General features: G+C 42.0%; 10 protein-coding genes across 16 annotated transcripts; 5 read left to right on the top strand and 5 right to left on the bottom strand.

Annotated features, from left to right (window-relative positions):
• Window positions 1-4,980: 4,980 nt before the first annotated feature.
• lpl (lipoprotein lipase) lies at window positions 4,981-13,356 on the bottom strand. Its single transcript, XM_053430678.1, has 10 exons — window positions 13,118-13,356; window positions 11,995-12,200; window positions 10,942-11,121; window positions 10,281-10,392; window positions 9,026-9,268; window positions 8,111-8,356; window positions 7,252-7,372; window positions 6,959-7,138; window positions 6,755-6,862; window positions 4,981-6,312 (listed from the first exon to the last, which is right to left on the bottom strand). Exons 1-10 carry the CDS (start codon window positions 13,212-13,214, stop codon window positions 6,261-6,263), a joined length of 1,545 nt encoding a protein of 514 aa, XP_053286653.1. The 5' UTR covers window positions 13,215-13,356; the 3' UTR covers window positions 4,981-6,260.
• A 13,636-nt stretch (window positions 13,357-26,992) lies between these two features.
• Window positions 26,993-35,934, bottom strand: safb (scaffold attachment factor B). Its single transcript, XM_053429797.1, has 21 exons — window positions 35,649-35,934; window positions 35,264-35,360; window positions 34,160-34,224; window positions 33,842-34,054; window positions 33,694-33,756; window positions 33,570-33,603; window positions 32,377-32,806; window positions 31,972-32,015; window positions 31,777-31,886; window positions 31,505-31,654; window positions 31,017-31,096; window positions 30,482-30,531; window positions 30,309-30,388; window positions 30,014-30,156; window positions 29,616-29,721; window positions 29,179-29,375; window positions 28,861-29,038; window positions 28,655-28,740; window positions 28,485-28,543; window positions 28,219-28,273; window positions 26,993-27,799 (listed from the first exon to the last, which is right to left on the bottom strand). Exons 1-21 carry the CDS (start codon window positions 35,799-35,801, stop codon window positions 27,682-27,684), a joined length of 2,511 nt encoding a protein of 836 aa, XP_053285772.1. The 5' UTR covers window positions 35,802-35,934; the 3' UTR covers window positions 26,993-27,681.
• A 123-nt stretch (window positions 35,935-36,057) lies between these two features.
• On the bottom strand, window positions 36,058-43,630 carry malt2 (MALT paracaspase 2). 2 transcript variants are annotated; one of them, XM_053429799.1, is made up of 17 exons: window positions 43,307-43,630; window positions 42,881-43,034; window positions 42,125-42,291; window positions 41,694-41,827; window positions 41,368-41,524; window positions 41,079-41,266; window positions 40,726-40,822; window positions 40,575-40,625; window positions 40,204-40,296; window positions 39,880-40,083; window positions 39,563-39,740; window positions 39,328-39,402; window positions 39,074-39,201; window positions 38,102-38,251; window positions 37,822-37,979; window positions 37,517-37,654; window positions 36,058-37,244 (listed from the first exon to the last, which is right to left on the bottom strand). In XM_053429799.1, the coding sequence occupies exons 2-17, from the start codon at window positions 43,015-43,017 to the stop codon at window positions 36,876-36,878; spliced, it is 2,424 nt and encodes an 807-aa protein (XP_053285774.1). In that variant the 5' UTR covers window positions 43,018-43,034; window positions 43,307-43,630; the 3' UTR covers window positions 36,058-36,875. The 2 variants fall into 2 exon arrangements, with proteins under 2 accessions (XP_053285774.1, XP_053285773.1); XM_053429798.1 differs by having other exon boundaries at window positions 43,363-43,630.
• Window positions 43,631-46,092: 2,462 nt separating this feature from the next.
• mrpl54 (mitochondrial ribosomal protein L54) lies at window positions 46,093-48,311 on the bottom strand. Its single transcript, XM_053429800.1, has 3 exons — window positions 48,087-48,311; window positions 47,118-47,274; window positions 46,093-46,857 (listed from the first exon to the last, which is right to left on the bottom strand). Exons 1-3 carry the CDS (start codon window positions 48,211-48,213, stop codon window positions 46,725-46,727), a joined length of 417 nt encoding a protein of 138 aa, XP_053285775.1. The 5' UTR covers window positions 48,214-48,311; the 3' UTR covers window positions 46,093-46,724.
• Window positions 48,312-48,416: 105 nt separating this feature from the next.
• Window positions 48,417-51,104, top strand: fam32a (family with sequence similarity 32 member A). Its single transcript, XM_053430261.1, has 4 exons — window positions 48,417-48,557; window positions 50,131-50,272; window positions 50,513-50,566; window positions 50,799-51,104. Exons 1-4 carry the CDS (start codon window positions 48,484-48,486, stop codon window positions 50,865-50,867), a joined length of 339 nt encoding a protein of 112 aa, XP_053286236.1. The 5' UTR covers window positions 48,417-48,483; the 3' UTR covers window positions 50,868-51,104.
• Window positions 51,105-51,160: 56 nt separating this feature from the next.
• Window positions 51,161-53,366, bottom strand: fh (fumarate hydratase). The gene has a single exon (XM_053430260.1). It carries the CDS (start codon window positions 53,310-53,312, stop codon window positions 51,813-51,815), a length of 1,500 nt encoding a protein of 499 aa, XP_053286235.1. The 5' UTR covers window positions 53,313-53,366; the 3' UTR covers window positions 51,161-51,812.
• A 1,964-nt stretch (window positions 53,367-55,330) lies between these two features.
• On the top strand, window positions 55,331-63,050 carry hdgfl2 (HDGF like 2). The gene is made up of 15 exons (XM_053430258.1): window positions 55,331-55,538; window positions 56,024-56,100; window positions 57,217-57,358; window positions 58,050-58,328; window positions 58,634-58,756; window positions 58,846-58,914; window positions 59,025-59,305; window positions 59,410-59,710; window positions 59,806-59,924; window positions 60,032-60,099; window positions 60,252-60,322; window positions 60,424-60,525; window positions 60,789-60,945; window positions 61,084-61,195; window positions 61,841-63,050. The coding sequence occupies exons 1-15, from the start codon at window positions 55,467-55,469 to the stop codon at window positions 61,938-61,940; spliced, it is 2,073 nt and encodes a 690-aa protein (XP_053286233.1). The 5' UTR covers window positions 55,331-55,466; the 3' UTR covers window positions 61,941-63,050.
• Window positions 63,051-63,989: 939 nt separating this feature from the next.
• On the top strand, window positions 63,990-87,266 carry ap3d1 (adaptor related protein complex 3 subunit delta 1). 6 transcript variants are annotated; one of them, XM_053431269.1, is made up of 35 exons: window positions 63,990-64,215; window positions 66,950-67,045; window positions 67,658-67,738; window positions 68,034-68,114; window positions 68,225-68,332; window positions 68,457-68,586; window positions 69,259-69,398; window positions 69,722-69,795; window positions 69,936-69,985; window positions 70,393-70,442; window positions 70,734-70,782; window positions 72,443-72,588; window positions 72,917-73,065; window positions 73,165-73,395; window positions 73,883-74,114; window positions 74,225-74,370; window positions 74,517-74,658; window positions 75,020-75,091; window positions 75,266-75,341; window positions 75,489-75,688; window positions 76,009-76,082; window positions 76,399-76,422; window positions 77,865-78,036; window positions 78,216-78,359; window positions 79,093-79,146; window positions 80,051-80,164; window positions 80,445-80,597; window positions 81,084-81,131; window positions 81,673-81,693; window positions 82,024-82,213; window positions 82,332-82,420; window positions 82,611-82,696; window positions 83,284-83,405; window positions 83,700-83,779; window positions 84,408-87,266. In XM_053431269.1, the coding sequence occupies exons 1-35, from the start codon at window positions 64,120-64,122 to the stop codon at window positions 84,501-84,503; spliced, it is 3,816 nt and encodes a 1,271-aa protein (XP_053287244.1). In that variant the 5' UTR covers window positions 63,990-64,119; the 3' UTR covers window positions 84,504-87,266. The 6 variants fall into 6 exon arrangements, with proteins under 6 accessions (XP_053287244.1, XP_053287249.1, XP_053287243.1 ...); XM_053431268.1 differs by having other exon boundaries at window positions 63,992-64,215; window positions 80,442-80,597; XM_053431274.1 differs by lacking the exon at window positions 79,093-79,146 and having other exon boundaries at window positions 63,991-64,215; window positions 80,442-80,597.
• A 703-nt stretch (window positions 87,267-87,969) lies between these two features.
• cdc34a (cell division cycle 34 homolog (S. cerevisiae) a) lies at window positions 87,970-101,317 on the top strand. Its single transcript, XM_053431275.1, has 5 exons — window positions 87,970-88,479; window positions 96,472-96,558; window positions 96,800-96,897; window positions 98,211-98,345; window positions 98,456-101,317. Exons 1-5 carry the CDS (start codon window positions 88,297-88,299, stop codon window positions 98,679-98,681), a joined length of 729 nt encoding a protein of 242 aa, XP_053287250.1. The 5' UTR covers window positions 87,970-88,296; the 3' UTR covers window positions 98,682-101,317.
• Window positions 101,318-109,694: 8,377 nt separating this feature from the next.
• Window positions 109,695-115,779, top strand: LOC128448521 (C2 calcium-dependent domain-containing protein 4C). The gene is made up of 2 exons (XM_053431208.1): window positions 109,695-109,798; window positions 110,726-115,779. The coding sequence occupies exon 2, from the start codon at window positions 110,777-110,779 to the stop codon at window positions 112,034-112,036; it is 1,260 nt and encodes a 419-aa protein (XP_053287183.1). The 5' UTR covers window positions 109,695-109,798; window positions 110,726-110,776; the 3' UTR covers window positions 112,037-115,779.
• Window positions 115,780-128,894: the final 13,115 nt, after the last annotated feature.

Here is a 128,894-nt window from a genome sequence, read left to right as displayed (position 1 = left end):
ATAATCTTACTTTATTTGTAGAGTGAATTTAATGCGAAAAGATACATCACCTCATTCAAAATATAATAAAGAAATACTTTTAGATAGGACAAGATACATTAAAATGTCAGGACAAACTCAATATTGAGAAGATGAGTTTCAGATTTTCTTTCCCTTTATTAAACCAGCCACTCGGATAAAGAACACGGTATTTAGACGATAACCACAGATGAACTTTGAGACGCATACTGTAGGCTGTTGTCAGTGTTTACAGTTTGTTGTATCGACGCTGCAGGTTGTGTGTGTTTTATGAAACAAGAGCTGCTTCAGTCTAACTCACATTGTACAGTATGTGTCAGCGGTCACCTACATGGCTGACTCTCTCCCTGACATTCCAGGACACAGACGGCCTGGCTGGATGGTCTGGGGCCCCTCACTGATCTCCTGTTGTCATGGCATCAGAGGCAGAAACAAATCTGCTTTGTGTCAGCCAGACGTCTTCTTAAGATGCTCTGAGCTCGCAGTGATTGTTATTTTATATTTATCTGTTTCTTCTTTTTTCAGTCATTGCATCAAACCACAAAACAGTCAAGTTGAAAGTTCTCGGCTGACCTGCAATGTCATTGGAAATCACCAACTCAGTTTCCATTGTTTCAAATGTTTTGATCTTTGACCTTTGACCCATTGCAACAAGCATTACACTCACCAACTGGACTAGTATGTAGTTACACTCCAGCTGGAGATAGTGTGCCAATACTTAGGGAAACAGACTAGTTGGCTTCCTCTGGATGATTTGTTTCCCAAAACTGTGGCAGAGGAGCTGATGGTCAAAGGTTACAAGGGCGTTGGTGTGGAGGTCGATCAAACCGTGACACGTTGACCCAGGTTACAACAAACCACTGATATTATGATGAATGATCAGGTAGTTTGAAGATTGTGGTGTATTAAGTATAACTTTTTGATTTAACAAAAACTGGAAACTGCTGTTACTCCCAACCTGATTGATTGATTGATTGATTGATTGATTGATTGATGGAAGATTGATTGATTGATTGATCAGACAAACTAACCCTAGGTATTAGACCTTTATATAAATTTGTGCTACAATAAATACTAACAGAAGTGTCAGAACATTAGATGGGACATTTGTCTTACAAAATCAATCTATATGTACAGGAATAGACTTTAAGAGATTCAAATTAAATAATCCATTTGGTTTTTAGCTTTGTGTTCAAGTTTGATGGAAAGATTCGGACAGTTTTCTTATCCCATAACAAATCTTAATCCCATATTTTATTTCAGAAAATTTTAAATCATGAGATCGATGGATTCAGTCAGGCGGGTTTGCAGGATTTGAAGACTCCTACAATCTAAGTAAGAGCTTTACATTTAAACCAATCACGGCCCAGTGCTTCACATCTATCTAAAACTAAATATTCGTACAAACCTGCAGATAGCACAAACCTCGGGGTCACGAGTCTTTGTTTATCTGAGGGCAGCACAATAAGCTATTAAATATGATGTCGCTCTTATCAGCAAAGATGCGGTGTGTGAGACACTGTCTTTGTCTTTCTTCCTCCTCCTCCTCCACACACACACACATACATACACAACAGATGTTGCTCCCACAGCAGAGCGAATAGAAGTTGGATCCCCAGCTTTTACTCTCTCTGTGAACATGACAACGTTTTCCTTGAAAAGCAGTGACTTTACTTGCTTTCCCACTCTCTGGCGCCTAATGTTCTCAAAAAGACTTCTGGGTTGAGGAGGTGATGAAGGGCAGAGCGAGTCAGTGCCAACAGAGGAAGTGAATAAGAGGAAACTACTCCCTAAAGTTTGGGGACAACAACATGTCTTTCACCTTCTTCACTTCAGTCAGAATTGTTTAATTTGCCAAATGTAAAACAGGAATTGGATGTAGTGATGGTATACAGTACATGTGTACGGAAACATAACAGTGCAGGCTACTGAACAGGTTTTAAAAGTCACCTTTGTGGCCTCAACAACATGTGTCCACCAACACATATGAGGGAATATTTCCACAGTGACCACCTCGACAGAGATGATTGACATAGAAGGTTGGATCTGCTCCTCACTGGTAATATATTTGTAATATTAACAGGATCCAAATCTCTCTGCTCTTATTATTTTCTCCACAATTCTACATGCATAAATTCCTACATATCAGGTGTTGCTGATTTAGAAATGTAAGTACACAACAGAAGGTGTGAGGGATAATGTCAGAGATACCTTGTATGAGGTCAAATACTGTGTATAGAAACAGCTTGTTCTCAATGGAGGATGTTATAAGGAGCTGTAATTGTGTAGATAATGGAAACCAGTAAAGAATATTAAGCAGAAATATAATAGTGGGATGTTTTATTGTTTAGTATGATACATTGCTAATTACATGTTCCTTGATGATGAAGAAAGATAGAAAACATAATAACAGTTACAAGAAAGGGAACATTCTCTTTTCTAAACAAATGGTGTTTCAGAGTTTAACATAGAAAGTAAAAACATTTTAACCAGATATGAAAAAACAAAAAAAACAATGTATCAAAATAAAAAGAATTGCAGTATAAGTTACTCCTCGTACAATCCATCAAATCATTAACTGTCTCAATCCAAAGTGCTGCTCAACATTTTTCTGATTCCTCAGTTAAATGACAATCACTTGGGAATCACTTTCAGAGAAACTGGGAAACATGTTTTCTTCCCTCAGTCATTCTGCGGATTGGCTTGGGGGTTCGTAATGTGTTTTGAATTTGTAGTAAAGCTGGCTTTGTGATAACAACATGTTATGATCCAATACTATCAAAACACAATGGACCTGTGGTCTGTGGCCTGTGAATGGCTTCAGATGTCGACTGATCCACGATGATGTTTGTGTGTGACGAGCACGACAGTCAACGCAGTTGTGAGCCTCGAGGGAAAAGTAGCAAAGCCTAATAATATCAACAAGATGCTACAAACTGTAGCAGGTTCCGTGTTTGGTTTAAATGGATCAGTACAATGTCTCTACACTGAAGTCAAAGCATGACATCAACAGCAGCAGTGTCTAACATTAGAATCCACTGTCCGTGTCTGAACAGGATGTGTTTAGGCACAGATCAATAAATGGAGGTCACGTACTCTACATGACGCCTAAGTGTGTTTAAACCAAGACAGTTTGACTCTATCACAGCTGTCCTTGAGACAGAACTACTGATTGTATACTTGCAAATGATATATGGAAACATGCCTATGCTTGTAACATATTTAACTGTGACAGCCTCTTCACACCATACTTTGTTATACTGTACTTGACTATAGGGGGTGTTTTTGTTAGAGTTACATGTTATCCTTGTGTCTGCCTGGGGTTTTCTCCAAGTCCTCCAGATACTTCCCACAGTCCAAAGACAGGCAGATTGAGGTCAGGTTAATTGGATACTCTAAATTATCAATAGGGGTTAAAGTGATGATGGATAGATGAATACCATTACCAGTATACCAGTGGTATACTGTAGATAATGGATGGATGGATGGATCAAGCCAAACTGGACCACAATGTCCCCAGAAAACCACACCTTTTCGGTCTGTATGTGTTTCCATCATGGCTGAAGTGTTCAACCTCTAGTGGTCATATTAGAGTCAAATGCAAACTTTCAACATCCTGGTTTATCTCTGCTGTCGTTATACAGTAACTCAGCTGCCCTGTAGTAACCCTTGTATTACTGTGATTCCCCAACACGTCTCCACCTACTTGTAAGAACCTGCTCCCATTTCCCCCATCGACGCACATATCTTCATTCAGGGCAGTTTAATTCACTGCTTGCCAGATCCAGTCAAAGCTTTCAGGCCATTTCTCTTGCCTGTCTGAACCTTTCCTGTTACGACCTCGTGCTCGACTGTTGCACTGTTTATCTTCTGTCTGATCCCTCTCGGATGTTTGCCTTTATCTGCCTGTCTGTCCACAGGATCTTGTTTTTGACAGAGAGTAAACATCAGTTTTCTTTTTTGCCCGACTCTACACTGAGTCGAAAAAGCTTTTACTGATCCGTAACACAATAAGAATTAACAGAACCAAATGCTTGTGCAATGAAGGTGTCCATGCAGTCGTCAGATCGGGGTTCATGCCTCAGCTGGTCAGACTCAGCTCAAGGTTTATATTTGGATTTATGCTGTTTTTGGCATGTTAGCACACTATATGCACATAATATCAAAATACAACTTGGGATGACATGAACCATTACCAGAGTCACTGAGGCTCGTTGCTTAAGGAGCAGGGATGTATTCACCAAATCTCATCGTATGGAATGTAAACAATGCATTAAATTGGATTTAGAAATGTAATATAAAGAAGGAAATCCCTTCAGTGTGGTTCTCAGATCCTGAAGATCAATCCTGTACTCTGTGTCCTGGTAGGAAATGGAATGTGTCTGTTAACAAAACAAACACCACTGAGTTCCTTCAACTCTCAATGTTTGCTACTCATTGTGGAGTTTTGTAATGTGATTTTTCCATGTGATGTATATGTTTTACATTGAAATACTGCAGATAATTTTCAACAGCAGTTTTTTACCAAACTCTTTGGAGCTGAATTGATGAAAAGGACTTTCATTTAAAACTAAGTGTGAATAGAATGCTCCAGCATTAACTCTAAGCAGGCTCTGTGTACGTTCTGTATCTAAACTGTTCTTATCAGGGTATAAGGGGCACCTTGCATTGAGTTTGCACAAACTCTAACTGTTGTAGAATGCATCAGTATTTGGGGGTTTGCAGTATATAATAAATTATGTGATTGTCAAAGTTGTCATTATATGAGGTATATATAATATTTAGCAAAGATCCAAATAATTTTTTCAGTATTAAATTTTTTCCATGCATATCCATTTTGTTAGAAAATGTACCACAGGAGATGTTTGACCACCACTTCCTGACTGTAGCTTAGTAGGTCAGATCTGTCAAGTTCTTAAACCCTTAAATAAGTTATGATATAAAAGCAACTTGAGCAGTGGGTAGAATTGAATTATCTCTTTATTAAACCATCCCAGGCTCTTTCTCGATACAGTGCACTTAACAGCTTGCATGGAGACCAGTTTGATCAATCGTTCCAAAGCCTTTTGCAGTAAATCACATTTTATAAAAACACACACGACAATGGAAGCCTGCCAAAATATATTACAGCTTAATATACAAATATATAAATGTACATTCCATAAATACAATATGAAGTATTCTTGAGATGTATTATGGCTATCATGTAGGCCAGTCCATCACAAATTACAAAGGCTTGTATTTTTTAATTTCTTTAAGTGATTTAGTAGTAACGTTTGACCTTTCAAAATAAGGGCATGTCATAGACTGAGTTTAGTCATTGAGGTAAACTGCTTCAGGTGAGACACTGTTGACCCATTCATTCAATTTTCAAGTGCACTTAGCCATTACTGGATCATTAAAAGTTACCTTCATTTTCATGACAAAACCTAAGAACGCGTGACCGTGCTGGACGGCACTTTCAATGACCTTAACATCAAAAGCAGCTGCAGGGGACAAAGAGCCTTTTAAAGTGACCAGTGACACAATAACCAAAACGCAATCAAAGAAAAAGCAAGGCTTCAAGAGATCAGATATTAACATATAACTCATATTCAAAAAAAATATATATAATACTGATTAAGAAAGGTATGTACATTGACCACTGGGATTTTCTGTTCAGTAAATATTTCTTTGGTCCCTGTTGATTGTTGGGAATTACTGGTGAGATGTAGATGAATTTTCGGGACAAAGTGATCAAATTGCACAATAACAAACAAAAACCAAAAAAAAGAAATGTGCCTAAATCATGCCTGTCACTCTGAATCATTTTTCTAACATTAACAATAATCCAAGTTCACATAAGCAAAGAACACCCACCAGTTCAGAGTTTGAAATTACATTATAAATCAGCATAAACAGTAAATGACAGATTCAACATCAAAAACCAATGATTACAAAGATATGCAGCGAAAGCTTCTCAGAGTGTGAATTTATAAAAGTGTGAGCACATCATCACGAACAGGAGAGCTTGTGAACAGACTTCCAGCACAGTGGGACGAGGTTGTGTTGGTTGCACTGGGAGTTTGAGTAAAGATACGCAGGAAGGATCATAAAGATTAAGCAGTGTCTCTCTCTCCCTCTCTCCGTCTCTTTCTCTCTCTCTCTCATTCGCAGCACAAGGCTTTCACGGGGTGCTGTCCATCTTTGGCTGTGTGTGAAGAGATGGATAATGTGCATGATGTGTCTGATCGAGTGCAACTTCAAGCGTCGTTCTTCACAAAATTACTCCCTTGCATTTTCAGCTTGTGAATCCTATAGACAACAAAAAAACAGACAAAAGAAAACAGTGAATAGAAGAACTTCTTCTTCTGATGATACATACGGTAACAAGGCTCGTTGATCAAGCTGGACATGTTTTGATACCATTTTTCTCTTCCTGTTATGGTATACTGATACAAAGAACTGTTCCGATACGATTCATCTAAACAAATAACGTATATAATGTGTTTCATGAGCTGTATTAACTCTATATGGAAGTGGTATGGCATATTCCTGGTGTTGTAACTGGCAACACTAGTTCGACCCCTCAAAGCTAAAGTCTTGCAGGTGGTACACGTTGCCATTTAGCTTGTGTGACGTTCCAGCGTGAAATATTGTTGCCAAATTGTCGACATTTTCGATGATGGTATCGGAACATCTCTAGTCGAGGTGACACATCCAGACTCAATATACAGGAAGCTGTCTCTTAACTTACAATTTCTCTTTACGGCTCATGTTGTCTTCTTTTGACTTGACAAACACTGTATCTTCTCCTCCCCTGACCAGGTACGCAAACTCTCCTTCCTTCGAACTAAAGATCACCCTGAAATAGGAAATAAACACAGATGTCAATGGAAATACATAAATATCACCGGGTTTATTCTGTGTCTTGGTGTTGCTGACGTTGCTGACAGCTTACCTGGACTGGGTCTCCCCGGACTTGATGCGCATTTTCCGGACGTGGAACTGGGGGCTGCCCCAGAAGGACCAGCTGATGATAGAGTCCTTCTCCCAGCGCAGCTTCACGATCATCAAGTCTCCGATATTGACGTCAGTGGTGATCAGGAAAGAGAGGGTGGCGTTACCATTCAGCACTGGCCTGCAGGGTGAGAGGAGCAGAGACGGTCAGAGGTCAGCTGCTCAGATCGAACTGTTTGCTGTCTGTGTGCAGGACACATGTGTGTGACCTGGTTTACTGTTTGAAGTACGTACAGGACAAAGGGGATGTCCTCCTTCTCTCCGTTGGTGCCAAACAGAGAGATCTTCAATGGCTGCTCGGTGAAGCTCAGACTGTCCTTACTGAAGAAATGCACCTTCACTTGGTAATGGAAAACTGTGAGAGCAGAGTAAACAGTTTACTGAGGGTCAGATTTACACTTCAGACACAAACACAGCCTGTCGTGTTCCCAGCAACTGGCCCACGCCTCTCAGAATGACACTTAAAGTAGGCTTATTACTACATTATAATGATATAATAAACATTAATGTGACTGTCACAGTACTGCACTTACAGGTTATGCTTTAAAGTTTCAAAGTTTTAGTTGTTACCATTATTGACATCCAAGTTATTCGTATTGCCAATCAAACTAAAAGTTACAGCTTATCCCTCTTAGAAATAATAAGCTCCTGCATATATACTATACATCTATGACCAAAACAACATTTACTAAACATACAAAGCTTCCAACTCACATAAGCATCTCTAAAACATCCTCAACATTCCACTGCACCACAATAACACTGCTGACTTAAATCTTAAATAAACCTCTCCACTGCTGGTATATGCAATGGTGTCACGTTACCAGCATACCCCCAGCCACTAAAATACCCATGACCTGCTCTCCATGTGACCTTCTGAGTGCTCGCTACTTGTTGGACACAAGTGTTTGCATGGAGTGTTTATATATTTATGTGAAGCAATCTGTGTTGCATTTTCTATGTGAATTGTGCTAAATTATTACATTTGCATCTTTTTATTATCATATTGTAAAGTACCAAGTCCTTTCTACATAAATATCATTGAAAGATACCATTTTCCTTGAAGGTACGTGTCTTTTTTCTCAGTATTTACCTTTGTAGGGCATCATGTCGCGGGTCTTGAGGTACATCTTGGTGCTGCGGGTGGTGCGGACCTTAGGGTTGATGTTGTAGCCCAGCTTGTTGCAGCGGTTCTTCCTGCAGTTGAGGCACATGCCCTTATTGAAGGCCTCTTTGGAGTTGCAGCGGTACGCCATGGTCTGCTGCTCGGTGCTCAGCAGAGAGTCGATGTACAGGTGGACCGAGCGCTCGTGGGAGCATTTGACGAGCTGGTCCATATCTGTAACACACGCAGGGCAAAGATACAATGAAACCACGTCATGTGTCAATAAAAATATCAACGTCAAAAATGTCTGCCTCATGCGTATGTGTTTGTTTTATGACTCTTGACACGTCATCGTCGACCAATTGCAGACCCATATGGCATTTCGCCCTAAGTTCCTTCTTGCTCAGCTGAAGCACTTGGCAACAGCAAAGGAAGTGAACTATAAAAAATACCAAGTTTTCATCTCTTCATGTAAAAGAACCCGTCGGTGACTCACTAGGAATCTGTAGCTGGTAGAAGATCATATGCTTTAATTGTAACCCCTGAGAGCTTTTATAGAGTGTGTCTTTTGACACTGTGTAAACATGCGTGACAATTCTTGACCATGTACAACACCATCGCTCCGATCATTCACTTTAATGTGGGCAGAGACATGTACATATGGTGCCATGTGTCACACAGAGGAGGTGGAGAAGATAGGTACCATCAGGTCTGAGCAGCTGGAGAAACAATTTAAGTTTGACCGCTGTAGTCTTGGTGACGCCTTAATGATAAGGGCCGATGCTTGCCAACATACTGACTGAATAACCTGATGCTGACAAACATGCTTGCATCTATGAATTAAAACTAAAGCAAAGTGATTAAAAGTCTTTACAAACAGCAAGGAGGGTTTGTGGGACCTACTTTGGAGGCCCTTGATCCCCCCCATTGAGATTGTCATCAGCATATTCTGGATGTCGCAGCCCGGCTGGAAGGTGCCTCCGTTGGGGTAGATATCGATGTGTCCCACGGACCTCTGGATGCCGATGCTGCGGTCCGGGGAGCCCCTGGTGTTGGTGTGCAGGACGTCCACGAACTGGGCATCGTCACGGGACAGAATGCTCTGTTCGTCGGCGTGCTCGAAGGTGGGACCGGCCGGATCCAAGCCTGCATAGAAGAAGGAAAGCGTTTTCACTTATTGTGGCCACACTACAGAAAGAGGACACGGATGAGGACACAAAAACCGAAAGATCACATCTATGATTGAACCAATACAACTGTACATTAAATCATCTGCTCCATTTGGCCTCTTTCCACCGTGTGCAGCTCTGAACACTGATCAAGCGAATCAGTGACTGTGGACTGCCGCTCTCACAATAAGCAGGTCTGAGAGGTTTCAAAGATTTCAGGAAGATGGATACATTCACATTTAGAGTACAGGAAGAAAATGGTTTCCATTCATTGGTAAATTTAGATTTAAAATCTATCCAATCAGTTTGATGCTTGTAGCTGGAAAACAAAACAAATGGTCATAATAGACTGATTCATTTGTAAAGAGGAGGTGAAACACTGCGCTTATAAAGGCAAAATTCACCTTCGATTTAAGAAAGTAGTTATGATTGACAAACCATAAACTGCTGCACCTACAGCTAACCGTTGTGTATTTTTTGTTTAGAAATATGAACTTAAATGTGTCTACAGCTGATTTCAGACATGCACTGAACTCCAGATAATCTCCTCACATTAGCCAAAGGGGCTGCATGTGAGAACACAAATGTCTGAGTCAGCTGCTGCGGACGTTCTCTGGAACTTCTCCTGCCGGTGCCCTGATGAAAATAACTAAGGCAAACATGTAGAAGACACAGAATAAAATGTTCTCTTGGAAAGACGGGATTTCACAATAAGGGTCGAAGACAGTTTGGATGTGCTGTACGTGATCTCTGCAGTGGAATCTACACGTCATGTCCTTCATGCTCTACCCAGGCACCAGCCCTCATCCGAACACTCCACAGGTTTGTTGTCACGAACGTGTCTGAGCCGGACAATCTCCTGCCGGGTTCTTTATATGTGCAAGGCAAACTCTGGAGAATGTCCGAACCCAATATTTCCAGACATTTTCCACAGTTCATGTCTGACAACGGCTTATGTTTTCACTGTCTGTATCTGTTGATGTTCTCACCTGTGATCCTGCTGATTTTATGGTTGGTGAGGTCTCCGGCAATTCCAGCCACATGTGCTCCCAGACTGTAACCCACCAGGTGAATCTTCTCCCAGGGCAACTGCATCTCATTCTGAGGGGGCAGAGATGGATGAGATGGGACAAGATGTCACCCTTAAACAGCTTCAGATTAATACCGTAGAGTGAGACGTTCCTGGCAAACTCAAACAACTCTCTGTTGGGGTCTTAATAGACTTTGGGATATTGTCCAAGACTTTGAAAGACTTTTAAGTTTGAAGTCACGTAAACAAATGACAAACAAATGAGAGCGTCACTCGAGCCAATGTGCCTCAGATGTTTCATTCAAAAGCTGTGTTACACTAAACACTGAGCCTCGTAAAGAGAGGCTGCTGCGAGCCACAGTCACGGCTATAAAATGCCTTAATGGGGTGTTCAAGATCATGACCTGTGGGAAAACATATCAGCAGCAGCACTTCTATGTAAAAATATAAATGTATATCACATCATGAGATACAGATTCACCAGCAGCTCTAATTTCGTTGCTGTCATACTAACATAACGATGATTCATTCAAAATCTGTAGGCCAAGTCCAGTAGTCAACAGAGAGGATGTAGGTATTGTGACTCAGCTGGAAGTCAGCTGTTCGGTGAGAACACTCACTTGTATCCAGGTTACGAACTTGGCGACATCACGTCCCACGAGTTTGGTGTAGGCTGCGGAGGTCGAGTAGTGCTGGTTGGCGCGGGTCAGCCAGTCCACCACGATCACGTTAGCATCGGGAACCCGTTCGTACAGTGCAGACACCAGCTTGGGCACCCAGCTCTCAAACATCCCTGTTACCTGTAACACAACACACACACACGCACACACTCGGTCACACAGATTTCTAAGGTCAGCTGCAGTATGGCGTGATATATATTCTGGCCTCGGCCCTCGTTCTGCACCGGGGGTTGGAGAGCAGCCAGGGTGTCATTAGGTTCAGATGTTGTTGCATGACCGGCTCTAAATCACATTATGGGAGGAGATGCATGGACTGTTTGCACTAACTCAACTCTGTCAGTGTATTTTCTCAGAAATGAAGTGGACTTTTGAGGATCAGTTTGCTGAATGAATCTCATTCATCAGATTTAGTCTGATTCTTAAAGAGATTAATGATAAATTCAGGCTTCAACAGTTTGGACTGGGCTCAAGAATGATTATCATTTAGTCGGTTGTTTCATCGTTGTACTGACACAAATCATTATTTCATGTCTGCAGATGTTTTTGTTCCAACCAGACTGATGTATTGGTTTGCCAATAATAATCAGCTGATATGAGCCTTTCACCGATACATCGGTAACCTATGTTTGCAGATATGCTGCCATACAAAGACTTTAATCTTATTGAATAAACAATAAGGACAATTCTGATCTACTTTCTTAATTCAAGTCCTATATATCTGTGTTTTCCTTTCATTTACAGTTATAATAAAGTTATAGTAAAGTTAGTGGTTGTAACCGTTAAATATTAAGCCTGCTACGTAATGACATCTGAGGAATAATTCCCAGTTTCTTTAAATATATATATCATCTGATTTGTCAGTGTCTGAAGTGTTTTACTCCCTCATAACAGCATCAGTCATCAAAAAACACCATCAGTCAGGTTCTAGTTTATTCACCCAAAAGTAGACTGATATAACCCTGTGATTATAGGAGCATATGTTGGGTGACATACCGTCCAGCCATGTATCAGGATGAAGCTCTGCGTCTGAACATTGAATTTACACTCCTCAATGGTCTCTGGCCTCCCGGCCACAATGTAGCACATGTCATCATCAGGGATGTCGGCTGTGCGCAGGGAGAACTTGGACACAATGTCAGTGAAGTCTGTGATCCATTCAGCGGTGGTTGGCAGCGGAGTAGTGAAGGCTGTAGTGTTTACTGTGGCAACACACACACACACACACACACACACAAACACACACACACACACACACACACACACACACACACACACACACACACACACACACACAGAGACACAGACAAGTAGATCATTAGATTGTTGTGGTATGTCAGAAATGTAGTTCTGATGTGAGCCAGGTTTCTGACGTGTTCATCAATACAACAATAAAACTCCTTAACACAACTTGTTAATTTGCAGAAGCCAAACACACTGAAGCTGACACTGTTTTCAATAAACAGCAACTTATTTTCCTGCAGACCACTAATCTCACCAGTGTGACTCAGGCAAGCAGCAACAACTCTGACTCATAGAGCATGACAGTGTCGCCCCCTTTTGTCTCCCCTGCATTTTTACCAGCATTAAGTTCAGGACTGAAAACTGTACTTTTTTTTTTGTTTGCTAAAGTTGAGATATATTTATTAAAAATCGATTTAAAAATTTGAGTTCTAAACTAATCCAATTCATGGAACCCATTTTAATAGCCAGAGTTGTAAATGAAACATGAATAGGCCTAAGTCTAAATTGTTTCAAGTGTAGAAATGTGACTAAAAATTAGAGATTTTTTAAATTAAACCCCAAAACCGGCTTATTTTTTATACTGCAGCATCGACAACAATGTTAATTTACTTCATTTATTACTATCAGTATTTTGAATAATGCGTTTTTTCATTGTAAATCTTTAGTTTTTCCCCCCTCTTGTGTTACCTCAGACAAAAGGCCTGGGACATGGCTTTACCCCCATGCACACATGGTGAGAAATAGGATGCAGACCTGCAGACCTGGGGCTGTTCACGGGGGTTATTCCCGGTCAGCACGGCACGGCACGGCACGCGTTAATGGATCATGAACATAACATCCTGGCATTTCAGGAAAACAAGAAAAGTGATCTTACCAAACCCAGTGGTGGCTTCGGGGGTGGTAGAAAAAGCTGCAATGACGTTGACCAAAATTATCCATACAGTCCAAAAAATCCTATTTTCTTCTCCCATATTATTGAGACTTTATTTTTCCTATAAAACGAAGTGTCTGGAGTTGTCTGGAGGCTGCTTGTAAATCCACTGTGGGAACAGCCAGGTCACCTCTCTGTGCTGGTGAAGTTTCTTATGTTCTGTCACACATGCAGCTCCAAGTCATCTTTATGGTCGGCTCATTTGAATACCCAAACCTGATTGGCTGGGTCTGAGAGGTGGGGCGGGGTTCCAACTTTGTCCGAGCTCTGAATCAGTGAGGAGAAATCATTCACAAGCTTCTTCACGGGGGAGAACACCTCAGACCCCTGCACTTAAACTGCGGTGCTATTATTATCATCTCTTACATATTAACATATTCATTCAAATTAACTAAACAGGAGAGTTACTCCTCACTTTGAACGTCAAGGCCTTTTGTGTGTGAAAGTTAATCTGATTTGTTTTTCCATGGCCTAAAGTACAAAGAACAAGGCAGTTGGACTTCATATTGGGGGAAAACATTTTAGTAATCTGATTTGTTATCTTTAATTCTGAGCCAATAACAAACAGTGATATTGATATATTAGCGTTTTGTGATCACATGCTGGATGGAGGTGTTAGTTTTCCACCTCAGAGCCATAAAATGTATTCAGCCCTCTTTCACATCCCAGAGTAAAAATTATAAAACAATTTAAAAGAATAATTTGCACAAGAAAAACATACATGCTGATCCTGTTGAATTTGGTTTGGGTAGATATTATTGATGATATGTTCTAAAAGGAGTTGATCAGTGACTGGTCCCACGCCTTAAATCATTAAAAAAAAAAAAAAAAAAAACATTCCTGGCTCCCATGTAATGTGTAATGTATGATAAAAGCAATATGTGTAAACACACAGAGCATTCTTCATGGTGCCGGTTAAACCCTGTTGTGGCATTTTGGGTCAGTCAGGAAACTCAAAACTCTAGGGAAATCCAAGACATGTGGACGTCTCTGTTATCTGTCTAGGGACGGACCCAGGCCCAGTTACAAAAGGACATGGGTTGATTTTGGGGCTGACGACCCCCATCTGTAAAAATGAGCCTGTCACAGAGACCAACACCAGAGGTTACAGCTATCGTCACCATGTTGTCCGGCTACGGATTAATCTGAGTATCTCAGCAGAAACCATATTATCATTGTCTCTGATTTCAGCACCCACTCACAGCTTGGATTTGATTTGAAAGGATACGGTTTCCATGTTTTTAAAATGTGTTATACATCCAGCAATAGAGAAAACTGTCATCTAATATGTGTTTTCTGTTGAAATTGCCTTTACTTTCTTGACGTATAGAGGGGGAAAAAACGATAACACAATAATAATGGAAAATGTTCCTATAGTGGGACTAATAAAGGATTATCTTATCTCATCTTATCTTATCTTAATATAAGACCAACCAGCCCCACAGAGAACTTACTCCTTTGTGAACTTAAACTGTCAAAAACCTCAACAACAGAAACTACAATAAACTTATTTAGATTTAGAGATGTGGGGTTAGTGTGTAAAAAGTACCAATAACACCAACTGCAGATATAGAAATCCATTTTATAAAATTTTTATTGGATTTAATTTGAACTTTTCTGAAACACTAAAGACTTTTTGTTAATCATGATTTTTTTTTTTTAATTAGTGTTAAAAAGGGCCGGAGTCTCAAACCAAAAAAGTATAAAAAATTAAAAAACTGTCACTCTCTGCATGATTGAGCTTTATATTTGTTTTTCTAAATACAGACTTGTGTTTCTTTTCATCTCATAAATCTGAGTATATGTGTGTGTTTAGGTGTGTGTGTGTGTGTGTGTGTGTGTGCCAGGGATCGTTGGGAAGGTGATGCTTATGGTCGCAGCAGAAGTCCCAACCCAGCCATTAGACAGGAGGCCGACGCCCCATCCCTCTCCCTGTGATCAGAGTCTCCATCTCTGCAGTAACTGTGCTCGACCCCGTGGGAGACGCGGTGATAAGCGACAGGGCAGAAATGTCTGAGCTTGACTATTACGCATTGTGTTTGTGACACACCCAGGCTGCAGAAAGATGTTTGGCTTCATGGAAGATGAGCTGTGACAAGAAGACAGAGAAAGTGCAGTTTGAAGTCTGACCACAGATCTGATGTATCCTGGTTTGATGTCATTGTGCGCCTCTCTGCTCTAAACTCGTTTGGTTCCGACCACGATCCCTCCTGAGGAAATGAAAAGATCACTGCAGAGAGAAAGGAGATTTCCTGCGGTGGAGGAATTCCTTCCCTTTCCTGTCGCTGCTTTCTTCCTCAGGAGCTCTGCAAATCTAGAAGATTCACATTCCTGTGTTTGCGCCTCGGACAGATTACGTTGGGCTGTAACCTGTGTTGAGCCACACAGGCTGTGCTTCCCCCGGTCCACTGGGGGGTTGAGCTCTGCACGGGGGTGTTCGGGAACTAATTGCAAATATTTGAATTAGCGATAAATACACTGGTATCTACTTCACTTTCCTCCAGGGATTTAGACGTGTTTACGGGATTTAAAAGAGCAAACCACTGTAAACCACCCACACTCTGTAACTCCCACTTGTGGCAACATCACAGTCAGCGGGGCGTAAACAAATCCAAGAAAGTGAAATGTAGACTTTTTACGAACGTGTTTGAACAGCCGCGCAAACACACACTCGCACGCCCCCCCCCCCCCCCCCCCCCCCCCCCCCACATGATGAAATCCTCGATACAAATGTTCATTCTGATGACTCAGCAAGAGGGCTGATTCTATGAAAACCGGAAAAGGAGAATCTGGTTCATCAGCAACATGTAACATAAATAAATCTTGGTGAGTGTATCCGCAGGGCCCCTTGTGCCACAGCATGTGTGCAGCTTCTGCTCAGATGGAGATGTTGGATCCACAGCCAGGAGACAGGAGATGTGACGACTGATCCTCCTGTTTACTGGCTGTTTCCTGTGGACTTTGAAAATCGGATGACAATTTCACCAAACTTGATCTGGAGTTGCTCTTTTTGTGATTCTCTCTTGGTAGTTCTTGCAAACATGCGGCCTATGCAAGGTCGTCCTCTCGTTGTTTTCCATCACTTCATTGACACAAATCCTAGTGTGTTCCTCCGTTATCTGGATGTTTGCCCCGTCGCTCAGTCCAAACACATCCAAACTTTCCAGGAACCTTGAAGCCGGCTGGTATTGTCAAACATGACCTGCGGATAAAGTCTGGACCCGGTTCTCCGCACTTTACCCCCAGTTTGCCTTTCAAACATGCAGAACGCAGTGAGAGATTCTCTGCCTTCACAATAGCAACAAATCCTCCAAGGTGGAGCAGCCGGGTGCAGCAGGCTGAGGCTGGAGGTGACGTCTTTAATGCAGAGATCTCATGATTCTGTTTACAGCACATCGACACCGGCATCAGCTCTTATCACCACAAACTCTCCTGACATCTTTGACTGTGTCGTCCGTGTGTGGCTTCACTTTTTCACCCGGAGACATTTGTTTGGCTTTTAGTTTTTTTTTCTTCATTTTTGCATCTGTTGTTCTGGCATTATCAGCCCCCCCCCTCAATTGCAGTGAATCCACTTACTTTTCACCAACATCAGATTCTGCTGACTTTATTCCAGGGGGCCAGTTGGAGAAAGTCCTCAGATAATCTGGAGGCTCTCACTCGGACATATTCGTTCACCCCTGCACCTCCTCAGGAGAACGTGTGGGGAATCTCCAGAGTTCAGTACATGTCTGAAAGCAGGTGGTTTAACCTCTCATGAGATTTACTTTGCGAAATCTATCTGAAACCACACTTTGCTGTAATTGCCCATTCATAAATCCATTACAGGGCAAAAAGACTTAAATGACCAAGGGAAAGAAAGGCGTCTCTACGGGAGTCCAGACTTTTACGAGTCTCTTACTACACAGTGGCGTCATAAAAGAGCCGCACAAAGACTTGTGAGGAAGGCAGTATGTTATCCCTCCGTTCAGGGCTGACATGAAGGGGTTGTGTTAACCACTTGTGCTGGCAGCTTAAAGAGGAAATTAATTGAGTCCATGAATTGTACAGCATGTGAGTGTGTGTTTGTATGTTGCAGAAGGCCTGTGGGTATTTACATCCCAAGACACTTGTGTCTATCTTGTGCCCTTGTGCTGTGGATCCCTCTCAGTCCTCACATCCATGACAAGTACTCCAAAAAGAAGTTGCGCTCCTAAATGTAAATTTAGGAGCTTAAAGAATTTTCAGCAAGGTCAGCAGAACGCAGCATGCACAGAAACTGGCTTTGTTTGCACGTGCACAAGCCTTAAATGGTTAAACGCAGATAAAATCACCTCCGTTGCACCCCTGTAGGTCATTCCTCTTTTGCAGAGCCGTTTGTGTGTGTGTGTGTGTGTGTGTGTGTGTGTGTGTGCGTGTGTTTGTGTGTGTGTGTGTGTGTGTGTGTCTGTGTGAGACCCCATGCGTTCAGCAGGAGATCAGAAACAGCAACCTTCTCCTATATCACCTTTGACATTTACATAAAAATATACTTGTCCAAGTCCAAGTGCGGATGTCGAACCCGTGTACCTGTTACATGCAGCAGCTCATTAGGACATTTTTGTCTGCCAGTTAAATAAGCCTGTGTGAGTGTGCATATGCTATACTGTGCGTGCAGAGGAATGTTTATGTTCAGCAACTAGTTCATCTAGTTTCTCCATGAGATTGCAAGCCAACAATTATGTTTTCACACTTTTTTGTACATTAGCACACTTACACACTTACACACACACAGAGGAATGTATGGGCTGGAGGCCATATATCTGTTGCTGTATGTGCTCTGTCCAGAGCTAGAGATACATGCACACTTGGCAGCGTGCATATTCAGATGGGTTTGAGATTAAAAGAAAAACCTGAATAAATAAGAGGAGAAACTAGATGAATGCAGATGTTTCCACACAGGCCCGATGTATGGGACAATTCAGCACTGATCCAGTCTGTGGCACAAACACTGAGCAGCTGATTCTGGTTTTGTATCAAGATGGTAGGAGAAAGAAAAAAGTGACTTTGAAAGAGTGTTCATTCCTGGGGCATGGACGCAGCATCAGGCACAAAAACGGGATTGGCTGGTGTTTCAAGAGGAACAGTGGCTGAAGTGACGTCTGCATATAGATGATTGGGGAAAAAACATCAGTAAATCCCCTGAAACTGGGATTTACAGCTTTGATGCACTTCTTTGATATGTGAAGAGAACAGAAGAGGTTCTTCTCCTCAGGTGACTGACAGTGTCAACGCTGCAGGTGATCAGAGTGTGTCAACAATCTGTCAAAAATATACATAGGAAGGTCCTGTTGATAGGACTGTCGGTGGCAGCATGGTGTGACTCAATCTCAGATTCCATTGGCTGTCGTCCGATGATGAATTATTCTCTGGGGGAAATGGTCCATATTTTGGGTCTTAGCCTAGACAGCGGAATGAGCAGATATCTGGGCCGAGACTCCATCTTCTTTTCGCCATACACTGTTAGCGTCAGATTGGCACGGACCAGCCGATTGATTAACATGGGCGTGGAAAAGGAAGCTCACAGCTTATCGAGAACTTTGCGTCGCTTCTGCCTCCGCCCTCACTGCATTTTGCGCCCTAGGCAAACGTCTATGCCAGGAGCTGCCCCTGCTTTGGGTCCAGGGGATATTTTGGCTGATCCCTGCTAACGGCTATCTTCATATGAATGCAGGTCAATTAAAAAAGCTAATTGGGATTTCCTCCTCTTTTCCACTCCAACTTTTTGCCTCCAGGCAACCGAAGCCTCACTCGAACTGGTCAAACCAGACTCTAACCAGACTCAAACCAGGCTCAAACCAGACTCTAAATTATTGTCCCTCACCTTCAGATGCATTCGTCACATTTTGGCTGTAATTAAGTTCCTTTTTATTCTACGTGTGGCCTTGTTGCCTGTTTTATTTTGACACTCACATCTTGTCTTATTTCCTGATCCTCCTGTGTTTCCCACTCCTGCTCTTATGTGTCACACCAGTGTCTCAATGTCTCCCCTCCTCTTTAAGTATTTAGTCTGGGAGTTTATCTTAGTTTTGTAAGTTTGTCTTGACACCTTTAAGTTCAGCAGCCCTTATGTATGACCTTGGATCCTCTGAGTTATTTTTGCCTTTTGCCTGATTTTGATATCTCTGCTAATTCAGATGTTTTAGTCGGAATCTGTGTGTGAATTCTGAGTCTTTTGCCCCTGACCACTGTTATATATTCAGACGGGGTGGCTGTGGATCAGGATAAAGAGCGGGTTGGCCACTAACCAGAAGGTCAGCAGTTTAATCCCAGTCTCCCCATTCCACGTGCCGCAAGTCACAACGCCAACTTGCCCTGTGTGAGTGACTTACGCTCTCTCACACCTTCACACTCAACCAAATCGAACCAAATCTGAAATGAGGGAATATCATCTGGAAGAATTCTGGGCTGTTCATTCCTCCAGCGGCCAAATAACTTACTTAAACACATACTTTGGGTTTTTCCTTTAATTTATCACCTTTGCAATATGTCTTGATGCACACACGCATAAAACAGACAGTCTCCAGTTGCTGCTTCTGCTCAGTCCAGTTATCCACAGGTTTTTTTCTTTTCTTAAATGTCATGCATTGACATTACGTAAGCACTTATATAGTGCACACATGTGGTCATGGTTTATCTGTATGTTATGAGTGGAATGCAGCAGAGCAGAAGCATGAATGAGTCCTATGTTCGGTTCATGAAGACAGATGGTCATGCTGGTTTAAAATGGAGGCTCAGGTCACTGTGTGTGCAGCAGTCAGCAGTAACAGTCTGACCAGACTTTCTCAACTCACTCATGTCCCCACTCGGGAGAAAGAAGGGATTTCGTAACTGTTGCATTATAACTGTTTCACGAGATGTCTGATTGGCAGCGGAGAGAAAAGACTGCACACGTAGAACTAACCAAGTCCTTCGTATAATGTGGATTCAGATCCCTGTCGACTCTCCTGTTAAAATTAGTTCAAGTATTGTTCACCCTGATAAACTACAAAATGCACACGTACATTATCGTGCCTTCACAACCCCCCCCCCCCCCCCCCCCAATTTGGATTATTGCAATTCCCTCCTCAGCTGCCTGAGCCAACTGTTAAAAATGACGCCTCATCCTAAAGACGACATCCAGACCTCTCAACCAATCTGCTAAAAGAGAGCATGTTACTCCAATTTTGTGTTCTCTTAATAGGCTTCCTCTAAAATTTTAGATTTTAGGATTAAATTACCGAAAATTAAGGCCCATTGTGGACTTGCACCTTTGTTCATTTCAGATCTTTTAACAGCCCTGCTGGCCATTCCACAGTCCAGGCTGGGGACCAGAGGAGAGCCGGCCTTTACAGTCAGAACAATCTCCCTGAGGAGAGACTCCTTCTCCTCTTTTGAATTTCTTATTTAACCTTTTAGTTCTAATGCTGTGTGATTTTCTAAATGTTTTTTAACTTTTTCCTGTTGTTTGCCTTAAAGTTTTCACTTCTAACTTGCAAAGCACCATTTAACTGTGTTTTGAAAGCTGCTACATACATTTTATATATTTTTTTATCTATACATCAAACTACGTCATTATTAAAACTAACGTTGGTTGACTCTCCACTTGGTTCTCTCCTTGATGAGGTCTTGGACTGTGCAGACTCGGCCTGGATCCGATCTGATCTTTGCTCTCTTTCCATCTGTCTGGGTGAAATGTTTTGGAGACTTGGTTTGCATCACGATGTTCTGCAGATATGATTGTGACAAACCTGTTCTTACAACAGCGCTCATCAACACAACAGTAGACTGCACCCAGAAGGGAAGGAAATAAGGAATGAAGGATTTGCCTCCTTGTCCGTGTTGGCCTGTTGTTACTTGTCATCATATCTGGTTATGGTTTTTGCCTAAATTCTTTAGAAACCCTGATATTAAATCTGTTTTAAGGGTGACATAACATACTCATAAATTCTTGAAATTTCTCACATTCAAAGCATTCACCTTCTTCATAATTAGATCCATAAAAGAGCCACAGATTGTATCAGTCAATACGTTTTGAAGATGAAAGAGATCTTCCTGTGAGATTGAAAGGAGTGAGCTTGCCATATTTCTGTAATCTGCTTCACATCTCTACTTGAGGTTTAATACAGTAGCCTGTAGCAAAGCACACCTGAATTTCTGACAAAACTACCGCCCGTCAAGATGCATCGGGGTGAAGTGGGTGCTGTGAGAGATTTAACAAAACAGGTAACATCTCTGCGTCTGTTGCTTCAAAATGTGTTGCGTTTCAAGTGTATCTATTGATTCTGATAGAGTTATAGGATTACAATGCAAAACCAGGGGAGAATTCTTCAAAGGTTCAGTGTGTGGGATTTAGTGACATCTAGTGGTGAAGCTGCAAATCAGAAGTAAGTGGAAACATCTCATCTCACTCCCCTCTTCCATTTGTGTGACCTTCAGGTGACGTAGTAATGTTTATCCATTCAGGGCTACTGTAGAAACATGGGGGTGCAACATGGCAGCCTGCATTGAATAGGTCCTACTCAGTGGATAACACAGGCTCAGTCGAAGTACATCATAACACACCAATTCTTAGATTCAGGTGATTCTACAATAATAACCTTTATTTTCCGACTGACAGGTTCTCATCTTACTACACACCGGACCTTTAAAGAAACACAAAATAATACACTTAAAAACAGAGTGGATATTTATTTATTTTCACTTCCAGTTTTTAAACGAGTGCTTTAGTCTTTAACTGGGGAAAATGCATGAAAACAATACATCTATCTGTTCACACTGTCTACGTGGATCTACCTCTGTCTCTGCATATGACCCGGAACACTGGGTCCCGGGTTATGACTCTGCTGCAGGTCAAGCTGCTATTCTGAGCTTCTCCCCTGCTGAAACATAAAAAGGATGTTGTCTCAGCTTTGTTTTCCCTCAGCTCCGGGTGAGGAGGCTCCTGGTGGATTCACCTGTGGTGGTCTCAGGGCGGCAGCACAAGAAGAGCGTAAGCACATGAGCGTACCATCGAATGAAAACATTGCAACACAAATGTACAAGTCCGACTGAACCCCCCCTGCCGCAGCGTCTCACACGCACCGCCAATAAATTCAGAAAACGAGCAAAGCAATGAAATGTGGCAGAAGATCTTCCTGAAGACCAGAATGATGTGAATTCCACTGTTTCTCACATGTAGGATAGAGAGTTGTGTATCTGGCCCTTGCACACATCAACTTATATATGTTTACATACAGTAAGATCATGAAATAAGAGAAAACCTGATTTGTAAAATAAAGAAAATGCAGATTACAGCGAAATTCTTTACAGCTTGTAAAGTCAGTAGCCGGTAAAAATATACACAACCCAAATATCAGACCCAGCTTTTGACTGATAATTAAACTCACTATTCAAAAGTTCATAAACTGAAATTGATAATTGATAATCAACACTATAATGATGCATTCTGCAGATGTAGTCGGATTTAAAAATGCATTCTTTATTCATTGTAGAAACCTTTTGTGAAATACATGGCTTCAGGAAGTATTCAGGCCCCTTCACAATGTAATGTGTTGCAGATTTCCCCCCCCCCCCCCCTTTGTGGTTCTCCGAAAGCAGGAAATTCCTACAAGAAGACCTGGACCAGAGGCCACGTGACCGGGGCCTGTGGGGGACGGTTCACCTTTCAGCACGACGGTGACCCCAAGCGCCCAGCCAAGAGTGAAGTAGTTTGGGGTCAAGTCTCTGGAGTGGCCCAGTCGAAGCCCCAGACAAGATAAGTGGATAGATTAGAAGAAGCCTGATCAGTTACCCCCCGTCCATTCAAACCAAGCCTGAGAGGATCTGTCAGAAAGAATCTGATAAACTGCCCTCCCCCAGGTTTGCAAAGCTTGTAAAGAGAAAATATCCTCGACTAATCCAGCGAGCCAAACAGACAAAGATCTCACACAATTAAAAACAGATCACAGGCAGCACACAACTACAATGAACTCAGGGCAAGTTAAACTTGAGATCAGGTCTCCTGTGGTAAAACATCTGAGCTACTTTCAGCTGCGGACAAATGGTTTGTTTCTAATAGGTGTAGATATGCAGGAAGTAAGAAAGAGGACAGAGACACGTCTCATACACAGACCTGAGAATAGAGAATACAAATGCAGGTTTAGTGGAGGAATCTGTCCCAGAATGTGGATAATGATGTCGCACAGTGGGGGGGTGACATGGAGGTTCAGTGGTGTGTGTTTCTCCACCTCACACCCTTTGTGCTCGTCTACCCCGTGGCTCACGCCGTGTTGATTTAAGCTGTTCCTTCTACATCTGGCTATTTAAGAAGCGTTCAAAGTAATTTGGGGTGAGAGGATGAAAAATGAAAACCAGCCGCGGGGCTCCTGGTTCGTGTCTGATTGTATTCCCCAACAGCCTCTCACCCACAAGTCATGTCTAATATGTCTGTTTTCCTTTTGGGGGGTTTGTATTATTCGTGTCCACGGGGAAGCAAGAATGTTTATCTGCAGATTTACTGGCTTTCTTTCACCCAGTCATGTTGTGTTGTGTCAATTTAATAGGATCAACTGAATGAAAAGATCAGTTTCAACTTGTATTTGTGATTATATGACACCCTCTAGTGGAAATAGGAAAATAACAGGGAAATGTGGACTGGTTTCGTGAACTACTTGTCTTGCCTTCTTCACATATTTTCATGTTAAGCACAGGCAAGTGCACAGATAGACCCCTAGTGGTGCTCAAGCACTGGCCCTTTTGCCCTGGATGAGAAAAGTGCCCTTCTGCTGGAGCCCAACTTTTTCTTCATTCATCAATATTTAAGAATAAAAATTACTCTCTCTGTCATCAATTGATGATTGCTGGTTGTACATCAAATTGCCCTTGAAGGATATTAAAGATTTTCGTTTATGGACAACTTTGGTTAATCACAAGCTGCACAAACCAAGCTAGAGCAGCAGAGGAACCCAGCAGCCAGCAGGGGGCAGCCTCAGGACATCACAGCAGACTGTGATTCTTGTAGGGCGTCTGAAGACAAGGTTGGAAAAGTACTGGGATATTCTCTAACAATAGGTTTTTAAAGTATGTTAAATCATCCAGTATCTCATCTCATCTCATTTTCGTCCGCTTATCCGGGGTCGGGTCGCGGGGGGAGCAGCTCAAGCAGGGGGCCCCAGACTTCCCTTTCCCGGGCCACATTGACCAACTCTGACGGGGGGATCCCGAGGCGTTCCCAGGCCAGTGTTGAGATATAATCTCTCCACCTAGTCCTGGGTCTTCCCCGAGGTCTCCTCCCCACTGGACGTGCCTGAAACACCTCCCAAGGAAGGCGCCCAGTGGGCATCCTTACCAGATGCCCGAACCACCTCAGCTGACTCCTTTCTAAGTAAAGGAGCAGCGGCTCTAATCCGAGTTCCTCACGGATGGCTGAGCTTCTCACCCTATCCCTAAGGGAGACGCCAGCCACCCTTCTGAGAAAACTCATCTCGGCCGCTTGTACCCGCGATCTCGTCCTTTCGGTCATCACCCAGCCCTCATGGACCATAGGTGAGGATAGGAACGAAGATCGACCGGTAGATCGAGATCTTTGCCTTGCGGCTCAGCTCTCTTTTCGTTACAACGGTGCGGTAAAGCGAACGCAATACCGCCCCCGCTGCTCCGATTCTCCGGCCAATCTCACGCTCCATAGTACCCTCACTCACGAACAAGACCCTGAGGTACTTGAACTCCTTCACTTGGGCTAAGGACTCATTTCCTACCCGGAGTAAGCAATCCATCGGTTTCCTGCTAAGAGTCATGGCCTCAGATTTAGCGGTGCTGATCCTCATCCCAGCCGCTTCACACTCGGCCGCCAGCCGATCCAGTGAGTGCTGAAGGTCACAGGCCAGTATCTAAAAGCCAAAAATATAAAAGTAACTTTTAAGTAAGGCTGTCAAATGTAGTAAAGTAGAAAATATTTTCTCTGAAGTTTTAGTGATAATTTGTCAATCGTATTGTTGTGCTTAATTCCTCTCTCGTCAGGCTGTGTGCCCTAGTCGGCAAGGCGTTCGCTCTCCAACAAGAGAGACCCGGGTACGAATCTCACTGTTTCCCATCTTCTAGCTGGCAATATGCTAAACTCCTAAAATTGGAAGGATTTCACCTATTAATTGCTAAATATATTACACTATTTAAATTAATTAAATATTTTTTTAAAAATAACTGCACGCGCAATTCCTGCGCAGTAGGCTTCTGCGCATGATGTGCGCAGGTTATGCGCAATGGGCTTCTGCGCAGGTGCGCTTCTGCGCAGTATGTGCGCAATGGACTTCTGCGCAGGTGCGCTTCTGCGCAGTATGTGCGCAGTGCGGTTCTGCGCAGGATGTGCGCGGGTATTTTTTTTTTATTAATTTTATTTTATTTTAAAAAACATTATTTTATTTTATATATATTTTTTTTTTTAATTACATTTTTCATCATCATCATCATTTCTCAGCGCTGGTTCAGGGGTAAATGATGCGGTCTTCACAGGTGACTGACCTACGCAAGCCTGTAGCCTGTGCTTGTGTGTGCCGCGGCGCTTCCTGGTTTTTCCCGGCACTACGCTGCCGGTGGAACAGCCAAAGTATTTAACATGGGCGAGCAAAGGAGGCGGACCGCTTTTCGCAGCGCTTCTACCTCAGGTGCGTCCCCGGGGTTAGAGGATGATGGTGTGACGTTAATGTATTGTTTTACATTCCATGTGTCACGTCATGATAAATCAGTCTCCTATGTCGCCTGTACCAGGTTTCACGCCCTCTGCAGCAAGCTCTCTTTTATCTTGGATCAGGCCAGCAACTAGTAAAACAGATGAGGGAGAATCAGTAACCCTACTTGGTCCAGAGGAGCCCATCACCTCACTAACCCTAACATTAACATATTATTTGGTTGTTCAATATTGCCTTGTTTTGTCTGTTTTTGCCTGTTATTCATTTATTTATTCAAATTGATAATTTGAGTTAGAGCAATTCCCCAGAAATATGATCCAAAGTGTGTCATCCACAAAATGTAATGAAGCCTGATCTGCAGTCTTGGAAAATGAAAGACTTACAAAAAAGAAAAACTCCCCTTGGAAGGATCATGGTGCAGGTTACAAATAGGACAATTAAGTAAAAAGTATTATATTTTTGTAATACTTCGTTAAGGAACCATATAGGCAGCTCATTACTTATCCAAAAGCGACAAGTAGAGAACTCATAACCTGAATTACAGAAGTCCACAATCATCTAATCATTTCCAGTTGAAAATTAATATACACTCTGAAATGAAAAAAGCAAAGAAAATATTAGGGAAAACACTGAGGTGCATAGAGAGGGAATGACTGGATACTAACCAGATCATCCACTGGTTTTATTAATGCAACAGCAGCTTCTCATCTCATTTCTTCAGTCTTGAGCTGGAGGTAAAGAAGAACCATGTGCAATTAATCCATTTCCACTGGGTGACACTACCTGTCATTTAGAGAAGTTTATACAGCAGTATGACGCCAATGAGATACACTATGTGACACTAGAACCAGGTTTATAAAGGTTTAGTTGTGACGTAACATTGAGTTCAGAGCCGAAATGGATGCATGACCTAGGAAATTCTTGTAACTACCTTATGCAGTGTACTCTTAAAGGGTTGAAAATTTCAAACAGATGCTTCAGTGCATCACACAACCTCTGATTTCAGATTTGTTTTGATAAATATGAGCAAATATGCTCTGAAGGGCATTTGTTTTATTAGCAAAACAAATATATGAACAATCTTTAACTGTTTAAAGATTGTCGGCTATTATAATCTGTGAATTTAACCCTGTCATTATAATAAACCAAACAGAAGGACAAGAAAACTAAACTTTATAAACAAAATCTAAAAACAGATTTTCGTTACAGAAAACTTGTGCTGCAACACCACAATTCAGTTAATTTGAGATTTTAATCACAGTTCAAGGGGATGTACTACCATGATCTGATAATCACACTAATCAAACGCTATGTACAAAAATGCAGTGATGGAAATATAAAAAAGTAAGCTTGGATAATCAGAGTGAGTCATTTAATTTAAAAACATTTTCTTCAGCAGGGAGATCTTACCATCCATTTGTTTTAAAAAGACAAAAATGTCTAAATGAGACCTAAGCTCTGAACTGCAACAAAAATTAATTTAATGAGAACGAAAAGCTTTCAAAATGTTCCAAATGTAAACTGGGATAAACATGGGAAAATGCTGATGTCCATCGATTTACGTGTGTCTATTAAACATCTGCACTGAAAATGTAGCTTTGATGTGAACAAACAAGGTAGGATGGACTAAACCATAAATACAAGGCAGAAAATCACTAAGTCACAAAAAAACAGAGAACCAACACGAAAGATAAAGGTTTCCATCAAATGTGGATTGGAATTGTGACAAAAAAAAGAGCAAAGAAATCACGTTTAAGACAAAACATTTACAAAAACAAGATGGCCACGTCCTCCATGACGTGATTTCATGAAAGAGTCCAACTAGCGTCTTCAGATAGACACACATCAGTAGCGTCGGCCAAAAGCTCCCCCCTGCAGCCCGCTGCCCTGCATCAGCTGGTTCTGTCGGTTCAGAGCTCCAGAGAGAGACTGAGATGTTCCTGTGTTGATGTAACCTCCACGGCTGGTGAGACAAAACAGAGGCAAAGATCAATAACGGTCTAGCAACAGTGCTGGCCAACTCGGTGATGCCTTCAAAGACAAACAAGCTCATATCACAAGAGATGTTCCAATAACAGCATCCGCGATAGTGTCTAAAATGTCAGGGCGGGAATTGCAGAGTACGTGAATCTATGCATGGATCTGTTACCACGTCTTTAAAGTATATTAGTTTCAGCCAGATAAAACTGCAGTTTTCTTTTCCCGGAAATCACTTCTTCTTCATTGCTTCAAAACAACAGTAGCGCTCTACGGCCACTGGCAAATGTTGCCAGTATCGGCAAATAAGCAAAGACCTGGGATCAGACTTGGTACCAGGAAGGGAAAAATGTTATTGGAACATCTCGTATATCAACAATGAGTGGGCGGATAATCACTACGCACCCTGCAATCCCTCCACGTGCAATGTGGCTCTGGCCTGGAATAGCACCGTCTCTACCTGGAAACGAAAGCAAAACATCAGGACCACAGCAGTTTAACATGTAGACGGTCACTAAGCACAATACAATCTATACATCATTTTTCTGCATTCATCTGCACTTCAATCCAAGTGGACTTTAAATGTAAATCACAATATTACAAAGCACAGAGCAGTCAGTGTATAGAGCTGTATCTTCATTAGAGACACAATATAGCACAAGTATTCATACCTTGCCATGTTCTGTCTCCTTCCATCTTCCGTCCAGATTCCCAGTCTCGACCTCCTTCCCTATAAAAAAAAAAGAAGAATAAACATCCTTTAAAAAATGTTGAACTCTATCAGTAAACATGTCTACATCTGCCTCTTAAATATGGCTTAAACTGAAGAAGGGAGGCTCACCTGGGGTTCATGCGCTTGTCGTATCCTCCTCCAGTCCAGGGCTCTCGGCCCTCTCTGCCATGTCTCTCTGACCTATCTGAGAAGTTCTGGAAGAGATGAAGCAGAATTCAAGGTGTCAAAGATTCATGTTTTACTGTTGTTCGAGTAGCTGCACATCACTGATGTTCGTGTCAGTTAAATGCCAAGCTGCTGACAGCTTCTCTTACCGGACCATCTCGGTCGGCACCTACGCCACGAGTGTTATCTCGCCTATCAAGCATCACGTCATCCTGGTATCGGCCGCGGTCTCGGTGGTCAAAGTCCTGGTAACGTTCCGGTCGTCCAAAGTCTGAGCGGCCGCCTCGGTCATCCAAGGCGATGCGCTTCTCAGGCCAATCGTCTTTCCTGAAATATAGAAGAAAAACAGATCAGTGACATCTTAGAGATTAAGGAGTTGAGTGATATAAAACTCAGTTAAAGCAATACGTTCATTTGTCAATAACACGTGGCAGCATCACAGAACCACCCTGTCAGTTATTATTTACCTGTTGTCCATGTCATACGGCCTCTTAACAGGGCGTCGGTCCTGCTCATAACGCAACTGGTCCTGCTGCCGTTTCAGCTCCTCCCGCTCCCTGAGGATCCTTTCCTGCTCACGCCGCCGCTCGTATTCTATACGAAGCCTTTCGCGCTCCAGGAACTGACGCTCCATCCGGTCTGCATCAAGGCGCTGCCTCTCAGTCTGGGAATAAGATATTCAACATTACTATCAGCAGCTCTTACATCATATATGCATTAAAGAACTACATCTCGGAGAATACAAATTTTGACAAATTGGAATTATTAAATCTTTTAACTTTATAATTGTAAAAAAGTGTATATTTAAAAAAACTGAGATTCAAATCTAAAGGGTATAATGCAAGAAATGTGGGTAAGAACACAGACAGCTACGCAGTGTGAGAATTTTTTTTTTTTTTATTACCTCCAGCCAGTGTCTCTTCCGCAGCAGGTGTTTTCTCTCCTCTCTCTCCCTGAACAGACGGATTCGCTCACGCTCACGATCCGGGCGATTGTCACGATCACGGTCACTGAAAGTCAACAGGAAGAATAGTTCCTGTTCAGTGAGTAACTAAGATACTAACTATAAATAAATTCCAGTATAGAATCATACTGATCAAAGCTAACTCTTCTCTCTTTTTTTGTAAATAGCATCCATTTTATTCTAAAGAAAAAAAAGCCACTTATGTAAAGAAAATATTTCACAGGGGCAACCACAAAAGATTTTTTTCAAGAAGTAAAACAAAAATCCTTCCTAAATTTTGATTTACAGATTAAAGTAGAATGATATTATCGTTTCTAGATGAATGGTCGGCTCCTTACGTGACTCTGCGTCTCTCCACCTCCCGGACCTCCCTCTCCCGCTGTCTCTGCCGCTCCCTCTCCCGCTGCTCCTTGATCTGGTCAAATGACAGGATGTCTTTCTTTTCTTTACTGGGGGACTTACGGTCACGACTCTTTGAGCTCTGGAGAAAGACGAGAGGGAAACAGAGGATGGAAAACAGTTGTAATTTGAAGGCTCATTACAAAAGACCACTGTTACATATTGTATATTACACTAAGCGTCCAATCTGTGGTGAATCAGGTGTAGCAGTTATGGGTTTATATTTTCACTTACTCGCTCTTTGCTTTTGGTTTTGACACTGATGACGGGTTCTCCCTTGGACTTGTCCATAACTACAGTCCTTTCATTTCGCCCTGTGAAAAACAAATAGTTAATATCATTGGGAATAAATTAAGACAAAAATTCATTTTTTTGAGGCAACTTTTTCCAGCCTCAACTTGTCTCACCTTTGCCATCTTTTCCTTCTCCCTCAGATTTCTCATCCTTTCCATCAGACCTACAAAAGATATTTACAGTATAAGCTTCTATCACTGTTACAATGACAAACATTATAAAAACAACAATCTGGAGCTCAGTGACTGGTTTACTTTTCTCAATACGGTTGACAGCACTTCCACTCATGATTTATAAATGCTCAGGAACTCTTAACTGCTAACGTTACAGCAAGGTAGGGTTGGGCGATATATCTTCAAATCAATATCGTGATTATTTCAAACTTTTACCTCAATTACGATTAATAAACGATTATTTTATTTGCACGCAAAACTTGGACTTTTTGTCTCCAATGTGTTTAAATACGTGCCTGAAACTCAAAAGCGAATCAAACAAACACAAAGTAAACGTCAGTACTGTTCAGATTAGGGTTGGGCTGCTGGACGATGTCACCTGAAGCTAAAGAAGTAGGCACCGAAGATATTTTAGGGATTGCATAATAATACTGCAGAGTCATTTTTGGTGTCAGACTGTTGTGAAGGGTCTTACTTGGAGTCGGTGGAGTGTCTCCTCTCTTTCTTGACGTCATTCTTGTCTGCTGGCTTTTTCCCCGCTGGCTCATTTTTAGCCTTCAGTGTTTAAACAGAAACATGTTTGATCATAAGAGTCAAATCGACAGTTCAATTTCACACACTGATCCAACCAAACAAACAATGATGACCAATTTACCAAGTATCAGATTAATAGGAAACATTTTAATATGTTCAAATTATATAAATAAATAAATAAATGGAAACTTGTGTTCTGATATTAGCTGTCCCAAATATAATTATGTATCTTATTCTTTAACCAAAAGCTTATTGTTGTTAATATATATTTTATAACAGTAGCTTTGTATTGTCCTCATTTCTATAATTGATCGCTTTGTGAGGCATTAGCCTGTAGAATGGGATAAATGATCTATGCAGCTCATCTGGACGGGACTTGAGTTATTAGAAAGACAGCTGCAAAAGCAAACGTTCTGCCTCAACACTCACCCGCTCCACAGAGATCATCTTTCCATGCAACTCATTTCTGTGAAGGTGGCTGATACACGTGGTGGCCTCCTCTGTGGTGGACATGGTGACGAAGCCATAGCAGCGAGCCCCGGGGCTCTTGGCGTTGGTCACCACCTTAGCTCCAACAACCTTCAAGGTGGAGAGATATGAGATGGAATGCAATGACAGAGGAGGAAGAGGTGAACACATTTTAATTTTTATACAGGATATTTACAAATTCAAACCCTGGTGACAATGGTTAGATAACTAACCTTGCCATATTTGCTGAATAGAGTCTTCAGATCAGTTGCTCTGGTAGTGGAAGAGAGACCGCTAACCCACAGATTTCTACCGCTGCTTGCTGCAGCACCACTTCCAGCAGCTGCACATATACACAATAAGTCAATATGCACATGTTCAATAATATGAATGACCAGAATAAGAAAGAAACTCCTTGACTCACTCACCATTTTCATCTTTTGACTCGGTCTTACCATCTTTTTCCTCAGAGCTAAAGACAAAGAAAAAAAACATGAAAATGCAGAACATGAGGACACCTGGGATCTCCTCACACAAATGTAATGTGATTAATGATTTATAAAAATTGACAGTGATCAGCCCATTATGTACCTTAGTGCTTGCTTTAGTAGTGAATAAATATACCTTATGACAATCCCAATTCATTGCGCCTAGAGGGTAATAAAGTGGTAACAGGGTGCACAGAGCTCGAGGCACGACAAATGAAAACAAGACAAAAGACAAAATGCAAAGAACATTTTACCTCCAAAAGATCATCCAATTGTTTCTAGCACAAAGGAGCCAATGCAACAGAGATAGCCATTTTGGTTTCTAGTAGACAGAAAGCAACAAACCTCTTTTTCTGATCATCGCCCTCTACAGAAGAGGACTCTTTCACTGTCGAGGCTGAGTCCGCAGCTGCTTTCTCTTCTTCTGTCTTCTCATCCTCCTCACCCTTCTTAGACCCAATTTCTGAATCAACAGTTTCACCCAGAGCGCCCTGTTCGCTTACACTAACAGCCTGCGTGCTTTTGTTTTCAGCGTCCATGGTCTCTTCTGGGACATTAAGGGCGTCCCCAACCTCTTTGGTGTCAGCCTCCACAACATCCCGGTCGCTCTCCACATCTCCAGAGGCGGCTTTGTCGGACTTGGAACCAGTATCGGACACACTGTCTTCCCCTCCGGCGGTGGCGGCTTGCTCATCTTCAGGGCTCGTCTCGTCGCTCTGGTGGCGATCTTCGATAAGCGGCTCAGATAAACAAGACCCGGCTACTTTGTCATTTTCTACGGATTTAACAGGAATAGAATGGCACAGAGTTTAATCACTTCTGAAACACAGCAATGGTTAACGAGGAACTGGCAAGGCCTGGATTAGGAACGTCATGACCATTCTCCTGTGCTCTTAGAACTATGTATTAAAACCATGGTGTAGACCCTGACGAGAGACTGGAGGAGAACCCAAAGGCAGGGGGACAACCAAGCAACTAGTGCGGCTAACACTCAAGTTGAACCACTTCACTTTGTTCGCCTGATCCAAAGCAGACAAAGAGTTCAGTGCTGAGGGGGAGTCACAAGATCAGCAGTGCAGAGACAGAGGCTCAATGTAGTCCATCTTCTTTCAGCCTTTGACTTTCCAAGTGTCCATTCATATTAACCAGAACATCCGCTCAAGTCCAGCATATTCACATCCAGCTGATTTCTGAGTCAGTGTCTTTAAAAAGATGCAAAAGCCGATGAGTCTTGATGAATCTTCTTAGTCTTGGTCTTCTTGTGGCAACCTAGAAACACTGCATTCACCTGCAAGAGCTCAAACCTCCCCGACCATGAAATGTAATTGCTGTCGATGTGCATCAACTTGTTAACCAACATCACTGGTAACTTGACCAATATCGTGGTGAAATGATAAATTATGGATAATCAATTTCAGCACAAAGCCAGCAACTTCCTTTGGGCTTCCAGTCTCTCTTCCTAATCTAAGTGTTTGCATTCCAAGCTCAACACTTTGCAAAGATGTCTCCATCTTTTCCTCAACCACTCTCTAAAGTACCTGTGTCTTCTTTCGCGTCGCCTGCATCTGGATCCTGAGACAAAAAAAGAAGTCTATATTAAACTGACTGTTTGTGACACTTAGTTCTACTATATCACAAGTTTCAAATTATGAAAGAACATACCTTATTGATTGATGAACTTGTCATATGTTCATCCTTGTCCAACACCTCAGACTCGTCCATCTGCTAAATTTCACACAAGCACAGCAACATTAAAACTTTCTCATGAATAAAATTTAAACGAGTGGATGAGTTGTTCATCTCGTTTTACCTCTGGAGCTTTCGCTTCATCTTCTGACTCCAAAGCTTTTTCGTCATTTTTTTCATTCATCACTTCATCATCATCATCATCTCCCTGCAAATATTCCGCTTCATTCTCATCATCCTCAGCCGGTATTCCATTGTCGTTCTCCGTCTCATCCAGCACGCTCATGTCGAGGATGTCCATCTCCTGCATGTTCTCTTGATCATCTTGTGAATCCTCCTGACAAAGAAAATGGGACTTTGTTAGAAACAATGTGAAATCAATACTGAGAGCCTCACAACTCCACAGTTTCTAAAGAGTGGTACTCATAGTGCAAACACTTACATGTCCGTCATGAGCGTCCTCCTCAACAGGGCTGTCCTCTGGTTCATCATTCTCTGGTCTTGTGTCTACAAACAAAATATTTTAGTCTAAGCACATTCTTCATCTGGTGTCTTACAGGTCAGTGTTTCCTATAGGGCAGGACAATGTGCCTAAAAATGTTATAATTGTATGTATTTATTTAATGTTGTTAGCAATAATTATTACTTTGACTGTCATATTTGTATTTCTCTTAAAGTCTCAGTTATGCTCCGGTGTTAAGGTTGTGGTTTTAACTCTTCCTTCTGGACAGAGAATGACAAGCATTTGATAAACAGCTAAGTGATTTACAAATCTGAGGTGGATCAATTAAGTGTTACTCCTCCGCCCTGTGATTATGCTTCGCAGGTTAACACATTGAACCTTTCCCATATTGCAAAAATAATAAAATGATACAGCATTGATTATTGCTAATGTTTTATAGCCATGCTCTAAACGAAAAAAGTATCACTTGAGGTAAAAGTTTATTGCATTTGCTGAATTGTTGAAAGATAAGATTACTCCAATTGTCTGAGTGGAATTAAAGGAAATTGTCTTAAATCAAATAACTAGAGTTCATTTGATTTTTGTTAAATACTGGCTGTGGCTCCTCTGCTTTTAAGTCTGACAATTTTTAGATAATCAGATTGATATTAATCAACTGCCCAGCCCTAGTTTGGATAAACATTTTGCAGCTGCAGCACATCCATAACTGTTTCTGCAGACATTTATTTCTTATCAAACACTGATCGCAGGCATTATTACATATTATTCAACAATTTCAGATATTAGATGTTCAAATTTTGTGAAAAGGAAACTGGGAATGTTTCCATAAAATATGCATGATCTGCTCAAACCAGCAAGTGGCAGCTATAATAGCTGTTATGTAAAGTAGATTGATATGATCATATACTGGCTAGTCAGTGTCACTGGAGCAACGTGCACATGCAGGAAACACCAGGAGATCTGGCATCATGTTGCAGACAGAGGACTGTCCATGCACAGAGGCTTCTATGAGACGAGGGTCCCATTATGTTCATATGACTAACACAGCGTGAGACATGTTTGTGCAGCATTTGCAGACTTCACCTCTGGCAGCTCGTTTGGGTGCAGCGTTGTTCTTCTTCGGTGCAGAATCTGGAACCACAATGATCTCATCGGGATTTCCGCCCTCCTCCTCGACGGCCTGTTAATGGAGAGCAGCACTATAAATTGCGAAATGTAGTGTACTGATAAAGGAGAGTTTAAAACGGAAGCAGGGTCGATTGTCCATCACGCCTTAAGAGCTGGAGCTTCTAGCAGCTTGGCGCAGACGTTAGCTAACAGCTAGCGTTAGCATACAGTTTGGGGTGAATGGCGCTCGTATGCTAGCTTAGGGTTATACTGTTTAAACAGGGTACGGTAACAAAGCGGCCACGTGCAGGTTAGTGAGGTAACTGGGAGCACTGGTTGAACCGGGGAGCTGTCAACGCACCTTCTTAAGACGCTCCGACAACACGCTCTTGACGCCCGTGGTGTCCTGGTTTCGCTTCTTCAGCTCGGCCTTCAGGTCGATCACTCGCAGCTCGGACAGTCTTCGAACCTCTGCGCCCTCCGGAACCTCCACGTCCGCCGCCGGGTCAGCCATGATGTCGTCCGTCAAGGGTTCGTGCTCAGCCTCAGGAACAAGGGTGAACTTTATGTGCTAGAACAGCCGCGGCTCCAGTGGAAACAGCAGAGGTTGAGAAACGACTGCAAAATGGAGGCCTAGGCCGAGCAGGTGACGTCAGCGCGCAGGCGCTGTGCGTATGCGGCGCAGAGGAGCGGAGCATGCAGACATGTGTGAAAAGTTGTTTACTCATGAAATACACGATCAAGTTATAACAGCAAGAACAACAGACAAATTTATCTGAGTAGTTTATTTTTATCATTAACTGGATCTGAACATGCACATACATAAAATATAGCCAACTCTATCCATCTATCTATCTTTATATCTTTATATATTTAGATCTATCTATTTATCTTTCTAAACAAGACAAGGAAAGGGCTCAATGTATCTTGGAATACCTTGGAAGATCTTGGAAATTAAAATCTAAGTATTTTGAGTTTTAAATAACAGAGAACTTCCTCAATCCAGCGGTCGTTTGTGGGGGGACGGGTGAGCTTCCAATTGAGTACGACCAGTAGCATCACACTTTTAACTGTGCTTTGAAAAGGAAATACATTATAAACACACTTTAAACAGCAAGAAAAATAAACATTTTATCTTAGTTGTTGGTTTTTCATCATTTACATGCACATATATAAGTACCTCGTTGTCGTGCTTATTGTGAAACACTTTTCATCTGTGTTTTGAAAAGTGCTACATAAATACAGTTGATATTATTATAGACATGGGTAGTTAGTGGGTAACAAACCAACAGTCTTCTACGTTTTTACTTTGTACAAGAGGTTTAATAAATGTATCAAAATAGAAAAAAAAACAGCTTTATTTCCTCCACCTTATCCACATACCAAACTGGATCTGGTAAAAAAATTTTTTTTTTAAATGTAAAGATATAACCTGAGTCCAGGGTCAGGTTTGACTGAGATATTCCAAAACTTTTGACTTTTCTCTTTGTGTACGTGTGTACTCTTTATTCTCAGGATGTAATGGTCAAATCAGGCTCAAGATTTTTATTGCGAGTGAAAATTGTCACTTAATCTGTAGTTTGTGTCATTAACTTAGGCTGTGGGACAAGCTGTTACCGGCAACAAGAGGTTTGGGGTTGTTGCATAATTCAGGGCTGTCAGTCTCCTCTGGGATATTTGCACTCCTGGATGAAGTCAGAGAGTCAGTGGTGGAAGATTCTCTGCCATAATAAGGCCATGTATTAGAGGATGTTCCCACAGAGGTAATGCCCTCAGCGATGTTGAAGGAGTCGAGGCTGAAGGACGAGGACGTAGAGCAGGCACGAGGCGGTCGCGGTTCATGGAGGTTGAGTTTGGAGACCAGTGGTTTGCCAACTGTTACTGACTGCCTTTCCTGTACTTCGTCATCCATGTTGGAATAGGTGTAATGAAGACAGATGGTGAACGTGAGCTCCCTCTGTTTGGACATAAAAGAGAAGGATGTGTTTTTAGCTTTAGACAAGGAAATATAAAAAGGGTTGAGAGGACCTGACGTCCACAAAAACACAAAGAAGTGTTGCTAGAAGTAGGTACAAAATATCATACTTAAATTCGACTCTATCAATTCTTTTTCAAGGTAAGCAGGGATTATATTGTTTTAAAATGATTCCCAGGGGGCCTAGGAAGATTCCATTTCTCCTAGGTCAGAAAGAAGAGAAGTATTAATGAAAAGAACAACCAGTGTCTGACCTTCAGTCTCTGAAGGCTGCTGATGCGGGTGTAAAGACAGGGGACCTCTGGTGAAAGAAGGTCATCCTTGATCAATAATAAACTACCAGCTTCAAGGAGAGTTTCCTGGTTAGTCGTCTTCAGATCGACATCCACATCCTGCCAAGCAAACACATTGTAAAGATCAGTAAGATCAGCAATAACTACTGATTTCCTGCTTAGACTATATTGAGAAACACTGAATGATTCCAAGTCCCATGCATGATGTGTGATGATGATCCAGAACCTTTGTGTTATATCTACATAAGTAATATCAACCAACAAACCAAGGGGAAGTCAGTGAGCTGAGCAGAGCAGGAAACAATGTCTTTGGGCTGGTCAAGTATCCGAGAGTAGATGACCATGATGTTGGAAAACTCTGCAGCAAACCCAAGCTGAACAGTCACCCCACAGTCAAACTGCAGGTACTTGCTCGGTGGCAGGACTACGAAGATATGCATTTGAATTAGGTATATTGTGTATTTCATGCCAACAAGAAATAAAATAAACAACAGATAAGGCTATATCTCTTGCAAGCATTTTAGTAAACTTTTGTGTAAATTGTACCATGAGCGATGGCCCACTGCAGGTTGCGAGCTGAAAAGGATTCAGAGCATTCAGACGTTTGTATCTGGTCGGTGAGGGAGCGTCGTTCAGACAGATTGCTGCGCATCTCCAGAGCCTGCCTCCCTCGTGTAATCACACAGCGACCCATGTCTGAAAAGAGTAAAAAGGTTTTAATGAACAGTATATGGATTCATCAAAACAGCTAAAGACAAATTCAACACTAACTTTTTTAGGGGAACAAGGTGCTGGGTTGAAATCTTCCGAATAAAAAAAAGAAATTTTTCAATCAGCTAAGAGGAATGCGGTCACTTTATTTTACCCACTGTAATCTTTAGTTTGGTTTGCTGCAGAATGTTGCATTGCTCTTTGCAAACTGTCCCATTGGAGGTGGATTCAATGTCAAAACATTTGACAGCAGATTCAAGCATCTCTCTGGTTTTCACTGCATTCATGCACCAGAAGAAACACAGAGCTATTAAACCTCTGCTTATTTTATGCTACGGTTTGTAAAAACCTGCACAAACGGTTTTGCATTCTAAAAAGCTTTCGTTTACAGCAGACATTTAGACAGTCATAGCAGGAAACGCTCAGGTTGTTCTAATGATGGTAATGAAGGCTCTGCTCAGGAAATCAGGTCACTGAGCCGAACATGCACAACAACTCTGAAAGTGAAAAGGTAAATCAGGCCACGGTGAAAGATTCAGGGTGAATTACATTTATGTGAAGGGTTTGAATGCACAGACGGCTCACTGTTAAATATAGCACAAAATATTATAAGATTACCTTTATTAGATGCATTTCCATACTGGAGTTGAGTTGCACGTGACCCCTTTCAGACCAGATTTTAAATAATCCGTTCAAAACCAACATCACATATGTCAAAGACAATGAAACATCAGGTGTAGTCGTACCTTAAAATAGAAAACAGCTAACTGATTGTGATGGGTGATGGGTCTGTGTAGCTCCACATACCTTCAGCGACTCTGTCCAGCATGACTGTGACCTTCTCATCTTCACAAACTCGCTTCTTGAGGAAGTTGATGAAGATGCCGTTGGACACGTCTTCCCTCTTCACTTCAAAGGCCTCTGCATCTACACATCTAAACAAAGTCAAGTGCACATGAGTAGCACGCCACTGGTTAAAGCAGGAGTAGAGTGTTACATGTTTCAAATCTAGTATTAAATAAACACTGGTCTCAATCAGGGGGAGGGGATCAGCAACTTACGTGGCGTAACCAAACACTATATTTGCTGTGACCTTCAGAGGTCCAGGTTGTACAATGACATCATCATGTGGGTTTCTAAAAAGGGAATAACATTTTAAGCATAAAGAATCACAGGAAGATAATCTGAAAATGAAATCTGAAAGATAATCTGAAAATTAAATCTGAAATCTGAAACCTGAAATTAAATTAAAAAAACAAAACAATACAATACAATCCTTGAAATGAATGTTGTTACCTTCTGCGACACATGTCCAGCAGGAACACGTTGAGCCCGGTCTCTTTCTCCTGCATCCTGGTGAGGATGTTCTGCACACACAAGCAGTGCTCTGACGTGTTGGAGGCCGGAGCATCGATGGGAATCATGAAGCTGTTGCCGTAATTCTCATAACCATGACCAGCAAAGTAGAGTAAGCCTGGGTTAAGGAGGACAAAGAAGTGTTGTAAGCATGGATGAGTGTCAATGTCAAAGAGAGTCAAGTTGTCACATAATATTTGTAAGATAGTGACACAAGCACGTTTCAAACATATAATCCTGGTGGACGAGAGACAGACCATAGACTCCCTTGTCAAGCAGCAAGAGGAACTCCGTCACAGCGCTGTGCATCTCCTGCCAGTTGAGGTCAAGCAGTGAAACCACCTTGAAGTCCATCAGTCTGAGGAGGTTGGTCAACTCGTGCACGTCAGCGATGGGAGCACACAGCTGAGTGTGGTGGCGGTAGTTCATGTTGCCGATCAGCAGAGCGACTTTGTCTGTTGCTGTGGAGGGGTAAGACAGGACATCAATGAAGAGCCACTAACATACTAAATAATTAACATACTGTAACTATTATTAGTGATTTACAAAAAGATGACAGCATTTGTTTGGACCAAATTCACCATGGAAATGTTTGGATGGCGGCGGGTGACTGGCCATTGGTTGGAGGTGATTTATTCCCGGTCCAGAGGTTGACCTGTTGATTTCCTGTGAGTCTGGCAACAGTGATATGGAAAATATATTTAGATTAAAAGTCCCATATTGTTTGATATTATATAAGACTGTTTGGACTTGAATTTGGACTCTGAACCCACTACCAACTGCTTTGACTCACACGATGTTAAGCCACATGATAGTGTTTTACATTTCACTGATGTGCTTACAAAGAAACAGGAATTAAAGTGATTGAACGGTCCAGAGAATGAGAGGAACTAAACTTTGACCCAAGTTCCTTTATTAACTGTGAAATATTCAGGTGGGGAAAAAAACACACCTAGACCACGATTGCCTTCTACCCAGGATGCATCGGTAATGGAACTGGGGCCTGCGAAAGAAATGCAAAAGATATTATGGTCATGTGTGAATACCTTTTTTCTCTTCTATAAATTTACACTCTGAATATGAAAAATGTCTCTTTGTCTCACCAATTGTGACTCCTGCTGTGTCGCTCCACATCTCATGATAAAAGTTGAACACTTTACATCTGTACTCTCCTCTGTGTGCTGTGGTCACACACGGGATCTACAGGAAATGATACACGACATCAAATGTAACACAGTGTACTTCTACAGAAATGTCATCTTCATTTAAAAATATATAAAAATAGTTGTCATCTTTACACTCATTCAACTTTCACAAGTAGTCTCTAGAATACAGATTAAAATCCAAAGGTTTTAAAGCTTTACTCCTTTTATCCAATGTTTTAATCCAAACAGGTTTCAATCTGACATAATGACTGTTATATGCAGCGCACAGCAGACTCTGTGGACATACTTACTTTAAATGAACTTGTCTTGTGTTCCTGCATGCGAGCCCTGTTGTGGTACCACTCGTACTGGGCGGGCGGGCAGGCCTCTGCTTTGCACACCAGGAGCAGAGAGTCACCTTCAGACACCGTTTGGGCCTCAGGCTGGTGGATGATGCGCAGTCCACTCGCTGAGCCCTGAAACAGACTGCTGCCACAGTCTGCAGACGAGGAGATTCACCAGAACGATACAACACACATCATGAGATGGAATGAAACAAGGGAAAAAAGGAGAAGAGAAGGATCAGAGGAGGAGGGGTACCTGGACTGGAACCTGCAGAGGAAACCAAGCGAACTCGAGCCCACTGGGAGAAGATGCACTTTTCTCCGTGGTTGACTCTGCAGATATAGTGACCCTGGTGGACCGGGGCTAAAGGACACAGAATCAACTCTGGTGTGCACCCGGATTTATCCAAAACCTACATCAACACAATGGTCAGTGAGCTATTTCCTGACAATTGATCAAATCCATCTGCAGAGCAATTTATTTGTCTCACTAAAATGACACCAACGGGATGTAAAGGTGACAGATTTTTGCCAAAAAGTTATATAAATACAGAACACATCACGATCATATGTTGGACCGACCTCTTCTTTGCCTCTGAACCACTGGTAGCTGAGCCCAGGAGGACCAGCAGCTCTGCAGGTCAACACAACCCTGCCCCCCACTGTGGCCTGCTGACACTGTGGCTGCACTGTGATCTGAAACATCTCTGCCACTGCTACACACACACACACACACACACACACACACACATACACACGCACACACACACGTAAATGTAACAGACACCACAGTTACACCCATGACAAGTCAGACTCTCCCAGATGAGAAGTTGTCAGGGGCTAAAAAATGTACCTTGTGCTCAATTACTTCCTGATTTCCACCTCTGCAAATCACTGTGTATGGTGGTTATGAGTCAATGACATTAATTATATCTGCTCCCTGGATGTTTTTTAGTTGGAGTAGATTTTTATACATTTGCATATGTGTTGAACCACGTCTCCTTCTTTACTACCTGTGCTGCAGAGGTACTGCACAGCTTCCTGGTGGTCCACCTTCCTCAGGCAGTGGAGCAAGAAGTCCAGGGAGCAGGAGCGATCGGCCAGCTGAGCCAAGAGGGTGCGAGCCGGGCTGCCTGCAGGGCTCAGCGCCTGGAGCGAGCAGCAGGTCAGCTGACTCTCACTGCAGAGGGGTCAGAGGTCACAGTTTTAAAAAGGTGGTGGCACTCTTGTGGACCCCAAAGAAACTCAAAGGAAAGGACAGTAGTATTAAAGGAGAGCTCAATGACAAATACACTATGTTGAAATGAGTTGTGGTGATCAAGAGAGATAAAGAGGACCAGAGGTGAACAGGCGTTTTCTGTCTTCAGAAGAATCTCCCTGAGGAGAATCCACGTGACAAACTCCTTAATCCTCTTTTAAATCTCTCTTACAAACACATTGGAATAGGTACTTCTGATCTTACCATCCATTTGGATCATTTACAATGTTGACTTATTTTTACTCTTTTCTCATCTGTAACAGTTTGTATTTCTGTATCCGAGCTCTAATATATTAGAGCTCGTATACAGAAATACAGTAGCCTATACTGTTTGAACTTCACATTGCTTTTTGAATGGTTTCTAATTGTTTGCCATCAATTTGTAACTTTTAACTTGTAAAGCCCCTTATATATAAATAAAGTGTATCATTGTTATTACTCATATAAAGGTGTATTAACTGTGGGACCATGTGTGGAGCTCTGCTTCCTCCGATGCCCTCGAGGGTCTCACCTGCAGCAGAACCGCGGCTCCTCGGACACAGCTCTGGCCAGCTGCCTCCATCCGCAGGTGGAGTTGTCCAACATCTTTGACAGTCTGTTCAGGACTTCTTCACTCATGTTCCCGACCACCATGTTCGTCTCCTCCATCTTCTTCTGTATCAGCACTAACAAACGCAGCAGAAAAGCACAGAGGACATTAAACGCTGAAACTCTCCGCGCTGAACCTGTCCCCGGTCCAGGGGGGATTCTCCTCCGGGTGCAGTGGGCTTATTGCCGGGTGAGTCCCCCTCTCGGTCGTCCACACGGCTGGTTCAGTAACAGGGGGTTCATCATCTCGGGTTTCCCCCTCGGTCCGCTCTATGTTCGTGTGAGGCGCACACACACGAAAGTGAAACTACAAGTTGTCTTCGGTACAAGTAAGAACAGCGCAGCTCACCTCCACTTCCGCCATTCAAATGTTCATCCAGGTGAAAGAGAAAAGTTTGGACTCACCAGTCCAGTTGATCAGAGGATCCGGTGACTGCTGAGAACAAGAGATGTCTGCTGTATATTACACACGGTGACACCGTATTGTTCCCCACATTATCCACTTCTCTTCTCTCGGTTCCTCTTATTTGTCATCAATAACTCTGTCATTTGCATGAAGGGGTTGTCATAGCAACACCGTTTATTACTTGAATTCATCCTTTCACTAAACGATTTAAACAATAATTCAGAACAAAGCTAAATCACTTATAAACTAGCTGACTTTTGTTTTATCAAGTCACGTGTGTTGAGACTTTTAAACAGAAACTGATTACATCAATATCAGATGAGGAGGAAGGAAGTATAGTTTTCAAAAAGCACGTGTATTTCTATGTGTTGAGTGAAACTGGGGAATTCCCTGGACAGGGATTTAAAATATTGCACAAATATTAGTCAATTTAAGAATAATAGTAGAGCAGCATGACTGTATTGATGTTATGATGCTGAATGTTGTTCATTTACGTGTAATTGTTTCTTTTTATGAGATTTGTGAAAAGAAAGGACAACCGAAAAGGGGCTCTCCATCTGCACGTTGTGTTTTTTATACGAAATGGGCAGATGATATAAGATTGTTCTTCTTGCTCCTTTTTTCGTTCATTGTGTGTGAATAAGTGTGTTAGTGCAGTGTTGTACTAAACTAAGCAATAGATCTGGTAAAGAACACAAAACAATAAGCATCAAGAGACAATAGAGGAAATCCAGTGACTGACTCAGCTCTGCTTCAGAACTTGTCAGTAAAATCGAAAAGATTTATTTTTATGTACAGTGCCTTGCATAAGTATTCACCCCCCTTGGACTTTTTCCCATTATGTACTGTTACTAACTGGAATTCAAATAGACTTAAATAAACTTTTTCCCGTTTGATCAACAAAACATGCATAGTACTTTGGAGGTGCAAAATAAATTTTATTGTGACACAAACAATAATGAGAACAAAAAAGTTGACATCTGTTGGGTGCATAAGTATTCACCCCCCTGTGTCAATACTTGGTAGAACCCCCTTTCGCTGCAATTACAGCTGCAAGTCTTTTGGGGTATGTCTCTACCAGCTTTGCACATCTAGAGATGGAAAGGTTTGTCCATTCTTCTTGGCAAAAAAGATGAAGCTCAGTCAGATTGGATGGAGACCGTCTGTGAACCACAATCTTCAAGTCTTGCCATAGATTCTCTATTGGATTGAGGTCTGGGCTTTGACTGGGCCATTTTAAGACATTAACATTCTTTAATCCAAACCATTCCTTTGTAGCTCTGGCTGTATGTTTAGGGTCATTGTCCTGCTGGAAGATGAACCTCCGCCCCAGTCTCAAGTCTTTTGCAGACTGCATCAGATTTTCTTCAAGGATTTCCCTGTATTTGGCTCCATCCATCTTTCCCTCTATTCTGACCAGTTTCCCTGTACCTGCTGAAGAGAAGCATCCCCACAGCATGATGCTACCACCACCATGTTTCACTGTTGGGATGGTGTGCTCAGGGTGATGGGCAGTGTTGGGTTTTCGCCACGCATAGCGTTTTGCATTGAGGCCAAAAAGTTCAATTTTGGTCTCATCTGACCAGAGCACCTTCTTCCACATGTTTGCTGTGTCTCCCACATGGCTTCTGGCAAACTCCAAACGGGATTTTTTATGGATCCCTTTCAACAATGGCTTTCTTCTTGCCACTCTTCCATAAAGGCCAGATTTGTGGAGTAGACGACTAATAGTTGTCCTGTGGACAGATTCTCCCACCTCAGCTGTGGATCTCTGCAACTCCTCCAGAGTAACCATGGGCCTCCTGGTTGCTTCTCTGATTCATTTTCTCCTTGTCCGACTCTTCAGTTTGGGTGGACGGCCTCCTCTTGGTAGGTTTGCGGTTGTGCCATATTCTTTCCATTTTCTTATGATGGATTTTATGGTGCTCAGAGAGATTTTCAAAGCTCTGGATATTTTTTTATAACCTAACCCTGCTTCATATTTCTCCACAACTTTATCCCTGACCTGTTTGGTGAGCTCCTTGGTCTTCATGATGCTGTTTGTTCAGTAATGATCTCCAACAAACTCTGAGTCCGTCACAGAACAGGTGTATTTATACTGAGATTAAATTGCAGACAGGTGGACCCTATTTACTAATTATGTGACTTGCAAATGTGACTTGTGAATGCAATTGGTCGCACCAGATCTTTGTTAGGGGTTTCACAGTAAAGGGGGTGAATACATATGCACTCAACACTTTTCAGATTTTTATTTGTAAATAATTGTGAAATCCATGTAATATTTCCCCCCACTTCCAAATGATGCACTATTTTGTGTTGGTCCATTACATAAACTCACGATGAAATAAATTTTAATCTGTGGTTATACCATGACAAAATGTAGAAAAGTCCAAAGGGGGTGAATACTTATGCAAGGCACTGTATATACATAGTTGATGCAGAGACCAATGAGCTATTAATAGTGTATATATAATGCATTTTGTTTCAAGATATTTTTGGTTTTGAGTAATATTTCAAATGTTTTAGATTTAGGTAGTTTCTAAGTAAAACACAAGAAATTATTACATCCTATTTTCTAATGACAACCCAAGGCAAAATAAATCTATTTAGTCATTTATTTACCCATAGGCTGCTCTTTATAAATGGTTTATTAACCATTAATTCGTTTTTAAACCTTTCATAAAGAGGTAGCAGTTTTATTTGAGAGGATTTTGTAAGAAATTAAGACATTGTTTGTTGGATTGTATTTATTTATGATAAGTCTGCAGAAAAAAAATCATTGGACCATTACCATTACAGACAATCAAATCCCATTTGAACAGCCTGCATCAAATACAGTAAACCTTAAAAAAAATGATCGCACCACAAAGTCCATTAATGAGCTGTTCTGGAGATTTACATTGTGTCACAGACGCTACTAAGTTGGGGTTTTGGTGAGATTGTGTCCAAGGTCAAAATGCATCATCCATAATTTTTTCAGCTTCTGATATTCAGTTTTGCATGAGATTGGGGTGTCATGTTGGATTAAACTGCATTATACGCACTGCATATCAGTGAGATTCCTCACTGTTTTCCACATGACCCGTCTTACACTTCCTGACGTCAGCCACAAACACTTTCAAACATTCATCTTTCAAACAATGTTCCCAGAGGAGCCAATGCAGTTAAAAGACTGAGTATGATGGGTGATTTCAGATAACCTACAAGATGAATGGCAAGTGGTGAAGAGTTGGTGTCATGTTAATTCTCTCAGAAACTTAAGATGTGATCTGAACATGTAAAAAGTTGTTGTAATTCAGTTATAGTCTGAAGCACATCACTGTACAGGAGATCTGTCCACTGTCCACAATCAAGTGAAGGCTCAAAACTTCTTCCCCTTATGGAGTCTGTTGAATCGCCAAATGTTTTCCTTCCTCAGACGCTTCCAGTATTCCCAGTTGTCCGACTCCAGCTCGTGCAGCTTTTTGGGCTCTCCCAGGTTCAACTGGTACAACCTGGAGAAATGATAAAAGAGGGGGGAATCAGATATGAAAATATATGAAAGGCATCCCTTAACCAGAATAGCCAGAGAACTTTTGTATAAAGCATTAGAGATTATATGGGCCAACCAGGGTGGTTGTAATACTGTTATAGCTTGAATAACAGATGTGCCTTCGAAAAAAGAAAAAAAAAATGAAATGAGAGAAATTGTATAATTCTAATCAATTACAAGTAGTGAAAGGTGTTGCTGAAATGTATGTATATGTGCTCTCACCACTCTGGATATTCCTCATGGGTCTTCAGTATGGGGTCATCTCCCTGTTTAAAGATATTGGCCCCGACTGCATGAGAAGTCAGTCTGGCGGTGTCCTTACACACCTCTGGACCTTTCAGCTCTTCCTTCGCCATGCCTTTACCTTTTCCTTTGGCCGCTGGAAGACAGAGGAAAAGAGTCAAGTGTCATCATGTTGTTCATATTCACACTTGGATAAGTTTATGGATAATCTACACAAGATGACTCCAAACATGCTACCAGTGCTTTGGTATCTAACACATTATGAGTTAAAGACATATGTAGGCACAGCCAGGAGATTCAGACAGGTGGAGTACCCTGATTATTATTATTATTATTATTATTTGAGTATTATTGCTAAATCACAACACCATATCCAATTGCTAAAAACAGGTGAACTGGACTTGGTTGAGTTACTTGAAAAACATGTGGTAATCCAAACTGGGCCTTTGCCAAAACCACATAAAGGAGAAACAGAACAGAAAGGTAGGAGAAGAAGGATCAACGTTGGGATCGCAGATGTAACTGGAGTATCTGAAAAACACCCCATCCCAGTACATCCCAAGCCTGCCAAGACACTGAGGCAGAAACTGGTCCATCCCAAAGACACAACACCAATAATGCATAAGCAGAGCAATGTAGTATATGCAGCAGGGACTTCAAGAAACTCAACCAAGTCCAGCTGACCTGTTTTTAGCACTTGTAATATACCATGACTTCGTTACTGAGAAGCGCCACAGAAATAAATCAAAACAACTATTAGTCGCCATTTATTATCATTATCATTGTGATTATATCTCAAATGGAACACTGTGGTGTGAAAATCAGTCAGCTAAGTTTTCACACATACTTTTCTTCAGCAGATGCTTTTTAAACCTGGTACAGAGGAGCATGGAGATGTTCAGTAGGTGAACAGTGAACAGACTGAACAGAGGTGTCCTCTTTACTCACCAACTTTCTTCGCATATCCTCGTGTCTCTGCTCTGCTCCACGTGTTGGACCTGCACACGGCCGCCGACGCGTTGGATGTGGCGCATTTCGTTAAGGCTACTATTCTAAATAAAATGTAACCTGACATTTTTAATTCACCCCACTAAACAACCCAGCACACCGTGCTACAGTTTGACTTTCATCCTCATAGCTGCTCTCGACTTCCGTTTTCTAGATCGTCTGTGTGAGACAAAACAACTACCGCCCCTCTCTGGACGGGATGATGCACTACAGCATGGCTGCATCAGACAGGTGCTGCAGCATATATATATCTATGGCTGGAGCCGCCAGGGGGCGATGCAGAGAGCTTAATACCTTTGAACCCAGAAGCAGGAAGCGGAACCACAGCTTCTGGAAGATGGCGGAGTACGCAGCGACCCAGAAGAGTGCCCTGAAGTTTAAAGGCAAAGTAAACATTTCAGCCGGGAAAAAGTGAGTTTTGAGTCATCTGGTGACTTGTGTTAGAGAAAGAGGGAACGATTAAACTGGCAACAATACTTCAACACCCACTCGTGACTGATTAAACCCCCCTGGCGTAGACTAAGCTAACGTTAGCTTGTTTACTAACCGATGGTATTGTGAACAGTGTATTTAATGGCATTTTGTGAATATTTTTGGGGGTAATTCACTATCCCACTAAATCCATATATGCAATGACGATATTCTAACGAAGTATTTTTTTCCGAGGTCCGACTGTCAGTCGTTCCAAGGCAAGGCGATAGCACGACGTCAAACGTAAACAAACATGGCTGATCGCGAGAAGCTGATGTTTATTTGGCTTGTGGTGAGGCAATTCAACTTTGACCGGTGCAGCCTCCTTCCATACATAAACATAGCAGGGGCATGAGGCAATAGTGGTGATAAGCTATACATATTTAACTCAGTACTAAAAAGTACAACAGGGGATGTGAAAATACGTGTTTAATAAAATCTGTTATTAACATAAACAGTTAACCTTAGGACATTCGTAGACATTCTGTCCGCTTTCGGTACAGTAGTAACAAGGAACAGAGTACCTTTAATATTTTTTTATAATTCAACCCTGTTAAACCATGGCTCTGTTTTTCTGTCCTACGTGATTGTCAGAAAGTAAAATAACTGCATAAACACTCATGAATAAAAATAGCAAAATAAATATCCATCAAGGTACCGCATGTAGACAGGTGTGCTTCAGCTGGAGCCGCTAGGGATCGCTGCAGCAAGACAAACCAATATAAACGTCAAGCAGAAGCGGTACAATGGCTACTCGAAGATGGTGAGACAGCAAGCTCAAATCGTGGCTGCAGCAGCTCTTAGAGGCACTTCAGGGAGCAGCTGAAACTCCCACTGATTTGTAAAAGCAGTTGCTGTGATTTTGAGGCAGCTGTTACAGTTGCCACAGCTGCCACCCTGTTTGAAAGTAACTACACTAACACAAGAGCATCAAAATAATAAAAAGTCAAGAATAAATACACAAGATCTGCAGTGAATTTATTGTTTAGCCATCTGAACTAAAACTCACTGGAAATAAATGTGTGCTGATTAAGATATTTAGGTATAAGATTAAAAAAAAATCTGAGGTGAGAGGCGTAGGATAAGGTAACAAAAGTGAAAGAGCCTGCATACTGAAACCAAATATAAATACAGATTTAAAGATAAATATTTGAAACGTTAACAAAGTTGTACATTAGATTAACATAGCCTGTAAATTATGGAACAGCAGAGGTGAAGTGTATTAAAAAAGGGTGCCACAATAAAACTTATAATATATAACAATAGATATATAATGATCAAATCAAGATCAAATATATGAATATATGTACAGACACAAAGGATGAAAGTTGCTGTCGGCTGTTGACCTGTCCCACCGTTTGACGGCTTTTATAAATAATATTAACATATGAACTGAACCTCAATAACCCTCTATAGTTAGTCTCCACACAGGCAGTGTGTGGCCGTGTTTCATTGTCTATCTCAAGCCATGTATCAACTGTCATTTCATGTCTTCTTTCATATCTTCATTTAGGAAGAAGAAGAAGGATAAAGAGGCTAAACTTCGCCTCGAGCAGGCTGTGAACAGTTACGAGGAGGAGGGGAAAACCGACAAAGCTCCTGTTGACAAACGGACACCGGCACAAATGGCCTTTGACAAGATGCAGGAGAAGAGGGTGAGTTATTGTTCTCTCGCATTAGAGGCATAGTTGTATTAGGCAAATAGCAATATAAGTAATTCAATAACACTATGACACTTGTCATGTGTGATTTATTGTGACAAGATGATCCTGTCTGTTGCTATGGACAGTCACAAATGATGACAAATCCAGTACAGCTACAGATAAACTGAAAGTTCTGTGCATTTTTCAAATCATTCATTCGGTCTCTATCTCTCTCTCTCTCTTTCCTTACAGAAAATGGAAAGGATTTTGAACAAGGCGTCCAAGACTCATAAACACAGAGTGGAGGTAAGTCAAACATCAGATATTGCAGAGCTTTATTCCGTCCGTCTTGCAAAGCAGCTCAATACTACAAGTGAATTAATTTGGGCAATCAACATAAAGCTGTTTTTATAGATATTACATATTTAGGTTTGTATCTTTATGTTTCAAGAGGCGCACAAAACGCTCTTATATATATGACCACAATAGTAAATGTAGCAAAACTGAATTAATCTTCTGTTGTTTCATTTGTCTGCAGGATTTCAATCGCAATCTGGACGCCTTGACAGAGCATTACGATATTCCCAAAGTCAGCTGGACCAAGTAGAAGAGGAGGAAATGTCCTCTCCATTTTGTTTTTGTTTTTCAACTTGTAGAAAAATGTCACACAACCCTCTTTTGGAAATGTTTGTTATTTACTTATTTTATCTAAATACAATAAAATGTGATTTTTATTGTGTTTTGTTGCTGTCCCTGGTGTATACAATATAGGATTTGAGTAAATAACATTTTGTCAAGTTTTTCCTTATCTTACATACTGAAAAATATACTCAATGACCAAGCATATTGGCTAATGTTTCATTGTGTGTGTGTGTGGGCAATGCAAGAAAAATCTCAAAGTCAGAAAATATTTTTTTTATATAGATTTTCATTTGAACTGACACATTGCACAATCGATACAGGAACTGTAAACCAGAACACACGAGGTACACAAGTCCATGTTTAATTATTTGGGATGGCACAGAGTCAATATGGGAACTGAAGTGCGTGTACAAACTAAAACGAGAGGCACAGAGTGAGACTTTGAATACCAGAACCAAATAGTATATTTGCATTTTACTACAGAAACAGTTGTATCTATGTGACGAGACGGGTGTATAGAAAAGTTATGCATTGCTGACTGACAATTCAATTTAAGACATGCAGCTTAATGTGTGACAAATCGATCATAAATAACTACAGTACTAATTGATGAACATTTTGTCTGTCTATGCATCATATGTTGCAAATTTTTGGCCAATTGAATAAAACTCAGTGGCTCAGATCTATTAAGGATGTAAGAAAATGTTTGAGTTCAACCACATTCAATGACAGTGAGCTGAATTAACAGCAGTAAGAAGCTGCATCACACAACAGCAGAGGATTCTCAGTTTATATTAAGTACGAGATGTTCAGGTTTGTGCAGACAGCTCTTTTGATTGGACAGAAACACTTCTCCCAGTTGATAGGGTATTTAGTGTGTCGAGTAGTGTCCTGTGAGTTTCTCTAAAGTTTACTTTGGCCCCAGCATGTCACTTGGCTTCACCCACTGGTCAAACTGCTCCTCGGTCAGGTATCCCAGCTCAACGGCCATAGCCTTAAGCGTGGTGCCCTTCTTGTGAGCCGTCTTGGCGATGGCGGCCGCTTTGTCGTAGCCGATGTGTGGGTTGAGTGCTGTGACCAACATGAGGGACTCATTCATGAGCTTGTTGATCCTCTCGGTGTTGGCCTGGATCCCCACCACGCAGTTGTTTGTGAAGGAGACAGACGCGTCGCCCAGTAGCTGTGCAGAGTTCAGCACGTTCTTGATGATCATGGGTTTGAAGACATTGAGCTCAAAGTGTCCATTGCTGCCTCCAATGGTGACCGCCACGTGGTTCCCCATAATCTGGGCCGCGACCATGGTCATGGCCTCGCACTGGGTGGGGTTCACCTTGCCTGGCATGATGCTGCTTCCCGGCTCGTTCTCTGGTAAGATGAGCTCCCCGAGGCCGGAGCGGGGCCCTGACCCCAAGAAGCGGATGTCGTTGGCAATCTTCATCATGCTGACAGCCACAGTGTTCAGGGCTCCGCTCAGCTCCACCAGGGCATCGTGGGCCGCCAGGGCTTCGAACTTGTTGGGAGCCGTCACAAAAGGCAGGCCTGTGAGAGAAGCAACGGTGGAGGCCACTTTCTCAGCAAAGCCAATTCGGGTGTTGAGTCCTGTTCCTACTGCTGTGCCACCTGCTGCCAGCTCATACACCCGGGGCATGGCGGACTTCACTCTCGCTATGCTGTATTTGACCTGTTGGACATAACCACTGAACTCTTGTCCCAGTGAGAGTGGCACAGCATCCTGAGTGTGTGTGCGCCCTATCTTGATGATATCTTTGAACTCTTCCGATTTGGCAGCCAGAGCATCATGGAGAGCCTGAAGGCCGGGCAGCAGGACATGGTGGACCTCTGTGGCCGCAGCGATGTGCATGGCGGTGGGGAAGGTGTCGTTGGAGCTCTGGCTCTTGTTGACGTGGTCGTTGGGGTGGACGGGATCCTTGGAGCCCAGCTTGCCTCCCATGATCTCAATGGCCCTGTTGCTGATCACCTCGTTGACGTTCATGTTGGTCTGGGTTCCAGATCCAGTCTGCCACACCACCAGAGGGAAATGATCATCCAGCTTACCCGCTGCCACCTCGTCTGCAGCCTGGCAGATCGCATCTGCCACCTGTGGGTTGAGGCCGTAGTCCTTGTTCACCTCAGCAGCAGCTTTCTTCAGGACCCCAAAGGCCTTGATCACTTGGAGGGGCATTCTCTCACTCGGCCCCCCGATCTTAAAGTTCATGGTGGATCTGACAGTCTGGGCTCCGTAGTACTTGTCAGCTGGGACCTTCAGCTCACCGAACGTGTCCTGCTCCACCCTGAACTGTGTGCAGCTCATCCTGGAGGTGCAGAGGAACCGTCTGGAGTGGACGTTGAGTCTTTGTAAAGCCTGGAGCTTGCAGTTAAACTGCTGGACGCTTCTCAAAGACCGAAACATGGCTTCTCATTAGAGGTGAATGCAGGGGGAGGTCAACGCAGCCGAACACATTGTCCCCTGTCATTGGACGAGGAGGAAACTGATCGTGCATCAGCCAATTGGGGAGTTGCAAAGGCGGGACTTCCGCTCGGTTGGCGTATCGCGTGGAGAAGACCCAGCTGCTTCATCCGGATCCGTGAAGCTTCACATAATATGGCATGACTTCATATCCGCAATGAAAACAGGGTTCAATCGTCTTACTGAAGTAAAAGTCGATTACCTTACCTAACTTGTGATTTACCCTACAAATAAACGTTACAAAAAATACAGATGTGACATTTCTGACATACTGATTTTCTGATATTTACTCAGAAACCTGATAATATCGCTGATGTGTGTAATTATCAATGTGTGAATGTGTATGGGACTTCGATCGATGTTTAACACATGGGGGATTTACTAATTTACAGAAAAGACCTGTCATGTTTTCATTTTTAAAGCCAAGTTTTACATTCATAAACTTTGAATTAAATGATTATGAATGTAAAAGTTAACTTCACTTCAAGCCTAACAAGGGCCCTCAAAATCAGAAAGCATCAACGAGGGCACCTACAATGACGGTGGACTGAATAATAAACAACCATCTGTATAATAAACACTACCTTCATGATGACCTTTGAGTTCTATCAACATCTCCCATAAACAAAAAGCTTTAATACAGAGACGATGTAATAGTCTATATTTGCTATTAGTTTGGTTTACCTAATACACTTCTGACTGAATGCGGCAGTATAATACTATCCAACAGATCATTAAATCAGACTTAATTTGTGTGGCACTTTTCAAACATACACAAAGAACTTTACATAATAAAAGCATTAAAACAATATCCGTCAATACACAGAGCAAAGACAGGAAATGAGGAAACAATATCGTACATGTCATAAATTAAGTAAACGAAGAAAAATATTATATATTATAACAAGATACGATCATAAAGATATTTAAAGAGATGGAATTAAAATATATATTTAAATAAAAATAGATGACGAAAAAATTTAAATAAATTAATACAGAACCGAAGGAGATGATAAAATAAAGAAATACTTATTAAAAAGCTGGAGGAGGAGTAGGTGAAAGTGGTCGAAGAGGGATACAAAAGTAGTATGTGCATCCTAACCATTCAGCTATCAGGTCACCACCTAACCAAATTCATTTATGATCATATAAAGCTTCAAAGTAACAAGACCTGAGCACAGAACATCACCACAACTTCATTTAGTAAAAGTATATGTTATTCAATTGATAATACAAGTTAAGGAAGCAAAACAAAGTTCAGTAGCACAACAAAAGAGTCCTTAAACTAAGGCCAAGGGTGCTACAAAACAAATGTGCAAAATACTGAGAAAACACTAGAAATTAAATTAAATTAAATTAAATTAAATTAAGTTAAGTTAAGTTAAATTAAATTAAATTAAATTAAATTAAATTAATCCTGCTCAGTCCATTTCTGCGCAGGAGGTGCGCAGTCCACTTCTGCGCAGGAGGTAAATAAAATTAAAAACAAACTATATTAAATTAAAAACAAACAAAAAATGTATAAGTAAATATAAACCGTTGAGCCATTTTGTAAATTCCTCCAGAATACGTAAATTTTCACCACTTTCTTATTTCTGCAAATTTTGGTAAGCATTTGAGCATGTTAAAGCCCTCATAAAGCCAATTAATTTGCTTGAATAATAATAATAATTCTTACAATTTCAATAGGGCCTCACTATCTGTCAGTGCCTCTCAGTGCTCGGGCCCTAATTAAAATCACTTTACACTCTGATAACAAAGGTCTGCTTCCTCTGATATATGATTTGAATAGATGTTAAATAATTTCAGCAGTTTTGTTGACTTTGAATTGCCAGACAGATTACAATTTCACCATATTTTCGTGTCTAGTAGAGACCTTTATTTTGAAGCGCGTGCTGAGCCTGTGCGTTACCCTACCGCCGTGCTTACGTCGCCGCCTCTACTCGCGCTAACGTTAGCGCACTGTTAGCCTGCGAGCTAACCCCATCGTCTCCAGGTCCCGTGTCGACCTGAGAATAGCAGACGGCGGAGAGACACGGACAGGCCCGCGCAGGTGAACACTGTCCAGAGCCGCAGGCTGCACCGAGGAGCGGGACGATGCCGCACGACTTCCAGCCCGGAGACCTGGTCTTCGCTAAAATGAAGGGATACCCCCACTGGCCAGCCAGGGTGAGCAAGTAGCGTTAGCAGCAGCAGCAGCAGCCGGAGGGGCGGAGGGAGGTGGGCTGCTGCTGCTGGAGAAGGTTCTCTGTGTATCTGTGTGTCCAATATGGACACCCATCAGAAAACAATCTGAAGTTCATACCCCAGCGGGCTGACAGGCTGCGACGCAGGCCCGCAGCCAGAGCACCAGCAGCGGCTCCTGCATCAGATGCTGTCGGCCTCTTCAGTATGAAAGACGTACAGCAGCAAAGCCAACTGGGATATTCTGGAAATGACGCTAATGATCACATCCCCCTGATAAGAGTGATCGTCTCCATGTCCCCACTTGTTAATCGTGCCCCATACATCTATATTATTCTTCCATGAGTTGTTATGAGTATGTGGTGTTTTGTTTACTCCATGTCGCCAGTACACGACACCACCTCAGGAGAGTTGTGCATCATTTCCTCTCTGTCGGTTGTTGTTTACCTGAAGGTCTTGATTGTTTACAGATTGAAGATGTGGCTGATGGAGCAGTGAAACCTCCTCCGAATAAAATTCCTATTTTCTTCTTTGGGACACATGAGACGTGAGTACAACACAACAACAATAACACAACTATGGCTGGACGATTTGGCTAAACCTAAAAATGTTCCTATCTGGCGATGTAGTTAATTGTCGTGATAAATATCACATTATTATTATTTAGCTTCGTTTTAAAGACAGATTTTTGCTCCTGAGTGAAGTTCATGGGTTTTAAATTGTCTACAAGTCATCAAAGCTTGATCAACTTCTCATAAACAGCTCAAATTGTTACTAATCTCAGGTTGATCAAATTCCTCCTTACTCAATCATGCACAAGCATTATATTGATATTCAATTCAATTCTACATTTCCACAATGTACATTATCTCAAAGCATTTTACGTAGCCATGAAAAGGATGAAAAATATATGAGAGAGGAGAGGTGGGTGGAAAGGGGGAGAGAAGAGAGAGACCCAGAGCCGTTGTGTTATCATTACATAGGAGCACTGTCAGATTGGGTGTTACAATAATATGTATTTGGATTTTGTAATATTGCTCAAATGGCTATTATATTGTGATGATTACTGATATTGTTTTATTGCCGAGGCCGAGAACAGAACACAGTATCATCAAAAAAGGAAAAGTTAATTAGATTTTTGGAGCTAATACAAGTTAGATGACTACAGTTGTCTGAATGGAAATAAATGACATTTGAAAATTCATTATGAATAGTACATTTGATTTGTTCATTAATTTCATAATTCATGGTTGAGCTGTATGTTCTAGTTTTAAATTCACGCACTGACTCATCCTGATATCGTCTTTTTGAGATGAAAACTCAAGTCTCTACTTTTGTCTCGCATCGCTGCTTGTTATTCACCTCTCATTAGCTTTACTCTTCTCTGAAGGTTTCTCTGTTTACCGTTGACTTGTGTCGGTGTGAGTCAGCGTGCTGTATGTGTCTGAGAGATGATTTCTCGTGTTTGATCCACCATCAGACAACATCCCTTTGACACAAGATGGCACCTGCAGTATATTAATCCTTCACTAGGTGGCACAGTCCACTTTTATAGAGTCTCAACTCAAAGTCAAACTCCATGTCAACAACCTCTTTTATTTCAAGATCACATTGGTTTTAGTTGATGATTCTTTTTCTCTTTCTTTGTCTCTTTTTCTCACAGAGCATTCCTTGCAGCGAAGGACCTATTTTCATATGAAAAGTACAGAGAACGCTACGGAAAGCCCAACAAAAGAAAGGGATTCAATGAAGGTTTATGGGAGATCCAGAACAATCCACATGCCTCCTACAGTGCCCCGCCTGTAGTAAGTCACCTCAATACCAAACATCTTCCATAATGATTTGGCAGAAACCTGTGCTTAAAAAGATACATTTATCTATTTTAGTTTTTGTTTGAAATAATTTTTCTTATTACTTTAGAATTTTTGTTTTGTTTAGCATGTTTTTTCTTCACTGAAACTTACAAGTTTCCTCCAATTTCAAGTTCGGTCCATCAGTGTATGCTGCTGCCCCATAGAGTGCAGCTCGGGTCAGAATGTTTTTGCGTCAGATCCTAACAGGTCTTGGCGTGTTTGGACAGATGTAACACTCTAGGGCCCGGCTGAGTTTGCATGTGCTGGTCCAAATACATGCAAATTGGGCTTAGATTAATTGGAAACTCTAAATTGACCATAGCTGTGAATGGTTTTTTGTCTCTGTATATTAGCACTGTGATATGCTGGCGACCAGTCCAGGGTGAAATCCCTCTCGCTCAATGTCAGCTGGGATTGGCCCCTGCTCATCCGCGACCCTCAGGGGATAATTGGCATAGATAGTGGATGGAATTCTTTCTCTCCTCCGTTTTCCCTGTCTCAATCCTTTGTTTTACGTTTGCCTTTCCTTGACATTTGCACTGCAAATTATCTGGGAAAAGCGAGATGTCATCTTGACAGGCTCGTCTGCTTTTCATTTCAGTGAAGCATCTGTATTAATCTTCTTATCGTGGTTGTTGTGCAGCAAGCCAGCTCATCCGACAGTGAGGGCAACAACGCCGGTGGAGGAAGTGATGAGGATGAGGAGGATGAAGAGACCCCGGTTCCTCAGAAAGCGGAGTCAGTAAGTGAGGTAGACTCAGACTCTGGAAGTGAAGACCGCGGAAAGGGAAGAGGCGGAGGAAGAGGAAGAGGAGCAGCAGCAGCAGCAGCAGCAGGAGGAGGGGGAGCAGCAGAAGCAGGAGGAGCAGGGGCAGGAGGAGGAGGAGGAGGAGGAGTGAAGAGAAAGCCACCGGCTCCAAAGGTAGTTCTTCAGACATTTTGGTTTCATTATCAAGTAACACAGGTCAAAAGAGATGCAGTCAGTATGTAGAAACCTGACTGGGAATCAGGCTGATTTTATATAAATTTAAATGAGAGATACCAATCGTATTTTGTATCAGGCGTTGTGATAACAATGAAAAAAGAACAATAACTTAAGTAATGGATCTCGTTTTGACATATAAGTGGGTTTGGCTTATATTATTTATTGCAAGGACCAAAAAATTGTCATAATAAAAAAGATTCAATTCATTTATATCTTTCTATTGCTTGTGTTTTCTGTTTCAGCGGCCTCCTCCTCAGAAGAAGAAGGCTAGAGGTTCGTCCAGTGACCGAGATGTAGCGAGTGGATCCCCCTCCGAATCAGAACCAACGCCCTCAGAGTCTGAATCTGGAAAGAACAGTGACCAGGTAGGTAGTTACACAGTACACACACTATATAGGATCATTTTTGTGTTCTCGAAAACAGCCCATGAATGTAACACCTATTTTTCCGATAGGATTTTACTCCAGAGAAGAAAGCAGGGGGACGAGGCGGGAAAAAAGCAGGAGGGAGAGTGAAGAAAAAGGTGAACCGTTTTTTTATATAGTAAAATCATCTGGCATCTTTTGTGATGAAAGTTCTCGATTTCTTGCCCTTTCTCCTTCTGATTCCACCTTTTCTTTTGTGACGTTGCAGAAGGGATCATCTGACTCAGAATCAGGATCAGGATCAGGCTCTGCCTCAGAGAAAAAAGTAGTGGAGAGTGACTCGGAGGACGAGAAACCTCGACCAGCCCTGTCTGGCTCAGAATCCCGGTCCGGCTCAAAGTCTGAATCAGACTCTGATCCACCTCCTCGGAAAGGCCCACAAGCACGGAAGAAAGGTTCCACAGAGAAGCCTGCACCAAAGCCTCGTGCACGGAAACCAAAACCCCCGCCGGCAAAACGAGCACCTGCATCGTCCTCCGACAGTGACAGGTTAGGAAGCCTCCTTTTACCCACTCACGCACCACAGAGTCATTCACATGTATGAATTGTAGTGTGTTTTAACCGTGTGTAAATGACTTCCTCTTTTGCCACAGCGACAGTGAACCCGACCGCATCAGTGAATGGAAGAAAAGAGATGAGGAACGGAGGCGAGAGCTGGAGGAGCGCCGGAAAAAAGATGAGGCCGAGGAGCTCCGCCGTCTACGTGAGAGGGAGAAAGAGGAGGATGATAAAAAGAAAAAAGACAAGGGGGATAAGAGTAAAAAGGGAGACAACAGTGACCGCAGCAGTAGCTCAGATGAGGGTGTAGATGAGCACCCGTTGAAGAAGTCCAAGAAACCCCCTCCAGCTCCGATTCCTGCACCTTCCGACTCTGATTCTCCAGCACCAGCTGAGGTGCAGTTGCTTAGTGAAAACACGCAGTAATACAATTAGAGGTGAGTCTTGGTGCTATTGACGTGTGCAACTTCTTGTGCTTTTCTCATCAAAAGGCGAAGAGAGCACCTAAAAAGCCAGACAACCAGAAGAAAGCAAGAATAAAGAAAGAGAAGGAGAGAAAAGAAAGGAAAGATAAGAAAGAGAGACGGTTAGAGGAAAAGTCCAGAACCAGGTGAGTGTTCAATGAAAAACAGGCAAGAGTGTGTGGTCTGACTTTTGATGAACTTCATTAAAACGCAACCCATACACAGACCTCAGAGTTTCTTCTCTTTCTATCAGAGCTAAGCCTGAAAAACCCAGACGCAAACCAGAGAGGCCACCGGAGAAAAAAGTGGAAAAGAAAAAAGGTCTGTGTCTCATACATTCTCACTCAGTTTCACCCGTGCTGTTGTTTTGTGCAGTTGACTAGCACGTGTATTTCCTGGAAAACCTGGGTACCCTGCAATACACCACCAAAAGCCCAGGTACTTATTCACTGCCTTTCTGTGTTCATATGCAGAGCCATCACCAGAAGAAAAACTACAGAAACTCCACACAGACATCAAGTTTGCACTCAAAGTTGACAACCCAGTAAGTGACATCTATAGGTTTGTTTTAAGTTTTTCTATTTTCTGTGCGGTATGTCAGTTTGGAATTTAACTTTGATGCGTGTTTATCCGTGTGTTTTCCAGGACATAGATCGGTGTCTACAAGCCCTGGATGAGCTTGAGGCTGTGCCCGTCACCAGCCAGATCCTCCACAAGAATGCTGAAGTTATTGCCACGTTAAAGAAGGTGCAGTCTACTTGTTTTGGCTGAAGTCATGTGTTGCATTAAAGCAGGTTTAAAATGGTTTAAGGTGCATTAAAGATGGATTTTTTTATGTGAATCCATCTTAAATGCACCTTCTCTCTGCTTTGTCTGTGTTTATTCAAAAACAGATGTTGTAATATTGGTGTTGTAATAATAAGGGCCACCCTTTATTCAGGCCAGTGAAGTATGTTTCTCATTTCAATTATCCTCCCCATTTTAATGCCTATGGTTTTCATTAATAACAGATCCGGCGGTATAAAGCCAGCGCTGCAGTCATGGAAAAAGCCAGTGACGTGTACAATAAGTTAAAACTTCGCTTTATGGGCAAGTCAGATGTACCAGGTAAACCTCAAACAGCCGACAAGGATGCAGAAGATGATGAAAAGGACCCAGAAGAAGCAGGTAAAAAAACAGTACAAGCCCATTTTGGATCTACTGGGTTCTACATTATGTGGATTTTTTTCTATCAGCCTTAATAGTCTTGTTTTGGTTTATTATGCATATTTATACCAATCTGTATCAATTTTTGTATTTTTCTAGACTCCATTCCAGTGAACGGGGACTCTGAGCAAAAAAAGGACAATATGGAGGACGAGGGAAAACCAAAATTACCCGCCCAGGAGGAGGATAATGACGCTTCAAGTCCTAATAGGTGAGTGTCACAGTTGAAGTAATATACCGTATTTTTGCTCTACTTTCAGTCATTCAGTCATTATGACATATACTGCTGAAAGGATAATAAAAACGGTTTCATTGGACAATAAAACGATGGTAATCTACTTTGAAAAATACCACATTTAGATATTAACAGAGCCATTGCGCATCTTTACTTCGCACTTGGACTAACAGAGTTTAAGCCTGTTAATGCGATTAATCTGTGCAGCTTCCATATTTTAATTGAACTAGTGCCGTTGCTGCTCTAAACCTGCCTGTTGTTTTCTTGGCCTGTGGTAATGCTGGTTGTTGTTTTCTTTATGAAACTGTGAGAGTGACATGCAGTAATTTAGCTGCGGCAAATTAACACGTGCTGCTGGACTCTGCAGAACTCTGAAGCCCCCGCTGCCCCACAAAGAGCTGTTTACCTGTTTATATAAAGTTCAGTGAAGCTCGACTCAGTACTGTCCGCCTCTTTAATCAAAGTTTATTAATATTGAATGGATGAAGCGTCAATATCACACCAAAATTTGACACTTGTCGTGATATGCGAGCTATAGTCAGACAGAATTCTAAGATGAAATAGATGGTTAATGTGATCTAAGCACAGTTGCAGTGGTGACTGACTGTGCTTCATCTGTAGACGGAGCCCAAGCAGCCCTGCTGACCACCAGACACACACCTATGAAGAAGCAGACAACTCCATCTCTGCAGAGGCAGAACCACCTGCTGTCGAAAGCTGAAAGACCCTGAACCACCACTGCAGGGGACCAAGCAACTAAAAGAAGGCAGTGGTCCCTTTGTTTGGCATCGTACAGTGCTCCCAGCTCAACAACATCGAAAACACACACCCAGCATCTCCGACAGCATCTGTTACATCAAAGTTGATATGTTGGATATTTTGTACTATAATGAAATCAAGCTAGATCGCCCTGTTGCTCACTCCCTTTGGTCCATTATTTATCCCAGCACAACAGGAAAGCTTATTTGTGTGATAGTTTGTGGCGCGGTGTGAAACCCCTTTTTGTTTCTGAAATGTACGTTTCTTTTTATACGACACTTGGCCCGTCCTGGATCCTCAACCTGAACCCCTGCTCTCCTGGCTACTTTGTTCTTTGTACCACATGAACTCTTACTTTGGTCTTTCATACCGTATGTATATTGAATGATTACATTTTTAGCACTTGTAACCAGAATTTAGGCTGGGGTAGTGTGAGATCAGACTTTAAATGATTCTTTGCGGGGACATTGGGTGGAGACGGAGCCATGCTTTGAGGATTTTGTGCAGCCCTTAAATTTGTTGGCTTCATCATTTTTTTTTTATAAAGCCTACGAAACATCATCAACGCCTCCTGTCCGTGTGTCTGACATTGTGAGAGTGGTGAAAAACTAATTGTGAGTCTTTTTATTATGTTTTTTCAGTATTTTTTAAATTATCTGGTTTTGATCCAGTTAATCCAGTCTTGACGAGTTGTGTCACAGTGAAACTGAACCTGAAGCCATGAGCTGAGTCTCTTAAATCTGTTTTCCGACTGAGGTCCACCTACTTTTTTTAAATGCCTCGTTCTCAAATACTTACATCTTCACTTTTGTCTAAAACAATAACTGCTGAGGAGTTACACACCTTGCACTCTCATCTCCCTGTAGTTTCTGCGTTCAGTAACTTGCATAATAATAAACGGAATAAATGTACAGGTCGAAAAACTGCCTTTTAAGCAGTCGTGATCTCATGTAGCTGCAGTTTGTTTTGACATTTCCCCATCATATGCATACAACAGGTGTTTTTAGTGCTATATAAATTGGTTAAGCATTTCTATCACTTAGTTGAGACTTGAATAAAAATCTCAGCATGGCTTTTGTTTCTATCTCATTTCTTGGTGTTTAAGAAAAACTGTTTCTAGTTACTTTTCTTTTCCAGCTGCAGCATCACGTACAGTGATTATTGGTTGGTTGGTGGTTTTGTGCAATATAGAATAATGATTCACATACTCCAAATGTCATCGCACTCATTCAAAGTAGTTATAAGTGCTGGGCAATAAAACAAAATCAATAACGGTCTTGACATAACTTTCATCATTTAACAAAGTTACAATATACACACAAATGTAATGCATATGTATTGTATAAGTGCAGTGATGGGGTGTTAAATGGGTTAGGCTTTAAAAACCATACCTTCTCTCAGGAGCTCAAATCAGTCTTTAAATTAAAAATAAATACTAATGTGACATTCATTACGATAATTCTCGATTAATCGACTGATAAGAACATTCTTATCTTGATAAAAGTTTTGCTAGTTATCTGCCATTTATTACTATGTATTTTATATTTTATTACTATAGATTGTATTACTACATTTGAAATGAGCAGTGAGGTAACAGTTTTCTGATTCAAGGGCTCCAGACCTGTAACTCAGCTCAGCACAAATTACTCTTAGAGCTAAAAATCTATAATAGTTTGGCATTTATAATATGGCTAGAATTACCTATATCAAACGTTCTTACGTAGTTACGATGCTTTATTTATATCTATGAACTACTTGTAAGATGTTAAACATTTGAAATGAACAGTGAGGGAACGGCCGTGTCTGTGTTTAGGGGCTGGACCTTTAATTCCTCTGATTCCCAGATGAGAATCTCGCATAATACTCCAGTCAGCTGACTTTCGACGCCATTTTGTCTGCCATTTCCTACACTGATCCATTGCCAGCGTCTCCTGCGCGGTACGGGACGCCCCATCTGGCCTCAGTCAGCTTCTCCTGCCCCGGGCTTGGTCAGCAGCAGCGGACCCCCTCCCCTGCACGCACGGGTGGATGAGAGACGGTGTAGCGGGTCGCTCGGCTCCAACCAGACCTCCGCAAGGCGCTCGGCCCCCCGCAGGACACACTCACTCGGCACCGGAGCGGCACAAGTCCCAGACTCAGACATGGCTCTGAAGATTGTCAAGGGGAGCATCGATCGGATGTTCGATAAGAATCTCCAGGATTTAGTACGTGGCATCAGGAACCACAAGGAGGATGAGGTAAAGAACCACTTGCTAGCTGCCGCTGCCACTGTTGACATGTTGAACTCCTCCTTAAAACGGGATTGAAGTCCCGCTGAACGCCGCTGGTACCGTTAACCAGTCGGCTAGCGTCCGCTCAGTCATTTCACCCGCTAGCTTACAGCTACACTAAACACCCATTCTATTAGCCCGAAAGCTAATTCTACGCTAGCTAAATAACACCTTGACACACTCACACACACACACGCCTACTCACTTAGCACGAATGCTACCTGTCAGGTTGGAAGCTGGTCGACATGTTGTCGGCTTGCTACTGACCGCAAGCTAACCTGCTAACAGGGAGCCAGTTTAAGGAAGCAGCTTGATAGTTGATCACAGTTCAGCAGATTGCTCCTCTGCATCACACGCAAGTGCATCGCTGCTGTCAACATCTATTTAGCATCTGTCGCTAGCCTTGTCGCTATGTGGCCTCCAGCTTCATGTGGGAGAAACACCCGAGCTTTTAGCTTCCCTAATTATAGTCATCACTATGTTTAATTGAGGATACCAGGTCATTAGCATGGATTAAGTGATGCTCAGGTGCCTTCTAGCTGTAGATGTTCTATGTGTGAAATACATAGAACATCACTCAGAATGTTAATGATTGAATGCTTCTTATTCTTCATGTCAACTAGTAAATACAAGGAGCACACATCGGTGACTGAGGGTGATGTCATCCCTGTCAGAGCTCTTGTCTGTGGGTGAGGACTCAGCTTCTGGCTCCATCACAGCTCCAGAACCTGAGGAGGAGGAGGAGGAGGAGGAGGGGGGTGGGATGGGCCTTCAGAGGGCACTGCTTTGGGGCAGCCACGTTTCCATCTACAGCCCCAGCCTCCTCCCCTGAAGAGATCCGATTTGGATGTGTCTGTAAACATGTTGTTAAAATGTTATGTCCGGTAGTACCACAAGGTGGGTGTGCAGCAGGATCCCTGGGCTGCAGAGCTGTGTGCACCTGTGGGGACAGAATCAGCTATATACACATTGGCATGTCATAATAATAACAGGGCCGTCTGTGTTGCGTCTGTGATGATATTGCTTATAGAGAATAAGCAGCTAGATGAGTGGTTCTGTCCAAGGCCTTCGGATCCTTGATCTCTTGATGAGTATGCGGTCTTAGCTGTTCGGCGATGGTAATCCAACCTGGGAAGCTTGGATAAGGTGGCAGTCCCCCCCCCTGTCAACACCGGACAGTTTGCTGAAATATTCATACAGTGTGTGTTGTGTGCGTCGGCACCTGAATGTGTGTTGACTTTTTCCAGGCCAGCCCACAGTTTTCTCATGCGCACTATTTGTCTTTCACATGTGTGCTCTGAGTCTCTGCGTGGCTCATTCATTCACTCCCACAACTTTGGAACAGCGGGCATGTTGGAGAAAGGTGTGAGGATGTCCTCGTTCGATTCAGGGAGATCACTCGCAAGAGTTTGAGGCCTATTGTAATTTTTGTTCTTGTAAAAAAAGAAAAAGAGTAGCACCATCAGCTAACACTGAAACCTTCTTTACTTGGGAAGTCTAGGCCCTCTAGTGTGTCTCCAGCTCAGCTTGCACTACAGGCAGAAAGGTTTGTCTGTGTTGGCCCTGGGACAAATATTTCAGCTATTTCAATGGGTTCTGAGTTGGTCATTGAAGAAGAGTGAGACGGATCACGTGATGCTGTGTTGAATCAATCCCTGCCGGCCCTGCTAACCACAGTTTTTTCTAACAGCAGTGGCAGAAGGACCCCCCCCCCCCCCCCCCATTTCGGTCTCATGACCAGCACACATGACCAGCACACACACACACACACACAGCTATATGTATATGTGTTTGTATATAAAGGTTGCTCCTCTCAACAATGGTTGACTGATTGGCTTAACTAGAGTTTCCACTGAGCCTGTCGTCCACCATTCAAATTTAATTTACCTGCCTATTTATAGTTGGGGCTAGATAAACGTGGCTTTTTCCTACAAATTTTTGACTCATTTGTGAAAATGCATTATGGGACTTAAGAGCTGCTCAGTCACCCATCACCTGTTAGATCCACATAAATAACCTGTGGTAAGCTACTATGTAATTAGAGTGAAACAGATTCAACCTGTGCTGCTGATAGTGTGTTTTAAGAGCTTACATCAACAAAATTCCTACATTTGATGTCATTATGCTTGGTGTCACTTTGAATAGCATAATTTTCTTAACTTTCCTTAACCTTAGAGTGGAGTTAAGGTTAATGCTAAAGGTATATTAAGAATAGACACCTATATTCTGTAGCCGTTTTCAGACATGAACTTCCAAACAGACATCTTTAGGAGTTTGCCATACATGTAAGGAGAAAGCAGCAGGAGATTATCCGTGTCGGACGCGTTCAAATGATGGGAACCTTGCTGGAACAACAACAGCATAAACATTGTCGTCTGCCAGTCACCTAAGGCTCTCAAAATCTTTCTAAATGGACATCGTCGTCTGTGTCCTCTTTGTGTATATTTCAGGAAAATATCCAGACATCAGTGCATTATGAAAGCAGGTTATTACCTCATAAAGTCTAGGACCTTCCTGACTCGATTTGGGAATTGCCAAATCATAATTCAGCTCCACCGCTACGTGCTAGTGTCCTGAATAGCAACAATAAGCAGAGCAGGATTCTCCGGCTCTGTCCGGGTGCTTGCTACCAGACGAGCGCTTGATTTAACCTAAACTGATTTGTTGTCCGTTGTTTGTCCTCTCGTTTTTCTGCCCTCAGGCCAAGTACATCTCCACGTGCATCGATGAGATCAAACAGGAGCTCAAGCAGGACAACATCGCCGTCAAAGCCAATGCTGTGTGCAAGCTCACCTATGTAAGATCTGTCGACATCCTCAACTGACTGAGTCTTCCTGTATTCTCTGTATATGGCTCTCAGTGTGGCCCCACCTGTGTTCCTTCGGATAAATACACACAGATAATCTGGCTTGTTTCCATAGGGATGCTGCAGTCTCGCTGTTACTACTCCAGTTCATTATTCACTATTTGTATTTTGTAGGTGTGGCATATTGACTTCATACACAGACTCACACAAACACACACAATGTGGAAGGGAACCACACACAATCTTTGTATGTTATCTCCTCTATTCAAACAGCGGCATAGCGATAGCAGAAATTACAAAGCTACTTATGAAAATGTTGTTTTTATAGTTTAAGATTAGTCATTAGAGATCCACATACCCTGCAGCCTGCACTTATTGAGAACAGTGCAAAATTGCAGTTTAAATCGAAGTACCCTTTCCTTTAATGGCCTCGGCCTGTATTTAAGTTTTGATGGCTTGTTGTGATTAGCATCAGCGCTCTGTTTGAGAGCTTTTTGCTCAAATCATTTAGCCTCTGTGCACCAAAAGGACATTTTACATCCAATCTCTCCTCCTCCTATTCACTCATCCCTCAATATGCTTCTGCTGTTTTCTGTGTTACAGCTTCAGATGCTGGGCTATGACGTCAGCTGGGCCGCATTCAACATTGTTGAAGTCATGAGCTCCTCGAAGTTCACATACAAGGTATGACGAGTAAAAAAACACCATGTATATGCAGATACCTGTCATAAGGACACTTGGGCTCTTTAGAGAGGAAGTCCAAGTCTAATGTAGTCAAAAATACAGTTTGTGTGACTTCATTAAGATCTCTTCATAGATAAACTTCAGAAAATAGGACAATGAATAGTGACAGAAAATGAAATACACTGTGCAGATACATTTCTATGGAACTGCTGCAAGGCCACATATGCTAAATTAAGTATACATTATGTAAGTACACTATTAAATTGCTGCACAATGCTTATTGTTTTTCCTACAGAGGATTGGCTACCTGGCGGCTTCTCAGTGCTTTCACGAGAGCACCGATGTCATCATGCTGACAACCAATCAGATCCGAAAGGTCAGTTATATTCTCTGTCTGTGCACTCTTTGAACCTGGATTCTGCTTTTATCCCTCAGCCAAGCTTTCTGTCTCATGGCCTTTCTATTTTTTTATCCCTCCTCTTCCAGGATCTCAGCAGTCCCAACCAGTACGACACAGGCGTTGCCCTCACTGGCCTCTCCTGTTTTGTGACCCCTGACCTCGCTCGGGACCTGGCCAATGACATCATGACACTGGTGGGTCATGGAGAGAATGTGAAGCGGGTTACCCACAGGGCTTAACATCTTTATTTTAAATTGTTTTCTTGGGTCACAAGCTGAAATCATGCCTACATGGTATTTGTTGTGTTTCTCTCCCTAGATGTCGCACACTAAACCCTACATCAGGAAGAAAGCTGTGTTGATCATGTACAAAGTGTTCCTCAAGTATCCGGAGTCCCTGCGCCCTGCTTTCCCCAGGCTTAAGGAGAAACTGGAAGATCCAGACCCAGGTATTAGGAAAACAAACCATATTCTCTGTAACTCCAAAGGTTTAACTGCACAATTAAATGCTGTGAAGAAAAAAAAGTTTTTGTCATGGTCGTGGCTCCTGGGTTAAGGCATAATATACTTTTTTCTACTTTCACGTAGCTAAATCCTAGACAGGGCAGGTACGGCTGGTGAGCGGCATTTGCTGTCACCTGAACCCTGTGAATTATTCAGCAGCTAAGAATATGAGATCAGGAACGGCTCATTTGTGATTCTGTCGGGGTTGTGTAGGAACACTCAACAGCTCACAGAACCATTTTTGTTTCACAGATAAAAAAAACGTCTCTCAGGACATTTATCTGACACAAGGATTGTGCATGTGGTCTCAATTATTTACCTTTTGTACGTTAGTAAGTTTTCACTGGTCTTAAATTCTGCTTTATCTTAAGAATAAAAGCTGCTTCTAAGTGCTTTCCAAAAAGATAATTCAACTGTTTTAAAGGTGAAAAGAAATGTTAAAACAATATGTTAACCAGTTTTGATGGCACAAAAGCTGGTTACACACATTAATGAAAACGAACCGATCTAAATAAATGCTTTTGTCAAACTGCATGCAATAAGCACAGTTTTAAAAATGTTGTTGTGTCCTATATTTTTGGATCGATTTCCTCTCTAATCTGTTGCCTCCTCTTAAGGCGTCCAGTCAGCAGCAGTAAATGTCATCTGTGAGCTGGCCCGCAGAAATCCCAAGAACTACCTGTCTCTGGCCCCGCTCTTCTTCAAACTCATGACCTCCTCTACTAACAACTGGGTCCTCATCAAGATCATCAAGCTGGTCAGTCGACAGCACACAGGGTTTCATTGTTGCTAAATTCTGTTTGTAATTCCCAATACTGCACCAAAATCCAAAATCGATCCGAATAGAGGAATTGAGCAAAGATCCTCCTGCAGCCTTGGGCTCAGAACACACAGCAGTTAAATTTTGACAGTCTATATACAAATTTTGTACAAATAATTTTAACACATTTTTCACAAAATTACTAATTTAATGCACTGAGGATTGTCTGTATCGTTGAAGGTAGAATATTATACACTTTATAGTAAATTATTATTCATCCCATTCATTTAGCTTATATGTGCCTTTGTGTTTGTTTACAGTTTGGTGCGCTCACACCACTCGAGCCACGGTTGGGGAAGAAGCTGATCGAACCTCTGACTAACTTAATCCACAGGTGAGATGAAAGCTGTGAATCACTCTTAACCCGATTGTAATATCAGTCTGATGTGATGAAAACAACAAAATAATCTGTCCTCCCGCTCTCTCTCTCTCTCTCTCTCTCTTTTACCTCCTCCTCCTCCTCCTGTCTCACAGTACCTCCGCCATGTCTCTGCTGTATGAATGTGTCAACACCGTGATTGCAGGTCAGTACTGCTGTTCCGCTGGCTTAGCTTAATGTGTTTGGTAAAGCGAAGAACACAACTCTTTTCAATTTAAGTGAATTTTTTTTAAAGCGGACTTTTAAATAATTTGCTCGTGTCCATGTTCAGGAATAAACTCACATATAGAATGTAGTATTCTGTAGCAGTAGTGTCTCATTTACGGGTTTTCAATCCTGCTCAATGATGAAACCATAATTTAGTCATCTCTGCTTTCATCAGTTCATTTGAAATTACGTTTTGAAAATGAACTTTTTAACTCTCCCCTACTTTAGTATTCTTTTCACGTCAACGTTTTCCCTCATACAAATATCCCACCTTGAGATTGTTTCTCTTCTCACAAAATGTTAAGTTCAAATTCAAATCTAATTTATTCTTTTCCTTCACTACAGTGTTGATTTCTCTGTCCTCGGGGATGCCTAACCACAGTGCTAGTATCCAGGTAAGGTATTGGTTATTTGTTGATTTTAATCCTTTCCACTCCAGTTGAATCACACTGCATGCTTTCACCATTTTCTCTCCATTCACTCGTCTGACTGTCCAAACGTAGTTCATGCGCAAAGCAAATGTCAAACAGGCTAGTTGAGAGTTTGATTTCTTTTAAAAAGGCTGTTTTGCATTACCAGATATATTTCACCATTTCTCCCAATTGAGTTTGTTTTTTGAATCATGCCTGTATGTGATGTTAATGGCTCTCCACTTCTCCCTTTCTGTTTCCCTCCCTCTTCCTCAGCTCTGTGTGCAGAAACTGCGAATCCTGATCGAAGACTCGGACCAGAACTGTGAGCCCTCTGTCAATGCCTGCAGTGTGTCATTTTCTCATTGTCTGTGTGTTACTGACTGTGGAACAGTCCATCCATTTAGACCACGGAAACGTAGACGCCCCGGCTCTGGATAACTCGAACATTTCTACCTTGGGATTCCATTTAGCTTAAGCCACATCCACTCATAACCAACATATGGCAGAGAAAATGAACCACATCCAGCTTGGTTTTCTCAGTGTCTCGCATCAATCTGAGTTGATTGATGTCATATAAGTCACCAATTTCACTCCCTCACCCACTCCCAGTCAGAGCTGCGATTACTGCATCCAGCCATTCGAGTTATCTGCATCCCCCATACGTAGATAGTTACATGTGGAGTAGATTATAGACCTCTGGTGTTAATAGAGCAGACTGTGAACCTGTGGTTTATAGTTTTCTTTATCCACTTCAACGCTTAACATTGATGAGTAAAGGGACGAGGGAGCAGACCTGCCCTAGATTCTGAACTGATGATCAATAAAGTTGAATTATTTTTTAATCAATGCAAAAAAATATATTTAATCACTAAAAGATAGTCAGCTGACATATATGCAGTATTACACTTAATGCATTAGATGTGTTAGTGTCGACTGAGGTAGGAAAATCAATTACTATTGAGTCAGTGTTTTATGTTGCTAAAACACCCGATATGTTAGATTTGTTCTATTTAGGTTTCATAGGTTTTGTGCAGTTGTGCATTTTAAAGGACAGCACAAACCCTGGGAATGAATCGATTGAAGGCGTTAACGTATTAAACCATTTTTTTATATTTGCTCACTTGTCACATTTCAGTCCACAGTTGGGACTGACACATAAATGCAAAATTTGCAAATAGTCCAGAAACATTTTGCTTAACTGCCCCTGTCAGTTTTTTTCCATAGCCGAGGCCGATGCAGAGGTGATTCCTGTGACTTGTTCTAGGTCCTTTCTGCATTGTATTCACTGCAGTGACCAGCCTCACCTCACTGCAAGGTCACTACTCGACATGCCCTCATCGATCGAGGAAACTGAGAGGCCTTTGTCTCTGCCAGATTAGATGATCAACATCGTGATTCAGCACATTTCTGAATTCTTAAAATACTTAATGGTGAGAAGGAAAATCAGTCAGGGATTCAACAGCGGATAAAGCAAAACAAAACTACTGTTTCCAGTGGATGTTTGTGTTGTCCCGTGTATGTGTTTGTATGTCCTTTCCATTGTTCTGTCTGTTGTTCCTTTCCTTTTGGTATTTAGTTTGTGTCATTCACATATTCTTCTTCTTTATTATATTTGAAGGTAACATAGAAGTAACTTATCCACACCAGACTTTTTTGATAGAATATTTTTGGTTAAATGTAATATGAAGTAACAGTATTAATTACTAGTCCAGTCCAAACCAGTTCATTGATCTTTTGTAAACCATGGACCTCTCCTGTAAACACATATTGTATTTCTGGTTTGTAACTGCAGGGTAGTCGGTAAGGTTAGTACAAATGTCACATATAATGAATAAATATGATCAACTTTGTTATAAATTCAGAGAATGATAATGTCAGGTAATAGAAGTAAGAGATAAACAGAAGTTTCCATCAGCCGATGCGGTGAACTAAGAGTGTATGACTGTTTTGCTAACACCATGTGTGTGTCTGCACTTATGTAGTGAAGTACCTGGGCCTGCTGGCCATGTCAAAGATCCTGAAGACCCACCCCAAGTCAGTGCAGTCTCACAAGGACCTCATCCTCCAGTGTCTGGACGACAAGGATGAGTCCATCCGCCTCCGAGCTCTGGACCTGCTCTATGGCATGGTATGGAACCAGAACTTTCACTAATGCAGCACTTTTACTTGTCGATCTTATTGTTAAATATAATAGAAGCTTTATTGTCAGTTTTAGCAAATTATCTCTGACAGTAAAGAACTTGTTGCCGCTTGCTCTATTTAATAACTGACTTGATTTGTACCACAAGGCAAAACGGATCAAGTCAAAGTCGAAGTGATTGTGTGATAATTGATTATCAATGTCGTCATCATTTCTCAATAACTGAGTTGATCCTACAGCAAGTGATATAAATTAGCTTGAATATATTACAATTATGCAATGAAATCATTGTTGAATTTGTGTCTCTTCTCTTTAGGTTTCTAAGAAGAACTTGATGGAGATCGTAAAGAAGCTGATGCTGCATGTGGACAAAGCAGAAGGAACCACCTACAGAGACGAGCTTCTCACCAAGATCATTGACATCTGCAGCCAGAGCAACTACCAGTACATCACCAACTTTGAATGGTCTGTTTCTGAGCCAATAACTCCACACCTGCCTTGTTTTAATGTTCAACCCCAAACTATACATGTTACTGAACTTTATTATCCACATCTGCATGACAGGTACATCAGTATCCTGGTGGAGCTGACCCGGTTAGAGGGCACGCGGCACGGCCACCTCATTGCCTCTCAGATGTTGGACGTTGCTATTCGGGTCAAAGCCATCAGGATCTTCGCTGTGGCCCAGATGGCTACTCTGCTGGACAACGCCCACCTGCTGACCGGCAACATGCAGCGGAACGGCATCTGTGAAGTGTTGTACGCTGCAGCCTGGATCTGCGGCGAGTTCTCAGAGTGCGTTTATTTCTCCCTTCAGGATGCATTCATATTATCACTGGTATAAGAAGGCATAGGTAAAATAAGAAAGGCTGTGAATACATACTCAAAGTAACATTAGTTTAAGCACAACAAAGACCATAAACCTGTATTGAAGCAGCAGACCTGCATTAAGATTTAATGAGTGTAAAATGAGAGTAATGGGATATCCCATTATCTCAGTCATCTCTGACAGCTGAGTTCAGATCTTGTGCTGCCTCCCTGTGTGTTCTTGCTCTCTTATGATTCAAGCACAAGCTAACCCCGACAGCCGAACTTTAGCCAAACTATACCATCTCTCTAAATTGAACTCTGACACATTTGGTAGTTTTTTAACCTTTAGAAAAAAGCTAACAACTTTCATATCCAATTATACATGAATAGTAGTGTTTGTATTGCAAGCACAAATATGTAGCCCATTTCTGAGATTAGAGAAGCAGGACTAAGGAATATATTCTCATCATAGACACCTGGAGAACCCAATGCAGACGCTGGAGGCCATGCTACGGCCAAAGGTTGCCACCCTCCCCGGCCACATACAGGCAGTGTACGTGCAGAATGCAGCCAAGCTGTTTGCCACCGTGCTGAAGAGCCAGGAGGGGAACACTGAAGGCACACCCGCACAGGAAACCAGCCAGCTGATGGTTGAGAGGCTACCGCTGTTTGTCCAGAGCGCCAACCTGGAGGTGCAAGAGAGGGTAAGAGAGGAAGTTTGAGAAGAATGAGTCATGACTGGGGGGTTTTCCCCAAACCATAGTAGATATGTTTACTTGTTACCTTTTTAACAAGATGACTGCCATGTTCCCAGGCGTCTTGCATCCTGCAACTTGTCAAGTACATCCAGAAACTGCAGCAGAAGGATGTAGAGGTAGCAGAGGAAGTGAGTGCTCTGTTTGCTGGAGAACTCAACCCTGTGGCACCCAAGGCACAGAAGAAAGTGCCTGTTCCTGAAGGGTATGTGTGCTATGATGTTACATGTGAGATCTACTTCAGTAAAATCCAAGGCATTTTAATTTACTACTGTGGTGTTCCAACAAGAATTGCTGAATGTTGAAGTTAAAGTCTTGATCTGTGACGTGTAACTGAGTGTGTCTCGGCAGTTTGGACTTGGACGCCTGGATCAACGAGCCTCCGTCTGAGAGCGAGTCTGAGGATGAACAGCCCAAGGCTATTTTCACCAGGGAGGAGCCCAAACACTCCCGCCCCCGTCACACAGAGGTGGACGAGAAGGAACTGGCAAAGGTGAGCTGATTGACGATAGAAGCTTAGCTCAAAACAACAAGGATGATTTTTTTATATACAGTTCTGAGCTACACCCTTGTGAGCTTTTTGTAAGTTATTGTCTATCCCTTATCTTTATTCTCACCCATTTGCAAATATTATTTCACCCAAATCCCACTTACAAGTACAAATAATCACAACATTTACACTAACATGCAAACATTTGCAGAAGTGGCCGTAATCATACGTATTCTATCTCTAAAACTAACAATACCAGCAATATTGACCGGTCCCATCTGTTTTCCAATGTGGTTTCCTCTTATGCGTGGAGACGCGCTTTTCTTCATTGAATTTAATCATGTTGTTTTTCCTCAACTCCCAGAGGAGAGAAGTCAGAAAGCAGGAGCAAGCCAACAACCCGTTCTACATCAAGGCCTCCCCATCCTCTCAGAAGGTTTGTTTACCAGTCCTCACCAGGATGTTTTACAGAGCACTTTGATTTAATTAATTTATCCAGTCCGTTTCAAAACCCTGATGTATTAGTCAGAAATACAGTAGTCGATCTTGCATTAAATGTAGTTACACTTGTGTATGAAATGTATTTGCAAACCAGTGTGTGTCTGTGCAGGTTTATCAGGAAACCCATGGAGTGGAGCACATCCCAGTTGTGCAGATTGACCTCAGTGTGCCTCTCAAAGTCCCAGGTGGGACACCACCACAAGACACCAGTGTCACACTCATTAATTATATTCTTATTAAATTTGGATAATTATTAGAAAGTAATAAATTACATGTTTGTTTTTAGTATCTGTCTTCTTGTAATACACCTGTGGCTTTCTCTTGTCCCCCAGGTCTGCCTATGTCTGACCAGTACGTCAAGCTGGAGGAGGAGCGCCGCCAGAAGGATAGAGCAGATAAGAAGAAGAAAAAGAAGGAGAAGAGGAAAGACAAGCGCACTGGACGAGGGAAGAGACATGACTCCGGCCCAGAGAGCGAGGAGGACATCACCCCTGCGCATATGGTCGATATAGTTACTGAGGAGATGCCAGAGGTACACCGGGCTGGACCTGCGCAAACAGCACAACATATATATATATATATATATATATATATACAGAACCATTAGATCGTAAAAAAGGAAAATGTGTCAAATGTGCAAACAGTTTTCTTTCTCCTACCAGTTTTTGGTATTCGTGTTGTGAAAGTGAATCCAAATCTTGAAGAACACATTCGTTGTCCTTAATTGATTGATAATCTTTATCTTAGATTGAAGTGCTTTTTACACAGCACTGAGCTTTGTTAGAAGCGCAGTACTTTTACTTATGAGAAGCTGTGGAAAATAGTAATAGATTACCCCTCTTGTTGCTCCAGAATGCCTTACCCAGTGATGATGATGACAAAGACCCCAATGATCCTCACAAAGCGCTGGACATCGACCTGGACAAGTGAGTCTGCACAATACTCACTACACATGGATCCTATATCTACACATTCACAGATATTTGTAAATCTATTGTTCATTTTTGTTAGTGCACATTAATGTCTAAGCCAATCAATCATTGCAACTTTGATTTTTCAGCCCAAAAGTGAGGAAACAAATCTTGTTTACTTCCTGATTATATCTTGAGTTTCATGGCGACATCCTCACAACCAGGGTGACTTGGCCCTTTCCCTCCTCTCACTCCCTCTCATGGCGTTCTGCTTTCTGCTTCCTCTTTTCTATGCCTACACACACCCACTACTGCCTCTCTGTGTGGGCAGCTTGTTGGAGACGGCTGGGCGCAGGTGAGTAGCACGGCATCAACGGAGCCTGGCCTCCAACGCGCACAGGGACCGCCTCCCTGTCTTTTTCTTTCCCTCTCTACAAATAGCTGTCTTGCTCCTCTTACTAACATAGCTCTCATTTCTTTACTCATTTGGAGTTTGCAGTACCCGCTTCTGCTTTTTTTTACTCGTCTTTCCTCGTTCTTTCAGTATCTATTGTTAAACTGTAGCTTTTGACTTAGAAAACTATCCAATATCCCTTTTCATTACCTTGCCTCCCATTTTTTAAACTTGTATAATCCTGACAATATCAGCAGTTGTTCCTAAACAGTCTGGTTCATATTTTCATCTTAATAAAAGACAAGTTCTCCGTCTCTTTGATAAAGAGACAGAGTTTTATAGAAAAAAGGTTTTTAAGAGGCTGCTGCTGATCTTCTCAGGACTTAATCTTGCACCACCTGTCCTCTTGGAATAGGCTCCTGAAAGCCTTTTGGCACTTGTTTTTCTTGGAAAAGATAATTGGCATCCACATGCTTTTAGGAAAGCTGTCCTGAGGGTCAGGTCCCATAATATTTTCGCTCTGAGTTCCCAGATCCTCCTCGGTTGAGTTTAGTCTTTTTTTTTTAAGTGGATACTCCCCGCCTGGCCTCGGGGGAAATCACAAGCACATTTGCCCTTAGACCAATGCTGTAGTTTACATCATTTGAAATGATTTTTATAGAATTGGGTTAAATCCAAGTTTTAGATTAGGCAATGAAGAAGAGTAGTGATTGTGCTGGAGTAATTGGAAACATCTGAAAGAGACTGACTGCAGAACATACTGTACATTTATAAAGTGACCTCATTTTACACAAAATTGGCCTCAATATTAATGACTCAAACTTGTTTTTTCCAGGCTGTTTCAGTTATATGTCCTGCAAGCTTCTTTTTTTTTATTATAACTTTAGACTCTCGGAATGCATTAATTACATAAATAAACTGTCAAAAATCTTTGTTAGAAAACGCACTGAATCTTCTCATCTTCAAACTGTTAAAAGTGTTATAATGTCCAGGCTGAATAGTTTCTTTATAGAGAAGAGCCAGCAGGGGGCTGTAGTGAATGTGCTCTCTTCTTACAAGGTCCAGGCTCGGGTCAAATCAACTTGACAGCTCGTTTCAGTTGGATATAGAGGGATTTATTACTGTAGTTTCTCGCTGTTTTTGAACGTCTGCTGCTTCCAGCTCTGCCAGAGGAATGGCTTAACTCAACACCTTGAATGAGACCGAATATTTGCCTGAATTCAGTGGGTTGCTGCACCCTGCAAGCCTTTTTCCCCTTTTCTAACAACGGAATGCTCACTAAAACGAATGAAGAGAGATTGAAGATGTTTTCCAGAGGATGGCATCAACTGGACCCCAATCACTTCACAAATCCTCATCTAAGCAAAGTCAAGATGTATAACTGTGCTGTTTTCTTTGTCCAGGCCTCTTGCAGACAGTGAGAAGCTACCAGTCAGGTCGCACCGTGCAGCAGAGGCTCTAAAAAGCCCCGGAGAAGATGGAGACGCAGTGAGTGCCGCCACTCTTGAGCCCAGGAAGAAGAGAAGCAAAGAAAAGAGGGAGGAGAAGAAGAAGGATAAAGACGGAGATAGGAAGGTGAGGTTAAAGTGTTTCTTCCTCTTCTGTTACTAGACAGCCTCATTCTCTCAAACTGATGAGACTTCCTCTTCGAAACCAGTAACCAGATTTATGGGGTGGTTGGGAACCGTGAGCCACGATAACTTTCTGAACCGCATTGTGACACCGAGCTGAATTTATCCTCCTGTTATTTGCAGAAGAGCAAAGAAGAGAAGAAGAAGAAAAAACACAAACACGAAGAAAAGGAGGAGAATCTTCTCAGCGGTCAGGCAGACGAACCTGTGGTCCAATCAGAAGAAAGCAGTCAGGTGGCAGCACCGCCCACATCGACCAGCGCTGAGGTATGCTGTTGTAGAAGGGTGGCGTAGGGCTGTTTCCTACCTAGCAATAGAGGTTGTGTCTAATATTTGAATTAATATCAAAACCTGATTACATTAAATATTTAGACAAATATAAAAAAATACCATTGTATATTTAAAATACAAACATATTATATTGAGTTTACATTCTCTGCTGAAAGGTGACATTCAAACAAAAATATATAATCATTTTTATTGATTCAACACTTCTTCCCAGCCTCTCTTTCAATCAGCTTAAAGGGATAATTCACCCAAAAGTGATAATTCACTCATTTTATACTCAGCCCTATGCCGATGGAGGGGTGGGTGAAGTTTTTGAGTCCCTAAAACATTTCTGAAGTGTCAGGAGTAAACAGTGTAGGAGCCGAATCGAATACAATCGAAGAAATTAGTGACCCATCTTCAGACGTAAGAAACAACATGCCTCCATACAGCTCATGTGGTGTCATCCAACACTGTTTACCCCTAAAACTCCAAAAGTGTTCTGTGGACACCCCTCCATAGCGTAGGGGTGAGTAGGTAAAGTGTGAATTAGCATTTTGGGGTGACCTATCCCTTTTTAAGTGATCAAGTATCTGTTTCCTCATCTTTTACCAAATACTTGAAGTATTCATGAAATAAACCTGAGTATTCTCCATTTTCACGAGAAGTAAAATACAGAACCTGTTTGGCCCTCTCACCTCCTCGCATTCCTCTCCTTCCCTTCCTCTTCTAGGTTTCGGATCTGGATTTCTGGCTCTCAAACGCTCCAGTGCCCTCTAACACCCAGGTGGAGTCGCCCCCCTCCCCCCTCCTCCCTTCATCTCATCAGTCATCACATTCCATCCTTCACTACTCCATGTTTTATTGATCTAGCTCATAAGTTGGTCTTTGCCACGCGATCTCCCTCTATTTCTTGTTTTCTTTGTTTGTTTAGTTTTTGCTCATCTTCCACTTTTTCACACAGCTTTCTCTCTTTGGATGGTCACATAACACTTTCCTCTTACATCTTCCAGCCTCCCTCTGTTTTCTAGCATGTGCTTGTTGGTCTCACAATGTCAGTGGTTCTCTCCCTCAGCTGTTGTTTTGCTCTCTGGATGTCGTGTCGGTCTCGAAGTTAAAGTGTTTGCTGTTGTGTCGATGTTGATCAGTGAGCGCAGGTTGCCTGAGCTTCCATGGAATCAGACTCTGTGTGTGTGTGCGTGTTCTCTGGCTGCTTCCACTCTGGTTTAATGTAGTCATACCCAAATGCTAAAGCCTATATGAACCAGTATTTTTAAGCACAGATGACACAATATCCAGTCCTGTGATATTACAGAATAACATCAGAGTTAGGCCTAGAGAGCTTAAGGTAGCATCTTCATTGGCTCTCACCAGGATTCTATAGATCCCATATCTCTTATAGTATGGGATCAAGGGTTATTTGTATTATTTTGGCTACATACGTGTTGGTTTCTCCATTTTTGTATTAGTCCCTTTGGCCGTATGATGTTGCTGCATGCAACACTTTGGTTCAGAAAAATCCAGTTTGTGTTTGTGGTATCACAGAGCTCAGTAGGTTGCAGGTGGTTTTGAATGAGAACTCACTAACTTCACTTACCCCTATCAATACAGAGATGGCACAATTCTGTAGGTGTTTATACTGTGGTTGCTCTTGCTAATGCTATTGTGTGTGTGTGTTGGTGTTTGAACAGGAAGCAGCAACAGTAGCAGCAGCAGCAGAAGCAGCCTCTGTGCCCGAGGCGGTCTCAGGCACAGCGCCAGACTCGGAGCCTGAGGAGCCTAAAGATGCCGAGATGGAGGAGACTGTGAGTCACCGCCGATGATGACGATAATTACAAAGTAGAAAGTTTGGCCGTGGTGCTATAGATCCCAGTTCGCTGTGACCTGACAGCACAGAGCACATTGGCAGCTCCTCTTCTTCTCACAAGTCTGTGTAAATGATGCACCAGAGACCTGACACTTCTAATGGTCTCTAGAATATTTCATCCAGCAGCCCGGTATCATTACCAAGTCGGATTTCAATGTTTGGGGTTTCTAATAAAGTGTCTGCGTCTTTTTCCTGTCTGGGTTTTCGATGATAAGAAGTCCTCCAAACACAAGAAGAAGAAGCAAAAGAAGGAGAAGGAAGAGAAGGAGAAGAAAAAGAAGAAGAAGCATCATCACCATCATCGCCACAGTGACGCAGGTGGCGAAGAGTCTGTGCAGAATGGCACAGTGGAGGAGGAAGAACCTCTGCCGGTCTGTGTTTAATATCCTAAACTCCACCACAAGTGTTCAGCAAACATATTCACATTTTTATTTTTTCTGCGCTAATAAAGTAAAAAATAAGCCCTTTTGATATTGGCTTAATGTCATGTTGTTCCACTTTGGTCAGTGTGATTTACTGTCGACCCCATCATGATGTCTATAATCCAGCTAATTGTTTTGATAAAAAAATGATCTTGATCTAATATTTCTTTTGTGGTGGAAAAACAAGTCACTGACTGCAAAGCCACTAATAACTTGATGCTGCATGTAGGCAGGAGGATTTATCATCGCCCTTATCTGATCTGTGTAGATCCCACTGTTCAAGCCTGCTGACTGACACACACACACACGCACACACACTGTCTAACCTTCACTGCTTGTTATACATGGGCAAGGTAGAAGCAGCTCCTGTTGCCTAACTAGCATATTGTGTGACAGAGCCTGCCGGATCTGACCTGAGCTCTTATCTCATTTCAGTCCATGTCCAATTACTGCCTGCTGGCGGAGAACTCCTACATCAAGATGGTGAGTGATAGCAACTCAGATATTTCTGAAAAAATATATGTCCCCCCATCATTTTCGCTTATTTTGTATAATAATATTTAATTATTTTTGTTAATTATATCATCAGCATCACTGATGTTGATATCAGATTGTAATACAGTCCTTATCTGCCAGATTTTATTATATATTTTATCCTGTCATCCACTTTAAAATATAAAGGGAAGAAGAGTCTTGCACAAGAAATGGGTTTACTCTTGAGATGACAACAACACACACTTCTGTGTAGTTACTAAATAGGAGGAACATCTGATCGGCCTCATGTGACGTCTGCCCTCAGTTGACCCAGTTTTTATGTTGCATCACTGTCTTTCTTCATTTCCACATTTGTGCAATACAATTAATAAGTGAAATATTTTAACCAATTTTAAGATCCAGATTATGGAAATACCCTCAACACGGAGCATAGGCAAAATGCAAATGTTCCTTATCTACCCTAACCCTTTTCTAGGCAACATAAGTAGTTAAATGTGTAGATTTCTAATTTATATCCCTCTCTTTAAAGATGACGGAAGATGCTGATCAGGTACTGGATAAAGTTGACAATTTTTTTTTCTTTTAGACGTCCCTCTGTTTTCTTGTTGCTCTTTATAACCTATTCTCTGAGACTAAAACAAAGCAGCGTTGCTCAACTTTCTGAAAATGTTTCTGTGGTGTGATCTTCCTCGTGCTCAGACTCGTTTCTTGCAAACAGTGACGTGTGCTTTGGTGTTGGACTTGCTGTGTTTACTACGTTACTTCTCTAAATAATCTTTCAGTGTTAAAAATACAAGGACGGAGGATTAGAAACAGTTTTTCCAGCTTCAAACAATTGATCTAATAAGAATAATTTTCTTTTTCACCTCACCCCTCTAAGGTTTATGACATCCAGGGGAACCTTCAGGATGGCAGTCAAGTTGTGGTGTCTGTTATATTTGAAAACAAGTGTGACAGCTTCCTCAAATCCATGGAGTTCAACGTCCTGGACTCGCTCAACTCCAAGCTCCAGAGGCCAGAGGGCTCGGGTCCACATGATGGCCTCACTGTCCCCTTCCAGCTTCCACCAGGTCAGCGATTATCAGCCGAAGACACATCTTTAATTTAAGCAATGAGGTTTAAATCCTCATTGTGGGCAGTTTGGTTGAGTCTGATGACCTAACTCTTAGCTTCTCTCTTGTGTTGCAGGGGTGTCCAATGAGGCACGATTTGTCTTCACCATGCAGAGCATTGTGATGCCCCAGAAACTGAAGGGAACACTCACCTTCATTGTCAAGGTAAGGAGAAAAACCTGTAGTGTACATCCACACAGGAAACACATCCACACTTGCTACACAATTTTATGTTACCAATCCCAGTATGTTAAATATAAATCAGAGAGCTTGGATATCGTGGAATTGTGTAAATATGATTTTTTTTTTTTTTTTTCCCCCAACAATTGTTTGTTATTGTGGTGTGTTCCCACAGAATGACGACTCCTCCACTCATGAGAAACTGGACTTCAAACTGCACTTTACCTGCACCTCGTACCTAATTTCCACTCCTTGCTACAGGTTGGTGATAGGCCTGTCAGAAGATGAGATTTTCTCTAATGGTTACTGGGGCCAAAATAATTTATGATAATGATATAATCACAATATCTCTGAAAGTTTGAAAAACATGGAAAGAATACTATCATTCACTTTCATGGTGAACATTGTTTGTGTGATTTATCTCATTTTTGACAAATAAATTATGCTGAAAATACCACAAACTACTAAAACCAGGTTTGTTCAGATGAACAAATATTTGTTGATTAAAAGGTTTAACATCACAGACCGTGTAATATATATATTATTATCTATGATTTACCCATGCAAATTAACAGTAAATATAAAGGTTCAGTGTGTAGAATTTAGTGACATCTAGTGGTGAAGTTGCAAGTTGCACCATAGTTTGGCCATTCTGGGCTAGTGTAATTTAAACTCCCGATATAAATATAAAGTATTTAAATATAAAAGGCCCATTCAAGGGTAGAGAAAACAGCAATTCCTGCAATATAGGATAAACAAACTAGTGAAAAAAATCATAAGGATTATTTTATATAGAAAAGAAGAAATTCAAAATGTTTTTTTCCCCTCTTTATTGTTGTTTTTTCCAGTGATGCGTTTGCAAAGTTGCTGGAGTCAGGGGACCTGAAGAGCAGCTCTATTAAACTGGAGGCGGTCCTTATGCCCTTTCACCACCTACTAGCCAGGATCTGCTTCCACCACCACTTCTCAGGTACATAGCTCACCAGGAAGTACTATGCATTTGTGTCAAGTGACAAACAATGATTTTTGCCCACAGATATAAAGGTATCAGTTTATCAGGTGTTCCATATACAGAATATAACAATACGCTGCTTTTCAGTAAGTTAAAAACAACTGAGAAATGTTTCACAGGTGATTTCTTACTTTTCTATCAGGGTAAACTTGGATGGCGTGTTGGTGTTGTTGTTAATGTGTTGTAAATTACCATAACTTCATGCAGTTCAGCATTGCTGACAGTTGTGTTGTTTGTGTCTTCTATGATCAGTTGTGGAGAGGATCGACTCCTGTGCCTCAATGTACAGCAGGACTATCCAGGGTCACCACGTCTGTCTGCTAGTCAAAACTGTAAGTGGACCGGTCATATTCCTCCATTAATCTCTGTTAACCAATGAATTCAGTTTACAGTTTGTTTTATTAATTTTTTTCTCTTTTTTACCAAAACGTTCCCGCACTCCTGACTTGAATGTCTCCGGGCCGTCAGAAGTCTCCGTGTTATTATTCATCGTTATCTAATTAAATTAGACTTACTTTTATCACACCCGTGATCACTAAACCATGTTTGGACCAAAAAAAATGTCGCAAGAATTACTGCACTGGAGTAAATAAAAAGAGGTTGGAAAAATTTGAGCCTCCCAAAGAAAACAGGGAACTAGAGATATGCATGAGATGGAAAAAGTGAATAATGAATAAATGATTAAGAGTGAAAGGTTTTAGGAAATAAACATGAGTAATGATTTTATGACTCACATGTGTTATAGTGTTTATTATGAAATGAAAAAGCAATCAGTGTAATGGTGCAAGATGTGGACAATGTATGTTTCAGAATTCTTACACCGCTAATTTTGAGATACTCATTAATAAGTAGTTTTCGTTGCAGCAGCTACAAATAATAATAAAAAAATATTAATCTTCTAATAGTGACCATGATTATCTCTCTCTCTCTCTCTCTCCCTCCCTCTCTTCCTCCTCACAGGCTGATCAGACAGTTTCCATCGACGCTAAATGTGACGAGCCGACGCTGCTTGGGAATGTGCTGGATGAGATCAAGCAGACCTTCTCTCAGTGCTGATTGTGTCTGACAGCCCCGGGTTGCCCCCAACCCGGCCACATCAACCCGAGCCCCCCCCCCCCGCCTCTCCCTTACTGAAACACAGTATAATCATATTATGAAACACTGAGGCTGGCACTTCCATCACCGTTCCTCTGGTCCTGAAATTTCCAACATTTCTTTCCCCCTTACCTTCCACTTCAGCATTCTGCAGTCTGTTTTTTCCTCTGAGCTCTGTGGTCGCTCTCCCGACTCTCGATGTTGTTTTACAGACTCGCTGTGTCCACGTTCTGTCTTCTCTGCAATGCACTTTCATCTTCCCTTCAGCTCCTAACAGCCGCCCCCCGTTTCCACCCCCCGACTCTGTACTTTTACTCCTGTTGCTGGACGCCCTGCGTTCTCTGCTCTTTCCTCTTTACCTATACACCCTCTACTCTGTCTGCAATTCATTCTATGACAGTCATGTAATGTTATGTTGAAAACTGGACTTTTGTTGTTGATGGTTGAATTGTGTTTTTACCGTTTTGAAGTTTTTGTTTGATTCTTTGTTTGTTTATTTCTGTTCATTTTATTTGTCTAAAGCCTTCCTGCGCCTTTGTCTCACCCCTGTCCGTCTGCTCACTAAACATCTATTTAGGCCTGGAACAACCATGTGACCGAATCCTTCTCTGATTGGCCCTAGCTGGAAGAAAAAATTGGGAGTGTAACCTGCTCACCCATCTCTGATAAGGGGCCTAGAGGAGACCAGACACTGGGTGACTGCAGTGAGAATAGTGTAGAGATGAAACTAAAGTTACATACAAGGCCAGGGTCTTGAACTAGTATCAAAGCTGTTCCCCTGTTGCCTTTCTGGCGAGGCTCGGCACAGATCGGCCAGTGCAAGTGTGACGGAACGCTTGGTACTAGGGATGACTTGTGCAGCAGACCAGTGGTTTCGCTCTGTGTCTTTAGTCGTGCTGTCGGACCTACTCCAGCGCTTCAGGAGCCTCATTGAGTCCAACCTCCCTCTCCTGCGCATTCGCTCCCTCGTCCAACTGTGCCACGCTTCAGTTTGCCCCAATCCTCCTCCTGCCCCGCCACCACAAGAACGTCCAGCATATCATTCCTGTCACAAATCAATGAAGAATTTGGAAGAATGTAAATTGAATGGAAAGAATCATTGTAATTATACAGAAGCATTGTCTTATTGTTTAAGAAGCTGCCGTGGTGCTGACCACCCTTCATGTGTGTCACCACATGAACACGTTTGTGACAGAATAATCTGAACAGGACGAGAGCTGCTGATGTTACATCACTGTCTTGCAGCCAATGACTTGCTGAAGGATGACATAGTTACACTGTCAACCTCCCTGCATTTTTTAAACCAGCTGCTCTGCATATCAGGTTGATGTAGTTGCTCTCTCTGTAAGCAGAGACCGTGAAATGGTCGGTGGTTTTAGGTTCTCTTAAATTAGCAAGGCAACGTGGCTTCCACGCTCTGTCAACAGCAGAACAGAGTTTGCCTGTCTCCATGTGTTATCATGTGAAACATATGTGTCTGTGCCACTTTGGCATCACGGTAGCTGCACTCAGGCTAGCTGACACTCAGCCAGCGTTTATCCAGATAAATCCCTGATGTTTCTTCTCCCTTGTTAGAAACTGCCTTGCCACTGTTTTGTGCATCGTGAACGTGAAAGGCCGATCTTTAAAAGAAACAGCCTCCACTCAGAAGTCTCTCGGAGGTACTTGGATGTTTTTGTTTGCGTCATGCATCTCACTACATAGTGCAGCCTGACTTAATCCTAGTAGTAGCAAGATAAAAAACCTACTTGGTAGCGTCTCTGTTCATATAGCCTGATAAGGCCCCTTCACATCTGTCTGCTTTTGTAGATAACGACTATATGATAATGATGTCTGTGACCTGAGGGTCACATCAGCCATTCCACGAGATCTTCTGTCCAGTAATAGTGTCTGAATACAGAGGTGATCAGCTGTATATCAGGAATGTCAATAGGAAACAAGTATTTATGTTATCCTTGTATTTTCCTGAAAATGACCGATATCAGTGAAAGTTGGGAAAAAAATACTACTTCCCTAATCATACATTGTCCTTTTAGTATTTTCTTGTGCATAATGTTTGATTAAAATTTGTATAATGCATGATTAGGAATGTACACTTTTTATTTCCTGTTCATCGGACATGCTAACACAAACAAAAACAATGTCATTCCATCTTGTCCTTTTTCCATAGTCTTTTTTTATTATTATTATTATTATTATACAGTTTAGTTGACCATTTTCTGTTTTGATGGTATTTTGTTTTTATCTATTCTAAAATCATTCATTTGAAGAGATGAAAAAAAAGATACTGTTGAATGTTTTAAATTATTAAACACGGGGAGGGAAGGGGGTTCTGTTTGTTGTCATGACACACAGGGCTTGGGGCTCCGGATAGTAAGTTGAGGAACACGGGTCACGATGTGAAGCAGTGTACTGAGAGACAACCCACTCTTGTCTTAAATCTCTATTGGTTCAGTTGTAGTGAGTTATTTTACCGACGTTGGCTTGTGAGATTGATTTATACTCCAATATGACTCTGATTTCTGAAGATCCTGTCTTTTCATTTCTCCATAACTCAGTTCTCCAGCTGTGTAACGTAAAATGTTTTAAAGGGGGCAACATCAATGATCCACATTCCCTTTAAAGAAAGTCCAACCCAAATTAAAAATTAAAGGCTTTAAGAAGCTGCTGTAGTCTTTTTGTTTTACAATGAATCAATAAACAAACACGTATACCAAAAACATATTTTCTGTGTGTGTGACTAAAAGACAGCAAGTGTGTAAGAGAATGGTGTGTGTGTGTGTTTATGTTGTTCCATGTATTAATTTGTATTATTAACATTTGATTCATCAGATGTACTTTGTATGTATCCCCATGAACTTCTATTCCCAGAAAGCATTGCGTGACAGCAGAACCTATCAGCTGATAGTGGATTTTTTTATTTCATTTAACACTAGTTTGTTTGAAAGCTAATATCTTTTATTATGAGAGCAAGAGAGCAGGCAGGTTAGCTTTCGTTAGCATCAACACAAAGCTAGCGCGTAAAACTTACTGTGTGTATTTTCAATATAAAAGCACTCCAGCTAAACTTCTAGTGTGTACTTGAAAACGTACGTGAAAAAGACACGACTTACACCAGCTGCACTACTAAATCAAGAAGAAAACTTGAAAGGACATCGTATATTTTGAAAACATGTATATGGCTGAGTAGACTAAGTTCAGGTAGCATTCATAGCGAGCTAGCAGCTGAAAACTTAGGGGAGGTGACGTGCCATATAAGCTAATGTCACCAAAATAAAAATATGTTTTGTTTCGAGTCTCACAATGTGGCAATAAAGACAGCTGCCTCTAAACAGTGTGGCATCCATAGACTATGGAGGCATAAGGGGCAGCTGCCTCTAAACAGTGTGGTAACCATACTCCTAACAGGCCACTGGCAGTTTCTGCTAACACCGGAAGTGCCTCTACGAGCTACCGCTGCCACGATTCGAGCTTGCCCTCACTGATCTGGAGCTCCGCTGGACTGTTCACAACAACAGAAGAAGGAGAAGACGCTCCACTTCGGACCGACAGAAGCACAGTCGCGATTTTCATAAACAAGAAGCGGCTTCGGAACCAAACCCCACATAAACCAGCGTCAGTCGTGCGACGGGGCTTCGCTTGTTTTTGACTTAGCGGCTATTGTTCGCAGCGAGCTCGCCTTGTCCTCCTTCTTCGCAGGGACAGCGGTGGTGGTGGTGTCGGCTGATACATCCGATACCAGTCGTTGTGGAACATGGCTCAGCATGGGCACCATGTAGCCAGTTCCCAGAAAGCACTGATGCTGGAGATGAAGAGTCTCCAAGACGAGCCGGTGGAAGGGTTCAAGATAACTTTGGTGGACGAGTCGGACATGTACAACTGGGAAGTAGCGATATTTGGACCCCCGAACACGCACTACGAGGGTGGTTATTTTAAGGTAAGTGGCTAATGTTAGCTAGCAGGCGATCTATTGTTCGGTGGCTGCTGGATTTAGCTTGTGTTAAAGTAGTTCCCTCGCACAGGACAGCGTTGGCCTTTCAGTCACCGTCTTTATTAACAGCTGCTAACAGTCGACAATATTAACTCGGCTAATTGGCAGTTGTTTCCTGTTTACAGCGATAAAACCGTCTCCCCCTCTTTGTTCAACTTTCAATCCACTCCACTCAGTCGGGTTTATTAGATTGTGTTCGTACAAGCTAGCAGACGCTGAAACTTTCTGCCTGAAGCGCATTTTTAAACCAACTAGCTAGGATACCCCCTTTAGTGACCGTGAGCATTTGACCGTCACTTCTGCGTAGAAACAAACGGTTAATCTGACCGAACAAGCTCACCATCCAACTTTGTGTTCCATCATTACAAACCCACAGCCCCGGGTGAAAGGCCCCTTTTTCTGTTTGTATACTTAAACGTGTTGCTGGTGGAGCTGTGGACACTCAGCGCGTCGAACGCAGGGGAACGCATGAGCCATTTAATCTGTTTGCTGGCCAACTTCCTCCGTTGTGATTGAAGATGTGTTGCTTTCACAGATACAGTTGTGTTACTGGCAGTCGAGAAAGTAGCAGATCTAGGTTGTTGCTATATTTGGGGCCACAATTTACGAATGGGACCTAATACGTATAAATATTCAACATCCATGCATAACATATAATCCAGTAAGGTGCACGTTCAAGGTGAGAATTCCCTGTTCACTGGTGGCTCTATAGAGTTGAGCTACACATCATTGAATATATTTAGAAAATTGTATCTTGTTCAAGCACAGTGTACCATAAAAAACTTAAAAAATAGCAATTCCTAACAGATTGTCATATTTATTTGTAGTATAAAAAAAAAAAAAAAATCTTAGACATTTAAATTTGTTCTTACTTACTATTAACCATCATATTTAAAGGTTCAGGGTCATCAGCTCTCCTCCTAATTACAGCCATGACTCTGACCTACAGTTAACTACTGGTTGTATATCATTTAGGCAAAACCGATGAATACACACAAACTGCCTCACTTTGAGTCCCAGCGTAACATATACACTTACATTGTAAATGTAGAATAGCTTTGCATTCGACTTGTCTCAAACCTAAATGAGTGTGTGAGAAAAACAACTTCAGATGTTGAAAAACAATGAACGGATTGTTGTTCACCCACATGTTCTGTCCTATACTGATGTGGTTATTCACCCTGTAATCCACTTTGATTTATGACTTTCTCAGTCAAAAACAACAACAAACAAAACATCATGAGCTTTTATTATTGTGCCACTGCCACAACATTCCTGTCTCATTGAGAAAAACACAAGGTTAATACATTTAAGGAACCTGAAAGGTTAAAATGTTTCTAGTGAATGTTTTTTTATATATACATGGTCTCTTTTAAAAGGGCTTTTTTTTTATTATCATAGGCTCATAATGCTACGCCCCATGGTATTCAGTGGTTTCCACATAACAACTACAGTTGAAGTATAAGTAATAGCTCCAACTGTGTTCAGTCTACCCAGCACATTGCATCAGTTAAGCCATACAGTGCTTTGTGATTCTGTTTCTTGAGAAGCCTGTTCTTTTAGCCTCTGGTCTTTTTTCAAGCCTGTAAGTGCAGGCAGTTGGCCGCCCTGACCAGGCTACCATAGACAGCGTTCTCTATTCCCTTTGGGTGCTGTGTACAGGATTCCTTTGTCGGGCCAGGAATGCACAGGCTAGCTGTGAAATCCACCGCATGGTCGTGACTCATTGTTCTGTGCTGGGTTTCCATCCAACCTGTTTGCCATGCGTATTCCAACAAGAAAGAAAAACAAAAAAAACACAATGTTAGGACCATGTTACCCAAACAAACCAGCAGTTATGACACTCCGCAGCTGCGTGTTCATCAGAAACGGGGACGGGCGTGACGTCACACGAAACCGGGCTGAGTCAGGGATTTATTTCACAAGGGTGTAGCTCTCGAAGAGTCACACCATGATAAATATAATATGACCGCAGAAACACTGTTGGCCGATACATACTGAAATGTCATTTAGACAGTGTTAGATAACTGTCCTGGATCCACAATACATTAATAAACACTACCTTATCGTAAAAAAACTGACCATTGACCTCAGGGTCTCACAACAGGCCCTTAGCTGACATTAATTTACTGGTTCTGAGGTAGTTTCAGGCTTTAAATCCTCTGTGTGTGTGTTAGGGCCCGGGCCTGTGATACAAAACAAGTTCAACATACTCAGGATATCTTATCGTTAACTGGCTTCACTCAACCTAGTGTTGGCCCTGCTAAAGAAGAAGTGCACCAGCTGCATGGGATGGAGAAAACAGAGTTAACCTTGACGTTGCCTCAATAACAGTGTTTCCTGCTACGTAGTAAAGTAGGTAGAGCCCTCGTCAGGCCCTCCCTCAGCCAGGGTCCTAGGTCAGTGACTCAGCAGCCGCCTTTTATATAGAGATCACACAAAATATCTATTAAGAAGACTCTTAACCATGCCACCTTTCCATGTTTACACTGCACTTCACCAGCTGGTATGTTTTTTTCTTTTCTTGTTTAATAGATTACATGCCCGCGTTATGTGTAACACAATAATGTCAACAGAGGATGAGACAGTGACACCTTCTGCCACTGTGTTATTGTTTATGTATGGATTTAGTTCAGTTGGCTGTTATGATGATACAATGACTATGAGGTTTAAGCTTTAATTTATTTAACACAATCTAAGCCTTTAAAATAAAGACCTTGAAATAGGGATTTGATTTTAGAGTTTTTATACATTAAATTAATGTGGAGGCTTTGTAGTTTTATGGTAGTTTTGCTTCAACTGTGTGCCGAACATATTGCATAATCATGATCAGTTATGTGACATATGACATGCATCAGTGTTTTTTCTCGTTGACCTCTCCATCTTCACTAGTTAGCACATTTTCATAACCCCAGAGACATAATAAGATTCAATAATTCATTAAATAACACAATCACACTCCTGTAAACATCACTTCTACCACACCGGCTTACTTACCAACTGGTATTTGAGATTTCACATGAAAAACATTATGCTCAACATAGTCCTTTTCTACTATAAATTCTTTATTTTGTTTAGCTAAAGTCTTAATTTGTTGATGAGATACGTAGTGAATCACAGCAGATTTTCTGCTTATAATAATACAATCTAGATCTTTTGGTGTGACCCCAGTTTAAATCAAGTCACTTCTCAACCAGCCAAAAGTAATGACTGTATTTCCAAAGGATTCCGGGCAGTGCACTGCAACAACAGGCTCGACCAATAGGTTTTAACTTGCATGGCATAAAGTACATGGTTTGAAGCTATGATTTAGTTGTTCTCTTTTAGTTTTAGGTTCACAGTGTTCCTTAAGTGTAGTTTAGTTACACCCAGACAAAAACAAGATTTTGTTGCTGGAACTGAGTGCTAAATTCACTGTATGATTATTTTAGAACTCAGTTTCTCGGTATTGGCATTTTTTTAATGTTTTTGCTATTACCAACTGCCTGGTTTATTGACATAACCGCCAAACCCACCAACTTGACTGTGCTACTACTATGACATTGTTTTTTCTGTGTCTCCAGAGACTGCGGTTCACAGCTTTAACATTTTCCTGCTCTGTTTTGTCTCATGCAACACAACAGCAGAGATTATTGCCTGTCATCCTAAAAACGAGGCCATCTGTGGCCTCATATCTGTGTTATACAGAGAGGTTTCTCGTGGGGAGGTACAGGATAAACAATGCTCTGTTTGTAGTGACCCGGGGCTGTAAAGCTGTGAAGGTGCCTAGCAGCATTGATTCGAATCTTGGTTTTGTGTAATTATGATCTAAATAGGGTCTCTTGCATATATCAATGAGGTGCTTTACCTGACCGACTACCTCTTCACAGAGAAGGGGAAGTGTGGCCCTTCACTTATGGCCTGGGCCTCTCTGTATCTTTTTTAGCCTCTGACAGACCGGGAGTTGTGTCGAGCAGCTGACGCTGTGTTTGTGCCTGCTTTCTTTCCTCCTCACATGTGTGCTTCATAATTTGTGTGAGCTCTGTGTTAGCCTTGCTAGTGTGTGTGTGTGTGTGGGGGGGGGGGATGCACAGGACTTGTCTGGGCCGGGCCTGGCTGAGCAGTTGGAGTCATGTTTCCCCCCCTCTGGCTGTGTCACATAGAAACAAGAGCCGGGCAGAGGGGAAAAAAGAAGGAATACAGAAACAGTCAGATCAAGAGCAGACGGAGCTCTTCCTTGCTGTGGTGCCTCCTTGAAAGGAGAGCCTGCTGCGAGCGGAGGTTAGGGTGAGGCCCCAGAAGTCGACTATGGCCGTCTCCTTAAGACCTGGCCATGTGCTCCTTGTCTCATACTGTATGGGATATGAGCATGGTAATCCCACCTTTGAAACATGACGCAAATGTTGGCTGGTGGTTTTTAATTTTCCACGTGATACAGTCCCCAAGGAACCGGTTTGTAACATAACACCCCTGTTTGATCCTTTTCCTCTCCTCTACTTCCTCCTTATAAGTGGAGTTAATGATAATCTCTGGGACCTGTATGTATATATATGTGTGTGAACCAGTGAGAGAGAGGTGCAGGTAGAACATCATTTTTCCCCCCTATTCAGAGTTTTGCATTGACCTGGTTTACTTCACCCCCCCTGTCATTTTCCAGAGGGTGGGCATGTTCGGTCCCATTCCAATTATCATCTCAGAGCAGCTTTTTTAAATCTCATCAAAGAAAGAGTTTTCGTAGACCAAGTAGAGTGATCTTTAATTCTTATATACAGGGTCTCTGGTCAGCAACTCGTGTGCACTTCCTGCACACCGCTTAAATGAGCTGTTCAGAGTGAATCCCCTTCAGACCAAGGACTGTATTAATTTAGTGGGCAATCGGATTATGAAGCATGACAGGAAATCCAGTTGTGGCATGTTGCAACAAATGTACTGAGGTTAACGCTTTTGTGATGGACAGAGATCTTGGTAGAACTTGTGAAGCAATACAGTATTTCCATCACCCACTACTCCCTGATCCAACAGGGTTGTGGATGCAGAGTGAGGAGAACGTGAGTGTTCTCATGATCACACTAGAATATGAATCTTAGAAAGAGGGTGATATCTTGAAAATCACAAATCTTTACATCTGATTCTGGCCTCCAAAGACCCTGCTGTGTTAGCCCCTTCCTCCTCCTCCTTCTTGCGTTTTCTTTGCTTCAGTCTTCTCGGTGCTGATGAGAGAGGAGACGAGCTGCTACAGAGCAAATGAGCAAACCAAGCAGCCTGTCTTTGTTTAGTCCAGCTCTGCTCTGCCACTCTGAAACCAATACATCCATCTTCTCCTCCCTCCATACCTTCCTCCCTCTATCTACCCCGCGTTTGGTGTCAACTCGTTGCTGGGTGGGCAGGTCAAGAGCTACAGCACTCTCATCTTCGATCTAGTGAAGTTTTACACAACATTGTCCTTTTTTAGTGTCTCATGTAAGTTTTATAGCACAAGCATTTGGGACAAATAGCTCTGCAACTTTTCCCAATTGTTTTTAAATCAATCAAACCACAAGCACCCTCTTCACTTTGTCAGTGATATTTTGTATCGCAGCGCTTTTTAACGGTAACTGAATGCATTACTAGTGTTTGCTTTTAGTTTGTGATATTGTGTTACTAGGAAACTTACTCCTGGTTAGCTACATTGTGAAATCTTACTGGGAATGATGCGCATGCTTTCCATAATGCATATCCCCACCTTGCTGCTTTACTTGGTGATTGTATTCACAGTATTTAAAGCTATTTTATGGCAAATGTTGATACGTAATTCTCCCAATAACAGGCTTATTTTTATTCAAACAGACTTGTATTAAAATTCTTCATATGATGAAAGGTTTCATTTTTCTGTGTTTGACCAAAGAGGAAGGTGTCTCTGGTTTTACTTTCCACTGTTGGATGGAGTATTGGTTGTCTTCCATGCCGCACCCTCCTTTTGTTTCCAAGATGGCTCAGACACCCAATCAGACAATCCATGCCAAAAGATGAGTGAATTTAATTTTGGTGGTCTTTTGGGATTCTTTTAATCCATCTGAATAGATCTGTGATTCTCAGATTTGGAGCTGCTGAAGAGCTTTTCATTCACAATCTGTGTTGTTAGAAAAATCCTATCTGGAAGACCAACAAAGTGCTTTGCTGTTGAAGTGTTGGCATCAATTTGCTGTGTTCTTTTTCTCACCATTTCCATCTCTTTGAATTGGATTAAATGGTTTTCAAGTTAATGCTGATGAGAGCAACTGTAGCTTATTTAAAACATCCTCGCTGGCAGATGTTGCAGTTCTCAGCTCTTCTTATTGAGGTCAACACTCATTTGAACAGTCAGTCGCACATGAACTGACGGAGAGTGAGTTTTCCCAAAAGCACAAGCAAAGATTTTCTTCTCCCAGTTCTCAGGCTGTGGCCAGAGATGAGTTGGATGCTGATATTGTTTGAGAAGACAAACCAAGCCTTTTTGTGTTGCAGCCTTGGCCTCTTCTCCACGTCACCGTCCCTCTTGGCTGGCTGCTATGTCTTGTACTGTTGCCAGCCTGTAATCTGTACAATGTTGGCTAACCCTGCACCCTGAAAGTCCGCCGGTTTTGGCCAAGTCAGTCCGACCCTGGTATTTGGTTCTCTCTCTCTCACACAGGCAGCATTCTCTCAGGGCTGAGTCAGTGTTTCCTCTGTGGTCTGAGAACAGGTTTATTCTGTCAAATCAGGAACTGGTATCAGGGACTACATCCAGTACCAACAAATGTTGATCCAGCACTGGAGGTCAGGACATACTGACACTACCAGCAGCAGCAGCACAGTCGGGGAACATTAACGCATCACATTTGTAGACTTTTGCTCTGAAAATTGTGTTTGAGCTTCACACAGCCTGGGTAGAACGCTAACATGCAAAGAGCACTAAAGGCTTACAGTATTATATAGAGCACAACCTCCATTATTCCAACTGGAATCCCCCTTCCTCCTCCCACTACCACTCCACCACCACCTCCCTGCTCCCATGCAGCCGCCAAGCCACCCCTCACCCCCCTCCGCTTGACGGCTCTCTGTGGCGAGGACCAGCTGACCATGCCGAATCAGGAAGTGTGTGTGTGTGTGTGTGTGTGTGTGTGTGTGTGTGTGTGTGTGTGTGTGTGTGTGTGTGTGTGTGTGTGTGTGTGTGTGTGTGTGTGTGTGTGTGTGTGTGTGTGTGTGTGTGTGTGTGTGTGTGTGTGTGTGTGTGTGTGTGTGTGTGTGTGTGTGTGTGAGACAGGATATTTGGGGTTCATGCTGGAGAGAGAGAGAGAGAGGATATTTGGGGTTCATGCTGTGAGTGAAGAGAGAGTGTGTGTGTGTGTAAGTAAGTAATCAGTGTTGTTGGTGTCCTGTGCAGATAGTGGGGTGTGTGGGGGGGAAGGGGCTTCAGTGTCAGGGGTGTATATAATAGCAAAACCTGGGGTACGAGTAGTGGATTGTTTTTGGTTTGCGGTGACAGCTGGAGAGGAATAACCCCCACCATGATGTCCCTATCCCCCACCCGACTGCACCCACCCTCCTGGTGGTTCTCTAAGCTCCACACACACTCGGCAACTGAATGCACCTCGCTCCCTCCCTCCCTCTACACCATATTACATTACACTGTCATTAGCTCCTCCACATCAGCTCCCCCTCACTAGAGTTTGCCACAACACTAATGCTACTATTTATAGGTTTCCATGAGTCACTATTAAAGCTGATCAATCCGATTGTGGAGACTTTTTAGCTGCTGTTTGTTGACATCTGAGCCATAAATGTATGTATATGAAGGTGTGAGTGTTTTTTGCCTCTGCAGTATTGTACAGACTTAAATTCAGTGAACCCAGAGGGAAGTAACCATGACGTGACATGGACAGGACTTCTGTTGCAGAGGGAGAAGTGTAGATAAACCACCTGCCGCTCACTTTGCTGTTATTTCTCTTCTTTCACCATCAGGCTCGGATCAAGTTCCCCGTCGACTACCCGTACTCTCCACCTGCTTTCCGTTTCCTCACCAAAATGTGGCACCCCAACATTTATGAGGTAACTGATCCGTGGAAATCCAGGTTAAAACTGTACACTGAATGCTGGTTAAAATTAGTAGTAGCTTTTCAGAGTTTGTTAATAAACCTGAGATCTACTGCTTGTATGCGAAGGACATAAAACAATATATGTTTGCACAATAGATTCTTGTCATGTGATTCCAAATGAGAAATGTTAAGGTATTTAAGACAAACTGTGTAGAAGAGGTTCCAATGCCTAATATTTTCTCCTGCGTTCCTAGAATGGGGATGTGTGTATCTCCATCCTGCACCCACCAGTGGACGACCCACAGAGCGGAGAGCTGCCATCAGAGAGATGGAACCCCACACAGAACGTCAGGTACACAACCCAACCCTCTAGGTTTCTCTATATCTAGATTCTCTTGTTAAAGAGCAACACACAAAACCACATCCACAGAGTTACTCTTCGTCCAGTGCGAAATAAAATTATTGGAATTATCTGTCGGGTCTTAAACATAGCAGTGAATAATAATTAGTACTTAGACAGTTACACATCTGTGCCTTAGGTTTACATTAATATAGAAAGAGTGTGGGAGAAGTTGCCCTTTTAATGTAGTCTGGACTGGGCTTCAAGCTTTCTGTACCATTTCAGGGTTTTTTGAATGGTTTTCCTACATTCCTAGCAAGATTTAGTTGATGCATTTTTCTTGCCTTCATGCAGTTGCATCTCATTTTGTTGTGACTTGACAGTCAAAGTCGGTAAATGCTCCATAGTCTCCCTTCTTTAGGTGTGCCAAATATCTTTTTTAGGCTAATTCAGCTGTTGCTAAGATGCTTCTATTTTGGGTCGGCACAGTGGCTGGTATATTTCAGAGTTAACTAGTGGAATTAAAGTTTCTCAGTTACAATCTCTCATCAAACAGGATCTAGGAGCAACCATGCTAACAAGCCGAGCTTCTAACACAACACTATACAGTTACTTAATATTGTCCCTCGACTGCCAGCCAACCTGCTGCAGTGTAAATGCAGCAAACATCCAAACATGATGTATAATTATCTTTATTTCAGATATTTACTCGACACACATTTATTCAACCTGTGCAGCTTCCCCATTCTCTCTTCCTCTCCCTAGCTTTCCCTTTTAAGAATTATGTTAATGCACAAACTTGACACAGTTGAATAGAGCCATGTACCACAATAAGGGCTCCTGTGTAGGCCCCAAGTTGAACAACAACAACAAAAATGGAGAAAATGAGTTGAGAAAAGCGATGGGAGATCACAGGTGTGAAAACAGTTCAAGGGACGAGGTGGTATAACAGTCAATCTTTTCACTCCCCCTGTATGGTGATCCATCACTTGTTCAGTCCAACTATTGATTCAGGTATAAATATTTAATAATATTGTCTATTAGTATCTCTATAAGAGCGGAGAACTAAAAGAGACAAATGGATGTGTTGCAAGCTGCTTGTCTTATTCCAACCTTCATGTCTCCCCCTCCCCCTCTCTTTGTCCACACCTCCGTCTTTCCATCCCTGCGCACATCTTTGTCTTGTGCTCTCAATGTCCCTTGTCTCGTCTTACCTCAATCTCTACCTCCCCTTTTATTTTCCCCTTTTCCTCCCTCTTTATTTCTTTCCTCTATTTTTATCTCGCTCTTCATTTGCCTTTTGTCTGTTGACGTCTCCTCTGCAGGACCATCCTGCTCAGCGTCATCTCCCTTCTGAACGAGCCCAACACCTTCTCCCCGGCCAACGTGGACGCGTCCGTCATGTACCGCAAGTGGAAGGATAGCAAGGGCAAGGACAAAGAATACATCGAGATCATCAGGTGCGGCACTCCTCCTACACCAGGGAGCTTTTTTGTAGCAGGTAGTGACAGTACCAGGGGAAAAATAGATTCTATGTGGTTACATTTTCCCTTTTCTTTCCCTTTCACAGGAAGCAGGTGCTGGGTACTACAGCTGATGCAGAGCGGGACGGCGTCAAGGTTCCCATCACATTAGACGAGTACTGCGTCCGCACCCAAGTCCCGCCCACAGACGACGGCTCAAACCTTCTATACGACGACTACTACGACGACGAGGAGCTGGAGGACGATGACGATGAGGACGACAATGAGGACTTATGCTACGATGAGGACGACTCAGGCACCGAGGAGTCCTGACCTCGCCTCCCTGTGACGCCAGCCCCTTGCCCCTGACCAGTCCCTGCCCCCTACCCCTACCCCCACCCACACCTCCCTCCTCTGTCATGGACTGAACTTTAACTCCCCGTCTCCCCAGCCCTTCTTCTTCTTCTTGCCCTCAACCCCTCATCATCATTCTCACTTAGCACAGGCCCCACTGTCCCCTCCTGTCACATGTGCAGTCACCGTTGCACACTAAAACCTGATGCATCGAAGAAAAGAAGGCAACAGAGTTGTTTTTGTTGGTTTCCTTCATGTGTTCTTATATTGTTTCATATTTTTGGTCCGAGTAGAGGTTACACACACACAGCAGGAAAAGTTATGGCAACAGTACTTCCTCGTCTGCTTCGGCTCGTCTGCTCCGGTAACTTTGTTCAAATTGTTTTGAGCTGCACAACATATTTCTTCCTCTGGCTTTGAGAAGAACAACAATAAGTTGTGTGGTCTGTCTTTTTTATTTGGTCACCAACTGTCATCATCATGATGATCAGCAGCAGCAGAGAGGAATGTGATATCACAGGTCAGATCAGAGCGTAGAGCATTTGCAAAGTAACCTAATTTAGAAAAATTATACTGTGTGTTTGTGTGCGTGCGTGTCTGCGTGCTTGTGTCTTGAAAAGCCGAGTCACGTCCGCCTCTGAGCCATGTGTGTGACTTCCAGTTACCAGGCCGTTTGAAGGCCTGACATGCCTCACCTCTGACATTTCTAGAGCCCCAGGGCTCGTGCTGCTCCAAAAAAGGGAAGCCGCTCACTCTGCCTTGTGCCTTCCCTCGCTCCCTGATACCGCAGATCTGAACTGCTCATGGGGCAGACGGGTCACAGTGAAAAAACGTTAGCGGCCAGACAAACAAAGGTTGCAGGGGGAGATATTCAGGCTCACAAGGTCTCTGGTGTTGAAAACTGAAGGAACAAGTTATTAATAACTGCTTCCGTCAGATTTTGTCCAGGGCTGTGGGTAAGAAAGGTGAGATCCAACAGCTGAACTGAAGTATGGAATGTCGATCAGGATCGTCCTCGACCGACTGCCACGCAGCCTTCATCACTCAAGCACGTGCTACTCGTGGCCTGGATGCATTAACAAACAGCTATCTGAGCCTGCTGCTGCTCATGAAATCCAATGTACTGTATTTAAAAGAAACCTATGCAGTCAGTGCTTGAACTCACTTCTTATGCAGTGCTTTAAAGCGTGGCGGACTCCAGCTTGAGTTTTACAAGCCAACGACATACCTGTTTTATGTTTGTCAGTGGTTAAGTATTCCAGACCGGAGGAGTACACGTCTCCAGAGGAAGAAGAAAGGTTCTACACGTCACAGAGCACACCCCCCTAGTGGCGGCTCTGTACACAGGCAGCGTGTTGTTTTTTTCTACTCAGAGCTGCTCGACTGGGCCACAGCCATCGTGACTCATCTGAATCAATGCCCCCTGCTGCCTGAGAGATCAGGTCACAGTGCGAGTGATTTAAGAATTGGCCTGATGGAAGGTTCTGGTTTTCTGCCTGTACTCCTGTCAGGAGTCCTCTGTTGCACACTCAAAGACATAGTACCACCATCCAGCAGTATTTCTGATCAACATTGCTGTAACAATGTATCCGTTATGTGTGAGCGAGCGAGTGAATGAGTGAGTGAATATTACGCAGATCGTTTATGAGACGCTGAGAAGTTGTGGAGAAGAAGCACAGAAATGGGAAGACATGGGGGGAATAGGGTTGAACTTTGAGCATGAACAGGAGAATATGGTTCTTCACTAGCATGCTGTTAATGATTTGTTTGTGGTTTTAGATCTGCTATAAGGGTCGGGATTGTGTCCAGGGACTAAGGTTCTCAATTATTAATCTAAAATTGTTGCATTGTGAATGGCCTGAGGGCTGTCCGATTTATTTTTTTGGGGGGCTTCTTTTGCCTTTTTTTTTATGTATTATTTTCAAATTGTGGTGTGAGCTGCAATGTTTTCTGTCATATGTATTAAGTGCTAAGAATATTGATCTGATTGGGAAAAAAAACTAAAAAACACGATTGTTCGGAAGAGCGAAATAAAATGTACGGCCAATTTGATTTCACGAAAATCCGGAAAGTAACACAGAACCAAATTGACCCGGCACATTTAACAGTTACTCTCTCCAGCCCGGCTCAGCTCTGAACGCTCAGCGATTAGTGATCATTATTCCATAACTGACTGATGTCCGTTCCATAGCCTCTGAATGATTCTCCCTCTCAGTTATGAGTGTTTTTAGGGTGAATGGAATTTATTTTTTCTTTATTTCTTTCCTTTTGTCAAACCACTGTTGTTTTCATCGCCTCCTCCCCAGTTCTCTGAGCTCTGATTGGTGGCAGCATCACTGAGGGGAAAAAAACCCTAGCAGTTAAGTACAGAAAACAACAAGAACCTCAGGAAAAAAACAAAAAACAACCAACAAAACAAACAAATCCTTTTCCCCTCTGAGTGAATCTGACCCTGGGGAGTCTCACTTTTTGGCTTCACAGGACTGTTTACAATCCCTTGATATGCACATGTGGATATTTTGACTATCACTTGATGTTTTTGTTTTCTTGTTTATTTCTTTTTTTCTTATGGTTTGTAAATCTATTTAAACTCTGAAATAAAGATCTTTATTAGATATTGACTTCTCAATTTCATTTTTTTATGGAAGGTGGTTTTCAATTGCTCAGTTTGAGAGATGTAAAGATTTCTCTGTGTTCTGTTCTAGATGGAGGAATGCAAGTGAATGCAATTTGAGTGAAACTCTGGTTCTAGCTCTGAGAGGTAAGACTCGTATTCTTCCTTTGCACTTAATGGTTTTATAAACCTTTCAGTGGACAGAGGAGTCCCCCTGCTAAGCTCAGAGGGGGGTGGAGACTTTAAAGGATTCCCTGATGCTTCCCATGTTTTATATGTTAGAAGTCAGAACTGAAGACAACCTCCTCCCTAAATGACCTTCTCTTTTGTTTACTGCTCTCGTCTTCACTCTTTGCAAACTGAAGTCTGGGAGGGAACAGCGGTAAGATTCATCGATGCGTTTGAGTCCACTAAACACTTCTGGAGTTTCAGGGGTAAACGGTCTTGCAGCCAAATCCAATACATTTAAAGTAAATGGTGACTGATTCGTTAAAGTAAAAAAAAACACGGGAAGAAAAAAATAAAATGCCTCCCTACTGCTCGTGTGGTGTCACCAAAATGTCAGCAATCCAAATTCAAATTCCACCCAAAAGAAGGTCGTTTACCCCAAGTTTTAGCGCCGAGACTCCAAAAGTGTTGTGTGGACTCAACAGTGTTGTGCATGAACGAACGCAAAAGAACGCGTTCAATGAACACGTTCACTTTTATGAGAACGATGAACTGAACGCAACTCAATGAGAAATTTGAATTTGAACGGTGAACACGTTCAAATTGTAGCGTCCTCGCGTATAGACGACAGGAAACTTTTCTCTTTATGTGTAATTTTATTAAAGTCCAGCAAACACGACACGCTTCTTGTTCGTAACTCTGACACTCCTCTCATCCACCACTGTAATCTTCACTCCCCTTCCTCATTCACCATTGATACGCCAACTCATCAGCCAATGAGAGCCTGGCATCCCACAAAACCCTACAGCCATTGGCCTAGAACTTTCACGTGCCCCACCCCTACCTGTTCACTGACCCTTGGGACATTTCAATACTTTCTCCTCAGGAGAGACGCTGTCTAAATCGAATGCTTTCACCATGTCGTTGCTCAGTGCCCGGAAAATGTCCGCGATTTAGCCTAACCGAAACCAACTAACTAGACTTATCACTACGTTACCCATCACTCATGGCACACATATGCAGACCAAACAAGCAACGTATTCCAAGTGTTTTCTTCTCTGGCCAGTGTCTCGGCTCCGTACCACACAACTTGGTAGAAGGAAGCTTCATGGATTCATTCTGAATCTGGAATCTTCTCTCAAAAAATATTCCGTGAAGAAGGAGGAGGAGATGTTTCTTTACTTGGAATGCGGCCACTTTATTTCTCGGATATACAGCAGGAGCGAGGGATTTTTACACACTGTCTGATAAACATCCCGACAGTAAAGGCAAGGGGTAGTGATGGATAAGGTTTTCTTTAACAAGTTAAGTCTTTCATTCTCACTTTCCACCTTAAAACTATGAAATGAACTGAAATATGAACTATTTCAGAATTTAAATGGTGAACTATGAACGTGAACTATTCATGTTTACTTGTATGAACTGAACTTTGAACTAGTTCATGAGAGTAGTGAACTTGCACAACACTGGGACTCAAGCATTTCAACCTCCAGCGGTGTGTCGATGGTGGGTGAATTCTGCTTGGGTGAAATATCCCTTTAATATACAGTACATTCAGCCGGACTAATCAACAACTGGAATGTGACAAAATAAAGCATCCAACTGGTGCTGAAATAAGAAATCGTTCAGTGGACTTCACACTGAGATGAGCCTTTTTAAACTAAATGAATATTCTAATAAACTAAACGATTGATGGATGAGTTTCAAATAATAATGGATGTGATCTCACATACAGATCAGTGCTTTGTGAATGCGAAGTGCTCTGCAGTGACATACTGAACAAGACCCAGTGCTGCATAACTTTGATGCTTATTAATGCCGGGGTGAGGTGGACAAGTCCACTAACAATGTTAATGATTGACACATTGGTTGTAAATAACATTAGAGTCGGTAAAAGCCCTGTAGCTGCACTATATGCAAAAAACTTTTGACAATAAACGTATGACGATTATAAAAAGACAAATTAGAAAACAGGATCTGAGAGCACACCTGGTTTTCTACTGTTTCTTTTCTCTAGAGAATCTAATCAGAAACAAGGCACATATGAGGATGTACCCATAATACAAAAAAAGCTTCTTATTGACACTTTAGTTTTCTAGATGAAACATCCATGTCGGTATATTAGTGCTTTGTTGCACTTGCTGTCAGAAAAAACGACCTTGATTTTTTTTTGGTAGCTTCTACTAATTTCACATCACAGCCATTATTTTAAAACTAACTATCAAGGTTCCCGTCACTGTGTCTTTTTGTACAGATGCTTTAAAGAATGACTGTGATCTTGTGAGTCAGTGAGACAGTGTTTGTTCTTGAGTGAGACACATGAGCTCAAACAGTAACGGCTCTCAGTGGAGTTTGTTGTGTGTTTTTTCCTTTCAGCTCAAACAGATAAGGTCCTTCCTTTGATCAGAGAACAGGTGAAATGCAGCACTCTCTCCTTTTTAAAATGCATCAAACTAAATGCTTTTTGTAGAATTTGTTCAATGACTGCTTTTTGCCTCTAGAGGGCAGCAACAGCTTTATTCTAGTTACCTGTCAGGTTTGTACCAGCCGGAGTGACCACAAACACAACAAATGAAATAATAATAATAAGAACAGTCCTTTTCTGCCATTACTATGATCTGTTCATTTGGTAATTTATAGTTTTAGCTTATTAAAGTTTGTGATTCTTTCTTTTCTCAGTTCAAACTTCTGTGACACAAACTGCTGCCTTTATCCTCCAGCCGGGGGCGCTGCCATCTACTCACATAGAGTTTTAAGGGTTTTATGTTTTCATCCTCCACTCCAAGCGTCTAAGGGTCATTTCAACCTTTTCTCATCGTCCCCTGTGACTTTGTGAGTAAACTCAGTATCGCTCACATGCTCTATGCCTCCATGATTTATACTTGAATGGTTTATTATTTCCATTGTCTCATTTCTTCCCAGTAACGTTGAGGAATCCCTGACTGTAATGGGGATCTGTAGTGGGACTTGAAAATGAAAATCATCAATCTGCATGACATCGTAAAAGGAATTAACACTACAAGAGGCTTCATGTGTTTGAGGCCGGGTCGGAGAATCAACTCTCCGAAAAATTATACTCTTTTTCTTTTATCATTTCACCCACACTCCCTTTAACTCCACACTCATCCTATTTATTTCCCCCCAACAATTTTACCCTCCCTGCAGCCGGGTCCACCCGAATTTGGTTTGACCTTTTACCCTGCGTGTGTCCAACCCAAATGCCAGTTCAGTGGAGCAGAAAAAGTGACACACTCACAAGGTCCCTGGCATTTGCAGGATTGCTTCTCTCCCTCCGCGGCTTCTTCTTCCATTCTTCACACCATGTGATGTCGTCTGGGAAAGGGAGCGACTGCCAGATCAGAGGGGCCAGATGTCACAAACCTGTGGCCCCAACCCGTGGCCCTCTGACGCCGTGAGTGAGCTGGATAGCTGCATGAACTGGGAGAACCGTACCAGGCCCCAGTGGTGGAAACATGTGAAATTAGAGGAGGCGAGGGATTGATCCCTATGTCAGAATACATGTCTCCAAGGCAACAGGGTTATGTGGAAAGTGGGAGAACAACTGCTCAGGAAGAAGGAAAGATGGATTGGCCACAATAGGAGGCAGTGGGGTAAAAATGGAACCTCATAACGTGTCGGGCCTATTGAGTGGCCGTACAGTGCGTGCTGCAAGTCAATGCAGGAACAAGAGAACGAACCTGAAGGTGCAGTCGACCTCCTGCAGAGCTTTTGTGCGGCTCCGGTTCGTTCTGACGTCCTTGTTTCTCCGTACCAGCCGCGACCCCGCCCCCTCTCGTCCTTCCAGGAAGCCGGTCGGATGTCATCAGGAGAAGATGTCACCCCACAGTGATGAGACGCACTCTGGATTGACTCCTTCAGCTCCTTTATTGACATGTAATCACCCCATCGCTCGGTGCATCTGTCCCGGTTGACAGCAGAGAACAGGCCAAGCACAATCACACCGAGTCAGATCTGTGTTATTCAATTACAAACTGGATTTTTTTTTCTTTTTTGTGTGTTTTTTTTGTAAGAGCTGGTGTTCCTCTCACATTTTGGGGACAGACTGAGATCCAGGGTCCGTCCTCTTAATGAGAGCAGAACAGACACATTAACCTTTTCACAGGCTGCAGTTTGCCCTCGTCTCTTCTCAGGCGCCTGTGAATCGATGTCATTATTTTGCAGAGGAAGTTGGTAACAGTGTGATCCTGCAGTTGTTCACAGATCGCTGTGACATTCAAGTATTTCAACAGGAGATATTATTTCCCTATTTAATAAACAGATTTTATTTAATAGCCTTTCTTGTTTTTTTCTACTGTAATAAAAAAGAAAAATGCTTAATGTGTAGCGTTGAATCGATAAGCTGATTTAATGAGGCACAGAATTAATGGAGCAAAGATGCTGAAACATTCACTGGTTCAAATTTCTCTTCATCTTACTTATTTTTTTACTTAATATCTATATGTAGTTTAATGGGTAAACAATAAATAACATCAAATAAAATAATCAGAATTGTAACAAAAAAGTTCGAATTACCATATTGTAATACAATTATAATGTATTATATTAACCATAGAAATTCTATACATTTAAATAAAATATTGTTAAGACTGCTGGTCTCACGAGGTAAACAACCCTTAAAAAACATAAGTTCTGTATCACTATATACAAAGTTGATCCTCTTACCGATACAAAATATAGGTAAGAGGAAGAATAAAAAAGTGAAAATATATGCATTATATCTCAATGTATTTATAGAAGCCAAATAAGAACATGTAAAAATAAAGTCTATACAATAATCCAATATATAAGAGATGACATATCTCTTATATTTTTATACTGATATAAACAATATCAAGCATTACTTTGCACCGTTAGTAAACTACAACGGATTCTACGTTTTTCTGACCTGAAACCTTTAACAAGTGCAACAGGTCGAGTGTCTGCAGGATGAGTGAGTAAAGGTGAGAGTTAACATGTTCGTCTGCAGTTAATAAGGTGAGTGGCTCTCTTCAAGCAACGATTCCATCCCACGTTGACCTCTCTGAGGACCTCTGTGAGGACCTCTGTGAGGACCTCTGTGGGGATCTCTAGGTTTGTCATTATCTCTACTCTGAGTATCAAATGGTGTCTTTGTCGCTACAGGATGAACCATGTAATGTCTGGGTTCTGGCCAAGACCGTGATGTACGTATACAAACAGTCATTGTGTGTGGATGGGTACATGTTACTAACTCGTGCACCTTTGTTGACCGTCAGGATTGATGTCACAAAAATAACAATCAACAATACAAACAACCAACATGTGTTTCATGTGTGAAAGAAAACTTCGGCTCAGGTGGTTGCCGCTGTTCTCAGGTCTGTGGGTGAGGCCAGGCAGCATCATGATCAAATGCATGTGATGATGTCATATGATGTATGTGTCTGAAAGAACAAATCCAATCTGTGGTCGGTTGATCTCTCTGTGACTCACCTTTTCTTTAGAAAATCTTCTCAATAATATTGAATTTTCAAATTTCCATATTTTGATAAGAATATTATAACTGAATATGGAAGTTATTTTTGTTTATCTAACATTATTTTGTTTATATATTTTATGGGACAGTGCTCACTCTTTTAAACAAAATACTGTAAATGAGCCAGATTTAGCTATATAGACACTTTTTACTAGGCAAACTGAAAGAAATAGAATGACAGATCTTATAACTACTATTTTAATCTGAAAGCTATCGTTTTGTGGCTGTTTGATTCTTCTTCCAGGTCAGAGTCAGTCATATATCATCAAATGAAACCCTCATTCCCCATAAAGCAGGTCAGGTAAACTCCTGCAAGGATTTTAAGCCCCAATGGCTCCAGAGATAGCAACGTTGTCTGTTCAACTAGTGTCAACAACTATCAAATGGATCCATATGAAAAATTGTTGCAGACGTTCGTGGTTTCCAGAGGACGACTCACACAGACTTTCGAGCTTGACTGCACACTCTGTTGTTTACAATCTTATCTTTGATTGTTGCTCATATAAACATTTAATGCTTCAAAAGGCTTTTATTGGAGGCTGAAATTCAGATGGAGGTCGAATCGGCTCATTTACTGTAAAGCGTCGCTTGTTTTGCTCCCAATTAGCTGTTGGCACGAAGGGCGGCTGCATCCAGAGCAATAAAGCTCATCTCATTTTCCGTCCGGAGGCAGAGGCAGTCGGAGCTGACACCTCCTGCAGGGCTCCTCACGTTAGAGGTTTGTTAATCTGCTGTTTGTGAAGCCTCAGTCTCTCACTGTAACCTCGTATCGACGCTCTACACTCGCTGACATCTAGGTTTCTAAGTTTCTCCCTCTCAAGTCAATGCAGCGCTGCCATTCAACTCCATATGCGGCTGCTCTGTGATAAAGCAGTGACACTCCAAACCAACCGGTCTCCGTAATACAGGTTTAGTTTATCAATCTCTCAGGAGCAAGCTGCTTGAGGATATGTAAACAGAGGAGAGATGGAGAGAGCGGTTATAGATTGGAAATGAACCGGGCAGGTTGATGCTGTGTGACGGAGAAACAAAGTGCTTTTTCATGCGGCAGATCAATGAAGTCAGTGGGACCCTTTCTATTTCAGACACACAAACGTATTTGTTGCCATAGCAAAGTTTCCAGGGTCGCTTTAATCCCGAAGAAGGAAAGACAAAAAAAATGAAAAGAGGAAGAGGGGGAATAAAAGGCTGTAAATTGAATTAGAGCACACAGGTGCATCTGCTCCACATTGCATTGTCCGCTCAGCTGCATGTGCTTTTCCTGCTCAAATAGGCACAGCCATATTAGATATAATGGGTTACTGACACACTCGAGCACTGTGCAGTGTGTGTGTCTGTGTGTGTGTGTGTTTGCGTGTGTAAAATGGACAAATCTGACAATCTGGATGGAGCATGGTGATGAACGAAGAGTGACGTTTTCTTTGTTTTTCATGATGTTCGTGTTCAAATGTGATCTGAGCTCTGAAGGTTTGAGATACAACAGACTATAAAACACCTTATTATATTAAGAGTGTGACATTTTTACACCAACACATATATGAAAAAAGAACACCTATGCTCACCTCTCTCTCCACAGCCTCACTAACAGCATATAGTTCAAACTATTTGTTATTATATGAGAACAACATCTCAGATAATGAGCTTTTATCCATGGAAAACGACGATAAACCTTTTCTTTTATTATTATTATTGTCAAGTTGTGTTCAGCTTTAACTGTTTTGTCTGACCTGATTCTAGAGCATCAGACATTAACTCTCACAGCATCCGAAGCTGATCTTATCACTGGTACAGACAATTTAACGGAAAAGCAATAACCAGTCTAAAAAGTGTGCATTTAATTGGAATATATTCCATTTTCTTCCCTCCGCCAAACATCTCGCGACCCCCAGAAATGATTTTGTGACCCCAGGCTGAGAATAGAAGTGGACCACTCCAATATGCTGTTCACAGGAACAATTGAACCGCCTGCAGCCACACTCCAAAGTGCAGCTGCCATCTGTTTTAAATAATAAAAGGAAATTCGAACATTTTGGTTCCAGTTAATTTGGAATTGATTTTGAAATTGTAATTCTTGTCTTTGAAGGCACAACCTCAGTATATCACCTCAGTATCCCTCGGACCGGCTCTCTCTTTCTGCTGCGAGCCACAGTCAGGCTATCATCTTTTAAAAATAAAAATGAGTATGGTCGGCTGGTTTCAAGTATCCAACTTTAGTTTATTTCTATTCCTATGATGTTTTTTTATTGGTTTCATGTATCCTATGGGTGTAAATATTATTTTGTTTATTCATATTGTATTCCTACTTTGATATGTGTGTTTGTTTTGATCTGTGTCTAACATCTATCTTTCCACTTTCCACAGAGTTTGTTGGTTACTAAACACTGCATGGTAGCTCTGTGCAGCACATAGAGCCTCCTCCTGTAGTGTGCTGTCTAAATGAAGCCTCGTTTGCCTGCAGCTGAAAGATGAAAACAACTAAAGGTGTCTTCAGTTTTGCGCAGTGCTTAGTGTTGAATAATGGCTGTGGCTGTGCAGGATAGACGCGTTAACTCCACCTGTAAGATTCCTTACCCCTCTCGTTGTGTTCGTTTATGCATCTGTGGTGAAACACGAAATGCAACAGTTGGATCTCATTGGTCGGCCGCCGTCGCCGCGCGTCGCGTATAAAGAGCAGCGCGGAGCCTCCGGGGCAGAGACGGTCTGAGGGCGCAGAGCCGCGCCGCACAGCGCACAGTTCACCCGGGGAGAGGAGCCACCTGTTAGAGACGGAGCAGCAGGAGCAGCAGAGTTTTCTTTGCTTATGTAAGTATATTGATCTCCAGGTATGTGTTGCTCAGATCTGTGTGTTGACTTGTCCCAGAATTCAAGGCGATGTTACATTTTGGAGATGTTGAGTCGCGCGTAAAGAAAGGAGACTTCTCGTATCTGCAGGATTTTAGTTTCCAATTTATACACAGAAGGTTTTTCTTCTACCTGGCAAGTTAAAACTCAAAAGCGCAAATGTTCTAAAGAAGTAGAGATGTTAGATTATTAGCATTAGAAATATAACTTGGCTGTTACAACTGGACAAAAATGGTGAGGGGGATTAAAAAGAAAATAAATTGTAAAACTGTTTTTTTCTGCCCAAATATTGAACATCATGTGTTTGGTGAAACTGAAAACTATAGGTTTAAATTCGAATTTTCTTAGTTTAAAGAAAAAAAATGCACATAAACTGTTCTTTTATGTGTAATACATCTGGAATAGTGAAATAAAGACTCGCAATCAATATCAAGAATAAACAGTGAAGGAGCCTCTCTGTATTTGTTCATCGATTCCTACTGAGTCTTTATTTACTCTGCCAATCAAACTGCAGACTCACTTTCATTTGGTGTTGAGTTCTGGTTAATATTTTAAATCATTTGTCGGTTTAAACGACTCTTGCTCCCAAAATGTTATGAGCCTATTGAATTAACTTCAGTCCCTGAAGAATCCGCTGCAGTTTATAACCTGAATGTGAGAGATTTTACTCTCCAGCATCTGTAGTTATTATCTCCATTATTTAAGCTCAAATTCAATATCCTGGGTTTGAATTATTTCCTTGTTTGTTCAGTTTTAAACTTTAATACTTTAGGCTTTAATCTCAGATTGTGTTCACACATCAGAGCTACGACACCTGGCTGTTATTTTATCCCTCTGCTCCCTCCTCTGATCATTTACATCTCCCCCCCTGTGTGTTATTAATTGCAGACGCACTTGACTGGCCTCACACGGCGCCACATCCCACTGTCTGGTGGGACCATGTGGGTTCTGGATAAGATCCGCGGGTCGGTGGAGACCGGCATGCTGCGACAGGGAGAGAACGGGGACAAGAAAGGCATGGCCCCGGCTTACAGCAACGTCCTCACTCCAGACAAGATCCCAGACTTCTTTATTCCCCCGAAGCTGATCAGCTGCCCCCCCGAGCCCGAGCTCCCTCACTTGAAACCCAAGGACGGGTTGCAGCCGTCCAGTTCAGAGCACACTATCGGCAGCGGCAGGAAGATCAGCAGCCCGAGGAGTCCTCGTCTGGTGGCCAAGATCGCAGGAGACACCAAGAACTTGCTGAGATCAGCAAACCGCCACATCATACAGATAGAGAGCGCTGATGACGTTGTGGCTGGAGACACCAATGCAGACCCCCAGTCACAGACAGCTATGTCCCTGCCTTACGTCCCCAAGACCCATACATCGTACGGCTTTGCCACCTTGAAGGAAAGCCCCCACACCCGCCGAAAAGAGTCTCTGTTTCACTGTGAGCTCACCAGTCCCATCACCTCCCCGAACATACAGAGGAAGACCCCGGGGAAAAGCAGTGACTCAGGAAACCACCTGAATCCAGCCGACTTCAACACCTCTCACATGAATCCGTACCGTTACTTCAGCGGTGGGGAAAGTGATACCTGCTCCTCGGCCGAGTCCTCACCCTTCAGCTCTCCTCTGCTCTCCCGCTCCGCGTCTCTGCTCAAGATCTTCACCCACGAGACGCAGGCCAAGGTTGTGAAGGCCAAGCGGACGTTCGCTCGCCACAGCTCCCTCTCCACCGACGAGTGCAGCTCGGCCGAGCCCAGCCCCAACATCCAGCGGCGGCTCCACGTCCCTTCCTTGCATGGTGGCGCCGGAGCATCCGACCACGGCCTCCAACAAGAGCACACCATCAACCTGCACAAAGGCGGCACGGTGAGGATCATGGCCAACTATGACTCCGGCACGTCGCGCCTGCTGATCCGCGTCCTGGCGACGGGGAGTCTTTACGACAAGCACTTTGACATCAAGAGCATCAACTGCTGCGTGTCTGTCTACCTGAACCCGGGCAAGCTGCAGAAGCAGAGGAGCAACATCATCAAGAACAGCCGCAACCCGGTCTTCAACGAGGACTTCTTCTTCGACTCCATCAGCTCGGTCCAGGTGAAGAACCTGTCGGTGAAATTCAAGGTGGTGAACAAAGGCACCAGCCTCAAGAGGGACACGCTGCTGGGGGAGCGAGAGGTGGCGCTGACGAAGCTGCTGTCAGGACTTTAAAGCTGCAGGAGCTGGAGGTCGGAGGAGGCACACACCAAGGATGCTGGCTGAAACTTAAATTCGATTTTTGCACTGGTTTCTTTACAATCTGCTCTTTTTATTCGGATCGATTTAATCACTGGACAGAAAGGGAGAGGAAACAGGAAGAGGACAGAGATTGTTAAAAGAGAGGCTCTGAGATCTGAAGAAATTGGAGTCTCTTGATAACCGCGGTCCACATGCAGGATTTATCGAGGTTGATTTTTGCCTGGCTCCTTCTTTCAAACATGAAAGCTCATTAAATCATCTGGGCTCGACAGGTGAATTCGACAGATGAAAGTAGTTTTTTCCAGACATGTCTCCCAGCCAACTTCTGTTAAAAGGTGGGACAACACCTGTGCATCAGCCTGTGACAGTGTCCTCTCGTGCACTGGGTTCTCGATGCGTGGCATGGTTTTATAACTGTAACTTGGCATAAATCCACAGCGGCACAGGACCAATGGAGTCTACATGTGTTCAGCACAAAGATGCCATTGTGAATCAGCATGAGCTTTGAAGTGGTACTACATCCTGATGTGCAAATGATCCTTTGATCCCAGTAACCATGGTCCACCTCCTGCGGGGGAGGGGGGGAGCAGAGCAGTCACGATAATCTAATTCACACGCCCCCAAAATGTAATTAGAGTCCAATTGAAAATGCAAGCTGAAGATTGCATAATGTGATTATTTCCCTACATGCCAGCATTGCGAGTATTGTTTTCATCCCTCTGTGTGTGTGTGGACGCAATAACTTAACAATGCATGGATGGATTTTAGTTATATTTTGGAGAGAATATAACTTTGGAAGTTTTCTCAAGATGACCCACTTTTGGAGCTAATTGGTCGGCAAAAATATAGTTTGAAATAGTAAACTACTTATCTCCTCATATAACAGGGCTATAGAGAGAACATAAAGCTTATAGCGGTCAGAAAACGATTGTCCCTCAATCTTGGAAATGGGTAGAAATATTGACTTATGATGTAGGATGGGATGCAAGGACTGTCTCATCTTAATCAGCCACCAGTTATGTCTTATCTTCATGTAGTGACTACATGGATCCACCGAGTCAATGAATGTGGAGAAAGGAGCGAAGGCGTTCGCACGGTTAATCAAGTTCTTTCATGTAATCGACAATGTATATTTCTCATTGGTGAACTTTCTTGGACTTTATGAAGGACCGCTACACAACAGACTTTCACCAAATGTGTGCAACAACATCTCCACTCTGGATTCAGACTGGTCGACATCACCTTAGTGCTGTGGCAGATTCTAAACACCAGGATTAGAGCAGACGGTCACACATGTTTAAATTTCCCTTTCCCTTCAAATTATCATGTAAAATTCTTCTCTCCATCATTTTATTACACTATTATCTCAACTCTGTGGGCCACGACTTTGTGCTTTACTGCTTTTTGGTTCATTCTGATTGCAATTGGACACACACACAATTGGTCAAATTTTTTACTGTGTAATTAAATTAAATACATCATTCATGTCACATTTTATGCAAACAGGCTCTTGCCTTAGTCACAGTGTTGGCAGTGGACAGATACAGTGCTTGTGTGCATGCACATGTAATAAATGTCACATAAAAGAAGAATAGCGCACTGTACTGCAAAGAACCAGTTGCATGGCACATGCACATGTCAATAAAACACTGGTGTTTGCATGACGTTCTCGAAGTTTAATGAAACCCTAAAGCCTTACCGTATCTGTATGTGTGTATGAGTGAGTGATGAAGAGGTATAGTGTGTGTTTAGCATGACATTTTGTCCAAAGTTGTTTGGTTAATTTTCTATGTCGTATTTTGTAAAAATGTAAAGATGTGTGTTGGATTTGTACTGAATATAACTACATACGTGCTGGTTTCTTCTATTGTCGGTGAAGTGCCAATAATGCACTAAAGTGAGTGAGAAGTGCTGAGGAGAGGCTTTTGAATCATGTGTGTTTCAACTCTGATGAAGCCGACCGGACCGAGTAGAAACGTCAAGAAAGACGCACAGAAAAAACAAGCCTGTTGGTACACTTCACAGCTGACACTCCACTTCCCAGGGTTCTCAGACAGACGCCTGCAGAGTTTCAAGTTGACGGCAGGAGCGTCTGTCGAGAAACCAGAAGCACAGGCTGACTGATATAAAGAGCTTTCAGGATTTGTTTGCAGAATTGCAGGTGATTACAGCCTCAAGTGCTCGGCAGAGGGAGAGAAGGAATCCGTGACATCAGACTGAGGATTCCCACACACTGGCCCAAAGCTTCAGTTCAAATCCTGGGAGGCTTGACTCTCACATAGTGTTTGTAGCACACTTGTAGCACTGCTGTTGATACGCTCTATTGTACCATTTCTATACAGTGACACTGTTGCTCTGCTTCGTGTGAAACTCGTTGGAATCCCTGTTGCAAACATACAGTGCCTGCACGTTTACAGTTGTTGTATTTTGTACTTAAACATCCTGAACTGTATTCACCCCTCTTGTTATCAAACCTTTGCTTTATTCTCGCATGACCTCAGTAGTGTCAGTACTAAATTCCAGTGGGTTCTTATTGTGCTGTGGTGGGTCGCCTTGTTCTCTGACTCTAGGTGGGGATAAAACAATGATACACTGAGAATATGGATAACATGTGCTTGAGTTTTGTTTTTACAACTAAATGCTTTGACTGTTTTTTTGTGGCTTTTTTTTTAATATACATTGAAATACAGAGCAGAATAAAACAAAGTAAAAACAGATTTGAGCAAAACAACCTTATCAATATACATATCTGAAGAATATCTTTCATAGCTTAAAGAAAAATGTCAAAATATAATACTTAAACTTGACAGGAGAGGAAACAATTGAAATAATTTTGTCATAATGTTCCATGACTGCTCTGACATAAAACCGAAGACACTAAAAATGAAAATGTGGAATTCACATTTGACTTGTGATAAATATATCAGCACAAAGACGCGTCTTCTTTTTGCTGATATAAACCGAGGATTTATTAAATGGATTTGTGCACCTTCTGTTGCTCTTGTGATCGATGCTGAGCTGAGCTGCAGGCTTATTCCTAACAGAAACATACTGGATCATGTTTGATAAGCTCTGATGAGCCCACATGTTTTTAAATTTTTTTTTTTACGATTATATGTATACATGACATAACAAACAATATATAAGGTTTGTTTATAAGGAACTGTCATGATTCATCCTCTGAGGACCATGAATATGCACCAGATGTGACAACAGCATATTTTCCTCTGGAAAAAAGTTAAGTAATGCCTTTTTAGTGAGGTCATTTTAGATTCTAACCTTTATTTAATCGACAGAGCTATTACCAAAATAGCTGCTTGATTAGCGTCAGCGAGGAGAAGCTTGATTGAAGGCATTTAAATTGAGTATTAAGTAAAGCGTTAATGTCCGTGTTTGAAAGAGAGAGTACTGATCAGTTTGATGTCGTGTTTTTATATATAAATATACTGTTTATAAACTGAAGTGTCTCTGAAGTCTTCCTGTCTTGACAGGTTCTCTCTGAAAAATGAAGCTGCAAAGTGCCGGTCCATTACTTGACATTGAAATCTCTAATCTCTGTTGAGGCTGATTTACATGTGCTGTTGCTGTTCTTGTTTTTCTGGCTCTTTTTATTCTGTGATGCTTTACAGCCACTGACAGCTGCTCTGTGGTTACTGTGTTAATGGGTGTGAAATACTTACGTTAATTCAATAATTAAAAGAAAAAGTTCCCCAGCATCTCTGCTCATGTCGTTATTGATTCACAAGTGACAAGTGCACTTATTTTTGTTCGCATCAATTTGGATTATCTCCCATAATGTTACACTCCCTCTGGAAATGATTGGGATACTATGAGAGATTTAGCTGTGGAACTAATAATATCGACAACTGTCTTGCTATAAATACAAACACCATTTTTCTGTTATTTGACTTTATTTATTCATGTACCTCTAGTTTTCATTTGTTTTTATTCCTTCTTATCATAGGCTGGTCAATCTGGCTTTCATCACAACAAAAGCAGGCAAAACACTCATAAACAGAAGAAAAACACAGAGAGTGGAGGATCTGCTTTCTGTTTCAAAAAGATTAAAAATAATTTCACCCAGTGATTTGTTATCTGTACCCCGGGACTTAGTTCTAACTCATTATTCAGTTATACTGACATCTTGGGATAATTTAGCTTTCACAATTTTGCTCAACTAAAATGTCTGGAAGTGTAGATTTCTAATCTTATCGACTACAAGAGCTCAAAGAGTAAAACTGACTCAGTAAACAAACTGTCTTCTCAGGAAAAACTGCTCCTGATCAGTAATCTGTTTCACTGATGCATCTGTTCCTTGTATTTAAATTCAGGTCCCGATCAATAATTGTTCTGGTGCCTATAACCAGCACAAAACGGCCTTAGTAAGCCTAGATTTTTTGAATTCCAGGACATCAGTTTACAGCTTCATCGTGGTTTCACTGTGGCGTTTGATTGAGATACTGACACAGAAGGAAGTATGAGTTTGACTGACAGGATGAAGACATCAATGTGGCCGTTCAGGCTTGTCTGACATTGTTTGGTCAGGAGAGCATCACCGCTGCCATTTCTCCCTCCTCGTCTGATCCCCTGCAGCTCTGCCTCAGTCCTGTCCGTCTTCATAATGACCTGATTCACCACAGTTATGTGACACCCTCACTTCTTTTTGAACTGACCCCTCGTCTTGTTAACGTCGCGCTCCCACTTAAAATCCCATTTCCACCAGAGTTTTTTAAGGCCTGTGGTCCTCCTCGACTCGTCTCCCACGAAATTAACACTCACAGCACACACAACATTAAACATCTAGGCTCTGCCATGCGTGCTCGCTCTAATTTGAGGGGTAAAAATACCACGCCATCATCATTAGCCTTAGGGAGGAGTTAGTCAGTTTGGAAGGGATGTGCGTGGGAGGAGACAGGAACTGATACACGCCAGGGAAACACTGGTATTAGCTGCTGCCATTGTCACATTTCTGTTCCACCACACAAAATGTGACAGTTTTACCCAAATCTGCAGTTCAGCTCTACAGAAAGTTTTAGTGTCTTTCAGCTCATTTAGTTTCAACAGGGCCTCATATATGAAAGATTTTAGTTCACCAAGTTCATCATCACAGCAACTGCTTTTAACTTAAAAAAGGAACACAAAGACCTACACAGTCAGTTTGTAAACGCAGCGGGGAGTTAAGCCAGATATTTTCTTCAGAAGGTGGTCGAGAGAGAGAAAGCGAGAGAGAGAGAGAGAAAGAGAAAGAGAGAGAGAGAGAGAGAGAGAGAGAGAGAGAGAGAGAGAGAGAGAGAGAGAGAGAGAGAGAGAGAGAGAAAGATAGAAAGATAGAAAGCCCAACAATCAGTTGGAGACAAAACCATGGCTACATAAAAGTCTAAATTATACTCTAATTATGTAACACTGATATGGCCATAATGGCTGCTCACTGACTTTCTTTTGAAGGAAGTTTAAGAGGAAACAAAACGTAGCCCAAATAATCACAACCTTCCCAGAACAATTTACTGTTTGAACAATTATATAAAAGAGTTGGTCAATTGGATTGAAAATCACCTGATCTGGCAGCAGTGAGATCATGTCTACGGTCTGGTTAATAACTTTAACAAGTGCATGTCAGGGCACGTCTGACAGCATCTTTATGCAGCATAGAGGGAAGAACCACATTTCCCACAATCTACCATGAAAAAGTATCTCATAAAGTATGTTATTGCCGCATTCCTGCCCTATCGCTTAAACCTCAATTAGAGCTTACATCAGACTGACACATCTTTAATTTCCCACTTGTAGAAACATAACAATTTACATATTAACAAACTTGGCACCACAACCAAAACCTTGTTTCATAATCTTGACGATGAATACTGGAGACTGAGAAGCTGGCTCCTGGGTTGTCTGTGTGATAGTGAGACACTGCAACACTATCCCCTCAAGGCGGCCTTAAGATCACATTCACATCACAAAAACATATGAGTTCGTCCTTGAGTCCAAGTGAATGTTTGCAACAAATTTGAAGAAATTCCCTCTGGGCGTTCTTCAGATATCGTGTTCACAATGGGATGGAAGAACAACCCAAACACAGAATGCATATTATGCTCTTTACAGAGACGAAGCAGCTGGAACTCTCACACTGCAGGTTGGAGAGTCAGCAGCTTGTGTGAGACACACAGACGCGACTGAAACTCGACACTCTGACCTCACAGATGAATTTATTCAGATTTTGAATTCGTAGTGGGTGAAAGAGGAGATAATCTCAAAATCAATCAGCTCAACAGGTTCACAGACGTCACACCCCAACACGCTCACGCACGCACTCACGACAGCTGAGAGATGTTTGACCGATGGTTAATCAGAAACACTGTTTCTGTCCCTCTCCGACCGCGTCATTCAACAACCGAGTTACCTCGAGCAACTTTGCCGTCACTATGACTGAACATTTCCGCCATTTATTATTCAGGATCCCTCACAATCCCACACTGATTCTGTTTCTCTCTGCTCATCCCTGCCGCCTCTAATTCATCACCTGCACACGCATGCAAAAAGACGATTAGGTTTCCTGCAGCAGCTGCACATGAGACGCTGCCACTGCCCCGACACTCCACTCGCCACAGCGGCAAGAAAACGTTTTCCAATATCCTTCATCTGCCATTGTTCATTTCCATCCCTTGGCGGATTTTTCTCACAGCTTGTAAATTGATTTATAATGCTGTCCTCTCCTGAGTGCGGTGGAGGTTGGAGGGAAAACACCATGGAGGTTGGGGGGGATCTGGGAAAGGGTGCAGGGTCTGGATGCGACGTGGAGGTGTAGCAATGAAAACCTGTATTCTGGAGAGCAAATCTGATTGGGGCAATTTTCAGCCCTGGCTTCCGTGGCTTCAGGGAGGAAAAGGTTTAGGGCTGTTATAGGCATTAGGATTACTATGGCAACCGCAGAGCAGATGCTCTCGAAGTGAAGGAATGAGATGAACGTGTATGTGTGTGCATGTGTGTGTTTGTGTGTAGTGGGGGGTTGAGTATTTGCTGTGTAAATTACCATCCAGTGTAATTGTAGCACGCTGCGTTTTTTCCTGAAGCATTTACCCTCAAACAAAAGGCAACAGTTTGTAAGATCACTGACCCTCACGTTGTTTGCACCGGGTTGCTGATTTGATTCATTCAATCTGACACCGATTACAGATGCAGTTGCATTAAGGTCAAAAAGTCCATTGGAATGGCTTCTGCTGGTTTGCTCATTGACATTTCTCTTGAATCTGTTATTTGTTGAGTAGCGCTTAATATCAGCAGGCTGTGAATTGCAGTGTAATTTTGTTGTGTGAAAAATCATTTTTAAAAGTTAAACAAAATTACCTTTTGAAGGTCCAGTGTTTAAGATTGATATAAAATGAATCTATCGGCAGAAATTAACTATAAAATAATCCTTGTGATGTTTTCATTAATGTGTTTTATTCAAATTGTAAGAATTGTAGTTTTCTTTACCCTAGAATGTGAATTATATTTAAATACTTTCATTTACATCAGTAGCGGGTCCTCTCTTGAAAGACTCTATCGGTTATTCTCTTGTGTTTGGGTGATTTGTGTTTTGTGTACACTATTGCACTTCCCATTCTACACATGCCTGTGTCGTTACAATTGTATAATGTTTATATGAAATGAAAATATGTTAGCTTTATTTCTGTTATGTGCATGTGGTTTATGTGCTAGATATCTGTCAGTTAATTTACATAATTTTCACACACAAGTTCACAACTTTCAAAATATAAGCTCTGCCAGCAGATCTCAGAAGGAACTTGCTTTCCGCCACTGGCGATATCTCAATAGAAGGTCTTTAGGCTCCGTCAAGGGCCTGAAACATGATACATAGAATTTATGATTTAAACTCCAGTCCCACCTTAACACAACATGTGGCAAGTGTTTAACTGAAAGAGTCAATCCTGACTGTGAAGTCAATCAATCAATCAAATTGTATTCGTATAGCCCATATTCACAAATCACAATTTGTTTCATAGGGCTTCATAAAGGTGTGACATCCTCTGCCCTTAACCCGACAACAAGAGTAAGGAAAAATTACTAAAAAAAAACAGGGTAAAAAGAACTTAGAAACCTCAGAGAGAGCCACATGTGAATGATCCTTCTCCCAGGACAGACAGCAGTGCAGTAGATGTCAAGGTAAAGGAGAACATCAGCAAGATAAGGGAGTTTGCAGCATTGATAAGAATAAACACTTTGTCGAACAACTGAAGGTCAATGAATTGATAGATTATTGTCAGTAATGGTCGAGTATCTGAGGAGAAATATTATATATCAGGCAGTGTCATCAGGCTTGTTGTAATCATAGTCCATTAACAGATGCCAGCATCTTATAGCCGCTTATTAGCCGCCAACCTCACAAGCTATTTCGATCAATGTCGTTTTTTGTTTACCTTTTAGCTTCGGCAAAAACATTACAATTCTAAAATATCTGCTTTGTTTTAAACATTTGTGCCTATAAAAAATTCAAAACAATAACAAAAACAAAAAGAAAAAAAAAGAAAGAAATTAGTTGTTGAGATAGTAGAGAGTAGTAAATAGTACAGAGTTCAGGGAGGGGGGGGGGGCATCTAGTCACTTTCAGGATGAGTAGTAGTTCTGTTTAAGTACTCTAAGAAAGGCTGCCAGGTTTTGTTAAAAGCGTTATCAGAACCCGACAGAGAGAATCTAACCTTCTCAAGTTTGATATGAATAAGGACCTCCCCAAGCCAGCTATTATGTGAAGGTGGTCCAATTGCATATTCACCACTTTCTAACTTTCTGTAGCCTGGATGCCAGACGTATTTAGCCCGGCCCACAACATTTGAGGTCGGGAAGTTCGGTCTGGGGTCGCTCCATTTGGGAGAAATTATGCCCGAACAGAAACTGTTCGGACCAATCAGATTGTCAGGGCGGGCTTTATACGAGAATGAACAGATGATCAACAGTAACGTAATCAACCACGTCATCAAAGTGCGCTTGGGTTGAAAAGTTTTCAACAAACATGCCTGCCGCTGGAGAGCTGAGATGTGAAGATGCTGCCATTGAGTCTGTTTTAGAAGACATCGACAGCGCATTCATTTTGAAAGATGAACAGAGAACGCGGAGGCGACGCCAAAGCGCCGCGCTAATCCCTATCGCGCCGGCTCTTGGCTGTTCACAACGGACACTGAAGCGATGCGGAAGCGCCGGGCAGCGCTAATAATATCACCCGTTGATCCAGTAGTATAAAAACATATACTTACTTGTTGCTCCAACATTAAGCAACAGTGTCCCAACATTTGTCTTTTTTGGTGTTGTCTTTATACAACATGTTCCGAGGATCATACAACTCACTGTACTCCTCCACTTCAATTATTAATTTAATGTCATCCATGTTGAAGAACTTCTCCGCTGTTTGCTCCATTAAATGTCGGGTGTCGAGGGTAAATTACGTATTCTCCACTCAAGCCTATGTGGAGAATACGTAGCCCCCCCCTCTCTCTCTTTTTATCTTTATCACTGCTTGTGTGGCTGTAGTGGATGGGCAGAGGGGGACATTTAATAATGTCATTGGTAAAATTAAAACTCCAGGACAACAGAAGGGGAATTCAAAGTATGGGATGCATATTTGATCATTTATATCATATAAAATATGTCATCAATATCGTTTAAAATCATTTTTCAGTGTGTTTCATGGCGCGATACGCTCGCGTCAAGCGCAAAAAATAGACTCAACGCCGAAACGATCCCGTCACGGCGCTAGGCAGCCTTTGGTTCAGCGCGGCGCTTCAGCCTCCGGTGTGACCTCCACAAAGGTTTAACATGGGAGTGGATGGGAGCCAGCTGTTATTTAAGGCTTGGCGCTGCGCTTAAGCGTCGATTTGGCGTATGTGTGAACCCGGCGTTAGTAAATAACTCACAATGCGTCGCTTAACATACGTCACATACTACGTTGCTCTGATTGGTTGTAGGTCTATCCAATTGAGACAAGAGGCATTTTTTGTTCTGGTTCGGTTGAAACACGCCCCATAATCACAGCCCTATGGAGCGGTATCAGACTCACATTCTGACTAGAATTATGAGTATGACAACGTCAGGCTAAACTTTCTGCCAATTTTGGTAAGAATTTGAGCATGTTAAAGCCCTCAAAAAGCCAATTCATTCGCCTGAATAATAATAATAATAATAATAATAATCATTACAATTTCAATAGGGTCTCACCTGACCTTTCATGTCAGTGCTCGGGCCCTAATGAAATGATCAAAATGACCTGGCAGGACAGATTTTATTGTCCTGCCAATTGCTGGTCAGTTTTAGCCAGTGTGCCACCAGTTTCTGACCAATGCTTTAGTTTGTCTTAGAAAGAAACTCTCCTGTTTGCACCAACACACACTGATATTCTGATTACGTTGTATGTTCACCCCCGACTGATGTGTATGTGCAAAACGGTTGTCATGCTGTCAAAGGCCTTTACGTTGATTGATGTCACACCTCTGTCATCGCCCTTACAGTCTGTGTTATAACACTTTCAGTGACACAGTGTGAGTGCCTCTCTCTTGGTCTCTGGTCCTTCAGATGATTCTTTGCTAAACATTGATTGATCCGTTCCAGCTTAGCAACCGTAACCCCACACTTCACGGTCAGTCTGTCTTTTGAGACTCACCACAAATAGATTTTCTGGATGCTGCTACAGCCGAGTGTCATGCTGCTGCTGTTCTCTTCATCACAGGAGGCATTTTGATAAACACATGGAGAAATGATCATGTTTTAAAGTCTGCTTTGTATTTAGGTGTGCAGGTCAGGGCAGTGTAGCGGTAGTATTAGGGGGAGTTAAGGTGTGTTTGCAAACTCCTAGCTTAAATCAATGTTGAATTTTGTTCTTGTGTAACATTAAATACATATAAATTGGTTTGTCTCGGTTCAAAAGAACTTAAATTGTGATTATTATACATCAGAAACTTTGAGTGCACTGATTTAAATGTGCACTAATTGAAAGTGATATAAGTCTTTAAAAACCAGACCAGTGCTGCACATTAAAAAAAAAATGTTTAAGAATCATAACACCTGTTGCAGAGTATGGGAACCACACAGTGGTGCTGAGATCGTGTGATATATTGTGTGTTACTCTTCCATGCCACCTTTTTTTTTGAGAGAGAGAGAAACAAAAATTTCATCTCAACAACTCCTGGAATTTGTGTTCATTTACTAACCAGTCAAATAATCTGCAATTGTCATTTTCAGAGGCTAGAATGTCAACCGGGCGAAGAATTAAAAGCTGTTTGAAACCAAAGATCAGTGGCTTTCCACCAATAATTTTCTCAGATTCAAAGCTTTACAGCCAACAGCAGTGACAAAGATGAGGTTTGGCTAAGAGTCAGTTCCAATCACATTTTAATCCTTTGTCAGACGTGTGAGTGACTCTGTAGATAATCAGGCTCTGAGCCCACGGCTGCGTGGAGTCCTGTCATCGTCCGGTTACTGTATTAATCACCTGGCAGCTAGCAGAAGCTTTAACAATGAGCTTTGTGGGCCTGGTGGCCTCCAGTGACCCTGTGACCGTCTGCTCCCGGCGGCCCCAACCAGTAAGATGGCCGACCCTCCAGCGCCACTGCTGCCGACCAAATCCACGGTGTTGGTGTTACCATAGCAGCCAAGGGGACATTTGCACCAGGTTTCTGAGGAACATCGGGTGGTCAGTGTCGCAGAAAAGGCATTTTCTAGGTGTTTGAAGTCAGATGAAGCAGACAGTGGGGTGGGGGGGAGTTAACAGAGTGTTAAAATAACTCATCATTTGAACTCTAATCTTGACCATTGTCTTGTGTATCCCTACATCTAAATAAATTAGGGTCAAACACAAATGACTAAAGGACTAATTCATGTTCATGTTACTTATTGTTTCCACCGTTAAAAGGCAACAAATTGAATCATTACAAATTCCATGGTGAGTTTTGAAAGCAGATTTTATTCACAGCCTAAGACAGAATGATTTTAGTGTCACAAAAGAGTAAGAATACCAGACCAATCCATCCATCCATCCATCCATCCATCCATCCATCCATCCATCCATCCATCATCAATACCACTTATCTTTTGAGGGTAGTTGGGGGAGCTGGAGCTAATCCCAGCTGACATCAGGTGAGAGGTGCCCTGTGACACATCCAGCTACGAAACCCAGAGAAAATCCATGGAGGAGAACATGCAAACTCCACACAGAGCTGAACCTGAATTAGCGGCGGGAACCATATCAGAAAATTATTTATTTACAGAAATCCACCTGCTCTTCATTCATCAATGTTGTTCCTGATTATTTTTGACTCTTTATCGATTAATTTACTTAATGGTTGCATCAGTTCATTGGTTCCATTTCTAAATGAGTTATTAATGTTATATAATGGCATCTGCTCTACCAAAATAACTGAAGGATGCACAGAGCGCATTGCCCACCAAGGCTAACGCTCCATCCCGCAATTGTAAAGAAACATTCTGAATTGAATCGGTTTCTTTCGTTTTGTGGAAAAAATCCGCTTTTGCGTAATCCATCTGGATCAAACCAACAGAAACATCAACTCCTTGGGCGAAGGAAATAAAGCTCACGACAGAAGTCTATTGACATCATTTTCATTATCAAAACTAAATCAATAGCATCCTGAAATATTTACTGATAAAGATTAAGCATTAGGCTACAGCTTTCTGAGATAGAACAATCGATATTTACTGTGAATTACCCGCTTTCCTATTTACCAGACAGATGGGGAAGGTTCATAGAATAAAAACTGTCATCTTCCCTTATTTGTCAGTGACAGGAAAAGAACCACCTCAGTGACTCCTGTATTGATTTGTTATGATGGAATTAAATTTGCCACAACTTCCCTTTCCCAATGAAAAGCAATAAAGGAAATGAAGGTGTTTTTCATTAACTAGTCATCAACACCCTGTTGACAAGGCGAGGGCTGTTTATCTCCATAATCTCTGTTCCTGTCAGGACAATATTGGGGAAAGTACTGAGCTGTTTGTTTAGTTGTTCCCTCACAAAGCAACCAATTATTCATCTCCTCCAGCAGAATGAAAACAACCTGCCATGACGTGCTTGTCAACAAATGCACATGATACTGTTTCAACTCCAAAGCCCTCGTTCTCACCCTCACACTTGGTAATATCTCTGCATTACTGGATCATGTTTTTTTTCTTTTTTCTCTTCACGGCTTCACAGGTAGAGACAACATCCCATAAGGGCTTTTTGATTGACACCTCAACCACGAGCTGTGTGCATTCCCCACAGGCTGAGGTAAAAGAGGCTCATTGTTTTCATCTGATTGCATAAAATGTTCGGAGACAAATGATATCGTAAAGAACAAACCAACTTAGAGGCTAATTTTAAGAATTTGCCCAACAGAGTCAACTAGCGACGTCAGCTCTCTGGGAATGAGTCCATCCGATGTTGCCAGGGTATCAAACACACTATGATTGAATAAATAATTGTATTACTGTGTCAGTGTGGGGTTAGCAATCTGATGATTTCACATTGTGATCTATGAAGATGTCCACAATCTACCTAAGGGAATCATAGAGATCAGGAGTATCTGTACCCTTATATCTTTCACATGTGACTTTTTTTTTTAAACAATTCAACATGAAATATAGAGGAGATGGTCATCAGTGGATTGGCTTCGCACAGACAGGTATTTCTCAGAGCACAGCTATTTATAAACTTTGTTGGGCAACACTTTGTCTTTCTGAGGTAAAATTGCAAATCTATTCAGCCACCTTAAATTGAATTATCTGAAGAAACACGGCAACTGTGTTTCATTCAGGTCAGATCAATCCAAGTGTCTCATTTATCCTTGATAACAATTTGAAAGAGGTGACTGAGGCCTTCTATCAAGATAAGGATGTGGTGCCTTTCAGAGCTAACTAGAGATAACTTGAATCCACGGTTTGATGTGACGGTATCTTTTATGCAGTGTTGATGAAGTAATGTAATGTCCATAGGTTGGATAGTCTCTACAGTAAATTTCAATATTACATTTCACCTTGTGATTGTGTGTTAATAAGATTGAGATATATATGGGAAGATGTTATCCGGCTCTATAGGTGCCCAGGATTGTGAATATTAAATTTGTAATATTTTGTAAAATTTTCGTTTCAGGTGAATTCGTCCTAAAAGTGGCCATTGAGACAAATTAGCTGCAAGACTGAGAGGTTGAGCTGTATTAAACATTTTGATACATCTCTGGACTATATCCTGAATCTCTGATGGTTGTTTAGAAACTTCCCAGGATGAAACCTGTGTTAACAGTCTGGCAGGTAATCGCTCTTGAAGTCAAGTACACGACAATCCAGATATAGGGTGTTAACTTGTGAGTTTCAGAAGTGTTGGTCACACCTTTGGATTTCTTTGGACACAGACATTCTGGCATGTCTCTCGGTTTAGAGCAGGGATTAAGCTCTAGCTTAATATTTGCAGATAAATATGTGACATAAGTCATTTTACTCTATGCAAGAAAGTAAATTTGTGTATTTCTCAAAATGTCAAAATTAACAGCCATTCCAATTTTCGATCATATACCATTGAACTGTAAATAAAGATGGATTCATCTCCACTTCTTCCTGTTCGAAAATGAAGCTTCAATATCCTGGATTCAGATGCTACCATCTTGTGCTTTTGTGTCATTTGTAGTCTCCACAGTGGTGTAACTATGGAGTGGAGTCAAGGTATGATGGTTTTAATACCTATAACATGGCTTGTTAGTCCAGGTCCCATCCACTAACATGGAGGAGGCACGGTTCATGACTTCTACTGCGACCAGTCACCAGGTGGCGATTAGGACGGTTGTCGTCAGTGTGTATCCAGCATGTTTGATCACGAAGAGGCGTTTAAATGCAGAGGGACACTCAAGTCATTACAGGATGTTCAATACAAAGACAAATGGAGGCACTTTACACTTCTCCTAAATTACAGGAATATTGTTTTTTTGTTTAGCAAATATCAGTACAAATAATATCTGCTGGAAGTGAAATGATTAGTAAAGAGTGCAGCCTTCTTAGAGAGGACAGGTGCATTGAGAAGTGGACGTGTAATGAATCAACCTCAGATTCCCAAGATGGCTAGAGCTCATCGATCCTGCAAACAGCTGCCTGTCCTGAGACTCTGCATCGATGCTCTCATTTACAGATCTGTTCTCCACAGCCAGAATCAACATCCAGCGCAGTTGGTTAGCTAAGGGGCTTTAGTGCTCTTTTATGAACAAGCCTTTATGCACTTTACGATCCGACTTTTACCAGGCAGCCTCAATTTCCTGCTCAGGTAGAAATCCGCGGCAGGTTGCCGACGCCACAGCAAGTATTGTTTGTTGTTCAGATTAATCAGTCCGATAAGAGGAGGGCGGAAGAAACTGTGTGTGTGTGTGTGTGTGTGTGTGTGTGTGTGTGTGGTGCGAATGAGACGGCATACCTTGAGGTTACCATGGTGACTGGCAGGCGGCAGACACCTGTGAATTAACATCAGCGCTGCGGCACCGGGTTCGTAATTAGAAATGTAGGGAAGGAGCAGGACGGCCGCATGATGCGCTGCGTTATCCCGGGCCTTTATCAACACGCCGCTTCCATAACATCAAAGAGAATTAGCTTCCAAATGAACTCGTGTCAGACAGAGACACTGAGAGGGGAGTGACGAGAGAATGAGCCAGAGTAACTCGGGTTTGTTCAAATGTAACCTGGTCCTCAATGCATTTTATCCAGACTGAAAAGGGGAAGTCTGTAAAATGGAGGCTCTAGGCTGCTTCCCAAACAGGATTTATTTGTTATTTTTAAATGTCTGATCATTTCTGGTTTATCCACATCTGCTTTAGTCATGTTTCTGGTGAATAACGGTGATGCCAGTGGCAGCATCAGCCTCTCAGAGAGTATGGCTGTAAAATGAGGCGCCTGTTCAAATAAAGATGCAGGTTTGGTGACTCTGGTGAAACCAATCAGTGATGTGAATGAAACTCAGTCCATCCTGGCACCGACCTGAGCTAGAGGATGATCAAACTGGTCAGTGGTCAGCCTCTGGTAGATCTGGAAATGGCATTCTATTTTCTTTTATTCATAAACAATTCAGTTTACTTAATTTGAAATCAAATTAATATAATGTGAAGTAATTGTTATTGTTATTTTCCTAATTTGGAGCTGACCTCTTTTGGGCCCTGCATACTGCTAAATATTTCTTTAAAACTAAAGGACTCTAACAGGATTTAATAAGTTTAAGTAACCCCTCAACTTACTGATGATTTAATTTGAATTCAATAAACTGTTTAAGTTTCTCAACTGACATTGACTAAACTCCTTTTTAAAATTAAATTTAGAAGTTTCCCCTTTAAGGGCCTAAACAGTGATTCATCTATACCACCCTAATGATTTCTCTCAATAAAAACTACTCTACAACTCCGTCATGTTTACACCTCTGTCGTCCTGGGACCTTGGCAAAGAGGCAAAAATCACAATTTGAGCCTTTTATTAGTGAAAAATAAGTGTGAACATTTCATGCACTGTCGCAGTTCCCCCCATAACTACATCGGAGCCTCTGCCTTCATCGAGACTGCTGGCAAAGGCAATTCCTAAATTAATTGTAATCTGTTTATTTATAGATTAATCATAATATGCTACATTTTCTAATATTTATGCTTAAATAAGTCAATGCCGGCTGATCTACCATTATTATTGGACGTGGCAGCCTTGGCTTAAAGGTGGATTTCAATCTGTCTGTACTGAAACGCTGCTGTTTGAAAAGTAAACTCAGCAGTTTGCTGTTTGACAGTCGGTGAACTCTTATTAAAGAAATGTTTGTCCTCTGTCTTCTCTCCGTCTC

This window comes from Pleuronectes platessa, chromosome 9 (genome assembly GCF_947347685.1).
Source record: "Pleuronectes platessa chromosome 9, fPlePla1.1, whole genome shotgun sequence".
NCBI classification, from domain to species: domain Eukaryota; kingdom Metazoa; phylum Chordata; class Actinopteri; order Pleuronectiformes; family Pleuronectidae; genus Pleuronectes; species Pleuronectes platessa.
Note: the sequence above shows the minus strand (reverse complement) of the source record. Positions and strands in the feature narration are given on the sequence as shown.

What these genes read in the sequence shown, in the direction of transcription:
- lpl (XM_053430678.1), bottom strand. Translation starts at nt 13,214, where the DNA reads ATGGGAGAAGAAAATAGGATTTTTTGGACTGTATGGATAATTTTGGTC. An exon ending in TCCTGATACATGGCTGGACG is followed by an intron (nt 11,122 to 11,994) that starts GTATGTCACCCA and finishes GTTGTGTTACAG; the next exon opens with GTAACAGGGATGTTTGAGAG. An exon ending in GAGGACATCCCCTTTGTCCT is followed by an intron (nt 7,139 to 7,251) that starts GTACGTACTTCA and finishes CTCACCCTGCAG; the next exon opens with GCCAGTGCTGAATGGTAACG.
- safb (XM_053429797.1), bottom strand. Translation starts at nt 35,801, where the DNA reads ATGGCTGACCCGGCGGCGGACGTGGAGGTTCCGGAGGGCGCAGAGGTT. An exon ending in AGATGATCTCTGTGGAGCGG is followed by an intron (nt 31,097 to 31,504) that starts GTGAGTGTTGAG and finishes TAAACACTGAAG; the next exon opens with GCTAAAAATGAGCCAGCGGG. An exon ending in GTGCCGACCGAGATGGTCCG is followed by an intron (nt 28,741 to 28,860) that starts GTAAGAGAAGCT and finishes CATCTCTTCCAG; the next exon opens with AACTTCTCAGATAGGTCAGA.
- malt2 (XM_053429799.1), bottom strand. Translation starts at nt 43,017, where the DNA reads ATGGAGGAGACGAACATGGTGGTCGGGAACATGAGTGAAGAAGTCCTG. An exon ending in GCAGTACCTCTGCAGCACAG is followed by an intron (nt 41,828 to 42,124) that starts GTAGTAAAGAAG and finishes GTGTGTGTGTAG; the next exon opens with CAGTGGCAGAGATGTTTCAG. An exon ending in ACAAGACAAGTTCATTTAAA is followed by an intron (nt 40,823 to 41,078) that starts GTAAGTATGTCC and finishes CATTTCCTGTAG; the next exon opens with ATCCCGTGTGTGACCACAGC.
- mrpl54 (XM_053429800.1), bottom strand. Translation starts at nt 48,213, where the DNA reads ATGTCAGGTTACATTTTATTTAGAATAGTAGCCTTAACGAAATGCGCC. An exon ending in AGGATATGCGAAGAAAGTTG is followed by an intron (nt 47,275 to 48,086) that starts GTGAGTAAAGAG and finishes TCTGTCTTCCAG; the next exon opens with CGGCCAAAGGAAAAGGTAAA. An exon ending in CATGAGGAATATCCAGAGTG is followed by an intron (nt 46,858 to 47,117) that starts GTGAGAGCACAT and finishes TCATTTCTCCAG; the next exon opens with GTTGTACCAGTTGAACCTGG.
- fam32a (XM_053430261.1), top strand. Translation starts at nt 48,484, where the DNA reads ATGGCGGAGTACGCAGCGACCCAGAAGAGTGCCCTGAAGTTTAAAGGC. An exon ending in AACATTTCAGCCGGGAAAAA is followed by an intron (nt 48,558 to 50,130) that starts GTGAGTTTTGAG and finishes ATCTTCATTTAG; the next exon opens with GAAGAAGAAGAAGGATAAAG. An exon ending in CTCATAAACACAGAGTGGAG is followed by an intron (nt 50,567 to 50,798) that starts GTAAGTCAAACA and finishes ATTTGTCTGCAG; the next exon opens with GATTTCAATCGCAATCTGGA.
- fh (XM_053430260.1), bottom strand. Translation starts at nt 53,312, where the DNA reads ATGTTTCGGTCTTTGAGAAGCGTCCAGCAGTTTAACTGCAAGCTCCAG.
- hdgfl2 (XM_053430258.1), top strand. Translation starts at nt 55,467, where the DNA reads ATGCCGCACGACTTCCAGCCCGGAGACCTGGTCTTCGCTAAAATGAAG. An exon ending in ACCCCCACTGGCCAGCCAGG is followed by an intron (nt 55,539 to 56,023) that starts GTGAGCAAGTAG and finishes GATTGTTTACAG; the next exon opens with ATTGAAGATGTGGCTGATGG. An exon ending in GAGGAAAAGTCCAGAACCAG is followed by an intron (nt 59,925 to 60,031) that starts GTGAGTGTTCAA and finishes TCTTTCTATCAG; the next exon opens with AGCTAAGCCTGAAAAACCCA.
- ap3d1 (XM_053431268.1), top strand. Translation starts at nt 64,120, where the DNA reads ATGGCTCTGAAGATTGTCAAGGGGAGCATCGATCGGATGTTCGATAAG. An exon ending in AAAGTGCCTGTTCCTGAAGG is followed by an intron (nt 74,371 to 74,516) that starts GTATGTGTGCTA and finishes GTGTCTCGGCAG; the next exon opens with TTTGGACTTGGACGCCTGGA. An exon ending in TGACGGAAGATGCTGATCAG is followed by an intron (nt 81,694 to 82,023) that starts GTACTGGATAAA and finishes CACCCCTCTAAG; the next exon opens with GTTTATGACATCCAGGGGAA.
- cdc34a (XM_053431275.1), top strand. Translation starts at nt 88,297, where the DNA reads ATGGCTCAGCATGGGCACCATGTAGCCAGTTCCCAGAAAGCACTGATG. An exon ending in GGCACCCCAACATTTATGAG is followed by an intron (nt 96,559 to 96,799) that starts GTAACTGATCCG and finishes CTGCGTTCCTAG; the next exon opens with AATGGGGATGTGTGTATCTC. An exon ending in GAATACATCGAGATCATCAG is followed by an intron (nt 98,346 to 98,455) that starts GTGCGGCACTCC and finishes TCCCTTTCACAG; the next exon opens with GAAGCAGGTGCTGGGTACTA.
- LOC128448521 (XM_053431208.1), top strand. Translation starts at nt 110,777, where the DNA reads ATGTGGGTTCTGGATAAGATCCGCGGGTCGGTGGAGACCGGCATGCTG.